Raw genomic sequence first — 144,179 nt, forward strand, 5'->3', positions numbered from 1 at the left:
GCGTTCGCGCTAATGTGACGGCCCCTTTGGAGTCCCCAGCAAAGTTCGGCCTCTTTGCACAGCCCGGACGCGAACTGGCGCCGTGTGACTCATCCAGTGCTCCCAGCGGCAGCGCTTTAACTGGGTGAGCCACTCGGGGACCCACACCTCAGTAATTTATCTGATTTAGAAAGGAAAAACAGATAGTGATTGAACGTAAAACTGTAAGCAGAGGGCAGTCTATTAAAATACAGTGAATTTATTGCAACCACTAGTTACTAGTAAGTGGTCTTCATAGAGATGTCATCTATGATGTCCAAATTGAAGGGACTGAGTGGTCTCAATGGTGGGCTGTGTTTTATTTTTTTTACACTGAGATGGTCAGAAGCTAGTTTACTGTATTAGTAATATGTATTGAGGGAAATAACTAACTTGTGTTGTTTTTCCTATACACTATATCTATATCTGTTCTGTGACAACAATATATTTCATCAGTTAAAACACTAACATAAATAGATTTTGAGACATTAGCAGTGTGAAGATTGGGTTCTAGGGAAAGCCCTGCAGAGCCCATTTGATACTGAGTTATTAAGCTCTCTCACTCTTGTGAAACAACATCTTACACATGCAGCCTCACCTGTGAATCACACGTTTTTTTTAAAGACCTAATGGTGATTATTAAAAAAAGACCCTAAAAAACAATCCAGCAGCATTAACTGTAATGCTGAATTAAATGGATTGGAAGGGGTTACTTCATTATGCAGCAAATTAGAAAGATTCATAATTTATCATTACACCCAGCCGAAATGCCACCCAACTGAGTCTCACCCCTGTGAAAAACATCACGCGGAAAAAAACTGTCAGAGCCATGCAGCAGCCAACGGGCAAAATTAATATGCAAATGTATGCAAGAAATTAAAAAGCAGAATTACACAGGCAAATGAGGTAGCTACACTTGAATTGTTAGGATTATGAATAATTACTGCGAATTTCCTGCTCCTAATATAACTTGTTTTTTGATAAACAAAGACTTAATTATCGAGATGCGCTGGAGAATTTCCGTGGCACTCATTAATCTTGCAGAAAAAACAAGTCCCCTGTGCCCAGCAGTAATGAAGAGAGCGTGCCCTGAATCTGCAGAAAGATCAGAGGCACCAGGGTGCCAGGGTAGCAGAAATAAAATGACAGTGCCACTGTCCCTCACGCGTACCCAAGAGTATCATAACTTCTTCCGCTAGCTATCAAAGGGACTTATTTATGCTGGCAACTGAGCCATAAGTCCAATTTACGAGGCCTGAAGCAGTTGAGAAATGATCTGTTGATGTGCTGTGGAAATGCCATTTTGTAGAGTCTCAGGCTTGGTCCCCACTGATGCCACGTATAATGGACCCTGAGTGCCTGGTAATAGATGGGGCTTGGCACACTGTGGTGCAAAACAGGGTAGGTTGCCTCTTTGGGGGACTGTGCCAGAAGTCCTCTAGTGAGTACGGTCCAGTAGTGTGTCACTCAAAAAAATACCCCAAGGGTTGCAGTGTAAATAAACGGGTTCACAGTGCAGATGGCTTTAATAGGCCCTTCAGGTACAGCATATACTACTGGGGAATCACTAAGCTTTCTACCTTTTGAATATAAAACACACAGGGTGCAGATATGGAAATGTTGAAATAGAAAAAAAAAGTAGAATAGCATAATCCCAGTCCACATAATAAAATAAGTAAAACATTAATAAATACAAATTGTCCTTATCTATATCTATATCTATGTGTGTATACAGTTTAGCTGGCTAAATGGTTGGATGAAAAGCAAGGCCTCCTTATTTTCAAGAGGAGATTCACCCACTCTCAAGGGTTATTGGTCTGATTCCTAATTGACAGAGGGTCTACACTCACAATTTTCCAGTGTTTCAGCAGAAAATGAGGCATTGTGAATGGAATAATCATAACCCAGAACTCACAAATAGCTGGCTTTGCTTTAATTATGTTTTAAGTTGCCGTAGCAGAACATTGTTAGCGTGCCTATACAAGTTATGGCCGAAAAGTAAAATAAAAAGCCCTCTTTTTTGCAAATTCCACCTTTCTGCTGTCAGGGTTTTTTTTTTTGATGCTGTGATAATTTCCTTTCAGGAAACATTTTCTCTGTGCAGTCAGGCTTTTTTTTTCTTCCATTCAATGATGTCTAAAGAGGGCCTGATCAACAATGAAAGAAAAAAATATCTTTAAGAAGTATTCCTTGCTGCATAGTTGATTGAATATATGATAACAAACCCTTTGGATGTCAAAAAGGAAAGCGTGAACATTAAATTAAAATAACCTGTAAGTATCATTTTGTTATGGAGGAAAGACAGAATGCCATTGCATTTTCTACAGCTTTGTTTTAATATAATGCCTGACAGACCTTAAAATGTACAGTGTCTTAGTTTGTTTTATGTTTTTTTTTTTTTTTTTTTGTTTTTTTTTTTTATGCAGGAGACTAAGGTATTTTAAACAATATTGAGTTTTGACTCCAGTGTTTACTAGGAAAATGAATGCCCATTGCATCAACAAGGCTTAATGAAAGACCTGTAGGAGAATTAAAAAGGCCCCTCATGTTTTGAGCAGTCCAACGTCAGGTAGGTATTGTAAAGTAGCCACAAGAGGTCACAGAGCCTCCAACATTAATAGGCTACTAAGGCCCAATTAGAGAGGGGTGACCCAGAGGACCACAGTCCTTTAGCACTTGTCTCAGTGGGCCTTCATTAGCTGTATGATGTGGTGCTGAGGTCCCAGAGGATATCATGGACACAAAAACATAAACACAGACCTTCTGTCGATAGGATTTCTACAACAAAGAAAGGGATCTGTTTTGAAAATGATATCAAAGTCGTTTTTTGAATATCATCAAAGAAAATAAAAATACATTTGGAAAAACAGAATGTACTGCAGGCATTTTATTAATTATAGAATGCCTATTGCCTAAGAGAAAGAAAGAAAGAAAGAAAGAAAGAAAGAAAGAAAGAAAGAAAGAAAGGACACTTATATGCATTAACTGATGTGCTACAGCTTTATTCCTAAGTAAAGATATGCATTGATATACAAGTAACGATAAATTATACATTATATATTGTTCTTTCTTTAATAGTCTTACAGTCGTTAGAATTCTGATGAAGTGGGATTCTAAGTCAATCAGGTGCATTTGGATTAGATAAAGAACCAGGTTCTGGTTTGAGATGTGATTCATGAGTTCACACCCCAGGTTTAAAAAGAGCACCCTTAGACTCATGTAACACCTGTGTGAAGGTAGAGTTGACAGAGAGGTTATAGTTTTAAGCAGCCCTTCTCAGAGATGGGAGACATGGAGATTAGGAAATGGGTTAAAGCCTTACAGAGGTTAATGAGCTTAAATCAATATTACAAATCAGATATTACAAACATGTCTGTTTTAAGGCAAACAGTTTGCTATAGTTGCGTATACAGTAAGTAAATAAAGTGTTCTTGTTATTTAAAAAGTAGGTTTTAATTATTATTTATTGTATAGCCAAATAACTGTATTGTAATTGTGTTTGTGTACAAATAATACATGTACAAAAAACAAACAAAAAAAAAACATAGCAAAGTTTTTTTAAATAGAGATTGGGTACTTTCACTTAGAAAGCTATTTGGGTTATAAAAATTGGCATTCTAGTTTGACTAAAGCACAAGCCCCATTAGCTGAACTAGAACACAGCATCAGAGGTTGATCTCCATAAGCATTGATGTGCTATGTATTAAATGTCTACAAAAAGCCATAACTGTTGGTATAATTCATAAGACAAACTCTATGAGGCCTGTACTCAAAATTGGCAGACCACCAGCAAGGTCTGCCATCTGACAAAGTAGAACCAGCCTACCTACAGAAATGGAAACAGCACAGAATGAGAACAAATGACAAACATTGAAATGGAATATGGAAAATACAGCATAGAAAAACAATTTTAACATTACCCAGAACCAAAAAATCCTGTTGAAAAGGATTGTGATGTAATTGTAAGTATAAAGGGCATAAAAGGTTATCACTTTTACTGAAAGGCATGTATGCATGCCACATGTCCTTCCAAACATATTTACATTTTAAACATGACAATCTCTCAAGTCAAAGGGAAAATAGCTCTGGGACTACAGGGTCTGGGTAATGTTGTTTTAATTGGGGCCTATGCAGCCACAACTAGGGCAAGTTTCATAACACATGTTCATAGTACAGTATGTACCACATTCTCAATGAGTTATACAATGAAATAGGTCCCTTGTATAATAAAATGGGACTATATGACCATGTCCAGATGTGGACACAGTGGTATGCCCCTATTATTATTCTTTTTTAGATTGCATATCTCCCATATAAATGTAAAAAAATGATTCTTAATGTATTGTACAATTTGATGCCTCCTTTAGGCAATTCAACGACCAAACAGAGATTGAAACCAAAACAACTACAGGAAAGACTTGAATTGTTGCTCTTCACCACATTGCTTTGGGTTCCATGTTAGATATTACACCACTGCAAACAGAATGACCGTTTCCTCCATGTTACTGAGGATAAGTAAGACAGTAGTTGACTGGGAGATGGACATACATAAGGGAGAGACAGATAAACACATATAGTTAAAAGAGCAATATATGGGCTGTTAAAGCAGTTAACAGTATGTTATTGATGTGGGACCATACACATTTTAATCCACATCAATGTCCCAAGCTATATTTGTAGGACCATTCCAGTGTGATTAACCTTATTTTTTAGCTTGTAGAAACCCTCACTCTCATCACATTTGTGTTTGTTTGTGTGTCCTTGTCTCCCCAAGGATCCTGCAGCATCAGCCGCCTAATGAAGTCCCATTGAGACAAGTGCTAAAGAGCCCTGTTTTTCATGGTGGCCTTTTGGGTCATCGTCTTAATTGGGGGCTTAGTATCTAATTAATGAATGAGGCACTGAGACCTCACGTGGATAGCACAAGGTGGCAAAACTGATGTGCAGTGCTCTACTGGGCAAGCGACCCTTTAGTAATTGTCTCAAAGGGTCCTTCATTTACAGTATTCCAGTGGCCATGGGATGTTCATTAGCAGCAGACCCAAGCCACCGAAAACCTCCTACCAGATGCTAGGTAGTTTAAGTTGTAAACAAAGTTGTTTGAAAAACAGGCTATTGTAAATCAAAAACAAAAGGCTAATTTATTAAGTGAAAAAAGCTAAACTGGGACAAAGTAAATGTGTCCATTTGTGGAAGTAATTCATCTGGAATTGGGTAAAGCTTCAATCGGTTATTTGAACATTTTCAGAGCAATTTGAAACAGATTGTTCACTGTAAAAAAAGTAGGAATGATTTGACCAATTAGTTACCGGTACTTAGAATGGGAAACTGTCACCTGACCACTTCCAAAGAAAATTTGAAAAAGGTTTTTGAAACCTAATAAAATAAAGATATTGCATTATTATGTCCCTTACATTTAGCTGGTTTGCAACTTAAGAATTTGCCATAAAAAAAATGTTATACTTTTGAGAAATGTTATACTTTTGTTTCTTTGTGAAATGGAGGTTTTTATAGGTGAGTTGACCTGCCTTGGAGAGAAGAAAGGAATGGAGTTCAACATGGGGGAATGATGATCCCTCCTCTTCAAGAAGGTAGGGGCACAGAAATGAGAGGTCACAACCAATAGGGCTACATTCAGGACAAGTCAGGTGCATTTGTATTCAAAGAATGTGGTAATGATATACTGCTGGGGGTGCTTCTATTCACACTTACAAACACTAAGATCCTAAGATGTTGTAGTACATACTCCAGTATTTGCAGTATGTAGTGTACCTGTACTTGCAAAGTGGTCAGATCGATCTCTATATTATCTGACAATCTAACTCTTTAAAAACAGACTATTATACAGTACTGGGGGTAAAAATAAAATGTGATTTGACTTTCCTTTACAGATGACTGCCACAGCGATACAATGTGGTCCCAAGATGGCACTGCGTAATTTAAAAATGTCTTTAGAACTGGATATAGTTAAAAGGCACACATGTTTTGTTATTTGCAAATCCCTTATACAATTTTACCAGAGTTAAGGCATAGCAAAGTGTAATAAAGTATTGTGACAGTATGGTAAGGCATACTGGGATAAAGCACGTTAAAAAAAACAAAATAAAAAACATGGTAAACTATGGTAAATGCACAGTATAACCATAGGAAAAGCTTGTGAAAACTGCAAATTGAATGTGGTAATGGTAAGCGTTTTAAGGGATCCCTAATATCTAATAGGGCATTAAAACTCCACTGTCCTCTGGCATTACGCGGTATGTCACTGTTGGTAGAGAAAGATGACATATGAAACCACTCTCTCTGAAGCTCCTTGTTTTCAAAAGGTATACACGGTAGAAGGAAAATGATGGGGACAAGGTTCAGTAAACAGTCTATTATCCACTGATGTTTTCCACAGACCGACAATAAAATGTATTTAAAACAACCACCAGCATTTAAGAAAAAGTTAAATGACCACCAAAATGTAATTTTCATACACAGCATAGCAGACACAGCTGTCCTTTATTTTCCTTATCTCATTGTCATATCATGCTAATCAGAACACAAACACAAAAATCTGTACCTACACTCACTATACCAGATCAAAATAAAATGGATCATTTCGTAATATGTTGTACCATAGCATTAGAGTATTAGTTATCAGCAGCAGTGAAGTCGCTGTGGAAATTCTACTTTGTTTTCATTCCATTTCAGTCTCGTGACAGCACTCTAGACTTGAACTTCAACTTGACCTAATCTCTGATCAGATATCAAAGCAGAGCACCATCTGTCCATGCCCTGTCCTGCTGGGGGTTCATAGGGCAGGGTTAATATCATTTGGTTAGCTGTGGAATAGAGACCATAATTATCCTCAATTCCAAGGCAGAAATCCTATTATTTGATCCCTCTCTGACAGATGGAAGGCTGGGATTTCCACTCCCATTCCTCAACTGCCCAATCTGGACAGAAAGGCTGGGTCTTTGAGACAATGGTGGGAGACTGTGCCAGGTTTGTGTTAAATATTACAGTGAAACCTGAGCTCTAGGTACAGCTTATTATATCTGGGGCAGGCAATGACAGGAGCCACAAGTCAAGCTTAATTAGGAAAGAAAATAAGTAGTAAATTAACTATATATATATATATATATATATATATATATATATATATGTACATGTATATATATATATTATTATTATTTATTTCTTAGCATTGTTACAAGATATCACATTATACATTATTTCACATTATACAGATATCACATAATTTTTACATACAATTACCCATTTATACAGTTGGGTTTTTACTGGAGCAATCTAGGTAAAGTACCTTGCTCAAGGGTACAACAGCAGTGTCCTCCACTGGGGATTGAACCCACAACCCTCCGGTCAATATATATATATATATATATATATATATATATATATATATATATATATATATATATATATATCAAACATTCTAATTATGATAGCTATAACATCTGCAGAAATGTAACTATATACAGATATGGACCAAAAAAATTAGATAAATACATTTTTTTATGTTTTAATAAAACATTACCGGTAGTTGTACACAGTAAGCTGAAAACCTATTTTGATGATCTGAGTGTGATAGAAACAAATATTTTTCACCCAGCATTAGGGAATTCGCTGCTTGAAAGGTTTACCGAAAGAAGATTCAGTGCAGTTTCTTGAAAAACGTGGCCGTTAGAGCTGAGTGGTCAAAGGAGGGCTGATTGCCAGTGACTTGTGTTATTTATTTATTTTAATTTTTTTGGTGGAAAGTCAGTTAACAATCTTTGAAGCATTTTGTCTAGGTCATCCCCCCTCACTTCAGAAATGATCATTGCTGCAAACTTCACACTTTATTTTTGCTATTCTTTTTTTTTTTTTTTTTACCAAACTCTACCACCAGAGAACCCTGTATTTATCCCCTTCAGCACCTCTAGTTTTTCACAATCACAATATACCTTTCCAAACCTTCGAGTGGAATCGGGGTGGACAGCTTCCTGTACTCTGCTCCTTGAACGCTGTAGTAGTAAGCTGACAGAACAGAGGCAGCGTTGTAAAGAGGATATAGACTTGTCATGGGAAGTCAAAAGTTAATTTTGATTATGAGACGGGACAATGAAGACAATCATTCAGGGAGCAAGGAAGTCAAGGCCAATTAAATAGCAACGACAATCTGAGGCGAATGCTAAATATTCACTTTTTATGACACTTTTTTTTTTTTTTTTTGGACAGATAACATAGACTTCTAAACACTATCAATCCACACCCACTAGTGTTAGAAATGCAATTCTACATTTAAAGCACAAGGCATTCATAATCAATAAGGTAAGATCATTAAAGTTAGGTCTTAGGCAATGTATAATTTGAACCACATTTTAATTATGACAGTGTGATAGTTAAGGTCAACGTACACAAACAGTACTTTTGGTTTCAAGAGGGTTGAACATTTATCAGGAAAACTACCAAGATTGTATTCATTAACTCACTTTTTAACACATTAGTGTGTGATGTCAAAATAATTAGAACCAACATTGCTTTTTTCTTACCACTGTGTTTCAGTCTACTTGTCCAACCAGAGAAACCTTTCATATAAAATGAAAGGCAAAAATACATTAAAAGTAAAGGAGAATGAGCACATCCACAGCTTAAGACTGATAAACATGTATTTTTAATGACCACTAAATCCATTCAATGCTGCCAAGGCTAAATTAAATGTCTCAATGTGACCTCCGAACTTTGGTAGTCTCAGGCTTGTTCCTTGAGGATGTGAAGAATGGAAGACATTTGAGAATATCTTTAAGGGGTATAATATTGTACACTACTGCCTGCACAAAAAAATGAAACGTGTATCTACATTTTATCATGTCTAGTATATCCTTTGAAATTGTAGGTAGTGGAGTGTTTAGCATTCCCTTGTCAAGCATCTCCCTGCTGTGACAATAAATGCCTGTCCAGTTTTGTTCACAGCAGCATATACAGATTAGAAACAGCAGGAGAACTCTGTAGTGTGAATACAATAACGATAAGAACGCTTGTCTTAGCCCCACTGCTTCAGCAATTCTTGGAATGTGAGAACCTGCTGTTTTCTAATATTTACACACAACTAGAATCACAAATGCACCATAACTGTACAGGAAGAGACACAAAATCCCCTTTTTCAAATCTGTTTTGGAAAATGCATCAAAACACATTGTTACCTTTATTCCATCCGGATGCTTTATAGCCTCAAGGAAAGACAGTGCTGAACACTGTATCTCCATAACATTCTAGAATCACAAAACACCCAAAATCCATCATTCTTTATTTTTACAGATTTTATCCCTGAACCATTCTGTCATCCTGGAATGACATACCTCCGACTCCATCTCTAACAATATCAGAAGGAACTAAAATAATGTGCCTGACTTATGACTGTCCTTGTTTGCACTGCCATATGAATGTTTGGTAAAACAAAACCAATCTCCTTTAACTACATTTATCCCAAAAGCAAGGGTGTGCAGGATTTTTGGATTTGGACATGGACATTTTGGACTTGTACCGTACTTTCAAGTTTTATAATTTTCCTGCCTCTTCAAAATCACAATAAAATTGATTCCCAAAATATAAGATAAAGGGTTCTTTTCTTTTTCCATCCTTAAAAGCTCTCCCTTTAAAATAATTAATGCCTATGACTATTCTTCTCTTGCTTAGCTGCTTTAAAGGTGACTCATTACACTGTTCTGCTGGGCGTTTAATCGACATAGCATAAAATGCTAATGTACCACTAAGAATGTAAGCAGAGGCGCTAGCCGATATGCCAGCTTGAGCAGACCAGTAGTTCATTGCAGTTACACTGTACTACTTGTCCCTTTTGATGTGATCTACCTTCCTATCTTGTTTTGAAGTACCAATAATTCTATATCTAGAAATACATTACAACTTGAACAGTTTTTTACATTACATTTTGTTTAAAATTTGACATTTTATTTCAACATAATATATTTCTGTAACGCTATTTTGCTTAAACATTGTTTAGTGATGCAGCATTGGCTGACATACTGCATAATAAAATATATTAATTGACCCTCTTCTTGAAAACTAGTTTTTATACATAAGCCCATACAAAATAAATATCCCCTTTAGATACAGTCAAAAAATACTGCCTGAGAGCGTTGGCTAAGAAATTCTGGAGATGTAATTCAACTCAGTTCAACAAGGTGGCGATGTTGTGTTTGAGATGCAAGTGTTGATTCCGCTCCCCCATTCTAATCATTATCAGCTACTGCCACCTGCTGGGAAGATGCAGCTTAAAATGTACAGCTCAAAGCATGTCAGCAAAACACACATTTTGACAACTGTGTTTATTTCAGGGGGTAGCTTTAAATAAGTGTTTTATTTTGGACGGCTATGTTAAATTACAGCCAATTAATAAATGTAATGTTGAATATGAATTAAAATTCAGCATCATTGTGTTTAATAGTTATGGACAAGATATTAGAATGTACCATTGATTCATTAATTTATGTAGCTGGATTCAAAATTTTACTTCTTCAGCCATCAGTGTACTATACATTCTACATGATTCAAAATGACAAAACAATGCTACCTTTATTTACAACAACAACAAAAAAAACGGGTTTAATAAGACACACATGAGCTTGTTACCTATGGACAGGGGGAGGGGGGCGGGCAGGAATCAAACTTGGAAAAGGGTTGAAACTGCTATGCAATGGCAGTCTTATGTCCATCCCTGCTATACATTAGTAACCTGACATGAAAATGTGTGAAAATAAGACAGATATAATAAAGACCTTATTTCTGAAGAAATTAATCTGCTCAAGATTCGTACATCTATATTCCATTGAATACATTAGTAGTTTGGAAGACCAAAGGCGTATCTTTTATATATTACTAACTTTAACTTGTTGTGACCCTTGATATTCTAATGTCACATGTTTATACGTGGACATTTGTCGCATCGTTATACATTAATACTTTCACAAATTGTGAGTTAATTTCAGTTCTGCAAATCAGTTTTAATAAATGTTTCACTGGAAGGAATTTGCAACACAGTGACAAATCTGGCATGAGCTGTCAGTGCAGTTCATTGTAGTGCCAAATGCACAGACTCGGATCTATGAACATAAGCATGCTATAATTAAGATGCAGTTTCAGCCTAGATAACCAAGAACATTGACACTATTGTTGTAGTAACAGAAGGACGGCTTTGTAAATCACAAATTTCTTGTACAATACCCATTATCAAACTTGAGAATCAGAACGAAGTGTACCAAAAATGATGCTCAATGTGCAAGCCAGTCACAGGTCAAAGTGAAGTGAAAGATATTGTCCAAGGAGTTTCCACAACACTAAAAATATGAAGTTGGTAAGGCTTAAATGATTAATAAGATATTAGTACTTCAAGCAGCAGGTTACAAAAACACATACCAGTAATGTAATTGCTATGAGAACTAGTGAGATATCAATACTGAAAGTACGGTGTAACAAAGAAACTATTCAAGCTGACAAGTAGTCAGGGCTACTTTTAAGCAAAACACCAGAATAGTGAATTATTAAACAACAAAAACATCTTATGTGTTGCAAAAAATAAAACCACAACAGCCACAACAAGTAATTATTTCTAAGAATTTTGTTTATTAAGAAAATAGCCCCTGCAGCACAATTTCATGGAGCCTAGAACAGCTGTAAATAGACTATATAATCATTCCAACATCTTATTATTTCCCAAGGGATACAAAGTGACAGTTCACTGAACAAGCACGTAGCAAGAAAGAACTTAAAAAAATAAAATAAAAAAAAGGAATAAAAGGTATGGAAGAATAAAGAATAAAATCATCAGAAATCACTCATTTCGTCAGTTTAGGCCTGCCTCTTCCCCTTCCAATTGCAGGAGAAGTCTGAGTGCCGGTTTCTACCAGAATATTTTTGGGGGCAGGTGACTTTTCCTTCAAACCATTTGCCTCTGAAATATATACATATACATATATAAAATACACATAGGAAAAGTTGAAAGGGCATAATAACTAAAACAAAAGACATTTTCCAAGGTCCGTTATTTGCAATTTGTCAATTATACAGTGCAATACAAATAGAATAGGTCTCTAAGGTCTCCTACAGGCACCTAAAGCTACAGTTTGAGAAGAGCACGTTCACCTGGCAGGGTTTCCTTCCTCACCTGTTTTTGATGGAACACCTTGTCCTCGTCCCCGTCCTTGTCTTTGCTTTGTGGGAATGACCTCCTGATCTCCACCAGATTCTTCAGACACTTCTGTAAGCTTTTTGGTCTTTTTCTACGGAAAGAAAACACAAAATGTTATGACGTCTTATTAAAGATAAAAGGCTGCATAACCATGAAGACTGCAAACACTGGCAGAATAACTTATTTATTTTACAAGAACCATAATAAAAAGTTCAGTGCCCTCTCCACATGTACACACAGTACACTACATAAATATAAACATCCCCATTGAAATATTATATAATTTGATCAATTTTCAAAAACCTGGAAAATCAATAAAATATAGAAGTAACAATACCATCTATTTCACAAATCTTAACAAAATAGGGCTTTTTATTTTGCAGTGAGGTACTGAGCAACTATAGAAGAGGAGTTCTATTGAGAAAGGAATATTTCTTAACCCATGTGACAAGGAAGATGCACTTAAAAGCTGTAATCTAAATCTGGCTCTTGCTGAAAGAACAGTATAATGAACACTTTTTTTTTCCCCCAGACCTGAACTATCACTAACCCCCCCCAATTTTGCCAATTGCTGCCTCATGATTACCATCCAGACCCTGCTGAGTTGAACAGATTGGCTAGATAATTACATACAATAACTGCAGTGGGCAGGTGACCCTCAGCTGGCACAGGGCAGCTCCCTGGTGAAAACTTCCATATGCAAACTGCACTGAAGAAGTACAGCACAGCGGCCTGATTATCAGCCAACTCAGACTCCAAGGTTACCATGTCAGCAGATTTGTGATACATTAGTAAGGAATAAACAGACACTTCAGACTGGTATGGAAATTAAAGTACAAAACCTATACAAAGCTTCTAGGATTATTTATTTGGAAACTTATTTATTTTACCTGATGCAGCCCTCAAACAAAAATTTGTTTTAGAAGAATTGTATATAGGGTTTTTTTTTTTCTTCATTTTTCAGTGCTTATTTGAGCCATTTTCGAGTTATATGTAAATATTTTTGGGGGGGCTTTCGCTTTTTATATACTGTATGAAATTATTCTTTTCGGTTAGTTTTTTTTTTTTTGTCACAATATGTATAGTAACTCGACAGTACATGCACACTTCAATTGTACCTTCTTTCCTTTGCTGTCTTCCACAATTAATCCTTATGGTCACTATATTCTTGCGTGTGTAGGCATTTCTTTACATTTCGCCACAATTTGCAATTCTGTTTTAAATTCCGCGTGTGTGTAAATACTCTCAATCGACGTACTGTAATATAACTTTAAATCTCGTGAGCAAGAACATCTTGTTTTAAATTTTGCAAGCGTGTTACAATCCTCCAATAAAAATGTAGAATTTCCTGCCACTCTAGTTGGAGCGGGTGTACAGTATTCAGAATGAATCAATGCAAGATACAATTCAGGAAGGAGGGACTGCATTGGGATTTATTTATTTATTTATTTTTTCGCAGTGAAAGTTTTTCTGGCATTTACTGGATATACCAATTTTATTATTTTTTTTGTAGCAGGGGTGTTTTATCGGTTTTAAGCCCCAAGTTTGTATTATAAGAGAGATTTGATATTTAACCAAATGTTTACTCATTTTACACAGTAGGAAAAAAAAAACTATTTAAAAATCAGTGTTTATTATCCATAAGGAATATGGATGCTAATACTGTATTTTATAGGACTGAGCATACACCTCCTGCCACAGTATTATGAAGACAGTGTGTACTTAATTATACACAGTCTGGAAGCCACAAATTTACAGCAAAATTGATTCTTTCAAGATTACATATATACACAAATATTAGATTTTTTTTTTTTTACCTTGGTTGATTTGGATGCCAGTTCATTAACTGATATAAAGAAGTCTAGTTTGTCGTCATCCTTGGAGCCAATAGACTTGAGTCCTAGCTGGAGGATAGTGCGCAGTTTCTGATATGAAGGCTTGTCATTATATTCCAAGGACTTAACTTCCTCCATATACTCGATCATTTCATCTGAGACAAATCAAACCATCAAAGCCAAGGATTATAACATCCATTACACAATCCACAAACCAATTATCACACAAATAATATTCAGCCATTACCAAGCTACAGTAACCACACTAACCAAAAAATATGGGAAAGGCAAATTACCACACCTCTGCTGTTCAAAATGAACACACACTATTCCAGTAAGAATTACGGATATGTTGGAGAGTAAAATGCTTTTATGTATCACCATCTATCACTGTTCTGGGTCCAAGGCTGTTATCTACATTTGGTTTCTTTACAGTTTTGTCAGACTTTCAATGTGTTAGTTGTTCAAACAAATAAAGTATGCCAATCCTGTATTACAGTATATTAAACATGCCTTTCTGAAGTTGAAGTGCATATTAAAATTCCATACAACAAATCGTGTTCCCGAGAAAAAAACTAAAGTTGGATCTAAGGATAAGTGTAATGTACAACATTACAGTATATTTTTACTGTACATTTAAAATCCTGTGACAAACATTTAAACTAGAAGTCTTTTCTCAAGGTCTTTGATCATTTACATTCATTACATATTATACATTACTTTCCCTGGTTTACTTACGTGGTGTGTCATTTGTGGAGAAGCATTTAGATATAAAATCCGATATGTTGTGTCTGGACCTGTTAAATGAATAAATAAATTCAATAAAAAAATTTAAAAAGCGTGTATCTTGAGTAAAAGAGATCATGTTTACACATTACAGGACAGATTATATCAATGACTGATTAACTGTCATTTTTTTTTTTTTCTATCAAACTATCCAGTCATTTATACTTTTGAAATGGGGTACATATAAGACACCTTAAGATTAATTCCATTTTTTTTTTTTAATGTAGTTTACATTAAAACAGGTATCATTTTTTTTTTTACACGTTAGTACGGAGACTAGTGTGTCTTAAAACCCTATAGTGACGGTGTGGGGAAAATTGCCAGCCCGATACACTGGTAGATCGACTGTTATACATATGATAATGAAAGGTACATATCTCTTCACTATTACATAGCTGTTGACTATTTTTATTCATGCGATACATTCTGAAGTTATCGTTTAAGTAAATGTGTATATGAGAAAACCCAGGATACCAAACTTAAAAACATGGTAGTGGCATTTTGACCCTTTTTAGATTACAGCAGAATTATGTAGTGTAATGTGGCTTACTTGATTTTTAAGTCTCTGACATAGTTGGGGTCTTTCAGGTTATCTTCCCAAGGTAAGCTCCCACACAACCACTGTATCATACAGTAGCCCAAGATTTCCAGGTCACTTCTTCTTGATGGAGCTGGGGGGGGGGGAGGGGGGGGGTAAAGTTAGTGTGTCAGTTTTAAATGCTGTGTAAAAAAAAAATAAAAAAAAAAAACACTTAAATAATTGTTGTACTTTTCTGTTTGAAGAACTTACATACTCCTTTGTGTGCATCAATACTAGTAAACTCAATGGTTCCATCATGGCATCTCTTTGGATCTTCCTTATACTCTTTAAGGACCCCCTCCGGGCTATACCTATAGGCCAGTCCATAATCTACCAAGTAAACCTGGGTACAGTAAAGCAAACAGTTAGTACATTTCTGCATTGTGCTTGGCTTAATATTTGAAAGCTATTCAATCACAGTTTGATTGCAAGTCAAAACATACGTTGCATTAATACAAGCTAAGAAATGCAACTAAACCCACCAATCCCATGAGATTTCCTCTCAGGATAGTAATTTAAAACACTGCAGTTTAATAATACACCGCTGTTACATTATTAAAATCAGCAAATTCAATATTTTTTAACATTTATTTCCTTAGGAGAGGTTTGCCAGTTATTTTAGCTGTATATAATGGCTTTATCTAGATGATTACAGGATTTATTGAAACTGAACACTATAAACTATACTGATAGAATACCGCACATATCCCCAGAAGTAAAACTCAACAACTACTAGAACAAAACAATATCTGGATGGAACAGTGAAAAGGTTACTGAATCTAATCTCTGCTTTGTGGATGCAAAAGGTTATCATTCTAGCATAAATATTATCTCCTGCAACATACAAGAACAATGTGTCCAAAAGCATCACTGCAGTGTATGCTGGTGTATATTTGTAAAATAGCAGTAGTGTTGGGTTCCAGGGTTTTCTTTTGAATATATTCTCAAATTTTAAATATTATGCACAAATCATGTTTGGTATCTATATCAATATACACAGGAAACTGTTTTCAGTAGTACACTTACCAGATTGGGGTTCTTGTAACTAAGAAGAAGGTTAGAGGCTTTGATGTCCGCGTGCACATACTCATGTTCATGTATATATTCTAGGATGTCAAGCTAGAACACCAGAAGAGAAAAACAGCTTTTAAAATCACAGCAATGCATTAGATGTGCAACAGATTTGCAACCCCCCCCAAAAAATCACATTATTAAATTAGCTCAAGCACCAATACCAAATTTAAATAAATATATCTGAGATACACTGAACATGTGCTCAATTAAAAAAAACACTAATATTTACAAATGAAAGTAACTGCTGGTGTTAAATGTGTTTTACTCAAATTCAGTTGTGAAGTGTATTAAATTGTATGAAAGTTTTAAATTACACATCTGCAAATGCTCTCATCACCTTTAAATGATCACTTAGTATCGGGCGACATTGTTGTTCTCTTTAGCCATCCTAATGAGGGGATTTGTATAGGATGTATTTTTATAAGCAAATGTAAACTGTGTTGCTGTCTGGTTATTGTAAGGTTCTGCAAATAGATTTCTACGAGTTCTGCCACTGGGAAAAAAGTAGACAGACATGGTGGTGGTTCATACAATGGTGGCCTTCACTCACTGCTTGAGCCATGCAACTTACTAATCTCAGTCCTAGCTGTAGGACAGTTTTTCGACTAAATCGTTTTCCATTTTCTTCAAAGACCTTTTGTAGATCTGTACCGAATCTGTCCATAACCATGAACCTGTACCTAGAAAGAAAAGAAAAAACAAGATTGCCTGAAAGAATACAATACTTGTTGGAACGTACTCTTTAAACCAGCATATTTTATCAGCAGCCCTAAACTTTCAAGAGATTCTTGTGAACAGCACCTTTATCAAGTACCTCCACCGCCAACTTATAGCAAATAAGGAGTAATTGGTTCAATATATTGTACAATGCTGCCCTTTGGATTTTCTTTAAAAGGTAGGGAATCTGTGATCCACATCAGGACAGGGACAAAGAACGTTAGTGGCAAAAAATATTAAGCTGTATAGGGGCAGTTAAAGAATCTGAAACATTACACTTAGATAGGCAGGCTGGGCAATAAAAAGATGAAAACCTGACAAGTCACCTAGGAAGCAGGGCCATCAGTGGCAGCCAGAACTTCACTAATTTCAATGTGAAAACATGTTTAAATTTGTCAATGAACAATGTCTACAATTCCTTCAGAAATGTTAATTACATTTGAAACTATTCCAATCCTAATGTGTGCAGTCTACTACTAGCTCTCAGTCTGTCAAATCAGATGTCTTATTTCTTAGCAGACGCCCTTATCCAGGGCGACTTACAATTGTTACAAGATATCACATTATTTTTACATAGAATTACCCATTTATACAGTTGAGTTTTTACTAGAGAAATCTAGGTAAAGTACCTTGCTCAAGGAGGATGATGGAAAAACTCCTTACATGTATATCGTACAGTACTGTAATACAGTGAAGTAAGATATGGTCACTTACCTATTCTCATTTCTGAATATTCTAATTATTGATGCCACAGTTACACCCTCTGCCCAGCCTCTTGCATTGAAAGGCCATTGAATACATTTCCATTGAACACATTTCCAAATAAGTCAGTCACATTCAGAGTTGACTAAGGGTGTGCAACTTTAATTTCTGTCTCTTCTACATCTGTGAATTAGGGACTAGAACATCTCTATTCAAAATGACAGTTTCAGAGGGAATAGATATAGAACACACAAAAAACAGATACGAATGCATAGGGTTAAAGTTAATACATTCCTTAATGAAGATTCAAGTGCAAGAGTTGAGCAATATTTACCTGCTTCCGCCTTTCTCATGCAGCCCTGATCCCCAATATTTAGGAACCCCTAGGTACTTCACTTTTTGAGATTTCCTCCACTTTTCAACTGAAAATGTAAAAGAGGTCAGTTAAAAAATAAAAAAATGCTTTTCTCTGCATACCATAAAATTTAAGAACACATTCTAGAAGTAACATATAACACAATCTAAACATACACATACAGTGTATGGCTGTAGTCAAACAAGTTAAATGGCACCTATCTATATGTGATTGTGAGGTGCAAGTAGTGATGTGATGTTAAAAACAGATGTGTCACAACAGGGTTGTTGAGATGCTTAATACAACATATCCAAAATAAAAATCAACTCACTTAGATCAGGTTTAGCTGCTCTCATGTAGAATTTCAGTTCAGAGAAAAGTGGTCCATTGTCACTTGGCTCCTATGCATATTTAATTGACACAGAATTGTGAAATAACACAATTAAGTATACAAAGAAGTTAATTTAAGTCAACCAGACTCCCACCCCTAACATGTATGTACATTTTGAGCCACCTTATCTTCTGAATACTGCAGAAGTACTATGTACTGTGAGGTAGCGGGTTGTGTGAGACAGCAGGGAGGGGGTTAAAACCTCCCTGCGAGAGAATGTACCTTTGTTTGTTTGTTTGTTTGCTGTATTGTTTCATTTAATTTGCTAATTGTGTTATTGTTTAATTTAATTGTTTGTTAATTGTTTTATTAAGTATTATCCCCTGGGTGATTAAAAATTAGAACCGGGTGCAGGGTATTTAAGACGTGCAGCCAGGCCGCATGAGGTGGCTGAGTAGAAGGAAGCAGAAGAGAGGTGCTCTGCTTCCGAGTAGCCAGAAAAGTAAGTCCTGTGTCAAACGTGTGTTTATGTAAGGACGGGGAAACAGCTTTGCTGTCCCGTGTTAGACAGGGTGTTCCTGAGAGCTGAGTTAGTGCTCCAAGAGGAGTTAGGTTTTGTTTTGTATTTTGTTTATTTTGTGTTTATTAAAATATAGCACAACCGCGCTTAAAAAACTCCATTTCTGACGTGTTGGGTCTATTTTTAAAGGGGCAACGAACCCGTGTGAGTACGATCGTTTACAGTACATGGAACTTGTTGATGCAGTATATGAGCAAGTGCAGGCACATGCTTCAGTATTGGTTTATCTGACACAGTGACTCAAACCAGTTTAACAAACACTAACATGTTTACTTAAATATGAAAATATATAAATGATGAAAAGCGTAGGCCTACTATAAGTTACTTCCAAACAGACAAGGCATAATTCATTTAAAAGTAGTGAACATGGATTGTATTTTTGAACTTACCACTTTAATGACATATGGGGCATCTTTCCCAACTGTCCCAGAGGAATTTTCATTTGCTGCAGGAAAAATATAATTAATAGATCAACATGTTTCTTGCATAACTTTCTTATGCAATTCATACCATTTTTGTATACATGAGTTTGTTTTTGTTTGTGAAAAGGATAGTCAGTGCAGATCAAAGTCTAAACTAGTTAAACCATACCCAAGTAAAGAAGTCCAAATCCTCCCTGTCCAATTGGTTCTCCCAAAATCCACTGCTTCTTGGCTGTATCTGTCAGAACTTCACCTCGTGGAAACTCTTCTGCTAACTTTCTCTTTGCAGGAGCTCTTGCTTTACCAGGGGGCTTGCTTTTTGGTGGCATCTAAAAACACACATTTTATACGTTTTCGTTTATAAAACAACTCATTTACTGGTATTTATGTTTTGGTTGTCAATGGTAAAGATGCATTAATCGCTAGGGTGGTGCAGCCAAACTAACATATATAACAGTTATAACATACAAATGTTGTATTTATAAACGGCAGAAGTAATTCGTAATTGCCAGGCAAATGAGATCAACTTGCTATATCACTTCCACCACTATACACGTTACTGCAAAGAAACTGTTCAGGTTCAAAACGTTTTCACTTAGTTAGGCCATTGTCATAATTCACTACGTACCCGGTTACTACTAGTGTTTGCGAATTCGTAAATGTAAATAGGACTACGATTAGCTAGGGATGATACTATTCATGGTATATCTAAAAACAAAAACAAGACCAACTTATATACACATTCTAGTCAAGCGGCCTATAACATAGCCAACTTCCGTATCCTTTATTTTATTCATAACCAAATATATGTGTATATAAATGATTACTATAGAGATAATACCATTTAGACAATGTTTACCTTGTTTAGTAGTCAATCTCAATGCAGTATTTAACAGCAAACGGCAGCTGTATAGACTCTTCTTTTCTAAGCAACCCTCCAAACTTCCCGCACTCTGCTACATGCAGGAAAACTAGCGACCAGCCCACCAACACTGCTTGATACTATTGGCCAGCTAGCGCCCAGTATCCGGTTTTGCGATGGTGATGTCTGGGATTTGGAGTTCTATTTTTGTAAAGGTCCGTGAAATGTAAAATGTTATTGCTACACGACTTGTAAAGGTCCGTGAAATGTAAAATGTTATTGCTACACGACTCGGGCTATGATGATGTACGGTCACATGTGGGAAGGTAGGCAGATGTTAAATGTGATATTTTTTCAGGAAAATTTAACTACCGGTATGTTATTACTTTTTCTAAAAAGAAGCCGAACAGGAATGAATCTTGGAAACTGCTTCTTACTGTTTAAAAAATATGACACCTTTTCGTCTCGCGAAATTAAGAAATATAAACAGGTGTAAAGGTTAAGAAATTAAATACTGGACAGTAAATTACATCGACTTTAAAGGAATTGTATGAAAAGTCAAGTCCATATTGTACTATTGTCAATAGTATTGATATTGTGTTTTTCCATTCATTTTCTATTATTAGAGAAAAAGTAGTAAAAGCTAAGATACACTACAAGTTGTAAAAGTTGTTAGCGGTGTGTATGTGTGTGTGAACTTCAAACTTTAGAATTCTGCAGTAATATGTTCAACGCACGAGAAATCCTTAACGGTGATTGGTTGAATTCTTATACATGATTTATAATTTTATTGCACACTATCTGAAAAGCAAAATATGTTAGATGTATGAATATGCATGAACATATCTATAATATGGCCAATGTGTCTTAAACTTTGGTGTTCTTTTTGAAAATGTTTGTTTCTTATATCATTCATATAAACAGTCAATAGTGGTAAATCTAGAAATAGGCTTCTAAAAGTGACAAATAAACCATCCGTCTTTCTCAATGTATTCTTCTTTTAGTGTTTATTGTTTTGTATCTTGCAAGACTTGACAGAAGCCCCTTGGAAATGAGAATGTCTCACACAGATTTGCATTCTTATTAAAGAAATACAATTGAATAGTAATTCACTTCAGCCTCCCGGGGAAGGTCTATCAGCCAATTCTTTCTTTTTTTCTGAATTGTATTACCATATATTTTTTTTACTTCTGCTTTCTGTATGATTAGAACAGAAATTTGATAAAAAAAAAAAAAAAAAAAAAAACTGCTAAATTAAACCCACTAGCCATAGTGATACCCCAATAACAAAACCTCAGATTCTTGGTACTGTATCTTTGAGTTTAAAATAAAAAAGAAGATCCCTAATAGTTTTTTTTTTTTATTTTTAAGTTTTCTCTGGGATACAAAAGTTAACGTCCTATGTATTTCTGAACACATAAAAAAAAAACAAAAAAAAACATAAAACACCATAGGATAGTTTATAGAATACTAACCCTACCCAAACATATATCTGGTCTATAAATTCTGTTAAAAAATGTCCATAAAAAATCTAAGACTGTCTTTATATTTCAAACATTACAGTCTGCCTTTCATCTGATATATATTGGCTTATACAAGATGTACTATGATTGTCTCATCAATCAAATACTATCTCCAACATATGGTGTAATCGTCAATGTTTGGTGTAGTTATGTCTACATTCATATATTGTATCTCAGAAGTTCAAAGTGTATGATAACAGTGGCAGGTGGTCTTAATCTGAAAGAAGACGGTAGAGACACGTAATTAGGCCATGTGTCAAGTCATGCGATTCCTGGACAGTAAATCCACTGAGCAGTACTTTATAACCATATACCCTAACACTGGGAAATAAATAATAGTTTTGAAACCCAATGCTTGGTATAGATGTACAGTTAGGCGTCATGTAGTTTACATAACGAGACAGCAGGGGTTATCATGAAGGCAGTGGGGTGAGAATACAGAGCAGCAGGTAAAGGGAGCGTCCTGCTATTTCTCTTTAAGCAAATCATTGACCTTGCACTGTTGGGAAAATGCATCTCTTAAGCTACAGGGATGGAAACAGTGTTGCTAGAAAAAAAGGATTACAATTAGATGGACATGAAATATTAACATTTAGTAGTATGTTAGTGTAGTGTTGGACTTGGTCATTTAATGCCAATAATATGTTTTAGCAGCTAGAACTGGAGTAGCCGTCATTCTGCAAAATCACATGCAAATATCACAGTGTTATGAAATGTTTTATCCAACTGAAAGCCTAAGAAGATTTGAAGTGAAACTTTCTGGGGTGTTTTCACACCCTGGTGATATGCAATCTGCATATTGCATATAATACATTCAAAACTGACACTACACCTTAGGGGCAATTAACAATACTTTGAAGAGTTTGTTTGTGTCTTCATATTAATAATTAGGATTTGGTGCCTATGAACTAATTCCCCGAAATCTCCACAGTACATACCCAGGGCACACTTAGAGCATTTAGTTAAGAGAGCCTTTAAAATAAGATGTGTTGTGCAAATGTAGTTTATGCCTTCTTCGCTTTAGTTTCTTTTATCTGGCTATTTGATATGGAAATATTGAATTTCACATGCACGTTAGAAGACTGCCTTATAAATAATGAATTGCACAGTATCCTATATCAGCTTTACGAAAGTGTTGAGCAGAGAGACTTCAGTTCCTAACATGGGCCTACGTCCTCGGAGATTTACCATCTGTGGAAGCATTTTGCACTGCTGAACTGGGATGATGCGCATTTAAGATTCTTATATTTTGTGTTAACAGGTTTATAATGTGACTGGTATATTATTATTATTATTATTATTATTATTATTATTATTATTATTATTATTATTATTATTATTATTAGTAGTAGTCATATTAGTATTATTATTATTATTAGCATTAAAATTATTATTATTCATATTAATTATGTTCATCTTAATGATATTTACTATCTAAATTTAAAACACAAGACGTAGTGTAATTAGAGCAGGCCAGATAGCTTATCTTTCCTGAAGGCATACATTAGAAACAAGATCTTCAAGCCTGGTTAAAATCCAGCAAACATCAGTATGGTATTTCTGTGCTGGCTACTGTATAAACAGTTTCTTGTCCCACTGGAATGAAGAAGTCTAACTATGTAAACAGACAGACCTTGAGTGGCGCTAAAGCAACAACAACAAAAAAAGGGCCGTACAAAAATGTAAGTTAACTTTGTGACAGTGAGCCTGGTTTAATCTTGTGTTACCGACAGCTTGAAATGACAGGTAGTGAGGAAGACTACAATGCAGAACTGACTGCTTCTCCCCAGTCTGAGAAGAAATGTAGAGGTGAGAAACGTGTCTCCTTCCCCCCGGATGAAGAGATAGTGTCTGGCTTCGCTGAACGCAAGGACTTGTTAAGGGATGGTGAGTTTTGTACTTATTTTTCCAGATTTTCCTTATTTTCCTTTCCCCATTTTTACTGTCCGGGATTGATATGGCGAGTGATGATAATGCGTCCGGTGTAGTAAGTTATTTAAAACATGACTTGGGTGAACAGAGCTTGGTGAGTCTGATTGACTAAACAAGACTCCAAATAGATGATAGATAAATACTTTTGGACACTGCAATGCTTATAATTTTCTGGGCCTCCATCTTTTAAGTTTGTTTGACACTGAAAATGAAATATTAAATAATGCGATTGTTTCTTTGAGGGTTTCATGAAAAAAGCTATTGAAAAGCTTCTCTGACCACCAAATCTTTTGGCCACTTGTTTAGTGGTTTGCTGAAATACAACTATTGGATCCACCTCTAAAATTGAAATAAATGGAAACTATAAGTCTTTTAACGTCAACCCATTTTCACAGCTTTGCTTTTTCAGTCTATGAGTGCTCACATATGATGCCAGTATCCAAAAGGGAGGGTGTAATTTAGGTGATGACAGGCTACTAGATTTTAATTCAAATCCATCAGTCAGATCAGCAAAATCGAGGTTGCAACACTTAAGGCAGAAAGCTAAAGCTTTTAGAGGGAACTTGTTTTTCTATTAACAAGGCTGCTGGATAGCGTTTTTAAATTTTTTAATATTGCTGTTTACCAAATGTTGATTTGTCTTCTTTGACAAACATGAGATATCATTATCGCCACAGTTTTTTTCAGCCATTTGTTGTAATGCTTGTTTACATTTACTGCCAAACATATCTCTGTTCAGTAAAGTTCTACATGTATATGCAGGTACCAATCAATACCTAACTGAAACACACAAATGTTGAACAATACCTGTTTCTGGCTGCTGAGCCAAGGCTACAGAACAAGGAACAAAAAAAATAAATACTAACACAAAGCCAATTTTTTTCCAACTTTAAATGCCTTTTTATTTAAAAGGAAAGATGTGGGAGGCTCCAGAAAGGTTTAACTAATGTGGACTTAAACCTGACATTTTCTCTGGGCATCGCTTCTGAGTTAAACATTGAAAGGCAGCCCTGACCCTTAGTTCCTGTGCCTTGTGGCTACTAGAGGTGTTCTTCAGCAGGGTAACACTTATACCTTATGAAATGTGCCTAGTGTCTATAAAGCATAGGGACTACCAGTGAACCTTGTCCTAATTATTGTGGGCACCTTTTCTCCCATTAGCTAATACTTTGCATTCACTTTTCTTCATGAGATTATGAGATTTTAGAAATGTTCATCCTTTATTCACAAAACTTTCAAATGATACTTTTGATCTGCATTCCCCTATTTTTTCATATCTTATGTGTGTGAGAGAGGGTGGGGGTGTATGGATGACCACAGAATGACTTAATATCTAGGAAATTCAAGGTATGTTCCTTTTCTTAACGAGATGAACCAGGAAATAAATTTGTAATGATCATATTATTTTATTTTAGTTGACAGTATCACCTTGAAAGAGATAATAGCTTCCTATAAGCAAAGCTGTGAGAAGCACCAAGTGGAACCCAAACCAAAGTTACTGGAACAACTCCAGGTACAGTATAAATGGCATGAATCACAGTAATGAGGATCAGATAAGGCTTTTGACAATTTAAAATTTGATTTAATGGATCTCTTTTAGGACTTATGAGTTGTGGTGCTTTTTTAAATGGTTGTCATTTTGAGCAATGACAAATAAGTAGTGTGGAAGTACACTTCTACAATGCCTGTTTCCATGGACAAAAATGTGAAAGGGGCTAACATATTTGCACACCCCTAATGACCATGTTTCTATTAGCCTCATTACAGAAATTCCACCTTGCTCAGGCTTGCTTATAGACTGCCCCAAAAGGGTTATTGATAGTAGCAAGTATGTCAGTATCATCCCCTGCCACGGCTATAACATATATCAACAGTATGTACAGAATAGTTTAGATTAGCAATTAAATATTAAGTCACAATTTCATAAGTGATTCTTCACATATTTACAAAAATGTAAGTGTGACATACAGATAAACTGACGTACAGACAGACACCAGAATCTGAAATTCTCAATAATGTATGCTAAATAATGTTAATACCAAGTTCCGTAACAATTGGATAAGTGATTCTCCAGTTAATGAAAAAATGTGAAGTGTGACGTACGAACGTACAACCGCCTACACGATATACCCAGCGGGGGATGATAATTCACAATCTAGAACACATAGATACAAATATGAGGGTATAACTCATTCCTGTAACATGCCATAGCTAGATTTGTCACTTGCTTGTTAATATCTGTTTATTTAATAATAATAATAATAATAATAATAATAATAATAATAATAATAATAATAATAATAATAATAATCATAATAATAATCATGATGATGATGAAATGAATAATAGATACAGAACACCAGGGACTTGCAATCACTATAGATAGTCCTGTTAATCTGGTATGGCTTGTTGTACAGTGGAAAGTAAGTTGGTCATTGAACCTGTTCTTACTTAGACTCCAAACTGTAATATAGAACAGAGAGATGTGTAACTTTATTATAGGCAAAGCACAATACACCACAGAGTCATAATAGACAGATTTTATGAAGGGGGTGGGGGGGGGGGGGCATGTAAATCGCATACCCAGCACTCAATACAAAAATGGGAATTAAAAAGATATGTTCTAGCAACCTCTAAGGGTGACAACACACATTGTGCTTTTATCCTGTGAATGCAGTATCTGGAATTTAAAATCAAAATGCATGAACAAAGAAAAATAGTGGAAATATTTTAAAAGTCAATTACAATTTTGTGTAAGTTTTCATTTATTTTAATGATAAATTAAGTTACTAATTCTGTCTATGCTCTTTCTAGACACTGCAGGTTTAATTGCTAATTGTTAACTGGGAATGAATACATTTGCATATTAATTAGCTCCCAATTTACATTTTTAATTTGCTGCCTTCAAAGGGTGTGAGATAAAAGGTTGTGTTATTTTAAATAATTTATGCTTTATTGCTGAAAAGATGCTGAAAGGAAATGTGCAGCTGATTTTAACCCCTGAGAGCTTTTACGATATAAAGCACTCCAACAAGTATTTAAAAAATACTAATTAAATGGAACAAAAAAACCTGAAGTGAAACAGTTCTTAACACAAAGCCACCCAGAATATAAACAGCTCTAGCAGGTCTCCAGGATTTAGAAGGTGAAGAACAGAAATGTACCAGAGATGCTTTTGTTGAAGTCAAGTGCAGAAGAAGCATTTCCATGACTGTGAAATGGAGTTGTTTTTTTTTATCACTTAATTTTGCTATTTCCCTTCTGATGCTGATAAATTTGGCTACAGTCTAAATGTATAACTAGTTAGGTGGCGGTCATGCGATGATTAGAATGGTGGGGGGCTTGGCGTTTGTGTCTGACTGTGAGTGTGTATCACTGCCAGGGAAGTTCAAAAAGCAATTTACAGAAGGACATTTTCTGACATACTATAAAATGTGTTAAAGATGAGGACCATTGTACTTAATGTTTCAATATGTTGCACATTAGCATAGATATTAATGAGCCGTGGAATCCAGACCTCCTCTGTGTGTCATACTTAAATCAGTGTGTCAACCATTAATTCATGTTAAGTGCAGCAAAATGCTTTTTTTTTTTTTTTTAAGGCTAATATACCCTTAAAGAGCGAAGGAAACAGTAACAGCATGATATATAAAAAGGACAAAATAAAGGTCACTAACCCTAGTATTACATTTTAATTCTGTCACTGCTATCATTATACTGCTTTTAAAAAGTATAACAACTTAACAAAAATGCTTATACCAATCAGAATAATGAATGTATCCATTAATGGATAGCAGTTCTAATTGACTGCAGTGAATTGTGATGGGGGTGGTTTGCTACAATAGTCTCCTAAGAAGTGGCATGAAATAACATACGGTATATGAATCCGAGTTTACTATGCATGCAAATATTGTATATTCTTGTTTCTGTAAAAAGCTTTTTTTTTTTTAGTATGACTTTTTTCCATTTTCATTTTGCATTGCAGACCATCACAGATTTGCACAGTAGGGTCAGATGTCTAGATCTGAAAGGTAATTACTAGCTTTGTGTTTTTTTTTTTTACTGAACATCCTTATTTTCTAAACATTTTCTTCATGCCTTCTGGGAATGGTTTCTCTTACACAAAGAGAAGAGAGCAAGGGAAGACAATCAAATTGCTGTTTAAAATTGTTACTGCCATTGATAACTAACTACAGTAGTTTTTTTTTTTTTTGTTTTTTTTTATATATAAATGATTACTTTAAATTGGTGAGCTACCCCATCCAGCAACAATAGTATCAATTTACTAGTGAATGAATACCACTTTGGGGTATAAACATGCACCTTTATTACACACCATAAGAGTGGGGCCACATGACACGGTTATTATTATTATTATTATTATTATTATTTATTTCTTAGCAGACGCCCTTATCCAGGGCAACTTACAATTGTTACAAGATAGCACATTATACATTATATCACATTATACAGATATCACATTATTTTACATACAATTCCCCATTTATACAGTTGGGTTTTTACTGGAGCAATCTAGGTAAAGTACCTTGCTCAAGGGTACAACAGCAGTGTCCCCCACTGGGGATTGAACCCACAACCCTCCGGTCAAGAGTCCAGAGCCCTAACCACTACTCCACACTGCTGCCCCACTGCTGGTTATGCTACTAGTATCCCAGTAGTATAAGAAGAAACATCTTGTCATAAAAAAAAGTTTCGTTTCAGTGAATCTAAATGCTGATTTAGATATTTCTCAAATGAAATCTTGGATGTATTTAATAAACACCCCACAGTATTAATATACATCTAATAATAACAGCAACCACATTGGTGTGAAGAAAGCTCTAGCTCACACAGTAATGCCCCCTCCACTGCTGTCTTCTGTTTCATCATTGTAGATAACTTAAGATTCGTTAAAATAGATCAAATCAAAAAGGAAAATACTTGAAAAATGGCTTAGGGTAAATATAAATAAAAGGAAATAACTTTTTATTTTTCAAATGAAAGATGCTTATTTCCATGGGGATGCTGCCAAAAATAGAAGCTTCGATGGAACTTAGATGAGCAGCATTTTTTCTACACGCTTGCTAACCTTGAGTTGCAAACATTTTTTTTTAATGCATTGTGCTTGCAACATGCTGTTGACACAGATACTGTATGAACTGTAATGCATTTTGGATGGACAGTACAATACAAAAAGTGCATATGTTGTTCATTTTTAATGTTATCCAGGTATTTTACATAGCAGCAACCTGTTTTAATAATCTGGGTGGATTTTTATACCACCTCCCTAAAACATACAAACCTGATCTACTGAGGACCTTTCTTTGCTGTATTTGTACTGTATTTATTGATGTTAATAAGGGGATCAATCTTTTAAAGGGGGAGAAAGATCATTTGGATTGACAAATGTCTTCAATATCTTCAAGGAGAAAGTTTTTGTTTATCTTTTAATACGGCTCGCTTGTTTTACTTCTTGCTTCCTGGTCACACGTTGATGACATCTGACTTTAAGTCTCTGTACATTATCTATAACAGGCAGAAGGGATTAGAAAATGGGATTTTCAGATCCCCTTATGTGGCACAGTTAAGTGATTATTGTAAAAATCATTTTATAAATGATATGCCAACGATGAATAAATTATTATCTTCCAACATGCAGCTCGGAGCAATCTGGTGCACACACCAGCAATGAAGATAAGAGTTTACGAGGAGAAAGGGTCCTTTGAATATTTTCATAGTAAAGATGGACTACTGTGTCCATCAAAGTGTTTCTTTAGGCTTTGTTTAAAAGTCATCTGTTTCAGAATTATCAGCAGCTTTTTAAAATTATCCCTTTTTTGGGGGGGGGGGGGGGGGGGGGGGTCATGACAATCTTGAGCATGACCTGCATATAACTAGATCAAACCGAGACAGACACTCCATCTCTTCTGTAAAGTTTCAGACAAGTATTTAAAAAGTCACACTGTTTACGTTTAAGGACGCATTTAGCTACCATTATCCAAACTGCCCAATCTCAGATAACTCTGGCTGAGATCAGCAATTGTCTGACAGTGCAGCAAACAATTGTAATTGTGCAAAGTTGAATTGCTTTTCAGGTGAACGGTTAGATTACCAAGCATGTGAATCTCTTGAAGGATTACTGAAACTGTTACAGTACGAGTTTCTCAATCTGCAGGAGGCTGAATTGGATGAAAATGTGAGTATGCAAAATGAACTGTTCATTAGCAGAGGCATCTTAAAAAAAAAAGTTGGACTGCTAGTGATTTCTTGTAACAGTCCAATCAGGAAGTTGCCTAAAATGGATTGAATAAACAGACCTGCTTGCCCCATTCTAAAAATGATTACTACAAGTAATTCAATCTTTTGTGCAGGAGGAACAGAAAGTCATCTTTAAATTTCAAATTATTGACCTTGAATCTCACAATAGGACAACATACAGTATCCCTAAAACCCCTGCAATAGCCAAAATCTAAACCAAGACCCCCCAACATGGAAGTTTGATTTAGGAACAACTAATTATGTTTCAATATTTACTCTTTTTTCAGGGGGCCTCTGCTTTGTTTGATATGATTTCTTATTATGACTCAGCGACACACCTCAACATTTCCTGTAATAAAAGAATTGGGGCCTTGGGCTGGCGTTCTTTATCTCGCCTGATACAGCAGGTAACATCACATTTGTTCATGTAAATGCTACATTTAATTGAGGACCAGAGAAGTGCCGATATAATTTATTATCAGGAGTGGTACTATCTGCTTCTATTATTCAATTCAGTAATTCATTTTGGTCTTGTTTTATTTTACTGGTCACTTTTTTGTTTATAATCTCTGCACTTACTAACATGTTAACACATCTGTTTAATTGTTTGTTAAGGGTAATTAAAAAGTACTGTTGTCTTGAAAATGATGCATATCCCTTCCGATTTAAGCAGGAGAGATGCAGTCTTAGAGCAGCTGCTGTACCTTTGTAAAGAATTCCAATGTGTGTTTTTCAGAGCAGTTGCCTGTGGAGACTGGATGCATGTAACATACCTGTACTGGAGTATCCTGCACAGGCCATGTCACGAGCCTTGCAGTCCAGTAGACTGGCTGTACTGCACTTTGAAAAAACATGTGTGAGTGGTAGGCCTCTCTTTACACTAGGTGAGTTTATTTTCTCAGTAGATGGGAATGACTGAGAGACCTCCCCTTTAATTACACCTGATTACACATGCTTTCTATTTTATGTAATGTCAAAGCATGCAGTTCTTTATTCCTTTTATAATGTTCCTTTATAGCTTTCTTTGCCTTTCCAGCATGTTGCAGTTTCTTTCTATGATAAGCATTTCATTATTTGAAGCTATGCTGACTTTTTATTTCCCATTTAAACCTGAGCTTCTGGCAGGTAATTTGCCTACTCTATTCACTGTGTCGTCTCTCAGTGGAAACCAGAGGGCCTGATTGTTGTGATCGACTCGCTGGGCTTGATTGCAGGACTAGGCTTTGCAGTTGACTGAATCAATCGCAACGATCAATCCACTTGGTTCCAACTGTGAATGATGACAATGTTGGCATTCTGCGTGCAACTGTAATCATTTGGTTGCTGCCTAGAGTGGCTGCCCTACAAAACCACTACTGGGCTTTCAGCTAAAACAAAGGAATGCCATCACTAATCAGACTGTGTCCTAAAACTCTTTTTAACTTCTAATACAATGGTCTCTTAACTTTCAGATTAAAAATTATGTTTTCAGAAGCCTTGTTTATTGCACACTTTACACTACATTTTGTATTTATTTAGTTTTTGTTCATAAAAGGTAAGGCTAGGCATGGAGCTGATAGCACATCCTTTATCAAGGATTGTACAATAATTAATAGTGCAGTTTGTGTGAATTTTAGTATAAATCTTTCTGTTGATTGCATGCTTCTAGTTTCTGCTCTGAAGTCGAACACAGCCCTGCAGGAGCTTTACCTGGCAGACAATGATCTCAACAGCTTTCAGGACTCAATGCAGCTTGGCGACCTTCTCAAATACAACCATACTCTTAGAGTGCTGGACTTAAGCAACAACCTAATATCAGACACAGGTAAAATTCAGTGTTATTATACCAGGCAGGATTGTATGGGAAATAGAACATGCCTAAAAGGAAATTCAGTTACTGTACAGTTTCTCTTAAGATCAAATCTTCCTCGTTCCAGTCTTCCTAATATAACCTGGCGAATGTATAATAAAATCAGTCAGTATCAAGGGCAGTGCTTTGATTGACCTTAAGTACAAAACCTTCTGTTGTAGGTCTTGAAGATATATGTGAAGGTTTAAAGGTACAGAAGACTGGTCTTAGAAAACTAGTGCTGTGGAACAACCTACTAACCTTCAAAGGCATGACCCATCTGGCACGTGCTCTGGTGAGTAGGAGATGCAACTAAACAGGTTCCAACTGTGTGTAAAATCCTTAAAGGTAGACAGGCCACAGGCACAAACATATACTGTAACATTTCTGAATAGGCAACTGCTCTGTAGATAATACAAAAAGTGATACACAAGAGAGCCCTAATGTAATCCGGTGGGATGTCATAGTGGAAAGAGAAAAGGTTGGTCTCAGCTCAGTAGATAATACAAATAGTGATAAACAAGTGAGCCCTAATGTAATTTGGTGGGATGTCATAGTGGAAAGAGAAAAGGGTGTTCTGACCCTTTATCTATAAAAATAAAGATCCCTCTGTGCTCTTTGCAGAGGTGGTGTGTCATCCAAAATATTGCAGGGAGCATATGCACATTCTTTGCCTGGTCGTAATGGGGCTGGGGTTATTTTAACTTCTTTTAACATTACTGGCTTGCAATTTGTTGGTAGGAGATTAGGTTCTGTGTTTAGTGTCACTGGAACCTAGTACAGCTTCTCAGTGACATGCACCAAAGGGGTGTTAGTTACGGTCTTGTCTTTCCAAGAAAGAGTTTGTGGTGCATGAGGTCAACATCTAATTCTACATGAAAACGATTTTTTAAATTATGTGCAATGACTATAGCTATTTTTTTTGCAAGTATTCCTTGACATGCTACTATTTGATTGCTGTGATATTCTGCTCAGAAAACAAATATGTGTTGACTTTTCAAATGACCTACAACACTGTTTGTTGCTGTTGCATCACTGGGAGTTTTTCATTTTGCATGTGATATTAAATCTCACACCGAAGGCCATAACAGATGTACTGTACACTGCTAGCTGTCAGGGAAAAAAAAGAAAACAATGGGCATACCAAAAATAGCATGACTTTTCTTTGCAGGATAGCTCTTATATAAAATCCCTAATAATATCCATTCTTCTTCAAATGCACTGATTGTCAGAATAAACTACACCTTCTGTCATTTGAATGGCGATTGAAAATCAAAAAGATACACATTAAGGGCCCGTTTTCTTTCATCCTGAATGTACACATTCAAGGCTGATCCATCCAGGCTGAAAATAAAGCAGACTTGTTCCATTTCAGTGCCACTGAATGCGAATAGTTTGATTAAATAATAGATATGTGTTTGGGAGGTTTTCTCTTGTAGTCTGTGATTAAGAAGGATAACTAGACATCCTTGCAACTGTAATGATCATAATTAGAGCAGTGGCTGGTAGTGTCGAATATGACACTGGAAAGGCTGTTATTAACCTTTCGCTTTTTTTTTTGGTACTTTTTTAAAAAGAGAAACAATGCCCAGGAATAAAACACTGTGCAATGACACAGATTCATTAAATCGCCAATTTACCTGCCAGTTTATGTCCTTCGGAGATTGGGATTGCAATGCGTTGTTTTCATTGGTGCAATATGACTAATTCCTGGGTTATTATTAGTGGCGTTTTAAAGGGATACTGCAAGACTTTTCCAGTTCAAACCACTATTACTGTCTGATATACTGTAAAATATGCAGCAGCGGTAACAAGGCTATGTAGGTCAGGCAAAGTCTTCATAATGGAATTATTTTCGGCATTGAGATGAACATCATGATTTATTTTATCATTACTGTACAGAGAAGAAATTGTTCTGTCACAAACCTTGAATAGGTCTATGCATTACTTCATATATAGATCCCTATTGTATTTTGAAAAGTGATATTCGGTTCATCTGATGAAAAATGGAATAGGTAAAATACAATTCATTGCCCTTTTAACAGAGCACACAACCCGTAAAAAAAACAAACAAAAAAAAACATGGAAAATATCTTTACCAAAAAACAGACAATAGCTTAGGTGTGCAAAGTAAATAAAAAGTGGAGTTATTTTATATGCACATAGCAAGTGTGGCATACTTTTGCTTACTGTAAATAGTTAGTGGCATATATAGCTACTAAGAGATCTAAGAGATTTACGGCACAACTCAATTATAGATGTAGAATATTGTTAGTATTATACTAATTAATGTAGCCCCAGGTGAGAAGTTTGCAAGTGGACTGTCATTAGCACAGGATTAGATGATGTCAATGTGCAGTTCACTTTGATGGGATCATAAGGTATCTTGAATATTAAGAAACAGGTGTCATGATAACTACAACTACCACCACCATGACCTTACATTATAATGTGAATCATTTTAAAAAAAGAAATCAAATATATTCACTAATTCGTCTTTCTCTGTAATTATGAGCATGGATTTAAAGCTTGGCAATGTCCCAGAATGTTATGTGGTTAATTTATGTGGAGAAGCATGCATATTAAGTTGTTCATAATGTTCTCTCTGAATCTCAGAGCAGGCCCCTTAAAAAGAACACAGAGAAAAGAACACTGTGCCCAAATGAGTGTCTTGTGTAACACTACAAATACAATATACTGTATATATAATAGTGATTGTGATTTGTGTCCCACTACTGTGCTGAATTGGGCTTCAAGAGCTACAGAGTGACTTTCATTATGCAGGTTGTAGCTATTGTTGTTACCATTCACAAAAAAGCGAATCTGTTTAACAGGCCCTAAGCAGTTTTTACAACTTTGATTTGGTGACCAATCGTGACTGTATTATACAGTAAAAAGGGAGAACATTTCCATACTTGTGTTTGTTACTCTGGCTCAGTGGTGCCGTCCTAAATCTGAAAGTACCGCAACGCCACTAAATTTTCTTAAACAAGGACTGTTGCACAAATTCACACTTTATTTGTATGCTGAACTTCTAGTAACACGTATAATAGGTCATGCATGTATCTAATTTCTGCAAGCACTTGTCTTTCTCCAGCTTGTCATCGACTACCTCACAGCGTTGCACAATAAAACAAAGAAGATGCTGACGTAATTGAGGCAGCAGAAAAATTATTTGGAAAAATATGCCGTGTACCCTTAACCCTCATGAATACAATTCCAGTAAAAAAAAAAATGATATAGTTTGTTTTGTTACTGAAAAATATGTTTTTGAAACCGTTAGAACGAGAGAAGTAACCTTTACTAGTCAGCTGAGTCCAGGTGTCATTAGCGTCACCATGGCCAATGGAGCAGCCACCCAAGGCATAACAACGAATGGTACAAAAACCTTTGCCTTTGTTCTTGTACTTGAGTACTTTTGAAAGTACTTGATCTATGCCTGGTTCCGACCTATGTCATCTCGGCTTTGGGAGAGCTCAATGTGTTACTATCCTAAATTAAAACGTGACCTATTTTTATCTCATCATGATTCTTTTTATTTTAGCCTTCTGTGGCAAGCCTTGAGACATTGAACCTGGGCCAAAATATACTCCAGAATAAAGGGATTCAGAGACTTAAAGATGCTCTCATAGTCAACAGATCACTTCTACAGCTGGGACTGGCCTCAACCAAAATAACCTGTGAAGGTAATACCTGATGGCAGCTATGAAAGATAAAACATTGAGTTTATACAAAGAGCTCTGAGTAACATTGAGATTTCTGGGATGGACATGATTACTGTCTGTCTAACCATAGTTTGTGGTGAACGATTACACAATTTAAAAGTACCTTATATTTTCCCATTGCTGTACAGAAAGTAATAGTGTATCTGTTGATCCTAGTCTTGTAGATAAACACGGGTCCCCATATCACAACTCTTTTTTCAATTGCCTTTGTTCAGTTACCTTGTTTTTCTATAACAATCGTTTTATCACTAAAATAGAATTTAGCAAAAGAAACAAAAAATAAAAAAAAAAACATTTAAAAGGAAAAAGATTTGTGTGCCCTATTCACAAATTCAACAAAGTCTGTTTTTTTTATTTATTTATTTTTTTTTTTATATAAATGTAGTCGTTGCCAATTAGTTTTTATTATTTTCTCCCCAATTTGAAATGCCCAATTATTTTTTAGGCTCAGCTCACCGCTACCACCCCTGCGCTGACTCGGGAGGGGCGAAGATGAACACACGCTTTCCTCCAAAGCGTGTGCCGTCAGCCGCCCGCTTCTTTACACACTGCGAACTCACCGTGCAGCCGCCTCAGAGCTACAGCGTCGGAGGACAACGCAGCTCTGGGCAGCTTACAGGCAAGCCCGCAGGCGCCCGGCCAGACTACAGGGGTCGTTGGTGCGTGGTGAGCCGAAGACACCCTGGCCGACCTAACCCTCCCTCCCCCCGGGCGACGCTCGGCCAATTGCGCGCCGCCCCCTGGAAGCTCCCGTCCACGGTCGGCTGTGGAATAGCCTGAACAAAGTCTGTTTTGTTGAATAAAATACAATTTGATATCCATAAAACTGTTCTGTGCTGTTTTAAATAATTTTGAATAGCATCCTATAGCTATATCCAGTTACAAACATCACAAAGTGCTTTGAAACAGAACTGTTTGTTAGTATATCTTACATTTTAGACTGGTTATGTGACTGAATTGGTCAAACTGTAATTGAAGAAGTTCACTGGCAAATATATCAAGAGATCATACACAAATGTGTAGAAGGACGCAGCATGTCATTGAACTCCTGTGTAAAGGCAGTAACTCTGATGTGTTATTCCTTTTTTTCCTGTTAAAGTCAAAGGGAGTATATCAGTTTTGTTTTTCTAATCCCCTGTGTCTTTAACTTGCAGGAGCTGTAGCTCTGGCAGAGTTCATTGCAGAAAGTCCTCGGATCCAGAGGCTAGATGTCCGTAAAAATTTGATCAGAGCAGGAGGGCTTATGGCTCTGTCTTTAGCACTACAAATTAACCGTTCCCTGATCAGAGTGGACTTAGACAAAACTGTGAAGAAAGAGAAGGTAAGCAAATAAGATATACTGTTCAAAGGAATATAATCTCAGCCAAAGCACTTCTAGTTTTCCTATCTCTCGCACACATAGACACATTTTAAGACTTAACTGAGGCTCATTAGGGAGTATCGACCATCATAAACCCATGGAAATACAATTGTTAAAGTTATAATAGCAAATTGATCAGTGGTGCCGCCCACCATGTCCATAGGTTAAACACTGCGGCAACAGCTCATCTGTGATTGTGTACTTCGCAGTTAACACTAGGTTAGAAACACAATATTCTGATTCAATCAGCTGTTAAAACAATGCATCAGTTCTTTTAGCGTGTTGTGCTTTTTCATATTTTTAAGGCCTGAGGAAAATAATGCCACAACTTTACATGCCCCTGCTGGATTAAAAAAAAATAATTAAGCTCACTTGCCATCTGTTTGTCAGGATTTTATCCTCACTAACTTATTTGCATATTAGAACATTAATTAACTTCTCTAAGGAAAGGAAGCTTACTTTAAAAGTAACTCCAACACCCACTTATGAGAACATTCAAAAACATTTCTTATGTTACACCACCCTTACCATTTTGTTCTCTCATAAATTGAGCAGTCATGATCGTGGCTGTTTTTAGCATGGGGTAGAGTAAAATAATAGCTTGAAAATCAGATCATTCTGTTGACATAATTTGAAACCCTTGACTTTCTGGACTCTGGAGCAATGTGACATTTTGTGAGTTGGCCCGATGAGCTATCTTGAAAACCTTGCATAGGACAACTGAAATAAGAACCTGACACTAATTTTATCAATATCTCAATTGGACACTAAAATAAATAGTGAGAAATGTGTTTATACCGACTTCAGTTAGCCTATGATTAATCTTGAGTTATATTCTATAGTACTGTACATTAAGTGATACAACAAGTAATGTGATATATTCATCACACAGTGATGTTGCAGTCCAGTACACAAAAAGGTTTCCTTGTATATCTTTAAAACACCCTGCTGCACTGAATACTGTAGATACCCAAGACTATTATTTCTCCCCTTCATTAGCTTCAGCAAAGAATCTCTAATGAGGGATTCAGTTGTATTTATTTGTGTTAGATTGGGAAAGGATAAACAGGATGTTTTCATTAGGTCTCGATTCTGTAAATACTGCCTCTCAATAGCAACATCTTGAAGTTTATCTATCTCTATCTATCTATCTATCTATCTATCTATCTATCTATCTATCTATCTATCTATCTATCATATATATGTAGATCATGATCTTGATTGACAGCTATTTCATTTGATCAAGTACATATTGGTGCATTCATTCTTAGACATTTATTCATTTAAAATATGTAAACCGGGTAGTCCTGTGTCATGCAGTCTTTCTGTAAGCATGGTTCTGGCTGGAGAAATAGAAGGTTAAAGATTTTGTGCTTAAATGCAGCCCTGTGCTGTATAATAAATATTTCCTTTTCATTAAGTAGAAATAGAAGCCAGCTAGAGGTGGAAGCTGATTGGCTGATAGTACTGAATCATTTTCTAATATAAGTATACTTCCTCCTGTGTTACAGGCATCAGTGTCCCATTGTAGCCTTGCATTCAAGTCCTAAGGTACACAGAGGAAACGCTGGGATCAAGTGGGGTCCTGTAACACATTAAGTCAATATGGAAACTGAAACACTATGGGAGAACTGTGCATATTATTATTATGCAAATTAGATGTAATAAAATGTGTGTTAAAACCTTGAAACAACACAGTAAGAGTAGAACCCAGAAAGTGGTATTTTAGTTGCCTTCAATAAAACCGAGCCTGGCTGCACTCTTGATAAATGAAAAAATAAACAAATGTATTTGCCAGCTGTGTAATTTACTGCAGCGCTCATTTACATATTAAAGCATTAATTAGCCCCTCTGAGTGCCTGTGCACGGATAGTATAATCATCGGACATGTAGACACTCGGGACGGCTCCCTGATGCAGTCCTGGGGGAAGCTGAACAGTGCTGCGCTGGGCTCTGGGTGGTGTTACTGACCATGTGGAGCGTGTTTGTGGGCTTTGTTTCCCAGCTCACAGGGGATGTAGTAGTGCGTTGCTCAGTTTTTAGCTTTTTCAGTCTCTTTGATGTGTCACATTTGATCTGTCTCCTTGTCAGTTTAATCGCTACACTTTTCCTACTGTTTCAGTCAGAGGTAATGACCTACAGCTTTACATTAATAAAAGGGGAAGAAGGAGAAAGAAATGTGCCATGTAGCCCTGCTGCTGATTGTAGAGGTAACTCTATTTCAAGAATTGATTAGACATTTAGATAGACAGTTACAGTAATTATAACCCCTTGCTGATGATTGGCAATCATTTTATATGATATCATGTTACTGTTGTGAGTAAGGATAAGGGATTCCCCTTTTATTATTTTGGACATGTTCCCTTCTCATGCTCACATATTCTATAACAAGTACAAGCTGCCTCGCTCTGTTAAAAGTATGCTTCAATCACAGTGGAAATGACAGCAGAATTGACAGACTTTCATAAGGGGCTTTTGTTGGTGCCCTATTGGATGGTGCTTTCATATTTAATCCTGGACAAACGATTAATATTGTGCTGACTATGAACCGTTACGGAGCACAAACTTCCCTATAGATCTGAACCGTTCCTACCCTGAAGGATTTATATGCAGTATTCATGCTATTGTTCAGAACAATTAAAACATTTGCAGATTAATCACATTGAATCAGTGCCATCATGGCTGACTATGGTGGCCCTGAACTCTATTGACAGTGTTATGGCAGGTGTTTATATTTGTCCAAATAACAACCTGTTGCTGAAGGAAACATTTTTCAGCTTTAATTTAACAAGTATTTATATTGGTATTTTTGTACAATGACACATTGTTTTCTTCTTTGGTTGATAACATCTGTTTTTATAAGCTATATGTATAAGCTGTTTTTGTTTTTGCTTTACATTATACCTGATGCTGCGGTGTTAGAGGAGGGTACTACACTTGTTAAAAGAATACAGCACTGGTACTGGTACTGGTGCATTATGTTGTCAGAAAAACATGTGTCGTTTCCCATTTGCCAGCAACAGTACTATGCAAGCTTTCAGCTTTTTAAAAGATGGCATGTGTAATTGTAATAAACAAATTCCTTGTTAATAACTCTTTAATTACAAATGAATAGATGGTATATACGTGTATATAAAGTGTGACCAATATGGCAACTGCAAAAAATATATTGGTAGACCTTTAGTTTTGAGATAGCAAGGGTTTGCTGTGCTAACTGAGCTTATAATTCACAGTAGTAAATGACATGTGCTAATACAGTGCCGTGAATGATCACTATCATCTTTCAGCAGAAGGTTATTATAGTGTTAGGTCCGTGTGTTGTTGGCGATATTTACCTCCGAGCGGGACCGTGCTCTGGCATTCTGAAGCGGAGTTACTTTTCAGAGTAACTCCAGCTGGAGTGAAGGGGCTGCAGAGGATGTGCCCTGCTGTGTGGAGTATTGCAGCCTCTGTCCCTGTCATGCTATCCCTGCCTGCACAGGCACCATGGAGAGGAGCTAATTGGATTTGTTGTCACCTCCAGTAGCTGCCAGGAGCTGGCGTCTGCTTCGGTTAGAGATGAAGACATCACCGCGACAGGACCCCAGGAAAGGATCAGCTGGTATCCTGGGTACCGCTAATAAAGTCATGTTTGTTTTAATGTCCAAGTGGACCGGCTCAGACCAGCTGTTCACCTTTCTTTAGAGCTCAGTTGCAATAAAAGGGGACACAGCATCTAAATGCAAGACCTCGAAGGAGTCCATAGCGACAAAAATAATATTATGTAACATTTGTCTTGTTTTAGTCTTATTACATTTTGCATATGATCAGCATGATCATATAAGACATGTGCTACATGACATTGTGTTTCAGGAACTATAGCGTTTTCTTAAATTAAACATAAAGAGCCAGCTGGCATGACCTACTGTACTTTCCTGTCTCATGTTTGTGTTCTGTTATCCTGATGGTCTCTTGAAGGTAAAAGACTCCTATAGTAGTTAATAGTTACCTAGCACAGGTCAACTCCCTAACTAGCTGCCTACACTTAAACCAATCCTATAACCATCATTACAATGTTTCCTTCGCTACAGTATATATAAGCCAAGTGTTTTCATGGTTCTATACAAATGTGTATATATATATGTATTTTTAAATGAGTTGGATTTGAGTAGAGCAATGTATTAAAAAGCCGAATCGTATAACAAATTTACCAGTAAAACCAGAAGTTGCTAGCCCCATACCCTCCATTTCTAGCATACATTCTCTCTGCTCTTAAAGATCTTTCTTCCCCCCTATTCTCCTTCTAGCTGCACTTAAAAGCATTTTAAAGACAGTCATTAGTATGTATAACTCCAGTTTTTAAACTGAAATATAAGGGTAAAAACATTCAAAGTGTAGTTATGGCATTCACTACATTATAATCGCCTGTAAATAAACAGTAAATGTTACTTTGCGGTTGGATGTGTAATTGCAGAGTATCCACAGTGTTTACAAAATTTTACCCAAGATAAATAAAACATGTTGTTACAAAACTTTGAAACACTTAAAGACTTTGAAGGTCGTATTTTTTCCAGGCCCATATTCATCAATATTGATGAAACATCTTAATAAAACATGTCTGGCCAAGTAGACAGAAAAGGAAATGCTTTTAAAGCAATCTAGCTTTCATTTTGTGGCGCAATATCTGATTAATTGGTAAGGAGGTTGAGACAGAGGCACACCTTGGCATTTAAATGGATGATATCTCACCTGCAGAGTGAACTTTGAGGCTATTTGAGTCACAACTGTAATGTAACTGTAGACCAGAATTAGTACCATCACTCATACGGCTGAGGCCCAGCTAGACAGATGAATTCCATCAATTACATTGTTGAGGAGAGGGGAGGTATGGGTAATCAAAGATTCATGAGAATTTAGCCACCTCACTCGTGCCTGTGTCGACTATTTTAATAACCTAAACAGTTGTAGACACCATTTAATCCTAATAATTGGTGTCCCATGTTTTTTTTTTCTTTTGAAGAAATGTTTTCTTTTTAGGCCTCACTACTACCCCAGATGAAAATTTTATCTGTATTCAAGGTAGTCTACATACTGGCATGCGAAACTAAAGGTGTTGGCACCACCCACACCTGTGCTAGACAATATCCTGACAAGCCACAGTGGTGTCCAGTAAAATGTTTGTGTTTTTTAAGGCAACACTACATATTTAAACAGACTATAGCATGCAATCCTGCTCTGTTTTGCCATGTTTTTCCTTTTTTTCACGTTCTTCTGAAATCCTATATTGGATACTGCATCCCTTCTATCCAATGCCGTGATGTAGCCAGTGAAACTGAACATTAGAGACAAACAAATCTCAGTATAAAGAGACAGAAATGAGAACTCGAAACCAGAATGAATGTAAACAACAACAGAGGAAAGGAAGGAGAAAAGAAAATAACTATTAAAATGCCGTTTGTAGCTATACATGTATGTCCTTTAAACTCACAAAAGCAACACAATGTAGATGAATTCCATTTGTGACTTTTTCGTTTTCTAGCTTTCATTTCTATGTCGTGAATTGTAATTGAATGTGTATGTATTATGTTCTTTTTAGTGACATTCATCCAAACTAAAATCATTTCGCTGACAGACATCGGTGGTATGTAAATAATATTAGTGTGTGTTTGGGGGTGAGGTAATGAGATTGTGAATGTATTCATGGATCTGCAGAGTGCTATGAATGGCTGTCAAGCTGACCTAGAATGGGCTGGTATTGGGTTTGGCAGCACAGACCACTGTTTGTTTTTGTATTGCCCATAACATTCCACTCTTCTTGAGAATAGCATGTTTTCTTATGCCAGCACTTTGGGTGTTAAAAAAGAAAGAAAGTTAGAGTGAAATTATTCAAAACATTAGTCTAATTCTGCAGTGCAGCAATTTGAAGAGAAAAAGGGGAATAACATATCAGTAATTGGGAAAATGTTGGTTCTGCAGGACTAGACATGCTGTACTCAGGGGATCAATTACAGAAACACTCATTCAGCTCTTTCTATTCAAATGAACACCTGAAGAGTGGGGTCTCAGTGGTTTTAAAAGCTTGGGATATTACTAGATAAATGTTAGTCCAATGAAGAGCTCATCAACGGCAATTTGTATGCATTTAAGCTGACAGCAAAAATACCTTTTTTTTTTTAAGTGTTTCGTCCTTTTTTTCCATTTTTATCTCACCCACTTAAGAAAATAGGTAAACTACTGTAAATTTGCGAACTGTGGCCTGCACTTTTATAATGACTGTACCTGTGGGAAGGTTTGACTCAGTTACTCTAAAGAGATTGCAAAGATTGTTATTTAGCTATAAATGCTTTATATTACGCTCTTGGAGAACTGCTTTTTAGCAGGCATGGCAAGTCAAACTGGGTTAAAACATTTATGAATGCAAGATTTCACTTCTGGTCGTGGATCACATCCAGTAATGCCTAGAACTAGCGTTTATTGCAGTAATCAACCAACATCTCAAACCCTTAAATGTCATGAGACATGCAACCAGACAATACAATACAATAGAATACACATATGCAAATTATCTCCAAAAATTCTAAGCTTATACTGCAGTTTAAAGGTGAATTACCTGATATAGTACTTGTTTTTAGATAGAAATAGATACATTTTTAATTCCTGTTGAAATTCCTCTTAGTTTAAGATTTTGTTAAACCTTTTAAATGCTCTTTTATATTTTCTACACTGTGAAAAAGGTTAATTTGGATTAAACTAAAAAAGATTATATAATGCCAGGCCATGGAGCAATCTTATTCCCTAAATTATTTAAGAGCAGTGAAAAGATAAACTGTTGTATATTCAGTATAATGAAATTAATACAAGAAAGCACCTGGAAATATGCAAAAGATAATTTATAAAATTAACTTTGACCACTGAGTCATCTTTTTTCAATCTATTAAGCAGCTGCTAAATTGAAGGAAATTTCAAAGGCTGTAAACGTATGGGTAACAACTGACTGCCTGTCCCCATAAATACATTTATAATACATAGTTACTTTTGCTGAATGTATATAAAATCATTGTCAAGTGATTCACATTCTATGCATACAAGAAGCTCATTTAGTTAATTAGCTCTGTAAAGTTGTTTTTTAGTAGTGATATGGGTCTCAGCAGCAGCAGCAGCCCAGAGTGGGAGCACTGGTTATGCTGGTTTGGCTTCTTGGATTCCCGGATCATTATTAATCCTTCTTCCTGGTGAAAGTGTCTGTGTTTGGACAGAAACTCCCTGGAGCAGGCAGGCTCACATTACACTGGAATGATGACATGGTGTATGTCAACGTTAAGCGTCTACACCACCTCAGAGTACGATAACAACCAGAATGGCTTCTAGAACAAAATTAAGAAATGTTGCACATTGCAAGCTGATCAAAACTAGATAGATTTTCAGTAACATATTATACTTGTTTAACTCAGCAAAAATTACCAATTTGATTTGATAATATTGACTAATACTGGCACAAAACTAGAGATGATAACAGATACGCCTGCTTCACAGAATGTTAATATGAAACTACAGGTTTCCAGGCTGACTTGCAAAGGCAGTATGTCACAGAGGCTGACTAATTGTTGTTTCACCAGTGCATTGGACTCTTGTGTTCATTTCTCTGTTGTACTTGAATTTGATCGAAAGGGGAAATTATTCATAGTCTACAGTATGTGCCCCTTGTAGAGGCTCTTGGATCTACAGTAGAGATTCCTGCAGGGAGAGCTGAGCACCTATAGTGACCAATGCTTGCCATCACTCATTTAACCATAATTCACTAAAGTAATACTTTATAGCACAAGGTCTTTGAAACAAAAAGAAAAAATCAACAGCTTTCTATAATGTGTTGCTTGTACCACTTTAATTCACTTGTATTGCAGTTGTTTTTCATATAGCTGGCAGTTCCCAATCGATGGGTGGGTACTCACAATCTCAAATACATGAGCTGCATTCTGCTTTTAGTGAAGTCCTCCTTGAGATGATATGATATTATGATATTAAGGATAAAAAGCCCTCTATGATCCATGATGATTGTCCATTGTCTAGTGCCTTCACCTGTCAAGTGACATTATTTTGTTTTTCCACAAAAGACACCAAGCAACTTTTTATTGACTGTATGTACCGGTATAGATACAATACTATCCTTACAGTACACTCTAACCAACAAAACACTTTTCCCAAGATACTAACTTTGCATCACTACAAAAAGCTGTGTACTGGGGTTTACTGGCTTTTAATCCAGGTTTTTAAAGTGGGGTAGTCTGGTCTGGTGAAATGCAGTACCCCAAAGAAGTATGTGTTCTTTGGCATGAATATCCATTAAGGCCACATATACCAGGCTCAGATCAAGATGGGGGATCAGTGGGAAGATGGACCTTAGTCTACACTACTCACCCAAGCACCTAATTTAACTAAGCAGGTAAAGTGCAAGATTTAACAGCCTTTGAACTGTTAATACATGTTACAATGGCAGCACAATTAGGAGGAAAGCGCTTCTCTCAATTCCCCAGTCTATCCTCATTTTCAAAATGCATGTATGCATTATTACTTAAGCATGGCATTTTTTGTTTAATATAGCATTGATTGTGAATGACAACTGATTTTTCAATGTGGAATGATCTATGCCTTGTCGTTGTTATGGCTTGCATGTTTATGGAGCAACCCACTGTAGCCCTCAATGGTCAGAATCCCTTCCTTTACTGTTTGTACCCTGGGGTTACCCATTTATCTGCAGAAAATCAGATCGAATGTTTCCTGGTTTTAGCCATGTGATTTCTTTGTGTGATTGATTTCCCTCTGGTAGTTCTACTTAATTAAAAGATGCGGACTATGAAGGATCCTATCCTGGATATCACACATGCTACAACTGCACGTGTATTCAGGATACATGGCAATCTTTTTGTGCAAATTAGAGATATGCATTAGTTTTGTTTACTTGAACAGCAGATGGCTATAATGTAGAAGATTGCTTTGCAAGAAGCATGAGCCTATGTAAAGCAAACTGTCCCATGGTATGCATACCGGGGTATTTCTTAAGTCCTTTGTCATACAGCAGAATAATAATAAGGGAACTTCAATTTTTAATTATTTTAAATTAAAAAAAGTCTATCTAATGTCCAGCTCAAACATTTTTTTTCTTTTTTTTGTTTGTTAAAAAATTGCTTTCAACATCCCCATGAATATTTTGTCAGAATTTTAGCTAGTCAGGATTCAGTATTCATTTTGAATACAACAGCGACATCTAGAGCTTGCCAGGTGCATTTTTTTTAAATATTCAAACAGCCACAGAACAATGGAAAAACGTTCCTACAGCATGTTTGTATCTTGGTGTAAGCTCACCAGAGTGGGAAAGAAACCCATAATGCAACATTAATCATAGCAATTTATGTGAAAAATGCACTATCATAAGGGTAAATGCATTCATTAACATTTGGTTTTTGAGTGAAGGCGTTCCCCATTCCAGCTTATAGGTGTCAAGGCACATCAACAAAAAATACAAAATAATTGTATTACAATTTGAACCTTTATATGAAGACTAACTACTAATAGAAAACAATTTATTTAGGATATGTATTTAATTTAATGGCAGAGCCCTAGGGTTATAATGTAACCCTGTTTCAGAGTTGGTAGTATATTCCATAAATTCACTTTTCTGGACGAGTATTTATTGACTAATGTTGTCATTGCATTAGTCATTAAACAATTTTACTTTTGACTGCCTCAATATATATATATATATATATATATATATATATATATATATATATATACACACACACATTTGAAAACAAAAATAGATTATTTGCAACATAATCCATAACAAGCATTAAAGCATCTTTTGCTATAAAACAAACAGCGAGAAAATGGTGTTTGTAAAATCCAATTTCCTGCAGTCTTTCTTGAACTATGGGGCCCCAATTGTCTTTGAAATGGCTCTAAAGCATCATACATAAAAATTCTGTTTCAGTAGTGTTCTAAACTGCTTGCATGTATTTGGTACAGTTAATTGATGTATAGACTCCTGATAAAACATCCTCCAAAGAAAAGAAAAAAAAAAGTTTAAAATAAATTCTGGTACTAAAACCTGTATTAATATGCTTAAAGAATAAAAATGAAAAAAAAAACTGCTTGTTTATACTTGTAACTGGCATATAAAATGTTCAGTAATTTACATATATTAGCATATAAAGTAATAGGCACAGATGCCAAGAAAATGTTGAAAAACAGATTAATTGTCATCCACCAGGCACAGTGACATAGTTAAAAATGAGCCCCTTTTAAGAAGCCAATTATCAGAGAATATCCAAAGTAGCCCTTTTCATCTTTGTTTTTCTTTTTTATGTATATCATTTTTTAGCCCCCCATTCTGCTGCTATCCCTGAAAACCCACACCACCTGTCTGCCCACTCTCTGAGAGTTTGAAAAAAAAAAAGAAATATACGCTCATTACAATGGCAGTTGAAAACACAAGACAGCTAAGAATGGTGTTCTCTCAAAGTAGAAAGAGCAAACACTGCTTTTAGCGCATAGAGCTGGGCTGGGAATGCTCAGTAAGGGGCGTGTAAGTGTTCTGTTGGTGTTCGTTTTATTGTGCACTGCGGAAGCCACCACAGCCAGCCTTAAAATATCAGAGAAAAACAAAACTGAAGACAGACCACATTTAAATCACAAAATCACAAAATACAATCTAGCTTATATAAAGTGTGAAGTATCTATGTAAGCAGATTCAATTGCTTGGGTACCAAATTCACAGGTATAATGAATAGGTTATGGTTAATTTACTCTTTCTAAGGAGTGCATTACACCAGTATTAATCATAACAACAGTATTAAATCAACCCATAGGAATTGCAGTTATGTGCACTTTAAATATGGGCTACAGTCTTTATAATTCAGGGTATGTATTCCATCATTTTCATAATATATACGTCTACATCATTTTCAAGTCCTGCTAAAGTGTAACACTCTAAAGAATGCTGTTAAGACATATCATTGACACTTTTGTTTATTCAACCGTAACATATTGTATTACTATTAAATATATATTAAATTCAAGGAACAGTAATTAATGACATGCTAGTGGCACATCAACATAAGTGTTTCAAGATTATTAATGTAAGATTTAAGGTTTTAAAACAATATATTACTGCATATGAATTAAGCAAAAATGTAAAAGGAAAACATATGTTAGTTACAGTGTAATTACATTTGAAATACTGACACTTTTTAGAAAGTGTTATCACTGTTGTAGAACTAGGATTCAAATCCTTTGCATGTCACACTGTATTATGGGGTAGTTTGAATGAGGTAACAGTTCTTTCCCCAGTAATAATTGGATACTGCCTCCAATTATAAAACTGTGGGAATGTTCTTCTAACAAATGAGCTGTAGTTTTGTTGCCAAAACTACTGCTAGGGAAAATGCCTTAAATAGCCATTGTGCATTGTGTGTGATCATTTTTAATTAAATACAGTACAGAAACGCAAATTAAAAAAAAACATGTTGGAGTATAAAATATCCACCACGCAAAATATCAATTTTGAAAGATCGTAGACAGGGTGAATTTTACATGTACAATGGCATTGAAATATTTAAAGGTTTACTACCTTCAAGCCAACAGGCAACAGACATCTGAATGCATACTGGTAAGATATGAAAACAAATATTGAGGCATGTCTATACATGAAAAATGTGTCAGTTTCTCTCAAAGAATACTGCACAAGGTGCAAAGTGATCCATTGTTCCCAAACACATTATACACCTATCTGTACAGACCAGATGAAAAATCCAAAAAGTTTTCTTGCCACAGACTCAGCTGGTTTTAGACCAGCACTCTTATGCCAGTATGCAAAGTGTGTTATTTGTATTCATTAATGACTTTATAATATAAAGCCAGCGGGAACCTGGTTTCATCTCTATTAGTTTAGTAGCCTGGCAAACAAAGGGAGTCTGTGCCCATGGCATTCTGCCAGTGCAAGCCACAGCCATAAAGACAGTTGTCCATCTGTGTTGCCTTTACAATAGAAGTGCTTCTTCCTCTATAGAGTGAAACATTTTTCTGATCTGTGTGTATTACATTTCTTTAATACATATTCTCTCTACACAGACTATTGATCTCTGATAGTTAACAAAGAGTATAGAGAAAGGCTAGGAAAGCAAAATCAAATGATAAAGCCCAGTCTAAACATACCGACCTATAAATTCCAGCACCATAACGGTTTCAGATCAGGAATAAGGAGCAAAATCCAGGAAAGAGGGGGAAATTCTTCTTTATTGACACTTTTGGTTTTATCCAAAGCCCTAATTTGTAGTATTGGTCATTAATTTTATATTTTCAAAGAAAGAAAATATTTGTTCTTGTTGAAGAAAGAAATACTTTACTGTCTTTGAGCAGTGCAATGTTTGAACATTGTTTGAAAAGCCCAGATACCAGAAAAAGGACATCTGCAAATATGCAGTTAATTCATCTACCTTTTGTCATCCATTCCCTAGAACTGATGGACAGATGCACATACAAACACAAATTGACAGACAGCTAAACGATGTGAATTACATGAGAATCCAAGGGAAGGGAGATAACACGTTTAATTAGGACAAAAAGGACTATACAAAAAAAAAAAAAACTTCCATCTTAAATTAGCATTTGATTTTCTAATGAAACCAATTTCCATTCAGTGTAATTATGCTGAGCATTTACTCTCTTTTTTTATTTCGGAAATGTACACTTGGGTGCCATTGTGTCACTGCAGAACAGGAAAATGATTCCTGATGAATTCAAGCATTCTTTAGCTGATGAATAATATTGCTTCCTAACAGAATTAGCAAGATCTGCCTGACAAAATCATTGTTTCTTTTGTTCCACATGCTCGTCGGAATCCAAATCTGATGTAAAGTTATCTGAATTTGTGGGTGCATGCTTATCTTTTCAGCGTATGTATATTTTTACTTGTTACTGAACACATCACCTCATCCCTGTGCTAGGTGGCACAGCAAGTGCATGTCATGTGAAGAGACTGCTGAACAAAACATGCATTTTAAATAAATCCAATGGCTGGTTTATGGATAATTTAAAACCTTTTTACTTATTCCTGTTGAAATATTTAAAGACTGTGTTTAAATGAGCTGTTTGGGGAAACAAAACACTATGGTGAATTGCCAGTGTCTGTGATAGTAGGATGCGGTCTTGCTAGGTAACATATCAGATTTGGTTTTGTACCAATTGCATGCACCAAAACATTCGGCTGCCAAAACATATCCAGAGATGTTGAAAATAGAGCAAAAAGCGTTTGAAATGTAAGAACTGTTTAATAGCAATGCAACAGCACTGCAATGGTAATGTACTGAGGGATAACTGTAACACAAGAATACCTTCAATAGTATATGAGCCATTGGTAGAATATTAGGAACGATTGGGATGTAACATCTCACACTCCTTAGTGTCCTGGAGAAAACAAAAAGGGGTTCACATGAACACATTTGGAAAACTCACAAGAAGTAAAACAGTTTGACAAATGTAATAACTTTTAAAATAACATTATAAGATAATTGTGTAGGAATAATTGTGAAGTACAGAATGTCTACAAGCTCCTTTAAACTGGGTAAGGTTTGTACAGCATCCAAAAGAAAGGTTATTATAAACCGATGAACTCTGACACTACATACAAACCACTAGGAGTTCTCTCTGTACAGAAGGCTCTGCCATGTCTCTGCAGACACCCTCCAGCAGTCTTGGCACCATGTCTGGGTGCTGTCGGCACTCCACTGGTGGTGCAGTTCTTGGCTGTGAAAGTAGAGCGTGCCCTCTGTCACTCATGGGGAGCAGCCCTGTCCAACTGTCACTTCCTGACAGTTTCATAATCAATCTCTTTATTAACTGCTCTGCTGCAGACAGTAAGAGGGTAGAGAAGTGGGCAGCACGAGTGCCATGTTTCCATAAGACATGCGGGTTTCACTCTGTTTGGGTCAGAGGTTGACACTGTAGGAAAGAGCAGCTTCCAAGCAGGGCTGAGCTACATCAACACTTCAGATTTCAGATCCGGGCTTGGGTGTCTGATATTTTATAATAATACAAAATACATGGTTAGCTAATACATTTTAAACCTTGGTGGCAGGTTTCAGAATACTTAAAAAAAAAAAAGTTGATATATGGTGCTGTGATTGTTATCCCTTCGTGAACTTGTAATATAGCATGTTTGTTTTTTTTGTAACCAATAAATCCAGGAATTTCTAATAATAGTAAATACTATTAAGACTGTCTTCTTTTTAACAGGAAGAATTTCTGGTTGAAACCCAAAAAACTGTACTGCAAGAGATTTGGAAAAACTGCACGAGAAATGCTGCTGCAGCTAAACACAGGATGACATCAAGTGCTCATTCAGACCAGGGGTGAATGAAAAGACAGTGTGAGCCCTGTTTATTCCAGTGACTTTTTTTATCAGATACAAAGTTTTCTCAATTAGTGAACCTATACCACAATACCTATTTTACATCAGACACCCACAATTGGATATTGAATTCACTTCTCACAGTGGGCTTGCCTTTGAGTGCAACATTTGTTTTATTTACAAGGCACAATCTAGATTTACAAGTAATTATAAGGGTTAAATTAAATTAACACATTTCTAGCCGGCATAGCAGCTCAGCAAATTAACACTCAGGTCCTAGGGGCCTCAGAATGCTACAGATGCATTCCTCATCTCTGGGATTAGCTGTTATTGTTCAGTAAAGTGACCCTCCATTTCTTTCTTAACTTCACCACATGTCTTTAAAAAAACACTGTTGGATGGTCCCTCAAGCAGCTTTTAAGGCAGTTTTAAAGGTAATTAGTAAAGGGAGAAACCCCATTAGTTGTTATAGGGGCACACTAGCTCAATATTTCAGCTTACTCCAATTGTTAAGTGTTTTCTCAAATAACTATTTGTAATTAAAAACAAAGAAAAAAAAGAAATCTCCAGCTCCTAACAAGGACAGCTCCTCTTCACCAGTAATTTATTACATTCTGTTTAAGCAGGAAAAGACCCACAGAGATGCAACATCTATCAGCAGCAGCAGTGGAGTTAAGGCATATTGGCAAATCAGCATGGGGTGCCAGCCACTGTGCAAACTTGTACTGTACCTGATGTTTCTACAAGGGCTTCCGTCCCCACTATTAACAGCCCCTTAGATTATACAAGCACACAGTATCTAACATGAATGTAAATTGTGTTGTGAACAAATAAGTATTATGCATGTTACAAAGCTGAGTAATGAACACAAACATACATATTAAAATCAAATCATTATTTTCTGTGAAGGGCATATATTATTATTTATTTTTACTTTTCCAGAATGCAGTTTTCATAGAAATCTTGAGTTAAAAAAGGTTAATGATTCAAATTGACTCCTTCAATCCCATGTCCAGAGAAAACACTGAAATAAAGAACACTATACCTGACAGGTCTGACCAAACTAGTTTATTTGACTTATTTACTTTAACATTGTGCTTGTGAAGTGAATTGCTATCTAGAATGTACTGTCTTAAAGCACTCTTTCGTGGGCATTTGGAATAAATACAAACAGAAAAAAAAAAAAAAAAGTTTGGCAAAAAAGATTGATCTGTGTTGTGTCTTCACTGAACAAGGGTATAATGATATTCACAAGAAGGCCCCCTGCTGTAACAGAAGGCAAACTGTTCCTAAGCAACAAAACTAATTTTCTATTTAAATACAAGTGGGGTCTTCAAAATATTCACCATATAAACCGTAGCTTATGATGTGATTACGGAATACATATCAAGCATCATGTCAAGGTTACAAAAGGCTTTAACCATCCCAGAACACATTACATACAAAGGTGTGTTGAGTCACTAAACATGCATAGGTGAAAACATGCATTTGAATTAAACCTGGACTTTATATAATAAAACTACAATTATAAATGTGATTACAGCTTGGAACTGGGCAGAAGTTAACCATGTTAAATATATATAACTGGCTTTGCAAATATTTGTAATTTGATACGTTCTTGATGCTATAGATTGAATTAGTCCGCCATCTACTGGCAGTTCTTGCCACCACACACATGTGCATCACACAACAGTATATTTCACCAACTGTAACTGTGCATGTCTCACTTAACTGTGCTTTCATTTATTTTTGTTTACAGGCATGACTTGTCTATTATGTGTTGAATATACTGTTAATCCCCATTTTAAAATGCCACATACAGCCCAAGAAGGAAAATGATTTGATCACTCTTTGTTGTAATACATTTTGGTATAAATATCTTGATAAATCTGGCTCATTGTGTTTTGTGAAAATGTTGTGTTACATGAGCTTTGAAGTCCTGGGAAGTTAAGAATGTGTTTATTACACCTTTTTTTTCTTCGATGTAGCTAGAAAGATGTTTAACACAGGCCATACTTTATTCTTCCAGCAGCAAGGAACCTTTATTTAGTTTGTGAATAAAAACACCAAAAAAAAAAAAACAGTACAATTATTATTTTTACAAAATCAATTTTACAGAAAAAAATCCCAACAAAATGATTTTGTAAGGAAAAAAAAAAAATCTTGAAATGTGCAACTGATGATTCCATACTGATGCAAACATACATTAGCTGTCTAAGCTGTCAAACAACAGTGGTCCTTATTAATTCACCAACACATTCTAACATATGTAACATTACTAACACCGGCATCTGGGTTCATTAAAGCAGATTTTGATTAAAATATGTACACATAGCCAACTTTATAAGCAAAAGCAATGACCAACAATAGATCTTTTTGTTAATATGACTACCCATTTCTTTCTGAATACCTGAGTTTTGAAGAGGGGTACTACTTGTGTTTGCTACTCTTGAGTATTCAGACTGGACAGCTCAACAATTTACAATCAATGATAAACGGGAATTATTTCCACTGGCTAATTACCTAATAGAACCCGGAAAAAATAAACACATCTCCTGTCCTTCACTGAAATTACAAAAAAAAAAAAAAAAAGAAAACCCACATTACTTTTTTCCATATAGTCAACAGGATTAACTTAACCCGTCTTAAAATCTGCAGAAATGTTTACAATACAGAAACACTCGAGGTACAATGTACATGTATGAGAATTATCTGCTAAAGATGTTTACTCAACCCCTTTTTATGTCTATCACAGAATACAAAACATATCAAATAAATCTGTGTTTAAAATAGTCAGAAGGGCTTTACTTCTTGTTGCAACTAGAAAATAAGTTAATTGGGTAGGTAAATCATAGCACATTCCTTTAGTAACATCATTGTTTTCCATACTTAATTGGAGTCTGTCTTCAATTATACAAGGACCAGCATCTCCCGATTTACTGAAAAAAAAAGCCAATTCCTGAAAAGCACTATATTGAATTGGTTGTATCAAGAACCCTGAAAGTTAGGGAAAATAATAACAATATTGGCACCTAGAACAGGTGTATGTTAATCACTCACTCAAACTGTTCACCAAAATGCAGAACTAATAATTGCTTAATCTACTTTTCATTTTAACTGTACCCTTTGAAATATGTATGGGTATCTTTATACCATTATTAAGAAAAATTCCCTGAAATAACAGCTAAATACATTTTGCAGAAAACGTGGTTTATTTATAAAACCTGCCATCATTTTTAAATACATCTAAGCTACTTAATCAAAACAAAAGGGCAGATTTACTTTCGTTTTGAATTTAATCTTTTTGTTTTCTAACCTTTAACAAAGGGAGCGAAAAAGACACTTGTTAAATATTTGTCTACCAGGTTAAGAAGTGTCTGTAGTTGCTGTGATTGTTTTTGAATGTTTGTTATGATGCAGTGGTCTCCAGAAATGTAAATAGATCAACCCCAAAATAAAGAGGCAAGATTTTTCATTTTTCCTAAACCCTTGGTTTATACACATTAAGCCAATGTTCTATACATGTTCAAATTTATTTTCTGCAATACGGTGTTTACAGTTGACATTATTCTGCAAAGTAGAATTTGGTAGAACTTTAATTGCTGCAAATATGGCCTAAAACAAACAAAAAGGCACTGGACATCTATGAACAGAGCAAATGTTACTATTTCTGAAATGCAGTGGTCTTTATGAATGATTTATGTAGGCAGTATTTTAATTTATGTAATATCAGTGCATGTCCATAGCATAACACAAGCCAGCACCTGTTTTTACAGTACTAGTAAATACTAAAATATGCATTTTGTACTGTATATGGATATTATACTTTCAGTATAAACAATGGAAAACAAACATTTAAAAAAAAATTAACAGACACACACACTAAGGGTCTCTCATACAACGGCAGCATCATTAGTTGCTGCTGATTCCTTCATTGAGGAATACTGCCATCATGTGTACACAGAACACAATAGCTACTGCCCTTGATCAAGAAAGCTGAAATCAGCCTCCAGGGTCCTTTTTGCCTATAGCTGATGTTCTGGTCTGTGACACATTGTAGGCTATTGTTTCTGATGTGGGAGTCCTTGTTCCAGGGTCCTTTGTGAATTCTACCTACTCAGTCTTAACTTTATTGAGTTCTTCACAACTGGAATGGGGTTGGGAGGGAGAGTGGGGACGTCCGAGAGGTCTGTACTGGACAGTCTCTGTAAAAAGACAATTGAAAAGAAATATCAAACGTAAGTACAAGCAAATGCACTTTCACAGTAAACATACCTGTTCTATACATGTTCAAATGTATTTTCTGCAATACGGTGCATACAGCTGACATTTAATTGTATGGTTAAATGTCTTTAAAAGTGCAATAGTAAAAGAGGGTACCTGTGCTGCAGGAATTGGTGGATCTAACCTCTCTTCTGAATCCAGCTCCTATGTTAAGTGAATAAAATAAAAAAGCAATTTTCTATTAAGAATTCTTACTGAAGCAGCATAAGACACGTAATTCACATTAACATTACGATGATTGAATTATTTTTTCATAATGGCTTCTGACATCCAAATGGAAAATACTAGAAATGTAGTAGTTTATTTGTAGTCATTAATGAGAATCTGGGTAGATTTCTTCATTATCAATGACCCTATCAATGAGCTACAAATGAAAACCTGGTAACAGACTTTTGATGGAGAAAAGGTGGAATTTATCAGTGCAAAGGCTTTGATTATGTTTCACATAGAACTGGCAAAGAAGAACTACATTCCCTATACATCACTGCACACTGGCAGCAGAAACTGTCCATAAATACCATTGTACATACCTTAACATTGTCTTTAGTTTCCATGTCACCTTCACCAGCATTTTTAGAACTGACAACTTCTCCAACCTATAACCAGAAAATATCCATTAGAAGACTTTAAGCACTGAAACTGTGGGGAAACTGAACTTATAAGCTAGAAATTTAATTAACACAAATATTTAAATATTCTACAGAGGGTACAAAGAGATTACATTACATCTCATATACAAGTCTACTAAAATGTTGGTTTTTTTTTTTACATTATGTGTCAAATTATCAAAATAAAAACCAATGGATAGTTCACTACTAGTGGTGCACTGTAAAGAGTAAAAAATTGTAAAGAATGAATCAGTTTTTTGGGCTGTCAGAATCATGTTGTTATGGTATATATTTAACAAGCAGATATACCTCCATTTCTGTAGACATCTTAGTATCTGGCGGAACTGCACAAATGTCTGCTGATAAACTGTTTTCTGTTTCCTAAAATAAAAATAAACATGATTAGTTAAATGTAAAATTGATTTGCCTGTAGTATTTCAGTTCAGTGAATATAGTGTAAATTGAGAATTCAGACATGTTATGCCTATTTTCAATAATCAGATATTTCTTATAAACAATTCCAATTGATTTTTATTTAGTATTTTGTAGGATTGAAGTGTCTCAAGCAAACTGTGCCCATCACTTTTTAAAATCAGATGAAGACATAATCCTGTAGGAAACCCTGTGTATACATTTCATGAGAAGTGTGTGGCCAGATATTATCCTGTTGAGCTATCATTATGCACTGCAGCACATGGCACATCTACATATCTATTAAAGACATACATATGTATGCAGTGGTTCTGCTGTAGATGTGGTGTGTCCTGATGTTAAAAGATTTACTAATGTGGGGAGACTGCAGTTAAATTATTTCACTCCACGATAAATCATCCCACCGCTCAACAGTGTTTCTCACTGCGACTTACCTCATCCGCTTTCAATCTTTTTGGGGTCTCCTCTGGGTGAGGAGACCCTGCTCTCTTTATTCCAGGTTTTGTACCAGGGGTTCCCGCAGGCTGCGGAGCCTGGTTAATCACTTGTGTAGATGAAACACAGGTCAAGGAGGGCTTTAGGGCTAGGGGAGCTGCTGGAGGCTTGAGAATGTTTTCACCCAATATACCTAAAGTAAAATTAATACAATTAATTTGTCTTTAAATCAAAACACTATTTTTATGCAAAGTCAAAGTGCATTCTCTGCCAAATCAGGCAAACATACCCCCCGGGATAACCGAGTTTCCTCCAGCTTCAGGTTTAGCCTGAGCTTCAGACTGAGTGTTGGTCACTGATGTTGTTGGGCTTAGTCTGCTAAAAGGAAAAATAAAAATAAATTAAAAAAATTAACCAAATACTGCTTCATCATGGTATGCAAATCAACAGATAATGCCCAGGACTAAGCAGTGCACAAAACAAAATTAAGTGGACAGTAGAAGTGACCTCACAAAAGTAACTTGAAATGTGTTTAATATATCCTTAAAAGATTACAGTATATCTTACCCTTGTGGACTGGTGGAATGGTTTTGAGAGCAGCTTTTCAAAGCAGCAGTTGGAGAAGGTACTGACATGCTGTTGTCACTGTCCAATGACAGATCGAAACTGTTCTCATTCATCAGTTTGATGCCTTCAGTTGAATGCTGCAAAACACATAAATACATGTTCATGACCAGGGCAAGATTACTGCAGTGCATCTGGGACTGTTAGTAAGGAAACATTTTATAAAATAGAATTAGATATTCAAAGGAAAATGTGACCTGGTTTATTTACCTCTTTAGATTTCAAACTTCAGTTAAACAATTGAAGGATATTTTGTATTTGGGGGGGGGGGGGGGGTTGGGTCTAGAGTTAGGGTTTTGGGGGGGGTGCTTTCAATTTTGTATGTCGGGTATTTAGGACGGGTGCCAACATTTGTTTTTAAGGTTAATGTCTTAAAACATGAATGTTTAAGGTTCATGTCTTAAAACATGAATGTGATGTTCCTCTCACCTTTCTCCTCTTCTGTATAACAAGGTTTGGTAGAAGCTGGTGTAATTGTTTTCTCTTGACATGCATTGCTGTAATTTTCATATCAGGCTCAAACATTTTACTGTTTATTGCTTGCCTGTAAACTAAAAGATAAAAAGCACTGTGTAAGCCATTAAGGATTGGTTGTGGTTCTGGAAAACCATGTGACCAAAGCTGCAAGCACATAGCAGCCACTCAAGCCCCTGCAATACCATTCTGATATTAGATGATCTGCATAAGCATCACATTCTATCCAAAGCGAACCGTGTAAGTCACATACAGAGACAGTATTCCTGTACAGACCTGGATCATGTCAAACAGATAGTCAGATTAGCAAGCTTGTAAAAATATTTATTATAAAATTCACCTGCAATAGCTGAAACATTGAAAAGTAGAATTGTTAGCATCTAGAATACCAATCGGTGCTACTATACAGTTGGCTTCACAAGTTCTTCAAAGAGATTAATGAAACCATGTATTTTATAGATTTTAGAACATTAAACAATAGATAACAACAGCTGATAACAAAAAAGCTTACCTGTATCAGTGAATGACTGTATGTCATATGTGAGATCAACATTGAGGTTTTCACTGCTCTCCATTTTCTTAAATACAATCCCTATAACCCACATTGTGCTGAATTCTTCCCTGAAGTAGAGAACACACATTACATTCAAGCACTAAATATAAACTTACTAGAAACTCTCACTGACTAGACCTATACTACAGTATGTACAACATTTATTAGTACCAGTGACATCCAGCCTTTTTAGCTAACAAGATAAAAAGGAAGATACCTATAAAATGGTGCTCACCGATAGATAACAAAAACTTAAAATGTTTGTTGAAAGATACCATTACCTTTATTTTGTCAAGCACAAACCTAACTTACTTGTCATTTCTTTCTTTTGGACCTGGGAATGATTGGGGGTTTACATGGGCTAACGTGATAAACTCATTCTTCTCCAAATTTCCAACCAGGATACGGATTTTTGACTCTACCAGACCAACCCTATATAGAAACAATTAACTGTTAGCCTGTGCAATCATTCATTTCTTGGCAACATGGTTCAGATTTGTTTTACAAATCTGAACCATGTTGCCGAGATGTTGCCATCCCAAACATAACATCTATAACCTTTCTCACCCTAATATTACTGCATAATGCCAGTTCTATATACAAAGATCAAAGAAACCCACAATGCGCATCTTTAATAGTGCAGACAAAAGACAAATGTAGCTCCGGGGTCCTTTTACAGAAGCATTCTAATTTTGAGATTTCAAAGCCTTAACATAAGTTAATCATAAAATTACATGTATAATGCCATTTTCTTTTTATTCTACTCACCATTCCAGGTGCTGCTTTTCTGTAGGTGCACTTGCTAGCAACACAATATAATGCCTTGGAATATAAAAAAAACAGCACAATTCCATTACATCCTTTCATTTAGTCATAGTAAATTGTGTTTCCCATCCTTGACTGGAAAGGCAGACATACAGTTTTGTATGTTCAAGGAACAAAAATAATTTGTCTCCATACTACCACTTTGCATAGGTCTTAAATGTAAACTCATGGCAGTCACAGATTTAAAAAGAAAAAAAAAACATGCTAAAGAGGTGTAGCATATACTTGAGTGTGTGTAAGCAATCCACTTAAGTAATCTGCCTTATTGAAACAATATTAGACAGGTTTACAAATGTATACTGGGACTAGATTCTATAATTACCAAAATTATTATTTTGCACACAAGCTAAAAATGACACTGACCTTGTGCTCAGTCCGCCCCTTGGGGATGCAGAGACAGACACAGGGAAAGGTACAAGTACTGTAGACAAGGTTGAAAGTCCAAGTTTTCAAAATGTAATTAGTCTTTTATTATGATGATGATTATTATTACTTCTACTAAAATTGTAAGAGTTACGGTTGGTTCCAGAGACCCAAGTTTGGGTGCATTTGGCTGATTAGAACCTAAGTTATAAGTAGTGAATTATGATAAAAAAATAAATAAAAATGTTGTGTCCCATTCTGCCATACCTCTCTGGCTTCTGTAGCAACAGAGGGAAACACTGCTGAGCAGCTTATTACATTGTGGTAATTGTTCTGTCAGTGTTTATTATCCAAGTTTTATTTTGACCTAATGACTTAATTTTTCTTTATAGGAGAAGTTCCACATTTTTTTGAGAGAAAATGACAAATTACAGAGGTACTGAAGGAACACCTGAATTGTACTGTATTTAATTGAATCCGTTACTCCATCACCCTGAAGTGTGTACTGCACTGCACAAGTGTTACAAGAGACAGATGAGGTTTATGTCTTTATAATTTAGAGTTGCATTCTGATTTGGAAAAGATAGGCTAGAATAATTACAATTTTTACGCCAACAAACAAACAAAAAGTATCTGAGCTCACATAGGTACCGTACCCTTCTGAAGTAATTAGCATTTATCTTGCAACCTGTTTTAATAAAATGGTAGTACAAGCAACTTATTTTAAGTTAGTAAACTGCTGATGAATACATCTCCCAAGTCGGTTGGGAAAAAATGGAGACATGCTAGGAAGTCAAACAGCACACCAATTTAGATCACACATTATCATTTGAAAATCTCTGATTGAAATCGCTAACAAAACTGAAGGAGTTTGGTTTGTGCCTCTCCTGACTACAGTAAACTTTGTGTAATGCATCCCTGTGGGTTTACAGTGGAGAACAGTCCCAACCCCTGCCATAAATAAACTGTACAAAAGGTACAGGAAAAGTGCTCAGTACTCTAGGAAAATTAAAAGTGAAATAAAGTGGTTCTCCTATTTTTCCTGCATGTTATTGTTACCTATAGCACAGTCTGACAGAATGAGCTATGGTTTACAAACAAGGACAAATGTAAACACCTTTGCATCACTGCAATACTTTCTAAATGAGGTGTTAAGAATAAAATAAAAATGCCTGACACAAGAAAAAAATTAATTTATTCAAACATTACAGTGATTTCTGTATAACACTGTACAGAATTACAATACAATAATCGGAAGAGCATAATACGCAACAGTTCTTTAATTTGATTCAGACTGAATGGTAATTATTCCTATATCAGTTTAAATAAAATCTGTACATAGTACAATAGATCCTTTATGAAAGCAACACATAAGACACAGCAATATATCCTTGTAAACTATTAAAGATACCAAAGGCTACAAAGTAAAAGTCTTATCTGCCAAATATTCATTTTCTTAAGTCAATTATTGGTCATAAAGGTTGCCTTTGATTGCTTATTGGTACAGTGCACTGGTAGGCTGCAGTGTGGTGATAGTCACCCCAGCTTTGCTTCTGGCAGAAAACGTATACTACTTTAAAGCTAAAAGGTCTGACAGTATATTGGTAAATAGGACAAAATGGTATGTACTGTACGGTACGATAGGTTTTTATTTTGTTTTAGTCTTTCAACATTACACATCTGTACAGAGGTCTAGAAAAAAGGACAGCTCTAGTAGTAACAAAAAGACAACACCCACTTAAAACACTGTTTCATTAGTTATCTCAGGGTAAAGTTACTTAGTTTTGTTTTTAAGTAGACCCCAGGGAGGGCAGTTTCAAACTTTTTTCAAATGTGAGTAAGGGTTAATTTATAATAATGAAGACAATATCAATAAATGCCTTGAGGAATCAGAAATTCTACCTTATTAAATACTAATCAAAATGCAGTTACATGTTACTTGTAATATTTAAGGGCTTTAAAACTTATAATTCTTCCAAACTTTCCCTTTAAAAGAGGTGCTGCATTTAACTTACTGGGATACCAGATGGGATGTCATTGGCTATACTAAAATCCCATTTGAAGTGAATGTAAAAATATATCAGCCGTAATTTTATTTTCTTTGTATACCCCTTAAAATGATTCTTAAATAAAATGTAAGTAAAAACTATTGAGGAGTCTAAGAAGAAATACATTGTGCAGATTGTGAGCTAAAATATTTTATTTAGAATTATATACAGTGTGCTTAATTCATATAAATTAAGAACATAAAAAACAAGGAGACATCCATAAAAATCAATCAATAAAAACAACATTTACCTACCTTCTATATTAAATAAATACATAAATTACATACTTCTATGCCCAGTCTTAAATAAAAAAAAAAGTAAAGAAAACTGTCTAAACGGTTAAAAGGTAAAAAAATACTGTACCTTTAATTAATGACAAAAATACAAATCTACATACAAATTAAATAACTTGGTGCACATATATCTCACCATTTGTGTCCAACAATATAAGCAATTTAATACATACTTGTACTTCTGAAAGAAGTTTGGTGCTTCAAAAAGTTTGGGCCACTCTGCCTTATTCTGCAATATTTCATCTGTGATGGCAAGACCTAAAAGAAATACAAAACATTTACAACTGATTTAGAGGTCTATGTGCAAGCAGTTTTACACCCAGACAGGGAACATGTTTATGACTCCAGTTATAAATATGCTGTGGGCACTCTTATTGCTTACCCTGTTTAAACTCTTCAATCATGACTGCACGTGTAGACACTGAGACATTATAGGTTGAGTTTTGCTGTGGATATGCTGGTGTAATAATCGGCATCAAGTGGTATCTGTCACTTGGAGTCACCTAGGGAAAAAATAAAATACAACAAATAAACCTTAAATTCCATTTGCATGCTGTCAAACGAATTTGAATTTCCAATACAAAAACTGTCAGAGAATAAACTATGCATTGCAGACAGCATTCTTTTTTTTCTGGACATTAATATTAAAAATTACCCTGGGGTCCCACACTGGAAGATGGAGGTTGCAATCCTCAGGCTGCTTCAGAAGAACTGGATTCGGCCATTCCCTAAAAAAATGAATGAATGAATAAATAAATAAATAAATAAAATATTCAGCGTAACATTTTTCACTGGTAAAATAATTAGAGAGATGCTTAAAATCATCAATTACAGCCCTTATATCCTATAATGTGATAGCACCGTGCAGGTTTAACAACCAAAAGATTGAGCACAAAGGTCATCTTGTCAACAGAAACTTTTTGATGATCAAATGAGAACTGTGACATTCAGCCTACTTGTATAAATGTAATACCATTTGACAGCCACAGCCATACAACTTTAACCCTGCACATTAGTCAAGTCAGTTAAAATTGAAAAACAATAAAACTCACCACTTTGAAAAAACCAGGAAGAATTTGTGAACAAGTGTGGATGCTACAGCATTTGGATAAAGTTGGCATGTTCTGGCAACTAACATAGCCCATGACACACCACCAAGGAAGCCAAGTATATTAGAATAAATATTATGACCTGCAAGAAAACATGTTTTATTTAGATTTTTTTTTCTGATTGAGTCATTGTGCTACTAGGGCTGCAAGAACTAGTTGATTGATGGGGTAGTCTGTTTGCAAAATCAGTAGTCAACTAGTTGCTTTTGTTTTTGTATACATTAATAAAGCCGTGCCACAGTGCTGTGTTGCACTGCAGTGATCTCCTGCTCCACTAACTCCATTCCGTTGCTGTTATGTTACAATTTAGCACACCCCAGTGTGGTTTAAACAAATAACAGTCAGTGTTGCTAAACTAATAAATAGGTTGTACCCTAACCTTCTTTTAATCCTCTGCTCCTGTAATTATAAACCGATCCCGAAAAAAAAAAAATCCTCTTTTAAACTGTGTTTTCTCTCTGAGCTGCGCTGTCCCTTTCCATGTTCGCTGGCACCAGCTAGTCAACATAAAATCTACTAGTTGTTGCAGCCCTGTGTGTTACAACAAACATTTTGATCGAAATAAGTCAAACTTTGTGTTTCTAAAAGAGCCAGGATTGTATTAAGAAGGCCTGGTGGTCCAGTGGTTAAAGAAAGGGGCTTGTTACCAGGAGGCTCTAGGTTCAATCTCAGTTCAGCCACTGACTCACTGTGTGTGACCCTGAACAAGTCACTTAACCTCCTTGTGCTCAGTCCTTCAGATGAGACATAAAACTAAATAATTTGGGAATTGTGGGTTAGTGTTAACCCAATTTGTAAGAATGTAAAATATAAATACATTACTCTTATCACTGATTTATGTGCAGATATATTTATAAATAATTCACTTACGCTTTGCCCATAATTTTATTGCCCTGAGGGTAAGTCTGAAGTTTTCAATGTTTGGTACCAAATGCAAAATCTCATCAGTAACTCGGCAACCTAGAAAATAAATAAATAATACCACTGCATATAGTCCATGGTGTGATATTACATAACAGAAAATATATAAGCGAGCTCATCTCTCGGTCACAATTAACATATATAATTAATGTATTATGTATATAAAAAACACTGTTGCAAACATTTTTTGATACCAGGGATATTTATATATATTTTTAATAATCTTAACACATTTGAAAACAAAACAATTTAAAATAATTTAATAATAAAATCTCAGTCTACTAAACAAACATGTCTGCCCCCCACCCCACCCTACCACTTTAAACCCTTACATAACGATTGCCTTACCATTAAGACTTCTTATGCACCTGATGTCTAAATTTTTAAGTAAACTGTCATCTCGAAGGTCCAGGTCTCCAGGAATAGTTTGTAGAGCTAATCGGGCAAATAGAATATCAATCTAGAAACAGGACAGAAGGCAGAACTGTAAACAGATCAGTCCACAACAGTCTACATATTTTCAAGGGTTTTAAAATGTAAAACTCAACATTAATTTAAATCAGTGCAAGTCTTACCTCTATGCCATCAAATGATAGTTTTATTACTGGTACAAAAGCCTCTTCAACAGCCTAAAAAAATACAATATGTTTAATAGTGGTTAGCAAAAAAGAAAAAATGTGTTGGTTTTTATACAATAAAGAAAAGGTGATGAAGTCCACAAGCTGCACAATACAACAACAATTTCCTACAGCAAGTCCTAGACTGCCATTTCGACTGGTTGAGACCCCTTTAAGAATTTAGCTTGGTATTGTTCAGGCACTGGCCATGTTACTTACTCTTAAATCCTTGACTTCCTCTTGTTCTTTGAGCTTTTCATAAAACGATGTGAAGAAGTCAGATCTGTCCACATGACGTGGGGCCACACAGAGAGCATCAATATCAGCACCTGTAACCAAATACATTCAACCAATAGCAGAGGATTGCTTTTATTACATATCACTAACTATAGTTAATAAAACCAAAGACAAAGCATGACACAGCTGAGATATGGGTTCTACTTTACTTCAGGACGAAAATCTAACCTTTTAATTTCACTCACTTTCCTGCAAACTGAAGCAGAATGGACCAGATAGGAACATTGTATACATGGACTGCATTGACTTATTTTGCAAATGGAAGTCCTATAAATGTTACATCCGTGTTGCTAACTGGCATATCTGAATTACAGTGGACTGTATCTAGATTATACAGTCACTGCCCATGGTGGCCCTAATAACTATTTTGTCCAATGCTGTTCTAATTTTCATTAAAATTGTTATTTGTGTAATTGTCAAGGATCTTCACACTTAAACAAAAATGCAAAAATAAATTCAGTTACCTTTTGTGTGAACTCCTAACCGATAGGAACCAAAGGTGAAAATCTTTCCTCCAATGTTCTCAATAATAGAGGAAGGCAAATGCTATGCAAATTCAAAAAAATAAATAAGTCATATCAGGGTATATATACATAATCAACCAGAACATTTACAAAGTACAGATTAGTAGCTAACTGTTCATAAATTGCTCGGAATTAAACCTTTTTATCAAATATGTAACAGATTACATAAAAACTTTAAGAAATGTATTTACAATAATTTTAGTAGTTTACCTTTGTTTCACTCATGTCTCTGATCCATTCTTTAACCACACTGTTTAGTTTTCCCAAGACTAAAATTCTACAAGGACAAAATAAAGGATCAAAGTAATGCTAATCATGATTTTTTTCACTCAAAGATATCATTTATGCTATCATACATGACTAATGCAAAACAATTTAAAAGGTCTAAACAAAATATTGTTCCTGCGATATCAATGAAGCCTTAGGACTTAAAACAAACATGACTTAAATTAATTTTACTTCTTTATTAAGAAATCTCAACTTACTGTGAATTTGTATCATAAGCTAAAACCATTCAAACAAACTTTTTTTTTTTAATAAAAAATGACAAAATGTAAACAGGAGATATCACTGCATTCAGTGATGTCTGAATGCATATCCAAGTATTAGTTGTCATATTCTAATTTGTGTGAATTCAATCAACTTTTAAGGTTCTAAGGGTGTTCTAAAATTCCTGCGTATAGTAGTTACCTGCGCTGCAGTTCCAACTCTTCTTCAAAAACCCCATAAGGTTTCAGTGCCTCAGTGAGCTTCTGAGTCAGAATCAAATCAGCCTCCTTGGGCTGGGTAAGACTAATTGGAGAAGTGATACCATAATGTTTTGTGGGCTGCTGTGCTGCTTGTAGTACTTGATTTACAACAGGGCTGAAAAAAAATATTTTTGAATAACCAGCTTTGTCATCAACAATACTGTGTAATGCTTCAATCACAAGTTGCCTGGGAACTAAACAAGCATACCATCCACAAAGTTTTCTCTTTCAATTCATCCAGGTAGACAGTAAAAAAATAAATAATAATAATATAATTATAATAATAATAATCTGTGTATCACAATCAACATGTTATTTCCTTCCAAGGTGCTTAATTGGTAATATGAAAAGTATTAGCAAACTTTGAGACAAGCATGGGAAGTTGACTTTACCTTCACTACCATGAACTTCATACCATAAGAAAACTAAGGCTGGGACCAAATCAAAACTTTGACAACTCGCTAATCGCACTTATCAAAACTGTATTTAATAGCATTTTCTTTTTATGAGTAGAATATACTGTAAGATACTTACAGAAAAAAATAAATAAAACGCTATTGAATACAATTTTGTTACGTGCGATTAGCAGGTTGTCAAAGTTTTGATTTGGTCCGGGCCTAGGTCTGTGATGTAATGACCGAAATAGAGATGTACTACATTTCTGTCAAAAGCACACCAATTATTATTATTATTTTTTATAAAACTATATAAATAAGTACTTTTTTTTACATTAAATTATTTTCATTATATAGCCGTTTCCTGGTGTGAAATCGCACATCTAGCAAGCAGTAGGAAGTAGGTTACTACACATCAACCACATTGGTTATTGTATATTTCAATTCCTGAACATACACGATAATTTCAAAAGCTATAATAATAATAATAATAATAATAATAATAATAATAATAATAACAACAACAGTATACATATTGTAGATGCATTTAGATAACCACTGCATAAATGTAATCAAATATTTGTGTTTAGTTACATATAACTCGCATACTTCATTGTAGTTTTTATTACATCTTGGTCTATAGGTATGTTAAGCGTATTTTTGTTTATTGGACTGTAAAACTTTTAGCAAAACAAAAAGGCATCATTTTTCAACTCCCTTCCACATAGTAAAATATTTTGTCTTCATCCATAGTAAGACGCGGGGGTGAGGGGCACGAACAATTTATTTATTTTGGCCATTCTTGGACTCGGTTCTGCTGCAAGCTGTATCTAACATATACAACTTGTAGCTTCAATTTATTAGCTCTAGTAGTGTTTAAACTGTTTTCTGACAAACGTCATTAATCACGTTTCAACCTGATCTTGTAAGTTTTATTTAAAACGAAATGTGAATATAGTAACATTTTCAAAATGTAATTACATAAACTTTAAGTCGTATACATTATGACCGTTCACATATTCTGCACGCATGTTTATCCAGCAACTGCCTTTAATTCACACTAGTAGTACATTTCGTTCCTAAATACCTGCACATATCTTGCACAGAAATAAAGAAAATAAACCAAATCCAATGTTTATTTGAAGCTCTAAAATGTAAACATGGTTTTACACAAAGTTTGTTTACAGCATATAATATCGGTTTAATTTCTGTTTGAATACAAACTACAAAGAAAAACAAAAACCATCAAATTTTAAGGCTGCAGGTATACAATGTAAACATTAATGAATAACAACGAAGAATGTTACATGCGTCCTTCTCTTCGGGTTTCTGTATTTCGTTTAATTTCATTTTCGGCTGAACTCGAGAAGGCCTGATCTGCTCCAATGTGAAATAAACACTTCCCATTATTCAAAGAAGCAATACCTTGCTATGTACTTACAAAGGCATGGTAATTCCAGAGCGTACTATTTATTACCCAAGTATTTCCCAATCATGATCATTTCAACTTTTTATTTCTTTAAAATGTGTTTTTCTTCTCTTATGTTTTCCCACTATTGTTATCGTTTCTTTTTTTTCGTCTCAACATGGCGCCTACCGCTACCACAGCAACCTTGTAAAATGACGTTTGACGTAAGGCACGCACATGCGTATTTGTACGCGGTACGCGTTTTTATTGTTGCTACGGTGACGGGTATTGTAGACATGGGCATACTGTATTTAATTTGTTTAAGGTGCCGTATTTGAAATGGGCAGGTGTATTACTTACAAGTGTTATGTAGTATATAGACATTTTAAGTTACAAGTTTCAGTCATAATGGATAACACATTAGATATCACAGGCTACTTTTAAATCCGAGCTGCACACATTACACATCTTTAAGCAGACTCGTGAAATCATGAATGCTGTCTGGTTTGTGGATGGTGGTGGTAACGTTTTGTAACAACTTTTTTTTTTGTGCTTTAGTATGCATATTTTTACATAAATAAAGTTGATTTGCTGTTAATGTATGTTCAATGTTGTATTTTCCATTGCAGTAGTGGTGGATAGATGTTTCCTTTGCTTCAATGGTCGATCATCTTTTGCATCACTTTTTAAAATTTTATTTTACTATTAAAACTAAACTATGCATGAACTGGGTAATATATTCTTGAATGTAAATATATATTACAACATTTTCCCCCATTTCAGACTTTTTCATTGCAACAAATGCTTTAGTTTAAAAAAAAAAAAACTATATTCAACATTTTCCCATTTCAGGCATTTTTATTGCAACAAATGATTTACAGTTTCTGTAAGCAACAATTTTAATTCTACTGGCACTGGCCATCTTCATCTTACTGCAGTATATGAGCCAGATGAGACGCAGTAGTTAAGGTGCAATAGCACTTTGTAACACAAGAGGGCGGTGGTACATAGAATATTAGAGCAAAACGTACTATTATTTAATACAGATTAAAACTAAACTAACAAAACACAGGCATATCCAGTATAATTATACACACATTAATCAGTCATAGCATTGTATTTATTTATAATTCATCTGACTATTGCAGTAACTGATCAATTAAGTGTTCACTCCACTTGAGGATTGTTCTTGAATAAATATTCTGCCTAAAAAAAAAAGGAAAATTAGAATGCATACAGTTTTTAGAGTAACGTAAATTCTATTCCACAACATAAGACTAAAACATTTTATAATATCCTGGACCCAACTGTATTTTCATTCCTATCAAAACAATTACAAATAAACTTTAAATATCTTAAGTGACAATATTTGACGTACTGCTCTTGTTTGCTTTTTTAATCCATATTATAATACCATCCTTTTGATATGTATTTATTTTTAACAAAATCACAAAACTATAAAGGAAAGCTTGTCAACCTAGTAATTCTTTAATGCAATAATGATCAATTTGCATTTACCACAAAGTCCACTGGATCAGCTGGCCTGGCCTTACAGCATTCAATCAGCCCCTGGGTGAGTGTTGGCATGACATTCTTCATCAGGTAATTCCTTAAGGGAACAGACTGAGCTTCAAGTAACTCATGTTCCTGTCTTTTCACTTCTTCTAGACGTTTGTTCTAAAGCAAAACAACATTTTTGTTTAAAATACTGGATTTAACTAAATACAAATTAGCTTCCGGTCGTAAGTGACAAACAGAGGATTTATAGATGCACAGGTTCATTTCATTATCCCCTGCTGGGGATGTATGTTTCAGGCGACTGGGATATATAGTGGATGCCACCATACACATTGGAAGACATGCATACATTTTATATAGAATTTTACATAAGGTCTAGAGAACTGCTTATCCAATGGGGATGGAACTTGAAAAGGGCATTGTGTCATTATTATGTCACACTTACATTTTTACATAGACATAGAAAACCACATATCTAATTGTGATGAATCTTGTGAATGCCATTTCTTTGCATAAGTAATTAAGAGGATACGAATCTATGGGAACAATATGTTAGCAACTGGCCACAATTTACATTTTTACAGGTGCTTTTGGTGGATGTACGTCATGGCGATCTACTTTCTCATGCTACTTATGGCTTTACCCACTTACCCACTCCTCCCAGCGTGCAACCCTTTCAGCTGCCTCTTCTGCTTCTTTTTGCTCTCTCTCAGCCAGTTTAGCCTCTTCACGCTGAAATCGTTCATCAGCTAATTTGCACTCAAGCTCCTCCAGCTCTTCTGGAGAGAGCCCGTAGTTCCGGGGTTTTCCAACTGCTTTTATTATTTTTTCAGTCACAGTTGTATCTTCAAAATCCCCATTCATGGAAATATCTAAACCCAATAAAAATAATTCATGTAACAGACAAACACAAATATTCTACCCCCCCCCCCAACTCATTAGCTCAATTCTATATTCAATTAATTAGCTGAAATATAGGTACTGTTTTATATCCTTAAAATTGAGTCAGATGTGTGCATTTACATATTATTGTTCAAGGAAAAAAGATAATACAATCATAACAGGTTGACTTAAAATAACGTGTCTCCCCCTTCTTACCAATGTGTTCAGGATGAATCTCCAGCTCATCAAAATAGTTGAGCACAGTCTCGTCTTCCACGTTATATTCTCTGAAGAGTGCCAAGCGACGCAGGAACTGGTCCTGAGCGTAATGAGTCCCATCTACAACACTCTCGGGCAGATTCATCACCCGAGTCTTTAAGAACTCATCAGAGGCATCCAGAGCAAAAACATACTCTAGCAGAATAAGACCATAATATACAAAAAAAATAAAGAGGATTGCCAGGTTTCATTTCTAAAAACATATCTGTATGAGTAAATGCAAGAAAGTCTTGCTTATATATATATATATATATATATATATATATATATATATATATATATATATATATATATATATATATATATAATTGTAAATATACTGCAGTTTTTCTTTTTAGAATATACTATATAATGATCAGGTTAAAATAAAGTATTTAGGACTGTTTATTGTAGTAAACTGTAGTTTTTCAAGTACACTTCACAAAAAAATGTGGAGCAACTTTTTAATTTTTCAAAAACTCTACTAACAACACAAAGTATCAAATTTAAATATTTCAAGGGCGCACTCTTTACACAGTGAAATTAACAGATGCATGAATGGCATTATGTGTGAACATCAGTAACTACATTGTTAATTTAAAATATGTTTTTAAAAACCGCTGATGGTCTCTATTTTAACATTAGTTTTTTCTTTGAACTCACAATTAAATGACGAAGAAAACAACTTTCTTACGTAGACAGACCAACCTGGAATAATTGTTTTATCAAAGTTATGTGCTTTGCCTCTGGTTTCCTTTCCTTCTTCATCATCTTCACCTTAAACACAAACAAAATACTGCCTAAAGAATATACATGATGCTTTTTGTTTTAAATATGATCCTAATATGCTTTTGAACATTAATTGAATTGGGCTAATGGTGCTGTTTCTCAGTTATAACTTTCAAATACTAGAATTCTGTTAAATATTATGTTCATAAATACAAATTTCAATTACATCCAAGTCAGTTTTAGGAATTTAATATTTTTGCATTAAACCTGAAGATATTATAAAAACACTAATCTGGGCTAATGTGGCAGTTTGTTAATGCATTTCAGACCTGACCCATTATAAACTGTTTCAGGGTCAAGAACAAAAATTGTCTTAGCAGGCATAAACTGAACCTCTGTCAATTAATTTAATTGTTTTGGTACTGTCCCATGGCAACCCTTAAACAAACAGTCCTACTAACAATCATTAATTCCAAATGTATGGGTTTTTAGTAATAGCATTTAATGTATATAAAGTCATGGTTTACTGCAAAACAGCTCCTTGGCCTGTTCATAGCTCTTGGGGAATCCATCAAGAACATATCCCTGGTTCTGACACGGTTTTGACTTCAGCTTCTCTCTCATGAACCGGATGACATATTGATCATCTAAACGACCTAAAGATTCAAAAGACCCAAAACAACATGTATTAATCAATATTCAAAGTCATTTCTCTGTATGTGCAAAACAAATATGCAATTAATTTGGAAGCCATCACATCAAAATGAGTTATCCCTGCAACTGTCAAATGAAATTGTAAAAAGTTTGCAATATCAAGAATGGTATGAAGCAAACAAGAGGTGGAAGATTAAATGAGTTTTATTATACTTTCAAATTAACGTCTGTAATTAATTGATATTAATACAGTTGATATGCATGCTTGTGATTCCTTTTTGCTTTCTAATGTCACCTGCTGGTGGAAGATAAACTGACATATGTAACTGACATAGCACAGCTGTGGATTAAACATCAAAAGATTAATTGATAAAGCTTGTTGTACCTGCATTCTGTTCCATGTTTTCCTTGACTACATCAAGTAATTCCTGAGCATCTGCCACACCATCATTATCACCTTCTTCCTCACTTGTTTCTGGTAAGCGAGTCTGTTTCTCCTAAATAAACAGTTGCAAAAAAATATATTTAATAAATATACTTACACTATGTCAGAGGGGAGGTCTGTTATTGTAGGAAACTACTTTTAAATAGATATTAACAAACATATTGACTGATTTGGAAAACATTGTGTATGGGGTAACATTTGATAAAAGATACAAACATCACCCAAATTCCTCCTTTAAAAAGTATCATAAATATAAGAAAAGGTAACAATATTACAAAAGTGTACTTAACTTACAAGATTGGCTAAAACCTCAGTAATGACATCTTTGATTTTAATGTGGTGCAGCTTGTAGTGTTTACAGATCTTTTCTGCAACTGTGCTTTTACCAACTGCAGGAGGTCCCAGAATGCACATTTGTATTGGCTAAAAAAAGAAATATATATGTTTAACCATTCAGAAAAGCCAAGAATATATATCGTTTTTAAAGTGCATATAAAAAAAGTTTAAAGTTCCAAGCACGTTAGGAACGTCCTATTTTATTCATTAGGTTATGCTGACATCTAGTGATTTTACAGTGAAAAACAAACACAAAATAGATTTCTAATATTGTAACCTTGTAATAAACACATATTTTTCTATGGAGAAAAGTTATTTTATTAATGTAACTCAATGCTATTCCATGTACCAAACAAAAATTGTGGATTATAAACACAATATGCAACAGACCGTGGCAAAATATGTGCTACACCAATGAGTACTATGGTTAAAATCTACTTATTTTCATTTCAATTACTGGATGTTCAGCAGCAGCATGTTACATGTTATATACTGTTAGTTGGTGTTTTAAATGTTTGTTGGTAAATATAAAACATGAAAGGCCATGTAGCTGATCACAATAATATGATCCAAGTCCTGTTGTGTTACTTACCAGAAGTCCTCTGCTTTGCTTGTATTCCTTAACGACATGTTCTATATTTCCTATCATCCCACCCTCTGCCACCCAGTTGATATTGAAATGTTCTTTCACAAAAACAGCTTCCATGCATATGTTCACCAAAAGTGAATCAATATCAGCTTGCTGCAAAAAACATTTCAAAGAACAATATTTGTTAATTTCATTAGTTTTTTTTTCTTTTTTTTTCTTCAAATTTTATTTAAATAGAAATACAAAAATGAAACAATAATGCACGACAGGAGGTTTTCAACATCTGTCATTAATCAGGTCCACTAGGATGGAACAATATTCTTTTTTCAATTAAAATGTTATTGTGTGTCAGTTTATCTACAGGTTTATTTCATGTGTCTGCTTGTACTTTTGGGAAAGAAAAAAAACCCAGAAAAACGGTGTAATACGCACTGTTAAGTTTTTGCTGAGGAAGGCATCTTCTTTAGGCACTTGTTGTACTTTGCCAGGCCCAAGTGAAATACTAATAGCCTGTTGAAGAAACATCCACAATCTGAAAGCTTTTATAGCTTAAAAAGCCTTTTTTTTTCTAGATTCAGTTAATAGAATTAATTTAAAGACATATAATTCAATAGATACAGTAAAACAAGTGCATCACAATTTACTGTTTAATTTGTTTTTTTTAACTATTAGACTGCTCCCAATTGGATAATGAACAGAAGTAGTACTGGTATACACATTTATATTTTCAGCTTTTCTATCCTACAAAGCAAGCGTACCCACCTTAATTATGTCTTCAATTGTATGTTTAGAATCATCGACAGCAACCAGGTAGTGAGTTTTTGGCTTGTGGTCTATTATATTTTGTAACACTCTAAAGAAACATATAAAGGCACAGTATTAGTTTACATTTCATTGGCAGATAAGTCTCTAGATCCAAATGTATCTATATTTTGTATTAAGATTTATTACTCAATATAATATAATATAATATAATATAATATAATATAATATAATAATTCACTTTTCCATAGAAAAAAAGGAAAATAAACAAAACAAACCCTGCCAAATCATTAACATGAATAGTAGGAATAAAGTTGTTTCCTGGTCCAAAGACAGGGAGTGCAGGAACCTCTCCATACCATGCTGTCTAAAAAAGAGAGCAACAAACAAAAAAAAAATTAATTATAACTATAACTAGCGAGTATTTACCTAACATGGCATATCACACTAACGTGTTCTCACACATACTCATCATCTGTTCAAAGCAAGCACTGCAAGCAAGCAGGTAGGTATGCTTTAAACAGAACTATTAATAGCCAGAAGGTTGGTTTTTAGGATTTTGTGGGGACAATCTGTTGTAAAAAATGTTAACTTCCAGTTTCATCCCCCCCACAACTACACAATTATTCAGATCAGTCCAACAAAGCGTTCAGAAGTTTCAAACCTCACATCCTTCCACAGAAACAAACAGCCAACTATCCAAACCGGAAAACATATAAACACAGTTACATAATTTGCACTGCACTGCAACTTTCACACATGAACATATATTACATACATCAAACTTGAGCAGCTGTTTACCTTGAAAAAGAAGTGAAAAATCTGTTCACCTGCTCCATATTGAAGGCCTGCCGCAAGAACATAGGTTGAAAGTTTGCTCTTGCTCTGAAAGTTAAAGATAAAATCCATACAGTTCAGTATCAGTATATTTATTATCGGATTTCAGATCCTGGGAACAGTATTAAGGATTTATTTCAAAACACTTTGTTGGTAAGTAGAGTATTAAATACATTATGTTTTAAAAATTGCTTACTGTTTTTCCCATTTTAATCACTAGTTTCTCAGCACTAATGTGATCTTTGAAGTTAGGATGAGGTCGTCTTCTCCTGTAGTCATCTTCAGTAAAGGGGATTTCAGGATCATCCTAAAAAAAAAACAAAAAAATGTCATAACTAAAAATACAAAAAATAAACAACGCTTTACAATGTTTCCATGTTTGTTCGTTTTTTTTTTTTTTCTGTGATGCTTATGTTTCAGCTTGTAAGATAGTAAGGTCAGATAGTAAAATGATATTATTACTTACGGGGTCAATGGGTTTGCTAAGACTCCATGTCATTACAGTTGATATTAAAATGAACATCTTTGGACTGTTGAAATGTTCCAGTTCGGAATGTAGTGCTAAAATTAGGATTATAAAAAACAAACAAACAAACAAACAAAAAAGAGTAATATGAGGTTAGACAATGGAATCTTTGACCAGTTTTTCTGTCTTTCTTATTTAATGATCAAATATGCATTATGAATGATATACAAGCAGACAGCAAAAAAACAAAACAAGTTTCAGTTCACATACCAGATAATCAATATTTTGTTCAGAAATCTTAATTAATTTATTAACTTAAAGCACTCCAATGGATCCATGATATTTCTAAGTCAACTGTTACGTACAGTACACTGTAAATAAATTCAAACCTGAGATTGCCCAACAAGCTTCATCAATCTGCTGAAAATCCTCGGTAATGTTGTAAATGATAACATCACACTCCATAAGACGATCCAGGAGCTCTTCTCGTTTTGATATCTACAAGTAAACACCAAAAGCTGTCATCAACGGATTTGTTTGTCTCTCTTTGTCTTTAAATGGTATCTTAACTTGACGAAGGAATGACTGGGTGCTTAAATTGAGGTTCATGCCTAAAACGTTATTTACACCCTGTTGTATTAGGCGTACCGAGTATTCTTCTAAGGCAAAAGCAGTTTTCTTCTCTTCTGGTTTGGATAGGGTCCCGACAATCTGGAAGGTTATTCCCTTAGGTTGAATGCTTTTTGTGTCTTGAGATGTATTATCTTGTTCTTCATTCTCTTCCTCACCACCGGCTGCTTCTAGTGATGCTCCAACAACACAATTTGACAGATACTGGGGCATACAAAGGAAATGCATTAAAAAACTAGCAAAAATCATGAGTTTATTCCCAAATCATATTCTAGAAAAACTAAAACTAAAACAAAAGTTAACTTCCGTAAATATAAAGCGTGGCTGTATAAAACGGTACAGTTGTAATTTAGTTATTTCCTTCAACAGCTAGATACAAAACAAGTACACCTTGCTGAAACAACGCTGTGTATTTTTATAATCGACTCGCAATTTATTAAGCATAACTTAATTCTTACCTTTCCAATGTTTCTGGATGTGTACAAATCGATATGGTTAATAAAAACCCTTTTACTGCGCAAAACTTCTTTTTCTTCGTCTGCCATAGCAAACCACTCGCGAGGACTGCTGTTGCTAACAAAACATACGCTGCTTTCCCGTTGCTAGGAAGGGGTCTTGACTGGATACAGGCACTACTTCAGACAGCTTGTGAACTGTGCAGTAATCTTCACATTCATTTAGCAGGCAGGAGCTGGTCAGGGCGACTTTAATGCACCACTCATATATGCTATATCGTTTCGTCAAATCAAAACAAAAAACTCACAAATTGAAAAATGTGACATTTCTAAATCTAACATGAAATTCCTTACTACTATTATGTCATCCGGTAGACTTTCACAATATCATGTTTCTATGTATGTGTGTTTGCACGCCCAATTTTTCAGTTTTTTATTTGTTAAAAAAGTTTGAAATATCCAATAAATTTCGTTCCACTTCATGAATGTGTCCCACTTGTTATTGATTCTTCACAAAAAATTACAGTTTCATATCTTTATGTTTGAAGCCTGAAATGTGGCAAAAGGTCGCAAAGTTCAAGGGGGCCGAATACTTTCGCAAGGCACTGTAATTCACATATTTATTTACATGTATCTAGATATACAAATACAACAAAATATAGTCGTAATGAATTCTCAACCGTGGCAAGCCACCCTATATGCACACTTGCTTCAGTAAATATACTGTGCTGATGTGCTGTACAATAATGCATGATCTTTTGATTTATGTCAGTAAGACAATAGATTGGTAATTTACTTCTGATCCATGAGGTACAAAGAAAGAATCTGTCTCTCAGAATGTGTCTCCTTTTTAAAAGTACCATAATACAGCCTTTGTTTACAAATTAAAAATTTGCTAGTACAACATAATGTGATATGATGAAATATTAAGTGTTTAATATAATATAATCTCTGTGCATTGTTATTGACAGCAGCCTGGTTATTCTGTGCATCATATACAGTATTGATATGCTTGTTGTTAATTGCCCTGGATTAACCAACATTATATCCTTACTCTATCTAACCAGGATAAAAAGTGCTAGGTTGTTAAAATAGAGTAATAATTATATAAGAAAAATATCCTGTCAATACAGTAGACCCTATTAATATGGACTTGTCAATTTAATCTTCCAGTAATGTACTACCTGTTTAATCAGGCTTTATTTTTGGAACACATTATAAATCACATTAGTTAAGAGCTGGACATAAAACAAATGACTGAAAGGGAGCGATTGTGTCATACTTTATGATAGTGTTCTCCACGCTAATTAACTTATGATGTATGTTAAGCTTGGAGTGACTTGTTAATTGATTATTAGAAAATTCCAGGCATTGAATCAGGCTTGGAAGAAGCATAATCAATGAAAAGAGCCTCCTCAGCCTGTGCACAGTGTTGAAAGATTTGTGGGTTTCCTTCTTTGTATCCTCCAGCCCAACTTTGATAAAGAGATTTTTTTTATTGTATTATACACTAGTTGATAGAAACTAGTGTATAATACAATAAAAAAATCTCCTAAATGTATTTCTCTTACTATATATGCAAAATAGTTGTGTACAGTATGACATTGCAGCGGTTTATACTTCAGTCACTATCACTGTTTTTCATTAGTGTTGTTGGATATTTTATTAAATGTGTAAAAGTTTGGACCGAGGAAATACAACCAACATAAGTACAGCTTCTAATGCTGTATCAGAATGTATTGATTTCCCGCACACTGTTCATAGTAGAGTTAAATGATATCAATAATGCAGAGTTTAAATTACTTGTCTTTGATGTTTATGAAGAAATTGGAGAACAATTACCAGCCTCTGAGCTCAACATTGTGGTACCAAACTGCTGTGGTGTTACTAAATAAACCGCCATGGTGTCATTGAATACAAAATGTAGCCTAAATGTCACCACCAAGGGAATAATCGATAAAAGCACTTGAACCCCAATTGGCATGAAATAATGTGTTCTGCATTACAATTGCAGTACTTAAAGGGCATTGATTTAATCAAAGTTTTAATGTGCCAGTAGTAACAAGTAAGCTCTGCCTCCTATTTGCAACATTCTTAAAAACTTGTCCCCGGCCTGGAAAGTTCTGTGGGCTGCACTGGTAATAATCTTTAAAGCATAAATATAGTTTGGATGGTTTTAGTCCCATGCTGGTAGTGGTCCAAAGGCAAATCTCTAAACACAACAGTACTTACACTTTGCAGAAATACATATATAGGCATCCACACATGCATTGTGCAGGTGTTCTAAAGGCAAATAGCAAAGCCTTTCCTGGAAAGAACAAGAGAGATTGCATGTTGAAACAGTGGCAGTAATTGGTCTCGGAAGCAATAAGGGCTTTTGAAGCTTGCTTGGCTTTAATATAAAAGAAGTCAGAAGTCAATGAACATTAAAGATGCAATGTTCCTTTTGTTATCTGACTGATCTGAGTACACAGAAGGATTTTAAATAAGGCACTGTTACCTCAGTGATGAACTATGGATATTTTCTGCCTGTATCGGCAGGGGGCTTGTGGTTTGGCCCATGTTGATCTTACATTAAAAGTTACGTTTGATGAATATACAACATTGTCTTGGTATAACAATGAGTAAATACAAGCAAATCAGTGAAATATAGGTTTTCAACACTTCTCTCTCTCTCTCTCTCTCTCTCTCTCTCTCTCTCTCTCTCTCTCTCTCTCTCTCTCTCTATATATATATATATATACATATATATATATATATATATCTCTACCTACCTAGATAGATAGATAGACTAAATATGGACTGGACAGGAGGGCTATATTATTGACCCGAGGGAAGAATAGTCTTCCCGAGGGGCATTTAATTTTCCACTATGGTTGTGTCTGCAGTACATATTTAATATATGAATCAGTCAAGCAAATAAGTGACGCAAGGTTGGATAGTAAATATGACTTTATATATTTTGTTTAAATATAGCTGATACAGCATAAGTAAATAAATACATAACATAAATAACAGAAAATGTTTTTGAAGTTCATACCGTATAGTTAGCAAAGTTTTTCTCTATCCCCGACTGGTTTGCTGACTGCTCCGTAATTCAGTTTATATCCTGCCCGTCATATTTGTTTACATCATCGAGTTGAATTTGTTTGAATTTCTGTTAACTCTTAGAATCGGTGTTCAGCCATTTTCTCTTGTGAAGAGTGCAGGGGAGAAAGGCGTTCCTTTGACAAGGGGCGGGACTGACAGTGATGTGAACCAATCTCATGACAGACCGAGACTATTGACCGGTGGTGTAAGGATGTTAGGGCAATAGTTAAATCTCTATATATGTATGTTACAGGGCCCTGCATCTTTAAGATCTATTTACTGTATGTTAACTTGGCAATTATAACCATGTAAAATGCACGCCACCTCAGTGTACTTGTACATGTTTCTATAAATGTAACACACACAACACACAAGTTTATTAGTGTAGTTTAAGACACTGTTGTTGATTATAATTCATTATTTGCATTACTGTTCATAAAATATGATTGACATGACATTAAAAAGATCAATCTGTTTAACCATAAGGGTTACATTAAACAATTAAACATTCTACTGAATGAACTTTTGTCACAAAATGTATACACAATAATATACTGATCCATGACTAAGTGAAACATGGATTTATGAGATTATCATTAGGGCACCTATTCAGACCCACTAACTGGACTAGTAGGGAACAAAGTACCAGACGATGTCAGTATTGTTCCAGCACAGGTTTCCAGAATATGCCACAAAGAACATGCAAACCTAAAAGATTTTGAAAAAGAAGGAAAAGCATTTGAATAAAATATTTACAGTAGCTATTACTTTTTATGATGCTATAACAATAATGCTGTGGTGATGAGTAGTCAGTTTGCTTTAGAATACTATCCCAGTTTCTGCCTTGTATGCTAGTTGATTATACAGTGAATCTTGGGTTTCTTTAGCGTTGGTTTAGGGGTAATATAAAGGGCATGTGATAGTGTGGTGTGGTGATCTCTTCTCTCACATATGCATTGTGTTTGCATTATCCATTAGGTTTTATGTTTTTTACTCAGTGTAGAGTATACATAGTGTATATACCTTTGCTGCCCTGGTCTAGTTTATTAATTACTAATTAAGATACGAAAATTATATGTCAGATGATCATTTATCAATTGCAGTTGCAACACATTTCATCTGTAGTGCCACACAGATGTTGATAAATTCGTTGCTGTGGATTTACTGGGTTCAATATAAAACAATTATGTTAGTTTCCTTTATTGATTCCTTGGAAGTGCACCATCTTTCTCTCAGCTGAATGTTGATATTTTGATGTTAATATAACTGTTTGTTTAATTTGAAATACTTCTTTTGGTGCTTAATGAAAAAAAAAAAAGAAATAATATTGGAAGCAATTTGGACCCCTGTATTAAGAAAATGGTAGTATCGCTTAATTAGAAACGTAATAAAATACAACTGGGGTTGCTTCTAATTAGGTTTGGTGACACATGGAAACTGATTATTGGTTTGGTAAGATTTCTTGATTACAACAATCTGATTCCCTGGAATATATTAATTGACCAAACTTGTTTTTAGCAATGGCCACTAAAGACACTAGAGGGATCCAGTCTCCAAGTTTTGTAAACCAACACAAATGTCTTCATTTAAAAGAAAATAAATATAGCTGATTAACCCAAGCACAATAAAAAAGAATACAAATAAATATGACAAATGACCATTCTTTTGTAATTCCATAGTGTAATTATATATTTATAGTTAAAGAATTGTCTACACAGCTGCCATGAACAAGTGGAAAAAATAAATTAACAGGGGCGCATAAACTCAAAGCTAATGCTGAAAACTCATTTTATTGACAAAATAAATAAGTAACACTTATTGACTTCCAATATAACATATTAATCTGTTAATATACAGGGTGATTAGAAAGTAAGTTTACCACATCAACGCATCATATCTCATGTGGTGAACTTACTTTCTAATCACCCTGTTTGTGGAGATGGAGGGAACATCTTTTGATAGTAAATGTAATAAACCTTATCCACAACATTACAAAAATCGAATCAAACGTCAAGGATTTAACCAATTAAAGAGGATAAAAAACTATAGCAGTGTAAAGAACTGCATATTGACCAAAATCTGTTATCGCTTAGAAGAGCATCCGGTAATGATTCTTAACAAACTTACAGTTCGCTTCAGCAGGCATCAAATACAGTGCTTTCAGAGTCTTTACCATCTTATTTGATTGCTGTCATGGTCAACAAACACCCAGTCATTCAGCATCCAAAATGTGCATCATCATCCACTCACTCTCAGTAAAAGGTATATCCACTTTCAAAAAAAAAATACATACATGGGTTAATTTTTCTGGCTACGCTATTTGCCGTTACAAAAGTTGTGAAAAAAGTAAACACATAATATGGCTTAAACATCTCAAATAATGTTTTGTTCCAAGCAATACACAACTTTACCGTGAATGTTGCCCGGGTTAGGGCTCCCTATCAGAAAGTGCAATTGATGAAGCATAAAATTCTTGTATACATCTGCAGTTCTGAATTCTTACTTTCTGCAATGAGAGGTGCCCTACAAGACTGCTTCCACTGAACTGGAATCTGAGTTAATTCTGCAGATTTAAGTAGTCTCTGCAGGGTTTAAGGTATAATCCGGCACTTGATAACAGATTTCACAGCAAACACAGAGTGCTTTTTGTCTTTTATTTCCAGAGAAATTCTTCCTTTGTAAAGTTAAAAGAAACTTTAATGACTCTCCATTATAAACTAGTCATGGTATAGTTTATTGTTCACATATCATATCATTCAGGGTGTCCAGGGACTATCAATCTGGAGGTCACTGTAGTTATGATTGATCATGTTGGTGTTTTCTAGTGTTTGCAGAGTGACTGAGCTCAGAGATGATCAGAACCAGAGCAAGGCAGGTCATATTAGAACATCTGAACAGTGCAGGTTTTAAATAAACAGCAGTACTTTATATATCTGTAATTGTATTGTATTCAGGGATTATAAAGAGGCATTGCACTGTGGGTCAGAACACCAGTAGGATTTATATAACATTAAAGGTAGGGCGGTATTTAGACCTGCCGCTGTTTAGATTCTTTAAATGGACTACATTGACCGGAAGTGTCATATCAATATTCATTTTAGTTACACTGTATTCTTGTTCTATGTTTACATTTTAACTGCAGTCTCAAAATGACCCACAGGTATTTATTACATTAATCCCTACAGTTAATCTAGAACATCCACCACTCATTGAATTATTTGTGTCTGATAATGTGTCTATCTGTGCCTGCTGTTCAGATATTAATTACAAGTGAGAGGTGGTGTAGTTCTGCTGTGAGGACAGTGACTGGATGAATGACAGAGCAAGCCAAGTGGGCGCTCAGCCAACCTAAGCCAGGGAAAGGCAGGGCACATATAACTGACAACGACTTTTAAACAACAACAGAAAATCAATACAGTCAGCACTTTATCTGACTGTCATGTCACAGACCTAGTCATGGTTCAAAAAGTCTTTCAATAGGTGGAGCCAAATGACCACAAAAAAACTAAAAACAACATTGACCTAATACTAAAAAGCATTATTAGCTCAGAGAACATCTGGCATTAAATGGTTAACATTCCCTCGCTCCGAACACATGTAAGCACACCTATTTTAAAAGACAAAAATTGGTTGGTTTCTTGGTTGCTTAGTCATAATCTTAAAACCTCATTGTGTTTTGGTTCAGGATCCAGGCTTGTGCACACCCTACAGGAGGTCTGCTTATGGTATTCTTTAGAAACAATAAAACAAACAAGTAAATGCTAAATAATAAATGAATACTAGAACAAAATAAAGCACATTTTACTCTGCATCTGAATTCAAAATATACAGACATTTAAATCAATACCTGTATGAACTTTAATATGTAATATACTACTTGAAAACATATATATATATATATATATATATATATATATATATATATATATATATGTGTGTGTGTGTGTGTATGTATAATTAATTATACTTTATTAAAGGATTGTGTCCCTTCTGAGCTTATCAATGTCTCAATTATTTGAGTTTTTATTTTAAGTCTTTCAGTGTGAGTGACATAACATTTTAAAAATCATTATCTGATATAATAGCTGGCATCTTACAGTGAATGCCTTTTGAGGCAGTATGAGAAAGAAATGCATATCAAAACGGTGCAAAATGAAGCTGCGGAACTGAGAGATATGCCGAATGTTTTTACTGCCAAATGTACTGTTTACAGCTTTTGTAAAATCAAGATCACTGACCTTTTTATAGGTTATATATTATACTGTATTTTTTACCCATTTAAAACAAATCAGGTGGAAACCCAGGTGCCATCCCAGGTGGGTAAATATCACAATGCTAAAGCAATTTTGAAAGTTAAAGTGCATTATTCAGGAGGCTGCAAATGTGCTTGTTCCATGATTTCCTGAGATTTACCTCCTGCAGGTCGGCTTGCAGTCTGAGCCCCAAACACATTCTCAATTGTTCATGCTGTAAATAAATTTGAACGCAACCAAACAGGTATCTTGTTGCATTAGGTATGTTGTGTATGAAGTAAAGTGTGCGAGTGTTGTGGAAATGACGTACATGTACGTTTGGAATGTGGTAACTAGCAGTTTGCTTTTAGTGAAGCCAGGGTCTGCTTTATTATTTACCTATTGGTACCAGAAAGTGTTTGTGGTGGAAGAGGTGAAATTGTATCAAATATTCTTTTAAAAATCATTTGATTCTAAACAACAGCAACAAGAAAAAGACTATTTCTCAATTGAAATGGAAAAGTAATCCATGTGTTTAAGATGTTTAAAGACAAGACTAATGCTGTAAAATGAAAATGTCTCTATGTTGGAAAGCTTCATCAAAAGTTATTTTAAGGGAATTTCAAGTAGGTTTTTCAAAGGCTATGCCGTACATTTAATGTTGCCATAATTTCAATTGCTCTTGCCATGATATTAAAACAGCAATACTTTAGAAATGCCAGGTACTTCACTGAATGTGGCATCTCAGCAGATGGTACACTGTTGACATTTGTCATTTGATTTAAATATCATAGTGTGTCACAATCTGCAAATAAACTTCAATAAATATGTTGGCTTAATCATCATTTAAGATAATTGTATGCCAAATGCTATTTTTAGCAATAAATTGCCTGAGCTAAAACCTTTTATGTAAAGTTGCTTCTCACCTCCGCACAAATCAGATGAGTCATTTCCTATGAATTCTGAGTGCAGACCATCGTTATATACCGTATGTCACAGTTTTGCAAGTATAAAGCGAATGTGATAAAGCTTGCTAAAAATATTCATTAGCTAAAGTTATTGAATCTGGGGGTGCATGGGGGTTGTCTGTCTGTCAGTCCAACTACTTGTAAATCAGACTTTTTCCATGTTTTTATACATATGAAACACCAGAGATGAGTCCAAGTACAAATACAAACGAATATTTATAAAGTATTTTTGCTTTTACTTATTATTCAAAAATGTAAAACAAAAAATGCATTTAATCAGTTCCTGGCTCCAGTAGGGCAGCAATGACTAAAAAATCTTAAAAAAAAACATTCTTGGGCAACATGAATTAAAATTTCACTTTAGGACTTTAAAATGATAAAAAGCATTACTAATTAAACATTACAAAGGTCACTGTCTGAGTGTAAATCACAGGCAGAGATACAATTTATCGTCACTTTTGGTTTTAGCCTCGTCCAATTCTGGTGACGTCATCCGAGTACGAGCACAATTCTGAGTATGAGTAATGGGTTCTGTGCAACCCCTATTAAACACTAATTCAATTCTGATAAAACTTGGTATGGACATACTTTAGCACAAGCTACTATATTGGAAATATTAAAATCTGGTGGCATAAGGCATCAGTCCATATGCCTACAATAGGCCTATTACTTTTTCACGTTACTGATAGCTGCTATTATTTTTTAAAAAAATAATTCTTTATAGTGCACGTCTGTCATTTACCAGAGTTGCTTGTTCTTCACCATTCTTTCACTATGCTTTTAATATGCTAGTTTATAAAGGAAGAACAAAATACAGAATGCTTTATATGCTTGTTTTGTATCTGTTATCTACATGATTACAAGAGTGATTGTTTAATTATTGCATTGTAGTCTGTTCGATTGATCTAAACACTACAATTGCTTAAATCTTTTTAATAATACAGTAACATTTTTATCAGGAAAAAAATGGCAAGTTGTCCCTTGTTTAATATAAATTATTTTTCAAGTGAAGATCAATCTGAGTCAAGCTCAACCAGGTGTTTAAGAGACTAGTTTATCTTCAAAGATTAATTATTTAAATCACATTATGACATTAAGTGGAAAATCCTGTTATGGTAATCCCCACCATTGTGTTTAGTTTGTCTTTCATGTTTTGTTTTCCTCTTCAATAGATCTTTTACGTTTCCATGATATCAAACATAATATAACAATGTATTACTTGAATTGAGGATAAATAAAGCTTGCATTGACATATTTTAACAACAACCAAAAAAACCACAAGACATCATTTAAATATCCACAAACGAATGGTTTAAAATTCCCATCTGTCAAAACCAAAAAGCAGGAACAGACTGCTGATGAAGCGATACATAACTTAGTTGATGTCAAACTTATTAAAATGTACTGTACAATAGAAAACTCATTATATTTCCTCACTGTCACCAGTGTTGCTGTATTAGCACTACATGTTGTGTAAATTACATACTAATAAATTAGTCATTTGTAACATGCAAACAGCGACAGGTTAAGTGCAAGATGTTTTGTCATAATGAGGCTTACATTGTATTTTAATGAACAGTGCCATAAAATGAATGATAATCTAGTAGCATGCATCTTCCTCCACTTGTTCAAATGCTTTACATAAGATAGTCTTTTTAAATTCTGTTTACTATCCACACTTCAGATTACTATAAAGTCAGGAGTCTGTCTCCTGAACCTTAGGGGAATGAACTGCTTCACTCCAGTGGATATGATGAGAAATCCTAGCCAAGATGGGATTGGTAGACACTGGTGTGGGAGTATAGTTTGTGAAAGGTGATCCTTATCGGTTTAATAGAGGCTTAATTAGGTAAGGAGTAGAAATAAGCCAACACATCCTAGATTTTAAACCATGGAGGCATTGCTGAAAGACATTTCATTATTTTACCTCTCCTTGGTCCAAAAAGTCTAATCAAAATATGTTTATACAGTGTGTTATATAATCCAATTACATTTTTTGGAATTATTACATACAAAATGTGGCTCCTGTAGCCATGTTTGCCAAGACAAGTATATATGTGAATGTGCACATCCTCCCCTTATGAACTATAAATTGTATCTATGTGGCACTGCAGGTGTTTGGATAACTTGCCCTATAAAAGCTGATTTAGAATGATTTAGAAGTCACTGCAGTCAAATGGGAGTATCCACACCAGCAGCAAGTGGCATCGCTTTGAGAGCATTTCCCGTCGCTAAAACAGAACCTGTTTCTATTTATTTTTTTGTCGCACAACTGGAATGAAACTGGCCAATCAAGAGCAAGGTTAACACCCTTGGCGCACGTGAAACACCCAGAAGAAAGACAATGCCTGGGTGTCTTGCAGGCGGTGCATTGAGCAGCACCGAGACATTTTCTTACCGTTTTATGCAAGTTGCATAAAAATAGGTTCATTAATAAGCAAAAATAAACCGGACCATACATGCAGTCTACATATCCAGCATTTAAATGGAAAATGTGCACTTTTGCTGGATTTTAAAAATGACACAAAAGAGGTCCCGCATTCACACAACTTGACATGTGACCTAATTTTAAGCTATGGCTTTTTTGGTTTGTTTGTTTTGTTTTTATGATAAATAACGTTTTATTCACTAAATTGTTCTGTGGCACAAATCCGTGACAAGAAGGTTTTTACATACGCATAAAGTGAAGTTTTGTGGAGATTCACCAAACAAACAAAAATATTATCAAGGTTCTACTAGTCTATACGTTGTAAAACAAAGCCAGCAATACGTTTGTATTCTATGTGACACATCTCAACATTACCAAGCTCATACATAGTTTTGAAGATTATGAGCCATATTTATAAAGCATTTTCAGTCAAGTTCACTGGACTGTTTTAAAAGGAAAAACTAAATAAAAGTAAATAATATACAAGGTAAGTGGTGACCTGCGCATAAGAACACAGATTATTATCATGATAATAATGATGAATATGGTGATTATGTAGTGCGTAACAACAATGTAATCAATAATAATAATTATTATAATAATGTTGCACTTTAAAATACTTACAAAAATGAATAAACAAAAAGGATCACAGAAGGAATTTGTAAAGAAACACAATTGAGATTGCAGTAAGTTGTATATATAAATGTAGAACAATAAAATCATTTTGTTGAAAATATCAGTTCAACTATACTACTGTTGTCCAGCTGTCCGATTTACTGGGCTTCAAATTAGACTACTGCTACTACTGGTACCACACACACACACACACAAAAAAATACTACGACTACAACTGTACAATTACCACTAATAATATTGATAATAATAAAACTGTTGGATATATAGGGATGTTCAATAACTCTGATCTATAGATTTTACAAGTCCAACCTTTGTTTTACAACAGAGTTGCTGGAGGTCAGGGTGGTAACTTTTTATCAACACAAGCCCTGTTTTGCAATGGGACAGCCCATCTCTAGTATGTCCAATAGGAATGCATGGGCAGGGTCATGTAGTCATGTCTTTTGGATCATTTCCAAGTTTCTGAATTGACATTCAGTGACTTCGCTTGCGTTGCTATGTCCAGTGTATGTATGCTGTTGCTCTTGAATACAATTATTAACTAAGCACAGATTTAGCACAGCAGTAACTGGCATGCATATGCTTCTTTTGTCCAACTATTTCCTGTAGAAACAGTCATTCATAATTTACACTCCAGAGCACATCAAGCCTTACATTAAAATGTTACAGCCAGAAAGCAGCCTTATCTTTTAGTAAACATAAATCTTTTTTTTTTTTTTTATATACCTATAAGGAACCTTGCCTATTTACAGTGTATGTTATAATCTTCACTGTATTTCTGTCCTTTGCATTGATTTATTCCAGAGTAACAAATCAACCTTGTCGACTGAGGGCTGCTTTCCAATTTAGGCTTTGATAAAAAGGCTTCTATTTTCGATAAATCATTTTGGTGATTCTTCAGGGAAATTTTTGTTTTCAGGAATATGCACAATTGAAAGTATATATTGGTCTCCTGATGGGCTTAGACAAGTCATGTTACATGTCAAATAAAACATTATGTTAGCGGAACCACTTTTTTTACCTGATGGGTAAAAGCAAAACAATTCTTGTGGGTTGATTAATAGTAACCTCTTTCATGTATTGTCAGGGCTAACACATAAATAACCATACTTTTGAAGTTAAAATGAATCTTACTGAACATTTAGCATTGTGAGTTTGTTACATTTTTAATAACAACACCTTAACCCTTTAAGGACAAAGCATTTTTAATGGGATGCTCCCCCAGGACCAGGGTTTTTTGGCTGTAGTTGATTCATTTTCTAAAAAAAATTGCAAAAAATCTATTTTTTACAGTAGCTCCTTGGAGTTGGTGTCCTTTTTTTCAGAGCACTTTGGGGAACATTATAAATTACTTCAGAAACCATACAAACTTTTTGCTTTTTTTCCAAGTTTTTTTTTATTATTATTGTTATGTATTCTGCTTAGAGATACATGCATAAAAACGTGTTGTTCTATAATCCAATGACCTTAAAATACTTCCTGAAAGTTTTGTTGAAATATACTGAGATTTGTACAAATTACAAGACATTGTTTCACCTGAGTGATTGCAGTGACATAATATACATTTATTCTCAGGATCTTTATAATCAATAATGGACACTACTCTTGATTATTTTCTCAAATTAATATTTATAAGTACAATAATAGTTCTTCATTCCATTATTATCAGTAATACGGAAAAGAAAAAGTACCTGATAAATTTAGTTCATGAATATTATCTGCTTATATCCACTCATTTCTGGGTCTAAATGTTGTAAAAACATATTAAAACACATGGGACAGGATAAATATTCAAATATAACTATAAGTCAAATACATCGGATTTACAGTGTTTTCATGTTTTTTCTTATGTGTAAACAAGTTCTTATGTCATGTTTTTTTTTTTCTGCAAGCTGCTGAAAATGTCTCCACCCTTTAAAAATTAAATGACTCATGAAAGTGTGCCCAGCTACAGTGGGGGCAACTACGCTCAGGCTAAGCCACCACCATGCCGTGCAGTAATCCGACTAGGCCAGCTGTATAAAGAAAGCATCTACAATTTAATGTTTCCCAATTTTGCCCTCTAGTTTAACAGCACAGGTTATTTTATTGGGAAAGAGCAATGCATGAACCACATGAAAAGTAGAGAGCAAGCAAAAATGGAGTTTGTTTTAATGTAAGATAAAATATGTTTTTCGCATTTACAAAAATAAAATATATCAAATGGATCATTTTTTCCAGGGCTTCCTAAAAACTGAGGCATATTAATCATCAGCTACACAAATTAGACAAAGTAGTTAACATGTCAGCATCACAGGTTATAAAGCACTGAAGGGCACCGATACAGAATAAAACATCCCAGAGTTAACTGCATTGGTGAATTGGAGATGTGGTTGAGGACTCAGTCAACAAAATATATTCAAATCAAAATAACTCGGTGCTCCAACTAAACAAGACAACACCTAGCGAGTCCTCAGTCTCACCTCCAGTGGAGTTCAGATACCGAGCATCAGACACATATTCCATTGACTAAATAATCCCAGTCTCACAGCTATCAAAGAAAGGAAGTGGATTTTCATGTTACAGGCCAAATAATCACATAGGAGCCATTCTAGATCTCCCCCTACCCCTCTCACTACAGTCAGAGCCACTGCCGGGCTAAGAATGTAGCAGCAGCGGCAACACATGCTGTATGCAGATACACACCACCGCCAGTATACACTACAGTTCATAAACTTTACACACAAAGTAGCAGTTTCTCAAAAAACCCTACCACCGCTCTTACTTCCCAACCCGGCATCCATGCTCACATGAACTGCTCCTTATCCTGAACGTCCTCCCCTCGTTCTTCTTAATGAAGCTTTATAAAGTATTCAGCTACAAACAATTGGACTAATTAACCACTTACAATGTGATTTTCTTACACACATTCACACATGCTTTAAAAAACACATCAATATAAAATAATCAAAGTGCAATAGAAAAATGACACATCTTAAATTATAAATACAAAATCAAGTGCAAAGAAAGCTTAACCCTGTTACTCAGGCAGTGAAATTCAACCCCCCTATCCAATGATATGTGTTAACAAGCTGTACTGCAAAATATGGTGGCCCAGTAAGTCAAAGAAACAAAGTGCATTTTTTTTAAGCTTCTAAAAAGCAAAGGGAAGTTTTTTTTACTGTTGTAACAGTAGTTAGTATCTAATGGTTTTAAACTGAAAATTCAACCATCACTTTGGATTTGACTTTCTATTTTGCACAAACCTGGTTTGATTGCTGTGTACCTGCTTCTCCCACATGTATTGATATTTGGATTGATACAACTGTAGATGCCCTTCTCATCTCATATTGGTAAAAAGTCTTTCAAGTTCACATGGCCTGACATTTATATTTAGAAATAAATAATTCCTTATGAATGTGAAGTCTGTATGTGCAACCTACTGTATGAACATTTCTAAAGCCTCTCCTAAGTACAAAACTCATTATAGTCTAATACCTCAATAAGCTACAGGATGAGAAGGGCATGATTTCCACCGCTGTAGCTAGAGGCTGGATTAACACCCTATCAGCAGTCTTTTATTGGCATCAAGTACTTTACAGATGCCATGGGAGATTGTTTCCTTGCACCCATGTGATCAGTGCAAGGTTTGCAATGATATTACCAGAAATCATTATCTAAATGCTTGTCAAAGCTGCCATTACATACCTATTTGACTATCGCACTCTCCTCAATCATGGTACTGTAGAACTGTAAATGTGTTCCCATGTGCATGCTGGTATTTAAAATACAAAACAATATAGAAATATCTAATCAAAACTGGATAGCGGTGGGATGAAGACAAAGTGTGCAATATAATTTCCCCTGTGTAAGTGTCAACCACTTGACAACACAAGGCGTATGCATAAACACAAAACCTTTTTACAGAATGAAGATGAATATAACAGTAAATTCAGACAGAATTTTTTTTTTTCAACTCCAATTAACCCTTCCCCATTCCTCCCGTAAGGCAAATCTGTGTTTACTGATTGCTAAATCTATAGTACGATGGTATTTGACGTCATTAATATCATACTTTGGGTTCATTTATAGAGAAACTTTCTGGTTTCGCTCACCTTTTCAGTAAAGTTGAATTACACTAAAGTGAAAAAAGTAATATGGTGCCTTATTATGCAGATAACTAAAGCAAATGGAATATTAGAGCAGAGTTGATAAGATTTTTAGCCCACAGCCCCTCTTATTGTATAAATCTCCATCAGCCTGTCAACATGTAAAACAGATATTCAATGATGACAAATGAACAGCTAAACAATCACCTTTGAGCAGCAAAAACGGAGAATGCATTTTTACATTTGCCAGCAATTGATATGCCACAAGTGGTTTCTGATCATTGTAGCTTGGTGTCCAAGGTTAAAGGGTTACTTTAGTTGGCACTAAGGAGGAGCTCAGCATACAAAAAATGTTCGCTGTTACCAGTAAAGACTGGGAATTGGAACATGCATTCGATTGGCACTACCTACAGTAGGCTCATTTGAAAGTACATTTAATTGTACAAAACTGTCAATGCTGCTTAAAGGAGACATATGAATTCATTTAAATTAAGACATCCTATCCATCATTTTCCCTGCTGAAATATACATGAATGACTAACTAAATAAATAAATAAACATGTCTGGAATACATGTAAAGCTCTGCGTGTCTATTACAGACAGACAGAGATTCATCATTTTAATGAACACATCCATTCCTTTTCCATTTTCAGAATATGAAATAAAGTTGTATTATCTTCGAGAAAATTAGGAACATTTTCATATCTTGCTTGCAGTCAATTTTTAATATAAACTAATGTCTTTTATATAACCCTCAGTTAAGAATTCCCACCAAAATAAGTCGCAAAGAAAAAAAATGACTTTACCATAAAATGCCAGCATGCTCCAAAAAATGCTGGAGAGAGGGATTTGTAATAACTGGTGATGTGGCACTGAAAAAATGATTGTTCTGCCTAAAGGGTGTATTATAAATGTAGAGGGCTCTGTGCTAAATCTCTGCATTGGGTAAAATCAGCCACTATCATTAATGAATGTTTCGATACACAGTAAAAGGTTATCTGGGTAAATGCATTATTTTGAATATTTTTTTTTTTCCCCCTGAAATGTAATGTTCAGTGTGATGAATTAGACTAACATTAATCAAAATATATTTGTGGATTAATCAGGTGCTGGAACTGTTCTAAAAATAAATTTCTTGAAAATGTTTAAACAACACATTTGTGGGAGTTTTGCTCCGGACATTACTTAAAGGTTTAATTTCCTATGTTCATTTGAAATATCAACACTATAGGTGTTTTACTCTAAAATATAATACTGTCTAAGGAGTTCATTTGAGGGTTTTTTAAGAGAATTTTACAGCACTGGGGAATCCCCTGGATTACATCAACATTCCTGAGGTTGATGCAATCCAGTGCAATTCCCTAACTCTGTAAAAGGCTCTAAAAAAATCCAGTAGTGGTTTGTCACTGTGGATTATCGCTTGATCAAATCAAACCTTTTTGTTATAGTTTAATCACCTCTGTATATCATTTGTTGCCTCCTAGGTTATAACAGGCCATGCAGATGCCCATTCTAATCTCCTATTGCTTCAATGCAGATCCTATGGCATGTTAACATCGTGGCAATCCAGGTCAAGGTGGAGGAAGCTTTTTTAAACTGCCTTTGGAGACTCTAAAGACCCTTCACTCACCAAGGTCTGTTTTCTCATTTAGAGGAGCCCCAGAAGCCTAAACCATATGGAAGAATGTAGTAAACACCAAGCAGTATAAACATCAAAGAATAATGTTTTAGTGAACAATGCATACTGTCTGTTTTCTGCTATGTCATACAGGTTAATTATACTGCCTCATTCTGAGTGATTTTGCTGTAACTGTTAAATTAACAAAAGCTCCGGTTTTAAAACAGGATTTGTGATGCATGACTGACCCATCTCAAATAAAGATGCATTTCATTATTGTCAGTAAGCAATTGTGTAAAACAGGCTCAATGCACATAACAACTATATAGATGAATGCTACTAAGGGTAATCTTGACTGAAGGAGTGATATCGGAGTTAACCGCTAGCACAATAGCTTCTGGCAGATAAAAATGAGTTCATAAATCTAGGAAGAACACCACTCAGAAAAATGGTGCTTGAGCTGTCTAATTGAATAAAAAAAACACTTTCTTCTGGGGAACTCTTGCATCAGAATAAATGGAAATCGTCAGCCACGGTGCAATCGAATGAGAATAAAAAGACCTTGTGATCTCATACCAAATGTTCTAACCATGCTTAGCATGGGTATGTGTTTATCAAATGATTTTGGGAATGACCATCAGTTATGGTGGACTCTAGGTGGGCTGTACAGTTATCGTGTCTAACTAACCTGCTTGACTTTTTTGAGGATGCAACATCGACAATGGATAACTGCAAAGCATATGACATGGTTTATTTAGATTTCCAGAAAGCTTTTAACAGAGTCCTGCATAAAAGATTAATTCTCAAACTGAATGCAGTAGGGATTCAAGGAAATGCATGCACATGGATTAGGGAGTGGTTAACATGTAGAAAACAGAAAGTACTGGTTAGAGGAGAAACCTCAAAATGGAGCGAGGTAACCAGTGGAGTACCACAGGGATCAGTATTAGGTCCTCTGCTATTCCTAATCTACATTAATGACTTAGATTCTGGTATAGTAAGCAAACTTGTTAAATTTGCAGACAACACAAAAATAGGAGGAGTGGCAAACACTGTGCGTGGGAGCAAAAGTCGTTCAAAATGATCAAGACAGCATTCAGAACTGGGCAGACAAATGGCAAATTACATTTAATAGAGAAAAGTGTAAGGTACTGCACACAGTCAATAAAAATGTACATTTTAATATCATATGGGAGATACTGAAATTGAAGATGGAATCTATGAAAAATACCTAGAAGTTTATGTTGACTCAGAAATGTCTTCATCTTGACAATGTTGGGAAGCTATAAAAAATTCAAGGGAAATCAAGGGAAGTAATGTTAAAACTTTACAATGCATTAGTAAGACCTCATCTAGAATATTGTGTTCAGTTCTGGGCACCTTGTTACAAAAAGGATATTGCTGCTGTAGAAAGAGTGCAAAGAAGAGCGACCAGAATTATCCCGGGTTTAAAAGGCATGTGGTATGCAGACAGGCTAAAAAAAAATGGAATCTATTCTTGAACAAAGAAGACTACGCAGCAATCTGATTCAAGCATTCAAAATTCTAAAAGGTATTGACGGTGTCAACCCAAGGGACTTTTTCGACCCGAAAAAAGAAATTAGGACCAGGGGTCACAAATGGAGATTAGATAAAGGGGCATTCAGAACAGAAAATAGGAGGCACTTTTTTTACACAGAGAATTGTGAGTGTCTGGAACCAACTCCCCTGTAATGTTGTTGAAGCTGACACCCTGGGATCCTTCAAGAAGCTGCTTGATGAAATTCTGGGATCAATAAGCTACTAACAACCAAACGAGCAAGATGGGCCTTATGTTCTTAAAAGTTTGTCGATTTAAAGCAAAGTGTAGTAAGATATAATAAAAGCAGTGTAAAGCTTTACCAAGCATAGTGAATCATACAGCACTGTAAATACCTGGGTAAATACAAAATTAAAGGTATACGAATGTTAAACTGCCAAGTTACAGCACAAATATACAGGATCGTAAACCTTTATAAGCGGCATTTCAGAAGCACAAGTCACTCAGTCCCACACATCTATCACAGAACAAGCCTGCTGATCCCAGCTGACTGTAAATTAGATTTAGTAGTCATAGATTTAATAGCACAGACACACACACACACAAAAAAGGGTCTCCTGCTTTTTGTAAATATTGTTTTGTAATTTCTGCCAGACAACCGATCCCAGGGCGTATAAAAAATGGATACCAGTATGATATTTGATATTTTGTCCCTACATTTCCTGAATAATTAATGGCAATAAAATAATATAACTAAAATATACTGTACATGTAATGTTACCCAGAAACATGTTTTGTATATATACTGTATCATTCTTCACACATATATTTGTGAACACATTCTGGTATACACGTTTCCATAGAAAAATAAAGATATGGTCATAAAAACTGTCTATGAAAACAAATAAATGACAGCTGCAATCCTGCTTTTTGCTTTAAAGGCCAAAGCTAAGGTAGAGTTAAACATTGTCAAGTTGACCTTGTGTCAAGAAAAACCTTAAAGCAACATAACATTCTAAAATGATTAATACATTTTGGTCTTATAAACCACTGACCTTTTTAAATGGCACAAAGTGATATTTACCATTAGCTTTTTCATCTGTTTGTGCCTTTCTTATGTTTTAATGGCCACCACTGTGACTGCTTTCTCCATTTTTCTTTTGATTACCAGCTTTTAGTTTTATCACTTTCTTAAATTTAGCTTTTTATCAAATGTGAGTCAAATGTTTCTTTCTGGAAGAAAAAACACACAAACATTAAGTTATCTTCATTTCAAATAGTTTTATTTCAGTCCACTTACAAGTGATCAGAACACTTGATAATCTTTAGATATAAAACATTGCTATCTCTGTAATTCAAATTTGAGATAAGGTGTCTTTGGTTTTCATTTTTATGTTGTGGTTGTTGTTATTTCATCAGTAATATAATTTTCAAAAAAGCTATCTAATTTGTGAAAAAAGAATCTGTTGCCCCCCCAGAACACAATTCCACTCAGTAACATCAGGCAGTACATAAAGATGTATGAACACATCATCAAGGTTGGTAGTAAAGTTCAAACATATACAGCAGCCTCTAGATGAAACCATCCTTCATTTTGTTCATTGTCCTGTTGCCCACAGTCCTGAATGCAAGTACTTAGTGAGCTTGGACTTGTATGATAGATGATGAGCTGGGTAACACTGCAGACCCTATTCTCTTATGAACCCATCTGAATTCAAGCCCGTAGTTTCATCTCGTCATGGGTAGATAACTAATCACAAATTGAACATCAGGTTCCTGTATTTATGTAGCAGTAGTCCCTCAATTTGGCAGTCTGTAAACTGACATGTCATAGCTGCAAACTGCAGTAAAGGAAAAATGACACAATCTATACAAAAAAAGGAATGCCTTCAGATATTAAAAAAATTCATGAGCAATGTGGAGTGATAGCTTGACTATTGGATATGCTTTAAGAACTCTTCCACTCAGCACAGCATAGCACATTTGGATAATGAGATTTATTGTGCAATGTCCTCCTGCTTTTTACCGTGCTGGTTGCTATCAAGTTCAGATAGGGACCAGGCTACAAAGCATTGAATGTGAATTTTATATAAATCTAAGGCAACTCTGTTTGATGCAGATTTGTTTATACAGAAACAGCGGCCGAATGCTCAATAAATGTTAAGACCTTTTTTTTTTTTAATACATTTTCCTATCCTTAGATCATTTCAATATCCTTTTCACTAACTGTGGAGTCTATTTGAATGATCTAGGACAACAGCTTATCTCAATACCACCACCCTAAAATGTATAAACCTGATTTTTCACAAACCTCACTATCTTTTTTTTTTGTATGTAATAATATAAATAATACAGTAAGTGTGTCTATAACTGTAAATCACCTCTGTGGGAAAACTGCAGCTAGATTAATATACAGTATTTAGATCCACTGTTGTTCAGATTGACAATTGAATCTTATTGAAAAATAAAATATTGGGCACAGTTGGCCATGTTTGTCTTTGAATGCTGTTTTAGTGATGTGTGTGCATGTTATAAAAAATAATATTGGGATGCTAAATATTATTACTGATGTGACCTAGTTCCAATAGAACCTGATGTTTCTGGACAGAACTATAACTTAACCCTAACTAATGTAATATATATATATGTATATATATATATATATATATATATATATATATATATATATATATATATATATATATATATATACAGACGTGCTCAAATTTGTTGGTACCCTTACAGCTCATTGAAATAATGCTTCATTCCTCCTGAAAAGTGATGAAATTAAAAGCAATTTTATCATGTATACTTGCATGCCTTTGGTATGTCATAGAATAAAGCAAAGAAGCTGTGAAAAGAGATGAATTATTGCTTATTCTACAAAGATATTCTAAAATGGCCTGGACACATTTGTTGGTACCCCTTAGAAAAGATAATAAATAATTGGATTATAGTGATATTTCAAACTAATTAGTTTATTTAATTAGTATCACACATGTCTCCAATCTTGTAATCAGTCATTCAGCCTATTTAAATGGAGAAAAGTAGTCACTGTGCTGTTTGGTATCATTGTGTGCACCACACTGAACATGGACCAGAGAAAGCAAAGGAGAGAGTTGTCTGAGGAGATCAGAAAGAAAATAATAGACAAGCATGGTAAAGGTAAAGGCTACAAGACCATCTCCAAGCAGCTTGATGTTCCTGTGACAACAGTTGCAAATATTATTAAGAAGTTTAAGGTCCATGGAACTGTAGCCAACCTCGCTGGGCGCGGCCGCAAGAGGAAAATCAACTCCAGATTGAACAGAAGGATAGTGTGAATGGTAGAAAAAGAACCAAGGATAACTGCCAAAGAGATACAAGCTGAACTCCAAGGTGAAGGTACGTCAGTTTGTGATCGCACCATCTGTCGCTTTTTGAGCGAAAGTGGGCTCCATGGAAGAAGACCCAGGAGGACTCCACTTTTGAAAGAAAAACATAAAAAAGCCAGACTGGAATTTGCTAAAATGCATATTGACAAGCCACAATCCTTCTGGGAGAATGTCCTTTGGACAGATGAGTCAAAACTGGAGCTTTTTGGCAAGTCACATCAGCTCTATGTTCACAGATGAAAAAATGAAGCTTTCAAAGAAAAGAACACCATACCTACAGTGAAACATGGAGGAGGCTCGGTTATGTTTTGGGGCTGCTTTGCTGCGCCTGGCACAGGGTGCCTTGAATCTGTGCAGGGCACAATGAAATCTCAAGACTATCAAAGCATTCTGAAGCGAAACATACTGCCCAGTGTCAGAAAGCTCTGTCTCAGTCGCAGGTCATGGGTCCTCCAACAGGATAATGACCCAAAACACACAGCTAAAAGCATCCAAGAATGGATAAGAACAAAACATTGGACTATTCTGAAGTGGCCTTCTATGAGTCCTGATCTGAATCCTATCGAACATCTATGGAAAGAGCTGAAACTTGCAGTCTGGAGAAGGCACCCATCAAACCTGAGACAACTGGAGCAGTTTGCTCAGGAAGAGTGGGCCAAACTACCTGTTAACAGGTGCAGAAATCTCATTGAGAGCTACAGAAAACGTTTGATTGCAGTGATTGCCTCTAAAGGTTGTGCAACAACATATTAGGTTAGCGGTCCCATCATTTTTGTCCATGCCATTTTCATTTGTGTTATTATTTACAATATTATGTTGAATAAAAAATCAAAAGCAAAGTCTGATTTCTATTAAATATGGAATAAACAATGGTGGATGCCAATTACTTTTGTCAGTTTCAAGTTATTTCAGAAAAAATTGTGCATTCTTCGTTTTTTATGGAGGGGTACCAACAAATTTGATATATATATATATATATATATATATATATATATATATATATATATATGTATTTGTTATGCATTTATATCTATATAATAGAAATAGAATACAGGGTCATGTGAATTTAAACAACTGAACTCTGACTGTAATGCCTTTTATTCTTACCACAAATCAGTCAAAGATAAATGCCAAATTATGCTTTTTTGTACATAGACATAATAGACCCTGCATTTCAAATCATATGATACAATTTTACTGTACCAGTGGAAGACATATTTTAGTGGAACAACCCCTCTTGTCCTCTTCATCAAAGCCAGGTACAGGCCAGATCTTATTGCTTTTATTAATGTAGTAAAAGTCTCAGACTGACTGTTCATATCCATGACAGGAAATGTAGAATTTTATTAAGAAGCATTGCCCAAGGCGTTTTTCTTGGTCTTTCAGCAATTTAGTGGTAATAAATAATCAACCTGGTTATTAGAAAAGGACTGGACTTTTATTGGTCTTGTGAGTTTTATTATTGGATGCAGTGAAAACATGAAGTTTTCTGAGACAATGGTCTATCCAAGAACCAGGTCAATAAGATCTCTGAAACTAATACCAGGGTGGATTTTAAAACATATTTTCAGCAAATGCATAACAAAGTGGTTTAAGCAAATAATCATACTGTGGCATACCTGTTAATCCTGACTACTGAAAGCAACATTTTAAGCCCTTGATCACGCTATCTGTTGACTGCATTCACTTGAGCAATTTCGGAGGTTCTCGGGTGAAACTCAGGTTCCTGTTTGCATACTTCTGTGGATAATCCTTGGCATGGTTTGGTAAAACATAGTTTGGAATATGCTGGCTGCTATAGTAGCCTTCAAGGTGTTGTGCATCTGTTTGCTGCTTTAAGTAGTATGTGTTCTACTTTTTATGTTATTCAAGACTGTATTCAACTACAACATTACCACATAACAAGCATACCATTTATTTAAAATATCTGCTTAGTCTAAAGTAGGTAAATATTTTGAAATTCCCCCACTTAAATCATCAATAATTTCTGTTTGCGTATTGAAGACAAAAAGCATTACACTACAAATACATTATAGTATATATACAGTAATGTATAGTGGTAGATGTTTTGTATTTTAATAATATAGTCGTCATGGCTTTTACATACATAAGGCTATCATGATAGACCCGAAGTACTTGAAGTCAACACAAATGATACATATTGTTTTTCAAAACTGTTGTGGGAAAAGTCATTTTCATATATATTGTATCTTATTATTGAATGCATGAGTGTACTTTTTATACCGACTGAGCCATACTGGTCATAATGGCAAAGTGGCCGTGTGTGACAAATTAAGCAAACACACAGAACTTAATGCAATGATTTGTCTGTCATAAACACGGGATTACTCTTCATTTCTCACTGAAAACCATGACAAGTAAGAACACTCCTGTCATACTCAACACTTCTCTAATAGCTTTATAGATTTAAGTTTGGGGAACATTGATAAATCAATATCGACCTCCTCCTCCAGGTTTGTAATACATGTTTTGTACATCAGTAACTAGATAGCGTATGCTTGAAATCATTTCTGGACACAGCATGCTTGCTAATGAGACTAACAAGATCAGTTCAGGCTTGGATTTTCAATATCTCCATGCTTTATGTGATCAAGTTCTCCTTTTTTAAGCCTGTGGGTCGAAAAGCTTTCAAAACATTTTACCAAATAGGTTTAACAGCTCAGTCTAAAGTCATTTTAAAAGTGTTTTAATTCCCCATTCCTCTCCAGTTTCTCTGAGATACGAATGTACCAGCTTAACATCCTTTTTTTTTAACATATTCTCATTTTGTTGATCATTAATGAACAATTCTGTACTGTGTCAAATGATTGAAAACGAGACATTTTGTGTTTCAATTGAAAATGATGGTCTCGGAGTCGAATGGGTCAAAGTTCAAGTATATTTTACTCTAGAGGAATTATCACTTTTTGATGTCACTGCTGTGGTATAATGCATTTTTTTTTCAAATGGCTCAGGATGCAAATATATTATTATTATTATTTCTTTCTTAGCAGACACCCTTATCCAGGTCGACTTACAATTGTTACAAGATAACACATTATTTTTACATACAATTACCCATTTATACAGTTGGGTTTTTACTGGAGCAATCTAGGTAAAGTACCTTGCTCAAGGGTACAGCAGCAGTGTCCCCCACCTGGGATTGAACCCACGACCCTCCAGTCAAGAGTCCAGAGCCCTAGCCTTCAATTGTTGCCTTTATACTTGCTTCAACATAGGGCACTTTGGTTTAATGATTGTGAAAATAATAATTAGCAACAATTACTTAAGGAACATCAAGTGCAATGTGCACCTGACCTTCCTTTTATAATTGGATCGTGTTGGACAAATCAATGAGTAGTTAAGCCCTAGCGGGTGCTGAACCATGTCTTATCTATGCAGTATGCACAATCATCACATTTTGAAAACGTGATTGTGAATGAAGTGAATGGCATACTGACTGTGCATTATTTAGGTAGTATGGATTGGGTATTTTTGGCACGTGGCGACCTGATAGATGGAAGGATCTTGCAACAGGTCATTGCTCTTATAGCCAGACACATCCAATCAGAAGAAGGCTTGATTGGTCAAGGATATCCTACAACAGCAAATCTAAAAAATCTTCCTGAGTTAATACACATGCATTCTCAGGAATCTAAGAATATACTGAAAAGCTGCTCAAAATCAATATCTATAATCCATGCGTGATAATCACACACCAGTACATTAAACATAAACATAATTAACAATAAAAAAGCATTACACTAACCTTTATGTGACACAGAATACAAATTGAAAAGGGCTTGACCAAATACTGGGTACTTTTTTTTACTCCTTTAAAAAAGCACTGATAGCTTTAATGTATTCTGAGGCTGATTTTCCACTATGCTAGTCACACTACAAAACTGGAGCATGACAAATGTTTTTTTTTTTTTTTTTTTTCACCTTCCTAATCATTTGTTAAAAAAACCCCAAATAGTTTGATTTGATGCTTGAGTGTAATTATAGAAACATAAAAATGGCCGTGCGAATTTTCTCATCTTTCTCGCAACTCTGCTTGCGTTGCGATTGCATAAAATCGCAAGTTAGGGAAATCTAAAAGAGTCATGGAGAAACTGCACAGAGCACACATACAAGACAGACAGGCAGCAAGTCTCAATGTACGTGTACGTGATCATTCCAATAGGGCTCATTTGCATTGAAAAAAATCGGTTCTTGCTGATTTTGAATGTGCGCTTCTTAAGAACGGTATTATTGTCATTGCTTGCGCCCCAGCACCTCTTTCTTTACAAATTAAGCACTGGTAATTAGTATTGTTTTCTTCTTCATCAGTGACTTTTATATTTGTTTCTTTTACTATAAGCTGTTAAAAGTAAAAAAGTACACCATTAAAAGGAGAAACAGCCAACAATAATAGAAATTGTTGAAGAGTGCTGAATTGAAATAATTCCTGGTTCAGAAGAACCTCTAGAAAGAATGGATAACTCTGCTTTTTGATAATTTCCATTGCATTGTATCTGACATCTCTCTCTGCCTTTCACTCAAGTTTTTGAGCACTTTATTTTCATCTTCTTTTATTCAAATATTATGTAATAAGCTTAGCTCTCCTTCTGAAATCACCACTGTGCACTGCACTCTGCTTATCACTGTCAGCAAATTCCCATAAGAATCCAAGGCCACATAAAGTATGATTATCTGCTTTCCATGGAGGTATTTTGAAATTACTTGGAAATTGGTTTAACTGACTTGATAATTGCATATATCTATTATTATAATGGAAGATAAATTTGCTTGAATAAACATAGAAGCACAGTGGTCAGCAGGGTCCAATGACCATTCTCCACATGCCCTGTAAGTAAAAGAAATACAACACGAGATGGCTGTACTTGGGGGTAAATATAAAACATTTGCCATATTGGCAAGGCATGTGTTTTTTAAAATACTGTTTCCTTAAACACATATCCATTGCTGTTAAAAGCGATAAGAACACTCATGCACCCCCATTTACATCGATGCTCGCTATTTCAGCACATGTTCAGCAGAGAAACAACAGTACCAATCCATTAATGTTTGTAATTCATTAAAAACAAGGTAGCAATAGCTATTCTATGAGTAAATCAGATAAACTGTTTCATAAAATGTCTTTCCGACCTCATATCCTGAAAAAGAACAATGCGCTTCTAGTGATTTAATTAAAATACAGTCCATATTAAGGGGATAAGGATTGCTAACCAAGGTTTTGTTTTATATTATTTAGGATCTGCAAATATTTCAAACACATTTATCTATAACTATGGATACTTTGTAAAATCCAAGTTCCTGTAGGTCACATTGGCTGGCTTCAGCTAGACCCTTGGAGACAGTTTGAACTAAACACAGGAAGTGATTAGGAACCAGAAAGCAAGTCTTCCATTTCGATGCATTATCCTTGTAGAGATTTGCAGTTGGTTTGGATGGACACTGCAATGACAGTGAACAGAATAATAATATCTACTCAGGAGTGTGCATTAATGTAAAATAAGCATATAAGCTCTGTAATAATATGCACCACAAGTACAAAGGGCATACATTCAGTTCAGATTTTATGATTGGATGTTTAACATTATTTATAAAACTTATGCACAGCAAACAAATTATATATATATATATATATATATATATATATATATATATATATATATATATATATATATATATATATATATATATATATTTACATTTCCTTAATAAGAAAAATGCAATTTATCCACCAATATATGTGTCTCCATTTCGGGTATTATTTCTCAATGTATGGGAATGTTGATGCAGTAAGGCTATAGAGAAAATGCAATTTACTTTGAAAGATACCAATATCCAGATTTACATTATTACTATAGCATTATATCATGTTGTTGGAGTTCTGATTCAATAAAGAATTCAAATAATTTAATAAGTGGTGATTTATTGAAATCTAAGACATAGATAACCCTGAGGGCTTTCTTCGAAAATTCACTGAGCTGTGTCCTGATGGCAAGTCGTATCAGGTTTAATTCTATGCATTTAATAATCTTGTTTGCATACGCTTATCATGTTTTCTATATAAACATCACATTTTTGGTTGTAAGCGTGTGACCTAAATACTTTCAATTACACCCTATGAAAAATTTTGAAGCTGCAAAATTGAACACATGAAGACAAAATGACTTGTTTTGAAGAAATTTCCCCCAAGGAGTATGCTTGTTTCCAACTGTTAAGATGATCACAAAATCAATGCAATATGTTCTTAAAATGCATGTTTTGTAAAATTGAGGGCAATAGGGGAAAAAATATGAAAACTGCTTTGAAGTCTGAATGAAAAATAAATGCCCACCATGTTGGGAGGTTTAAAAAAGTCCATATTTTATAAAAAAATAAAACTGCTAATGACCGTTTTACACATTGATTTGTATTTATTGGTTACAGTTTAATTCTCTTAGCGTTTTTAAAGTATGTCTTTATGTTTAATGTTTTGTGCGGTCACATTATTCTGTGCTATAAGGACCCTTAATTTAACTAGCATATCAAAGTAATCCATTTTGGAGACTAAATGCATCTTCTATTATGGTAATTCGCTGTGAGTAAAAATGATTAAGCCATTCTTCGACTAAAATCCATGTAAAGTAATTTTGGGAATATCATGAAATGATATACAAGTAATCATTGTTGATTTAGCACATTTAGAATAAAGCCCTTTTGAAAGCAAAGTGGAAGCTTATTATGAACATCTGGTGTCCAATATGTTCTAAACTGACTAATGTTAAATGTTACAATTGGAATCCCTCAGAACCTTTTAGTAATAATGAGTAGTTCTTCACTTCCATCAATTTCCATTCTAAACTTTACTGAAAAATTGACCAGTGCAGTGGATTGATTTGTAAAAAAAAAGGAAAGCTAAGCACTTTCAGAGATGATCTGTTAACGGTTTACACAATCAATACTAAACCTGTTAGAGAGCACAGCTTCCCTTTGCGTTTGCTAATACACATATTTCACGAAAAAAATCTATCCACTTTCATTTGTTGCAATGTGGTGATGTCATTATTTGTTTACTACAATGACACAATGGCTTGCAGTGCTAGATAGATATTCTGATCATGGATTGGGTTCTAAAACCATATCCACACAAACTAAATAATGTGTGATCAACACACTTTGAAACCACCAGATTGCCATTTAAGAGTAGATTGACTGCAGTTAGGAAATTAGCCACATCAAGATAATAAGTACCATGCTAAATTATATATTAAATGTTGTATGCTCCAGGCATAAAAATATTTTAATTTAATAGTATACATGCTGTTTTCATTTAGCTCAAATAAGCCTATTTATATGGAATGCGTGAATTTCTCAATTCGATCACAAGCGGTCATTTAAACATTGACTGACACTATTCAGCCATACATGACCTATTGAGGCAATTAATATATTCTAGGAAATCAGATCAGAAGAGGAAACTGAGGTAAAAAAAAAAAAAAAAAGTCCCTCTAAATGAAAAAATAAATAAATAAAATCTGGCCTGTAAGGGAACCATTTACCTTTACCTGTGTCCACTTCTCACCTGAAGAAGAGACCTATTACAAGCCCCCCCCCCCACCTAAAAAAATAAATAAAATAAAATGTTGTAGTATTTTGAAATAAGAGGGAGGTCAGCTTTAAAACAGTGATTATGGTAAAAACCTCATAATAAAAATAAATTGTACAGCTTTTAAAATTAAATGGAAACTTATTTATCACAGTTTTTGTTTTTTTGTTGGTAAAATCCATATGATAGATGAAAAGATTCTGATTGGTATCAATTAATTTAATTAACTGTCTTGCAAAGGAACTCATGAGGAAAAAAAATACTTTATAAAAGTGCATTATGTAATCTCAAATAGTGATGTGACCAGAATCACAATTGAAAGGCGAAGGATGGTGATTGAAGTCTTAAAATCTTAAAAGGGGTTGACATAGTTATTCCAAACCATTACTTTAGGTGCAGTACAGAAACCAGAACCAGAGGTCGCAGTAGATTTAAGACAGAGAGAAGGAGACGCTTCTTCACACAGAGTGGTGAGGGTATGGAATGGGCTAACACCCCATGCTGTTGGCCTCCTCTCGTTTGTAAATGTATTCGTATTCTTCTTATGTTTTTATGTCACATGGTCACATGGTTTGAATAGAATGAGGGAGGTGCTGCAGTTCCGGCAATTAAGATTCTCCAGACATACTAAAGACAGGTAAAGGCTGATTTACAGAATATGTGAAAAACTCAGAATTGGAGCAACAGAACCCCAAATCACGTAGAATGATTGCAAACAACATACAATGCTAAGGGAATTTGAAAAAGCTATTAAAATTACACATGAAACTACTTACTCTTTAATAACTCTGCATGCTCTGTCAATATAATCCATTATGTAGGATTTCATTTATTGTACAAAAGCATATTGTGCAAACATTGAATTTAAAATTGTGGTATTGCCACCAGAGACCAAAGTGAATTAAATACGAACTGGTGCCTTGATGACATTGATTTTGCCCAGGAATCAGTGTCTGAGCAGCTCAACGAGTTTGTATTATAAAAAGAATATTGGATCATATTTATATATATAACCAGTGTGTATTTATTTCCACTGAGACTAAAACAAAATGCCTTTTTCGGTTACAAGGCCACTTTACTTTCAAAGGCTTTTCTAATATCAAATATGTGGTGCTGGATATGTATTCAACTTTTAGTTACATAGATAGAGATGCAACTGTGATATGTTTCGCTTATTATTTGTGACTGTCTTGTGCGCGCCTTCACTTCTGCACATTGACACATATTTAAGCTATTTATATTTGAGTTTGGCAGCATCAGTTTTTTTTTTCTCGATCCTTTGCAACAATCTGATTTTCTGTAAAAACAGGAAACACAAAACACAGGCAAAGTCAGAGGCCAATAAAAATATAATTATAGGAATACAATGACTTGGGAAGTTCACAGGAATTAAGTTATCCAGTTAATTATCTAGAGGAAGGTCGATGCATCAGCGGGCTCAAAAGTGGGCACAGCTAAAACTGTATGTATTGTAAACACATTTTTGGCACACATAAACTGAAAGAACAGTGCTTTACGTAGTTTGATTGTTTTGAGGTCTACATGTGTATTTTATTTTTTTTATTTTTTTACCACCAAAGGGCAAGTGTCCTAAACTTATATTTAGCACTCAAGTGTTATTTGTCAGTGATTTTTAAGTTTTGAATTCCTAATCTGTATTTTGTATCACTGAAGTAAAAAGGACAACTTTGTGCTTATGTATTACTCAGAAAAATTGCCATAATTGTTATGGATACTTGTTCATATTCATTACTCGGCACTACCCGTAAAAGGTGAGTAGGAACAATATCATGCTAGAAAAGTCAAACAAAAGGTAAATGATGTACTTAATGATGGTGGAGAAAATGAACTTTAACTAGTTTAATTTTGTAAACAGTTTGGAGCTTGCACTGCAGTTGAAAATATTTTAAATAGCAAATCCCATAGGCCTTACTATAAGTATTATTTTTTTTTCAATTGGAACTTGTTGCTATAATATAAAACTATAGTAAGTTCAATCCCAAGATCTTGATACTAGACAAATGACACTGAACTGCTTCAGAACATTTTCCTGCTATTAATATAATGTCACAATCAATAGTCAGCTTGAGTTTTACATGGGTAAAGTGTGGAAGACATTTATTGAGAAATATTGACACTTTGCTTGATAATTAATTGTAAATATATGAACTCAATAAGTCCCATTCACATTTTTGGTATTGTAACACTCTTGTCAGATTTAATCAGCTTTTCAGATGCAGACTTGATAATTGTATTTGTCTGTCGTTGCACAGGGATGTAAACCAACTGGGACAGCTAGGGGGAGAATTGAATGTCTAAGCATTTCAAACATTTTGTCTCAGTGCAGATGGATGACTAGTTACGTATTAAACCAGATATTTTATTTTTTACTGAACTTTAATTCCTGTTTACTAGGAATCAGTTATGATTGCTGTTTAACTGTTTGATTGCCTTTGACCTACTGCATTCTGGATTACTCAACAAGCAGAACTACAGTTCTTAACTGTCAAGCCATCATCTATATCGCCACTAAAAATGACAAGTGTCATGCCTTTCAGACACTATTCTCCAGAAATAAACTCTGCCTCTTGCTATCAGTATGATTGCTTGATTGCTAAGCCATTTCTTATGACAGAAAGCAGTCCTTTGAGCAATCAATGTTGATTTATGTTTTCTCGTGTTATTGATTTCTGTTTTACAGACAGCAATCTGCTGTTTTACACGTTTGACAGATGGTCTTCAGACAATGCTCAGGTTGTTGCACATGTCCCTACTCATAAAGTCAAAGTGTAATGAAAGAGAAAACTCATTGTGAGACTTAAATGGTGTGACTTAACTGGTGTGACCTCTTTTCATTTAAAGCACAGCTCTTAAGGGCAGCATACACAGTGCTACATGTAAAACTGTGCAAGTGGAAAATACTGTCTTTCTTTAAGGAACAAGTCACTCTAGAATGAAACACATTATGTTTGGTTCATTATACAAACAGTATTGCACCAGTTTCTCAAAGTATTCTGTTGTTTACTGTATGTTGTACATTTTAGGCAGAATCCTATGTATGTTTCCTTTAAGTAACATATTGTGCTTTGTGATAGTGGGCCATTATGAAAGGCGCTATATAAAATAAAGAAGATTGATTGAAGTACAGTACACCTGACCAGGAAAACTGAAGTCTAGGTGTATGCCAAAACTCAACACTTAATAAAAAAAGGACATATGCACAAAACCTGCAGTCTCCTTTGGCTGGAGTTATAGCAGTCATTAAAGTGAAGGTGATTTCAATTTATGATTATTATTATTATTTGTTTATTTAGCAGATGCCTTTATCCAAGGCGACTTACAGAGAGTCGTGTGTGTGAGCTATGCATCAGCTGCAGTGTCACTTACAATTACGTCTCACCCGAAAGACGGATGAAACTGGAAAGACCTAAAGCCTGAAAAGACCAGCCTGTGCAACATCAACAGTACAGATTATGTTTTGAACAATGATGTCTAATATTAAATATTAAAAACCGCATAGGATCGACTGAACCCTGTAGGACTCCACAAGACTGACACGCACACGCACACCCACAGTATATTTCACTGTATAAAATAAGACTCCATCCTATGGATGAAATAACAAAATAATTCAATACATCTTACCACTTTTAAAAAGTGTCAGAAATGTCCATACACAATAGATCTTCAAATGCTGGAATAAAATCTGCGCGACAACTATCTCAGATGTAGTTAGCAATATAAAGGTGGACTGCACGCCATTTTGAGCATTCACATGCAAGTGTTGACCCAGAAAAGAATAGTCTGTATTACTGTTATGAGGTGTAATAGTATGGTATAGCTTTGACCTTTCTTGGTAAGCAATTACACACTTTCCCAACAGAAGCAGGTCTTAAACTGTAATCTGGTTCATCCACCTCACAGGTCGAATTGATGTTAGTGATTCTGGCATAAAGGCAATACCTTTTCCATTTATTTATTTGGGGAAGTCATAGCACTTGGGGAATGATTATATTTCTGCCACTCATTAATGGAACATCTCTCCAAAAGATTAATTGTTTTGCTTGACCTTTGATACCAATTTGTTATAAGGAAGGCAATGACAACTGAGATTGCATAATACATTCAGCTGGCTGTCAATCATGCGATGGGTTTGGCCATACTTTCTTTGCTTTTTGCCTTAAAACATGCTTCCTTTTATCTAAAAAAAATACTGACAAATGTAAAATGTCTTAGCTAATTTATCTGATGTGAACAAATACATTATATATTATATGGGCAGTTCAGTGCTTACACAAGGTTGTTACACAGATCTTTAAGCATATTCTTATCATGGAACAATGACTTGCCTTTCCAGGCTAATAAAGAACTGACAGAGCTGGAGTATGTGCCATGAGGATGGGCACCAATGTATACTGTTTTCATTTTCAATTAGAAATGACATATCTGTTCAATGCCCCATGATACTTTTGAACAAAATGCCTTTGCCCAGATTAACAAATGCATACTCAAGATACAGTTTCTGAATAATATTGTATGCTTTGTGGTGAAAGTGATTCTTCTGCCTTTTATTGAGTATTTGACTGAATAACCAGTGCACAGCTTTTTAATGCAAATACATATTCACCCCCCTTTAGATAACCTACATGTATTTAATTATATATTCAGTTTGATTGATAGTTCCATTTAAAACCTAGCATATGCCCTGTGCTAATTAAAAGAATATATAATTAACCTTACTGCACTGAACAAAAACAAAATATTTAAATTGTATTCTGTTACAATTTTAAAGGGCAATACATGCTTTTATGTTCTCTCCAGGGGGATAATTTATATGTCCTTCAGGTACTAGGAAACATGATTGCTTAGAAGGTTCAGTGTCAAATAGTTTCATATTCATGAGTTTCATTACTGATAGCACTTCCATTTTCAAATGCTTCAGTAACTGCACGAAACATATACAGTCATACTGTAATTGTTGTTTAAATAACTTGGTATCGACTTCTTAACCATCATCAAAAAAATCTCCATCCATCCCCGAAACAAAATCCTGACTACGCCACTGCCAACATCATTTCTAAATTCTAAAAAGCCTTTAACAAACGCTACACACTTGTAAATGCAATTTGTATTAAAAAACATTTTTCAAATGTTACTCAAGCATAGATAAAATCCTTAAAGAAAAGCCCAATTTTGTTGAGACATACAACACGTTAATGTGGACAGGGCTCATCGTGACCAGGGTTGTGGTTGATGGAGTGAGTATGGTGGATAGTAGCTTCATTTTTTAATGCAGAGAATTATGGAGCTCGATGCCTGCATTCAGCCTGTTCATGGCATCTCTTTTGATCATTGGATAGCATGCAATCATGGCAGTACCTGGCCGATATGAAAGGAATGTCAGTGTGCTCTGCCATGTGCCACAATGGGGTTGTCATCTGTATAATATGGAGCATCTGGTAGTATATCTGGGCACACTTAATGGTGAGATTTCCCATCTTAATATTAAATACAGTAGCAGAGTGAAAGAGAGGAGCTCATACATTTTTATTTCATTCACTGTGGCAGTTTTTATACCGCACTGCAGGTGTGGGAGCGGTTTGCAACACATGATTTATGTTTTTTAAGGTATTCAAATTCATTTCAATATCATTTGGTTAAACTGCATACTATAGTTAAACAAAAGGGTCTAATGCTGAAAATGAGATTTTGATGAAGTAATCCATACAGTACAGGAAAAAGAACACTGCCTTTCATTCTAATCCAATGATTCTGCCAATCATTTGCAAACTGTATTCCTTTTTTTCCTTCATTTCTGTCTTCCTTTTTGTTGGATTTTATGAAAGAAGTAACGCTCTTCACAGAATTTTTTCTTTTCTCTCCCAGCCAGAAAAAATACAATACACATTACAATGAGAGGGACTTTTAATTCAGCATGCAATTTCATCCTGAAATGAAGTGCAATGACAAAAATGCAACAAGATGTGATAGAAATAAAAAGCTAATTCGACATCAAACATTTTACAAGAATTACATAAAAATGTGGAATAGTATGTTATTTGTAGACAATGGCATTGTATGTTTTTCCCTCTACAGCATTTGTATGTACAATATATGATAATGGACCCTATCAATAAAATGTTTTAAGAAATGTTTTGTAAAAGATTAATGTATGAGTTAAATCATGTTTGCGGTTAGTGAAACCCTTTTTAACTTCTTAGTAAATGTTTATTAGTTATTAATCTCTAGCTAGTCTGTTTCATAGTACTTTTTAAGCTAAGAGAATATATAGAAAATGCAGCCTTTAAAATGCATTCCTTAAACAACAATGTTTTATTAATAAGGCCCAATACCATACAATTATCACAAATAATTTCACATTTCAAAAGACAATTTTCAGAAAAAAAGATAATGGAATATTGTTTTTGGATTTAATGTGTTCTTTTGAGCATACTTGAACAAATATGTGTGAATGTGTTGTGTGCTAAATATGTATGGATTTTTTTGCTTACACATGGGGTTATGTTGGAACTCAGTTAGAGGATTATTGATTATGTGACTGATAACTGACAAGAATATAAAACCTAGCACCTACTTGGAGATAGAGTACTGACTGCAACATGCTTAAACCTCATCATGTGTGTTCGTGTATCTACTGTAGTTCTGCTAACTGCAGATTTGCTTAACGCAATGTAGCCAAAATAAGGTTCCTGAATCTCAGTGGTTGTGTAACACGAATAACACAACAGAAGGAACATCTGTTTCAGTAAGTGTCTGAGGAAGCTTAACTCCCAAGTTTTTCCATCATTCTGTGAAACCTTCTGTTTCATGTAACAGTACTTCCCTACTGTAGTTACTTACAGTTTCTCAACAAATACATTAATACTGCATATGGAACTATGCTATGTTTAAGGATTTTAGCCTTAGTGAATCAGACTTATTTATAAAATTCCTTTTTCTGTTGGGGTTGCATTACATTTCAATGGTCATGCTTTCTTCAAAGGACAGATTAAAAAACATTTCTTATATAGTATAAAAACTGTGTTATTATATCCAGTGTAAAATATGTTTGTTTTAAGCTTTAAGTATAAAAAAATAATTAATACAGCAACAAGGTAACATTTGACATTTTTTTTTACTTTTTTCTGCAGTTCTAGTTCTCTATTAAATAAGTTGATGCCTCTACATGCCATTTTCCGTGTCGATGCAATTATTTATTAATGGAACCTTCCTTGCATTATTGACAAATTTTGTTTTCAAATAGCACTTGAAGTACAAACAGAAATTGAGAAATGGATTCCACCGTGAACCATCAGTATAGATGAAGTGGCAAGCAATAGAAAGATGACCTGTGTAATATATATTTTCTCCAACTTAAAACCTGTGAATGATTGTTATCTTTCAAATATAGCAGCTGCAGGGAATAAACAAAGGACACCTAGGCAGCTTGTGTATGATGCTTGACTGTTAGCCATTTCACCTTATTATAGCTGTCAAAAGTCCCTCAGGGAAGTAACAGGCCCTCTGTTACCATGACAAATTCAGCTGTAGAACCAGAAGATGACTGAATGTAAACATATTGAATGGCTCTGACAAGATATGGACATTGGCACATGAGAAAATGCATCCAATTTAAAGGAGAGGTGACACCTTTTGATAGTGAAGCTTTATATTTTAACTTGTATTGTTCAATTTTTTTAAATATCAGTTGCATGTATGTTCATATTAAATAGACAAAACTAAATAAAACCAAGCAAAGAAATGTAGTAAAGAAAAAGAGAGAGAGAGAGAGAGAGAGAGAGAGAGAGAGAGAGAGAGAGAGAGAGAGACGGTTACCTGAAAGAACAGAAGGTGTTCAAGAGGGAATGAAAGCTTTAGTTTATTAAATGTCAGAAAAGGTCGCTGTGCCTTTTAAAACTTATCAATGGATCGCTGTAGTGTAGATTTAATTGTGTCTAGTTTGAGACGTGTCAAATCTCTGATCCACTTATGTGAAGAAGAGGTAGCTTACTTCCAGTTAAATGAGATCAGAAATATGGTAATTACATTTTCTCTTACTCATTCCTCAGTTGATAAAGTAATATAAATATTTGTGTGTGTTTTTTTTTAAATTATTCTATGTTCAGTGACATATTGGGTGTTGAACAAATATAAAACAATTATATAAGATACCAACATGGACACATGTAGGCTTTTAATTGACTTGGACCTGGTTTCTAATAAAAAATACATATATTTGCATTAATATATTGCATAAAAAGGCTATTACTGCTTTCACTATTGTTTCAGTTCCTTTTGCCAGACTCTTGTGGAACATTAAGGTACTGTACTGTGATTTAATGAATAGATACACAATTGTGGCCTACCCTGAATATGCAACACATTAACAAAACTTGTGGAATTGTTAGCAGTGTTTTGTAATGGTACCGACCTAATGGATGCCATGCCCAAGCAATAGACCAAAAATCCATCTATATCTTGACCAATAAATTGTAACAATGTCATCCTGAAACAAATCACTAAATGTACTACTAAACTACAGATTCATTGAGATTATCTGTGTAACCCATTCCAGAAGGATGCTGAAATGCCACATGGCAATACACCATGCCAACTAAAATATTGTCATACCATAATTCTAAATAAGCTACGGTAATTGGTTCATGCTTTCACATTTATGATAATCAAGTTGCCAGTGACAGAGCAGTGTATCAAATGGATAATTGTTATTGATAACAAAGTTAATAAGTTCTCCATCCACTGCCTGATCCACTGCAAACAGGGTCAAAGGTTGTGATGCAGGCAGCATTGCTCCGCAACTTTAAACTGTATCAGTCAGTGCAGAGAGGAGCTTAGGGGCAACATGGAGCACTCTTATTTTAAATGTGCTTGCTGTAAAGGATGTGGACTAAATATATATTATGGAAACATTACATTTGCACAAATCATACCTTTATTAATGTCATTCATTGTTTATGGCACATGCCTGTAGAATTAACAAGTTGGCCAACATATAGTTAGAAGTATTGGGTATAAATATCTCAAGTTATAATCATTTAAATTCTGCCAAAAGTGATATGAAAATACCTTATGTAACTTCGATCATAGCAGAAGAAAATCAGTTGTTCACAAGGATTTTCTTGATTGAGGATAGCTGGACTTCATAGAGTATAAACTGTTTAACATCCACCTTTAAAAAAAAAAAACACAAGAATAGCAACTTAAACAAAAAACAACCCGAGTTAAAAACCAAAGAGCCATATACTTCAATACAAATATGTTCTCAATTTGCCAGTATTAACAAGGATTTATGAACATGAAACTTAGGAACCTGAGTGATTGCTTTGACAAAGGATAGATGTTCAACACTGATTCACATTTTAACCCCTTAAACTAAGACCTAGATTACCTGATAAGACTCAAGGGACAACATTTATTTTTTCAACATTGACTTTACTCCGGCATAGAATGAAATGTTACCTTTGATGTGGCTGAGGAATCAGAACATTTATCATGGGTAACAGTAACATTCTGCTGGAATAAAGGGTTATAGTTGTAAAGGATTATCTCTGTTGTGTCCCAACACATTTTGTGAAGTCAAGCCAGAGTCAGGTAATCTCTTTTATTATGATGGAAACATGAAGACTGTTCGTGCTTTACAGTTTTGCTGCTGGCTCTTAACTGACAAAATATAAACTGATTACTGTATTGCAACATAATATAATGTTCCCACTGCACTCTAGCTGTTCAAGTCCTTAGATCTGTTTAATAATGATTCATAAGGTTAATTCCTATAAGCTTTTTCGACCGTGGAGCAATGTTTCATTCAATGTAGCTACAATACAAACCATATCTTTTGAGGCACAGCATTCTTTGGGCAACACGGTTCACTGCAAAATGACTTTATGTTTACAAGATCGCCTTTACATTATAGGATGATGTAACTCAATTCCAACAGTTTTGCATATTCAATTTACTATGTGCTTATTGTACTGATTTAGTTCCCAGACAAACAAAGAACAGCAAACTGAGCCCTGAAACATTGAAATGAACCAAATGTATATGCGCAATTAACTTTTTTAGTGAATTCTGCAAAACAGTAACGTTCTGACTATTCTGACAAATATATAAACAGCAAAGCCTTTAACTATCAGGGCCTGAATTTGTGATGTGTCTCTCCCCTGTTCTGTACACACACACATTTTCTCAGGCCTATTGATTTCCTTGTTTACAGTGTGTGTGTGTGTGTGTTTGTGTGTGTTATCATAGTGCACTTATAAAATATGAACATTCTAGAAATTCCACAAGGCACCAGCAACACAATACAACCTATTTTAATAATTTATACAGTGGTGGATTTTAGTACTGCTGCCCTAAAATGTATGCACACGTTTATTTGCAGACCTTATTTCATTGTAGTTTTAGTGCAATGTTAAAAAAAGGGTCATAAATCTCCACTGGGGGAAAGTTGTTTTATCATTCATCATTCCAATGAACCAGATATTTTATCATTTCTGACCTCTTGTAAATATGTGACTGGTGTAATATAGTCTTAAATGTATATTTGAAAAAATGTGAGGTTTGTCAGTTCCATAGGTTTATGGTTATACATTATACAATTGATTTAGAAGGTTTTTGCATGTTGGGTCGAGTCAGCAGCATCCTCTCATGTCAAGAAGGATATTGAATATTGGACTAAATCTAGTCATTGCTGTTTTGTTCAGGGGATAGTTGTTGCCTGGCTTACACACAAACATACTGTTTTGAAAACTGTTGTCTTGTAAATTATAAAGCAAGATGTGTTATATTTACGCTCTGTTAAGCTTAGGAAGCAAAACAATATTACGAAAGTGGGTTTATAAGATAACCTTTTGAAACACAGATTGTTTACATTTCTTACTTAAAAACACATTCAAAGCAGTCGACCATTCCACATGACCTGAACCAAATTCGTTTTCTGTACGCTCAATAAGGTTATGGCATTTCCACAGCTTCTGAGCTGATTTTCCTCTGACTGGAAATATCTTCATTAACAATTGCTCTTTGACAGCTGACATTAAATCACATTCTGTTTTAGGCTGAAATATATGACAAGACTGAATTAATATTGCCTTAAATGCTAACATCTTCTCATCTCCAAATTATTTTAATACAAAACCCATTTTTGTCCCTTGGCTTCAAATTGGTTAGTAATCCCAACCTATTTAGGCAATATTACCGTTTCAACGTTTTGATTTTACTTCCTTTTTGCTTTTTTAAAAATGACATTTCTATCTGAAAGTTCCAGGTTCAACTACTGTGTTGTAGTGCCCTGATTGGATGAAAGTACTGAGGTTTCTAAATAAATAAGTGGCCTTTTACATTTTATGGATAGTTATTTACAATCATTTATTCAAGTCTACGAAAAAGTATGAAAGTGTTAAATATATGGTATGGTATAAAGCATTTGCTTATCTTGGTAAATTGGTAAAACAGACTGTTACAGTAAAACTGTATTAATAAATGATTACATCTGTTCTGTCTTTGCTTCTTTGTAAATATTTTTCTTTGTAAAGACTGTAAAAACTTTAATACAAAGATCCTGCTTCTATGTATGTTTTATATGTGATGAGGTCCATTATATTCATGTCTGAATATTTGTTTAACCAAAGTATTTGTTTCTTTTCTGAACCTTGAGCCAACTCAGCAATTTGCTACCCCAGAAGAAATCTTCCAGGCTAGAACGATTAAATAGAAATGACTTTTCTTTCCTTGTAGATCACAGCCTCCATCCTCCTCCACCTGAGCCAATGACACCTTTGATGATTCAAAAAGCTTAATTTTAATAGGATTGGAGGGATGTTAAGACCATCCAGCTGAATTGTGTTTGATGTACAACCTGCCATTTCAATTTTTGTTTAAAACTGTGAAGTTTAACAACCTCAGGGATTTAATGAGGATGGTATAGTGTGGAAGCTGTCTGCAATTTCTATTTTACAACACTCATTTCCCACTCTTATTAGTGAAGAGAAAAATATGACATGTCCTATACCACAGCAATATGAGATGTTTCATGAATAGGAACCACATTGTTGGCAACTCAAGGAAGTAAAGCAGGGAACAGAATGAAGCTATGTTAACTGCATGAACGGTTCATTAGATCATGTGATTGGATCATTTACTATAGGGCTGTAGATTGAGTTATGTTATTATTTGAATATGTAAAATGCATTAATAAGAGGGTTTGGGTGGGGGGAAGGGTGCTTTACAGGTAAGGCTTGGGGGAAAAGTAACGTTAATTATCTAATTTAGTCTGTCAAGAAATGTAATTAGTTACTGTACCAAGCTAAAACACCAAGGTACTTAATGGAGTTAATCTTAAATACATGTACCTCACAGAATTGCCATCGAAAGATAACAAAAAACAATTAAACTGAAACACTGCATACAGAGTTGTATATGCAGTACCTGGGTGTATTCAACCGATTAACACGCAGTTAAATTAAAAATTGAGAAAATGTGTCAAAGCAATTATATACTGAGGAGTTTATTATAATGAGCTAAACAGAGGGGTATAAATATTGCCTCCAAACATTTCTAAACCCGATTTTACAGCCCTCATTTTACTATATGTTGTATTTTATGTAAAGTGGGTCAATAAATTAGCTCTGGTGAAAGTATGCCACTAGGAAACCATTTTTAATAGTTTTAATATTTGACTATTTGTGAAGATAAACAATCACACTGTGCGTCCTACACCATGAGCCAGGATCAGTCAGGATTATCGCTAGCTAAAATGCAGCTGTGACATGCTATTTTGGAGAAATACATTTCAATATGGCGTTCTGTAAATCGTCCTAACTTTTCTTACACTAAACTAAATATGTGGTTATATGTGGGAAACTGCTGTGTACTATTTATTTTTGTAATAATATTTCAGTTGTTTATGTACTTTTCCTGACTTCTGGCCTACTGTGTGGATCATAAGAACTCTATTGTACTGAAAAATCATGGTACTTGGGAATTAATTGGCCTAAGATGGCCTCTTCAGGTCAATGTCACTCCTTCAGGGAGTGTTAAAGAAACATGATAAAGTATCAGTAGTGCTCTACAACTGTAGGCCCAGAGCAAAGGCCTACTCCTCAGTGAATTATTTATAATGACACGTAATTCAGAAACAAACTATTTTGTCTTAGTTACCCTATTGCTGTACTTTTTTTTTTTATTGTGTGTGCTGTTTTATTTATACCATTTAAATGTATCAAATGCTTTGAATTCTGATAATGCTAGCTATACACAAGGGAGAGAAAAATCCTGGTGGCATGATTCTTTCCTTTGTTAGATCATTTTTATCTTCTGCTGTCACTGCTTGCTCAATCATTTGAAGATAATATCCGTCCCAAGGACAGCAGTCTGAACACAGCTTAAAGGACACAAAATTAATTTTTATTCTCTATTATTCCACCATGGTTACACACTGAGATGACATATCTCTATTATGGTAATTTACAGCTAACAATAAAACAGTTAGGGCCTGCTTTTGTTTTTTAGATCACTTTGTTTTGCAAGGGAACAAAACCTAGTGTATACTATTTTGGTGGCCCTTTGACTGGTCAATATACATTTTGAAACAACTATCTTGTGCTATCTATATTAATATAATGGAATAGCTTAAATCAATGGAATACTTAGCAGTGCAATGTTGGTGATGTGCAGTGAAAATATATGCTTTAGTGCCTTTTATTGAATTCTAAAGACACATACCCTAAAACATGCGCTTCAAGCCTAAATGATTGTTGTTGTTGTTCCAGCTGAATAAAACCATTTGTATTCTCTTATTGGACCTTTCACAGATGGAGTCTTTGAATGAATGCCTACAGTGTTTTTGCTATGTACTCTTGTTCATCAGGAAATAGTCTTAAATCAGCCGAATACATTCTCCCTGTAACCTTTTACAGCTGTCAAAAGTGTTTCTTTTTATCATGTTTGGCTATATTGGCCTCAAATTTCATAGATACATATTTTTATTATTATTTTTTAGCCCTCCAAATGTTGAGCTAAAACTGTATATATATATATATATATATACACAGACATCGCCTTTTTCAATTACATATTCCTAATGTAATGTATCTTGCAGTAAAGAACAAGAAATTGTCTGTGGTGAAAACGTGATTTTAGAACAAATAATAATTTGTCCTCCCTTCCATCCACGCATCTTGTGTTTATACACTGAAGCACTGTATACAGGACATTTTCATGAAATAGGATCAGTTTGGCAAACCAGTTCAAGACAATGCTTATTTTTAAAACCATGTGCTATTCTGCAGATGGTATTTTATTCTTTCCTTTTTATTATTACAGTGGCCTCCAGTTTGATTAAATAAACTAGATGAATGATTAAAGGAACTAGTAGAATATGCATGCAGTAATTTAACAACAAAAATAAAATATAGTATAACCTGCATGGATTAGCGGCTTGGGTTGCATATAAAAAACACCATAGTATACTATGAAGAAATTATACTGATCAACAAACAACCTGTATATAACACTCAAATTGTTTTAAAGTTTTTGAAAGGATATGTTTTATACTTGTATTTTATGAAAGGTACTTCATTATTTGATATTGGGGTGTTAATTTAAGACTGTTAAAGCTTCCATGCAAACATCCCAGCCCCAAAAGTGCAATTAATATTAAATCCGATCTTGGCAGCTCGTTGATGTTTCTCTGCTATTAGAAACATGTGTTGCATGAGCAGTATTATCCCATAGCAATATTATTATTACATTGTTGTGATTCTCCATAAATGGGAACACTGTAGATGAAATGACTTAGGACCTGATGTAATTGGTTTTTTTTTCGGCTAGGATTCTTTTATTTTTTTTAAGGAAAATTCAAATAAATGTGCATATTGCTCTTTTTAGGTATTCATCATCAATGACATGCTTCACATTTGCACTGTTTATTGACTTAATTTATATTTTCTTAAATCCTTTTTCCTAAAATAAATTGGTATATTTTTCAAAATATTGCTTGCATGTATGACCTGCCCAATTTTATAAAGCTCCACCAATCCAGAACAAAGACAGTATCTTGCCACCTCATCCAAAATTACACTGTCTCTCCCCCCTGTGAGGTGGGACATTATAATGAATAATGATTCCAATCAGATCGAAAAAGCCTATACAATTTGTGGATTTCTCAATTGTCTCTGAAATTATCTCTCACTGACAACTTACTATATTCAGCCATGCATGACCTATTGAAGAGAAGATGTTGAATTAAAAGCCTAGACCAAACACTAGACTGAATTGTAATGTAGACCTGGCCACTATATAACAATGATGAATTCTTTAATGAGAAAAGCAGAAATAACATTGACCGCCTTAAAGAAAGACATTTTTTGTAATTGCTCTTATTTGAAATTGTTCTTATCCATTTATCGTACTTACTATGTGCTCTTAATTTAATCTTATATGCAAATACTTTTACTATAAGTGTAACTGCTCTTAGTCGAATTGCACTCTTAAATGTAAATATTTACTGTATTCTTTATTTTGCTCTTATTAGAATTTGATCTTATTTTCTATATAATGAAATATTTTGTAATGTGATACTTTGTATCGTGATATTTTGTAACAAATGTGAATCACCCTAGATAAGGTTGTCTACTAAATACATAAATAAATAAATAAATAAATAAATAAATAAATAATAATAATAATAATAATAATAATAATAATAATAATAATAATAATAATAGTGCAGTTACGTGATCAATTTCAGGTCCTTATTTAGTTTAATGGAGATTAAATCACTTAGTGTGAAAAATGGCTTGGCTATTTCTGTCTGCCCTGGACTCTGTCCAGGCAACTCAGTTTTAATTATCAATAATTATTTGGAATAAGGTCTTCCAAAGCTGGTAAGGATTTTGTTAAAGATAAGCAAAAACATCTTATATTAATTCTGCTATTGTGCAGCAAGCGTTAATTATTTTCACTGATAAACACCTACACATTTTGCTAATCCTTTACTGTGCTAGTTTTACTGGTATATGACCGATATTATAACATTACATTCTTTAATATTTCTTGTTAGTCATTTAATATACAGTATATCGAGAGTGAACAATACATTTCACTTATTTTGGATGTTCAAATTAATTAGTTGTTTGTGCTCCCACATTAATTATATTTACAATATCCATTATTTAAAACATGTTTTTAATAGGTATGATTTATTTTTCATTAGAATTTCACAGAACAGGAGCAAAGTCTGTGAGGAATAAGCCCTGGGACTTAAAAGGAACTTTGCGCTTGAGACTTTAAGTTTCCCTTTGGCTCGTGGAGAGCCTCTCTCACGGAGGTGACAGCGAACTGAACGACCTCCACGGCTGGGAAACAAACGTTACTTCCACCAAGGGGAAAATAAAGAGAAGGATAAAGGTTACATCTGAGAAGACTAGAAGTCGCCCCGACTAACAAGGAATGCCTATGCTCTCAGAGGTCATACCGAACCGATTAGGCTCCAAAGCTGGAGAGCATGTATTCTTGCCCCAAGGGGAACAAGTGATAGAAAACGGAGACTTGGAGACAAAATAATAACAAACAACATACACCTGTGTTATTTCCCAATGTATAAATTGTTTTTATATATTGCCCTAATTCAGGTGAACCTCCAATATGATAATAGGTTGTGACTGAGTGATTCAATGAGCCTAAAGCAGCTACAACATACTGTATATGTATGCAGCACTTCCAGTGACCCTCCTTCACCCGCTGACTATAATCCAATCAAACCTCAGTGGGATCATTTGGAAAGGCACCACCTAGCAATTGCGAGGAGCAGTCAGAATTGCATTTGAAGGCTGCTGGAAACATATTGATTGAGATGTGCAGCTGTATAATCCTGCAGGAAGCTTGTGGACTGCTGAAAAGGTCTTTCCAGTCAGTTCAATTTTTGTGACCTAAATAAAGACAATTGGTTGGTACCAGTCCTTAAAACCCTTCTAATTAGATTAAGACACTGCAGTCAGTTTGCCTGCCATGCTTAAGTGTCTCACTGCTGAAGCTAGTCCAGAAGCTAGTCTGTATTGCCTGAGGGACAACAACAGAACAGCACTCTCAAGTGACTTGGAAGACTAGACCCTTTGCTGCTCAGGGAGCCATATACATACTATTCAATATGCATGCTGTTGTATAGCACGGTAAGGGTAGTATCCTCTATGGTAGTATGTGTATGTGCATTGTGGATATGGCTGGTTCGTAATGGAAGGCTTGGTGTCCAAGCTTGCTTGTGTACGGATATATCAACCAGTCTGTAAGCACACGGGTATATTATCAAAAATGGGATGAGAACCAGAATACAATCTACACACTGTTTATATTTCCAATGTAATTATTCAGAGACGTTCAACTGTCTTTATTTCTAATAGTGTTAAGCAGTAACCCTGGTTTTTGTAGCACATTGCTGTGGTGTATGTATTTTCCTCCCTGTCAAGAAAATAGATTTAATTCCCCAACCTTTATTTTACCGCACCATCATTTCTCACAGTGTTGTTCATTAGCTCAAGATATCTTTGTGCTTTAAATGCCACTGTAGAAAATGGGCCTCAATCCCTTACATTGTCGTGAGTTTTGGATTCAGTGTGTGGTGCACATTTTGTACAGAGGCAACAAGCTACGCATAAACCCTTACCTTAATTATAATTTTACTCCAAACCTTAATTTTTACCTCAAAGTCAATTTCTGTTTGCATAATTGCTATCCCCGGCAGCATGAATAAAAATAACTCTCTATACAACAGATGCTATTCAAAGTGTTGATGTCTGTGGAGCATCTAGCACTAGACAAATCCAAAACATCAGAGACTGGTGCACATTGTATATAGCTAATTATAGCTAAAGTCAGTTATTTGCTGCTCCGCTTGGAGTCTGAATTCAACAGGATACTCAGTAAATGCCCTGTTCCTCAGTTGTTATTGTTTAAGTACCGGTATTTTCTCCAGTGATTATGCTAATTAGATAAATTCGATAGCCCAAAAAGCAACTTTTCCTATCAGTGGTATTGTAGAAGTTTGAATTTGTCATCCCTGCCTTGGTACTATAGAAGAATATGCCATCATGAAAAGTTACTGATGTAACTTTGAATGCATAATCATCTTAGCTTTTTACTACCAGCTTTATAGTCCTTTCTGTATTCCCAGCAGTAAACAAATGGCACCTCATTAGTTTATGATGAATTATAAAATGAAAATGCCAAAGGTTTTCCTGATAGGTGCAGCCTACTTTGGTCATCTTAGATTTGTGAAGTTATAACTCAAGTAAGAAACAGGTTTAATAGTTCACCGTGAGGCTTTACTATTGCCTTCATTATGTTGCTCTATAGCTACAGAAAATCCCAAGTTGAGTTGCACAGTTTCATTTTAACCAAGCATATCGAAATGGTCATTTGCAGTAGGAAATTAATCACTGACCCTACCACAAAAAAAAAAAAAAAAATCCCTTACAAACTTCTTCATCTTTGTACATTACAATTGTGTAACTGAATTAGATTTTATTGGTAAATAGCAATACAACTTAATTTACCCCCCCCCCCCCCCCTTTTTAGTACATTATGGATAAAAACTGTACATTTTCTAAGAAATTACATTAGTTCATTTTTAGAAGTAAACTTGTCATTGAGTTATTATCTTACTGAAGAATGTACTTTTCTTCCAATGCAGCTAAGCTAGATGGGTTTGGAAATATTGCTTACATGTTATAGATGGGTCAGCTGAAGTTATGCATTCTAAAATGTTTTATAGACACTGTAACAGGGCGAGCAGCCCTGTATATTGTTTATTTATTTTTAGATCGGGGTCTCCCCCTCCGCCCCTGTGCAGATTGTTGTGTTTGTTTATTTTTGATTATTATATTTATGTCGGTGAGCGGCGTATGTTTTATTGTTTGTATTTAGGACGGCGTAGCCGAATGTGTGTGGTATTATTTAGTAGCGTGGATGGGAAGCCCCATCCACGCAGTATTTAAAAACTCGTGCAGAAGGTGGCCATCTCCCGAATTAATTAAGTGATTTAATTTGTTGCTAATCGGGAGATGGTCACCTGTTATAAAAAGCCTGCAGCTCTCTAGCTCGAGGTGGGTGTTGTAGGTGCGGAGAGAGCGAGACGGAGATTGAAAACGAAAAACGAAACTAAAAGAAAATAACATAGGAACAGTGAAGGCAATCTGCCCAGCCTGACCTGTGTTTGATTTATTTTGTGTCCGTGATTTGTTTTTGTTTAAACCTTTTATTTTCGCTCTGTGAGAAAGTGTTTGTGTTTAAATATTTTATTTATTTTTTAATTAAAACGGCGCAAGCCTTTTGAACTGCAGTACTCCCCCGGTGTCAGTGTTTTTGTTCCTGCTTCTGCCTGACGTCAGACCACTCGTCATCCCTGTCACAGACACATTCAGAATAAAATAACTAAATGGAAATTAAAATACTGTATTAACCATTGAGCCAAAAGCTGTAACTCAGAGCCAATAATATTAATCTTAAATACAGTATTTATTATGGATCCGAATTACTGTTCACAAACAGTGGATTTAAGTGGTTGTTTGAAATGTGGGTTTGTGATATCACTGCAGGGTTATTTATAATTCATGATTTAATAACACTACACATTTAATGAGGTGGGCAAGACCGTATTGTAGTGAATTCATGGTACCCCTAAATACAGAAAGCAAGGCAACTATAGTTGTATTTGGTACTAACTGCTGGCTCAAAATGGATGGTATATCACAGTGGAACAGCTACATTAACTAATCACACTGCAATCTGTCCCCAATTGGTTCCCACCTGTCAATCAAAGACCCTGTGGTTACATTGTGTTGCCTTTATCAAATCATGCAACATTGGGTTAAACATAATGAATCTATTTTTTTATATTTGCTGTTTTTTTTAGTTGTAATCTGCTGACTTTATGGAAGTGTGCTGTATATTTATTGTTGTGATAAATTCCAATTAAATATAATTAGCCATGCAATTATTGTTTTCAGCAAGAATTTGCTAAAGTTGCATAAGGTGTCTCCCGAGGGCTGCTTTTCTTGATCAAGTCAACTGGTGATGCTTAAAATGCATATTTCCCATTTTCTGCTTCAGTGAACTGGTGTGTGCCAATAATCTGAACACATTATTTAGTTAGGCAGTCAATTCTGTTCTCAGAATGCTGCTAAGGTTCACATTCTATATATCTGTCAGGGCCAAATTAATTTATGGTTTATGTGTCCCCTAGGTTACCTCCATTGCCTCAAGAATCAAATGCTTTCCACATTTTTCTTTGTGGACAATATGCTTCTTCTATTGCCATTCTGTTTTCAGTGATGTTTGCTTAGGGACCATGGCACCAAAATGTATACTTGGCCACAGTCTCACAATGTTTTACTTGTAATTCAGATTTGTCGATCAAGTGAATAGACCTCGATGCTGTACATGTATCTTCAAGAACCTTTTTTTTTTTTTTTTTTTTAATGAATGACTAAATCACCAAAAGGGCATTCTAGTTCACTGACTTTCATCACTAGTGTAATTATTTCTGCTGTGCAATTACCGTTCAGGTATGTCTATAAGCTGTAAACAAGGTTAAATGAGATCCAGCAAGACTATTAACATCTGCTTTGAGGCTTTTCCGATTTAACCTGATGAATTTGCAACAGAACTTGATTTAATCAAATGCAAAGTAGATGCAACAGAATTAGTAGAAAGCGTCAATGACCAGCTAAGACTGAGATAATAGAAAAAACATCTCAGCATTAAGAGTGTATTACTTCAGCTTAAAACACCAGGGGCCCTATTTTAATGCTCAAAACATTATGATGCCCATATTGTATGCTTCTATCTGTAAATGAAATGTATGTTAAATTCCAGAGAAGACCATCTTTTTACAATGTAACCTTTTCCTTGAAGATATAAAGGAAAGTATACTGGGTAGTGCTTTCCCAGTTATTACCTTTAAGAAGTATTTGTCGGCAGGTATTATATTAATCAAAACATACATATTTAAAAAGATAAGCTGCCCTTCCCTCACCTTTCCTTTAAAAGTGAATTTTCCTCTCATCCGTATACATATTTACTGCTGTATTGCTGTGTTGCTGTACAGAGACCAATATGACAATGAAAATGTGTAGCAAAACTAACAAATACAACTGATTCATCATATAAACGTTATCTTTCGTTAAAACCTACCTCGGAAACTTTGGAAACTGGGATATGCATTTCTTTGTTGAGTTTATTCAAAGATAACACCTTGCCCAGGACTACAATCCTAGAATTCACTGCAGAGATTACATATTTCCAATGAAACTAAGCAAAGTGAAAAAACAAAGGATTTCATATCAGAAGGATAAAAGAAATGTAAGACAAATAATCGCTTATAAAATAAAAATAACTTGTATTTAGTTTGATCACGGCAGGTTCTATTTTAAATAACACTGTGAGATTTTTATTGATTGATACCCAGTAATTCTGTAAACAAGCGACACCAAGGGACGGCATTGTTCTGTGCTGAGTAATTAACACATTTCATTCTATTTAATTAATACCACACAAATACGAGTTTTGGCACACCCCTTATGTATACTTTGTATATTGTTCCCTTTCCAATTATTTGGCTTATAACTACCTTATTATACATTTTTGCGTGATTCCTTTTTAACAGTATGTTCTCTTTCTGCTCTCTCTTTATGCTGTACAAAGACACACAGTAGAGCATAGAAATAGAATGCTTATTTCCTGCATTTATACAAGCTTTCGGGAGGGGGGGTCAATCCATTTGCTGTAAACTGTAGAAAATTGTAATTAAAATGCAGAAAAGTAATAGTCTGGAAATTGTAAGACTGATTGCCTTGCAGTGTTGCAGATTTAATAGAATAGACATTTTCTAATAGAATTTAAAGTAAATGGACACTAAATTTAAGACATCATTAAACTCATGCAAAGCTATTTTGTTCAGCTATTCTGGATAGGCTTTGAACATGTTCCATTTGGACGATAAGCAGATTAAAGTTAATATTGAGAGTAAATTGTATTAATAGACACATGAAGAAAAACAAGGCACATACAATTCATATGTAATTCATTACAAGCATGGCAACTTAATTAAAAAGTAATACTAATAATAATAAGTATTATTATTATAATAATACTGATGTCAAATGTGTTCATACTTGAGTAAACAGTTTACACTAATAGCTAAAAGTATTACAATAAGATTCACACAATAGTAGTTTTATTTTGAAACTTGAAAAATGTCAAGCTCATTAACTATTGTGACACACTGTTAAATGCGTAGCACTATGTAATTTAATCTATATTAAGGGCTTATTAACAGTATATTAAAAATAAATGTAAGTAACTTTGATGGAGGTTTTTTCTACAAGGTTTTGGGTTTTTTTTTTTTCTCAGCTCCAGCAATGGATTTGTCTTTTTGCTTTTAGTGCTTTATGAGCTCTTTGAACTAACCTCATCTAGTTTCTCAGAGGATGACTTTCAGGTGTACAAAATTTACTGCAATAATAGAGTTGTAGTCCATGACTTGAAGTACTAAATCAAAAACAGAATTTCACAGCATTGAAAAAACGGTTTCATATTTGTTTGCGTGAACCAAGTCATCACAAAAACAGGATTATAAAAATGAATGCCATGCTACTTATAGTATGAACCAGAGGCAGCTGGTCTTCAATGAACAGAAATAAGAGTCATTAACACATTTAAATAAATAATACAAAAGAACAGACCTTTCATAAGGATTGAAGGAATAGGCACAACAAAGAACTGAAGCAACAGGTGTTAAACTGCTGTATTCCTTTGAATTTAAGACGCCCTCAAATTTAAGACATAGCCCAAATTTCCCACCCTCTAGAGGAAAATATACTTGAACTTTGACCCTTTCGACTCCTCGAGACCACTTTCAATTCAAACACAAAATGTCTCGTTTTCAATCACTCGACAACACCCAAAGTAGAGAAATGTTCATTAATGATCAACAAAATGGGAATACGTTAAAAAAAAAAAAAAAAATCTGATCAATTCAGATTGGTACATTCGTTACTCAGAGAAACTGGAGAGGAACGGGAAATTAAAGACTTTCCTGTCAATGACTTTCAAAATTTCAATCACTCGACAACACCCACAATTCATGTTTTTATAGGCTCTGTCTCTGTGAAGATTTACAAAAATCCTTTAGCAATGAGAACACCAACCTAGCGAGTGACCCAAATCTTTGACTCTGACAGCAACTAATAAAAAATAAAACATACCCCATTGAAACACATTTTCCTTAAAAATACGTTATTTTTTTGCAGTTCATTATCTACCCAGTTCATCGTTTCTGAATTATCAAAAATAAAATGATATTTAAGATTATTTAATATTGACTTAATGTACGTAATTATTATTCATTAAATCCACTTGCAATTTTAACTCATTTATTGTCTTTTTTTATTACAGATACTAATATCCATGTATTTTAAACAATAGATAGGCTTCAGTGAGTTACAGGAAAATAATTCCATCTCAGGTTTCTGTGACAGTTTATGAACTACTCAACATGACGTCACATCTCTCTCTCTCTCTCTCTCTCTCTCTCTCTCTCTCTCTCTCTCTCTCTCTCTCTCTCTCTCTCTCTCTCTCTCTCTCTCTCTCTCTCTCTCTCTCTCTCTCTCTATATATATATATATAATGTTCTTTTTTCTATTTAAAAAAAATAATATATCAAAAATCTACAAGGACAATGTAAATACAATACAGTCTTTTCAACCATATAAAATTATTTCTGATAAAATACTTGAGGATTTTTAGCCCCCCCCCCCCCACCCCAAAGAACTTTAATTAAAAGATATGATCTTTATTTTAAGCCCTCACACACTTTCCCTGCAATAAGTCAGTAGGTTATCTTTTGTGGCTGCTGATGAAAGAATCGGGCATGAAAAAAGAACTCCAAGTACAAATAACCTTTACATTCATATTTCAAAGTTTTCTAATGCAGAAGAATGTTAAGAACTTGTGATTGTTAAACTGTATTTAACTTTATAAAGTTGCACAGGTTTTCAGCAGGTTCTATAAAGAAACAATGAGATCAATTTTAGAAGTGCATAGTGATAAAAGCAACTTGATAAAACTTCATAGATCGTTATTATAGTAAACAAGCCAACACTGTTGTGTTATTGTGGCATTACACTGATAAGTGTAAACCACTGGCAAAACTTTACAGTTAGAGAGACTCCACAATTACCTAAGTTCACCTGTTAAAAAGACTGCACATTTACAGTGTAGTTCAAGTTCAAAGTTCAGGGATGCTGTAACCTTGTATGTAAGTCACGTCAACTACAACATATTAAGTTCACTTTACTGACATTAAATCAATATAAATATAACTGAATACATTTTAATGTGCTTGGTATTTTATTGAGTTATCACCTCAACAGCATCAGTACAAAGCTTCCTCTGAAGGGAACCACTTTGAGCTTGGACTGATCATTCTTAGCTGAGAAAGTTTATCATGTGGACTTGTGTTTCAGCTTCAAGCACACCCATACAGGAGGCGCACAAAGACATACTAAAAGCTTCTGATAATTTACAATTCACCACTATATATATATATATATATATATATATATATATATATATATATATATATATATATATATATAACAACAAACAAAATAAAATATAATACATCATCATCCTTCAAATATCAAAATGGGCATTCCCAAATACTGCACAAAATGTTTTATTAAAATGTTTAATTACAGACTGACAAGCTAATTTGTAACATTGTTACTTTGAAGGCATGTTGAAAATATTTTTCCCTTCCACATAATTCACTGGTAGCAAGGCTCCATTTTGAGGAACATGTGGGTAAAATGTTTGTATTGATAGTTTTAGTTTGGGGTGGACATTTGTTTGTGATAGTTTGCTTTACAAAATGTGTGTGTGTGTGTGTGTGTGTGCTGTTGGCGTCTCTGCTGTTGTGACTCATAGGGAGAGGCATCCTTTCCTGCATGGAACATCTGTCACACTGTTCCCAGTTTGCCAAAATGTCACATGCCAAAAAGGCATGTTCCTTCTTCTATTTGGGAACGCCGTAGTGGTTTTGTATTACTGATAACAATTTTCAATATAAATATGTAAGGTTACCAGATATTCTGGCATTATGTTTCAAACAACACAGCACTTTATGTGGGATGTTGCTGTGCTGTTTGAAACATAATGCCAGAATATTTAGCAACATTTTCAAAGAGCTGTGCTATAAAATTCTACTAGAGCAATGAGGCCGGAATATGTCAAAATGCAAAAATGTGTTCAGTGATTGAAAGGACCATATCTGTGGGAGTCACTGAGCTTTGAGCTGAACTGAAGGAATATAAAATCTGAATCATTTTTCTTGACTTCAGAGGATATGCACGTAGGGGCCTATTTTGACTTGGTTTACGCGCTGGGACAAGGGTTTATATGCCCATAAATGGTAAATACAACACCCTATATGAGCATGTACTTCCTTCTTCCACCACGTAAATTGTGCGTAAGCCAAGTCAGAATAGACCCCTTAATAAACCAAAAATAAACCAAGAAAAATATTTTCTTTGTTATAAAAAGTTAATACCTACATACTGTTTCCTTATTGTGCATCACTAAAAATTCACTGCTGCCTTAAGCAAACTGCTCAAACAGATTTTTTTTTAATAATATATATATATATATATATATATATATATATATAATCACAGCAGATTTTAATTGTGCCTGTCTACCAGCAGGCCTCCCAGTAGAGAAAAGACCCTGATACATAAAATAGACTGCTAATATTTTCCTAATGGTAAGTATCTATTTTCTTCTAATATAGGTTTTTCAAATCACCTTTTTAATGTTTGTTTACAACGATCAATGGCAGCTGCTTTATCAAACCTACATCAAGTTTCCTTTAGAAATGATGATTCATGTTTATTTCAAAAGGCTTTTTCCTGTTCTACTAACCAAAATCAGCTTGGAAATGAAAACATTCTTGCAGCTGTCAGTTATACACACAGGCCAAGTGGACATGGTTGAATGCCTAATGAGATGGCAAGATGACAGGATGTGGGTAATCACTTCAGCAGGACTGGTCACCCTGGATGAATATACATATACAGACGTGCTCAGATTTGTTGGTACCCTTACAGCTCATTGAAATAATGCTTCATTCCTCCTGAAAAGTGATGAAATTAAAAGCTATTTTATCATGTATACTTGCATGCCTTTGGTATGTCATAGAATAAAGCAAAGAAGCTGTGAAAAGAGATGAATTATTGCTTATTCTACAAAGATATTCTAAAATGGCCTGGACACATTTGTTGGTACCCCTTAGAAAAGATAATAAATAATTGGATTATAGTGATATTTCAAACTAATTAGTTTCTTTAATTAGTATCACACATGTCTCCAATCTTGTAATCAGTCATTCAGCCTATTTAAATGGAGAAAAGCAGTCACTGTGCTGTTTGGTATCATTGTGTGCACCACACTGAACATGGACCAGAGAAAGCAAAGGAGAGAGTTGTCTGAGGAGATCAGAAAGAAAATAATAGACAAGCATGGTAAAGGTAAAGGCTACAAGACCATCTCCAAGCAGCTTGATGTTCCTGTGACAACAGTTGCAAATATTATTAAGAAGTTTAAGGTCCATGGAACTGTAGCCAACCTCCCTGGGCGCAGCCGCAAGAGGAAAATCGACCCCAGATTGAACAGAAGGATAGTGCGAATGGTAGAAAAAGAACCTAGGATAACTGCCAAAGAGATACAAGCTGAACTCCAAGGTGAAGGTACGTCAGTTTGTGATCGCACCATCCGTCGCTTTTTGAGCGAAAGTGGGCTCCATGGAAGAAGACCCAGGAGGACTCCACTTTTGAAAGAAAAACATAAAAAAGCCAGACTGGAATTTGCTAAAATGCATACTGACAAGCTACAATCCTTCTGGGAGAATGTCCTTTGGACAGATGAGTCAAAACTGGAGCTTTTTGGCAAGTCACATCAGCTCTATGTTCACAGACGAAAAAATGAAGCTTTCAAAGAAAAGAACACCATACCTACAGTGAAACATGGAGGAGGCTCGGTTATGTTTTGGGGCTGCTTTGCTGCGCCTGGCACAGGGTGCCTTGAATCTGTGCAGGGCACAATGAAATCTCAAGACTATCAATGCATTCTGGAGCGAAACGTACTGCCCAGTGTCAGAAAGCTCTGTCTCAGTCGCAGGTCATGGGTCCTCCAACAGGATAATGACCCAAAACACACAGCTAAAAGCACCCAAGAATGGATAAGAACAAAACATTGGACTATTCTGAAGTGGCCTTCTATGAGTCCTGATCTGAATCCTATCGAACATCTATGGAAAGAGCTGAAACTTGCAGTCTGGAGAAGGCACCCATCAAACCTGAGACAGCTGGAGCAGTTTGCTCAGGAAGAGTGGGCCAAACTACCTGTTAACAGGTGCAGAAGTCTCATTGAGAGCTACAGAAAACGTTTGATTGCAGTGATTGCCTCTAAAGGTTGTGCAACAAAATATTAGGTTAGCGGTCCCATCATTTTTGTCCATGTCATTTTCATTTGTTTTATTATTTACAATATTATGTTGAATAAAAAATCAAAAGCAAAGTCTGATTTCTATTAAATATGGAATAAACAATGGTGGATGCCAATTACTTTTGTCAGTTTCAAGTTATTTCAGAGAAAATTGTGCATTCTTTGTTTTTTGTGGAGGGGTACCAACAAATTTGAGCACGTCTGTATATGACATATAATATACCAGATTCTGCCGAGTCAACGCGTAGAGTTGACGTTAGTTTCTTTTGATATGTTTATTTTATTATAGTTTCTCATTTTTTTAAGTAGTGCTTTATATGTGGTAAGTTAGAAAATGTTTAATTGTTCATTTAAATTCCGCTGTGCAGGTGTTTGATATGGTGTGCTGGAATAAAACTTTTGAGTTGTATCTGATAGTTTGTCTTTCATTTTAACACTGATGTTGTTTAAAATGTAACCATCAATATGACTGCCCGCGGCAGTTCTAGTGTTAAATGGTGAAATACAAAGTAAAGGGTTTGTCTGAAAAAAAAAAAAAAATTTGGATTGTAACTTAACAGGAAAGCCTAATCAATCGCTCTCAGTCTGTATTGTCGGATCCAAAACGAAAAGTGCTTACAGTGTATTCAATCAATGCACAGAGCAACTACTGTACTGCACTGTGTGTTCTACTCACTTGAAGCACGAGATTTGAAATCTCAGGCATTAGAAAAGGTGAAAAATTGGCATTCAGCTAAAAGTGGGGGTGGGGTGATAGTTTAAACATGGGCGTTGACTCAGCAGAATCCGATATATACTGTATATACATATAGAAACAATGGTACTGCAAAAATGTGCAGCATATATATGAAAATTATTAGAAAAATGAGAATTTCATGAATGAGATTTGGTTAAAATGTGTATGCGTTTTCAGAAAAAAGAAAAGAGCACAATATGGTGATATTTCTATATATGACTGTTATTTCATTTTAAAACCAGGTACTCCATGTCTCTCTTTTTTTCTAAAAGTCTACTGGAAATAAAAATGAGTCTCAAGAAGTTTGATTCCATTCAAATTTAAAATGCTAACAGTATCCCTAGAGTGCACCCATGAATACACCAACAATGTTGCACAATGATGAACACCACATATTCATTTGGAAAATGAAGAATAATGCATTTGCAAAGGTCACAGTGGACTTGCAGTTTTTTCTAAAAATAATCACGGTAATGTGCTTGCAAATAAACAGGATGCATGCCCAGTATTTCCCTGCCGTGCACCTTAATTTTCCCCAGTGTTATGAAAGAATTAACCCAGTTTTTTTTTTTCTTCTTCAAATGTGTTCTGCTTCATAGGCAATATCAATTTCATCGATTTTGTTTGTTGGATATTTCAATGTCATCTGTTTTCAACTATAACAAATGCATTTCTTTAAAACAGACTGGCTGTGTGACAATTAAGTACTGGGATGGGTGTATACAAATTACAACACAAACCATGCATAATCTTCACTCCAATGAAATCTGAGGATTACAGATGTCTGCAAACACAATTATCTACATTAATGACTGCATTTAATGTTAAAATTGATGCAACATTAGCAGTTAAGTAGAAAGCCCTGCAGCAAGATAGTAATTTTCTTTGACTAATTGCTGTGTTGCTGTTCTTTTCTGGGCCTTATTTTTTATATTCACAGTAAAGGGTAAATGTATTATAGTCGAAGACTTCTACTTATCGCAGGATTGGATTGTCTTCATGTTTTATTGCACCTTTTTTGCGGGTCAAGAAATTTTGTGATATGCAATTCCCATCCACACCTTTGTACTTTATCAGCTTTGTGCAGAGGTTTCAGCGTTCAGCTAGAGCTTGAATTTGGTCTTGCACCAGTGGAATTCAGTCAGGATTACTCGTTAGTGCTTACTTATGAGTTTTTAGTTAAGCTATAGGCTCACACAAAGAGATATACAATTTAAGGTCGCATTCTCCATTGGTTAGTTCTTATTACTTGCTGCTATTTTTTTCAGATCATATTAAACCTAAAGCAGAATTTATCAGCGCATGAAGAAATGTAAAAGCTTTTCATTACTGTATACTCTTTTGTATTTTTAATAGCACCTAAATTAGATAGATTGATTATGAACCTACAGTACTTTCACACAAAATTAGAAGCCAGGCAATTATTTGATTTTATCATACACTTTCCTAGCAATTCCAGCAGGAGAGTCTGATTTCAATTTTGCACCACTAGAACGCAGTTAATTAAATGCACTAGTGTTTTAGTGACAAGCCCCAAGCTAGATACTTGAATGGCTGCAAAACATAAATACACATTCATATTAAAATTTAAAGTAGCATTTTATATGGTGAAGTGGTACAGCAGTTTAATTCACAATCCTTACCATGCCCTTTCTCTAGAGGCCTGGGTTCTCATACCTTTCTCATACCTGGGACTGAAGGAGGGTGTTCCAGTGAGGATTGAGGCGTGCTTTCAGAGCTGTGAAAGGAAGCTCTTCATCTTCAAATTGTAATACTATAATTCTATATTAGTTTTTGTTTAGTATTAGACTAGTTGTCAATAGGTTGTATTCGTATTAAAGGCTTGTGAACATTCAATATTGAGCGACCAGTAAACCAGACGTAACCTGGGGCTGACCTCAATTCACTTAGACCATTAATGATCGTCAGCAACGTTTGGCATCTCTGACCTGGATGAACTTTTGTTTTAAATGTGGAAGGCAAATACTTTAATCAGGATACAAACAACAATATGCCTCTGGCTCCAGTCTTGTATCTGATCCTTGATAAAGCCATAGGTGAGGAAAAAGAGTGAATATCTATTAAATACTAAAGATGTAAAAGATATTACATTTCCAAATTCCAGAAAGGGTGATGAGAATAATCAACCACATACTTTTTTTGTCTTAAAAAGGGCATGCCCTCCAGGGTAATAAAGATGGCTAAACTACCATGGCTTCTATTTTATAAGAAAATACACCATATTCCTGGTAAGGAGATAAGGAGACCAAGTACATGGTACAAAGTCCCACAACTCTTGATGAATCAGCCAGTTGCATGATTAGTGGCATACAGCTTGCTCAATACTAATTCATCCTCCACAGTTGCACCCTAATGTTTTTATCATCAATGGAAGATCGTTAATGAGGGCCTTCCATGTGATATATTGCTACTGTTGTGTATTTCAGTACCCTGGGGCCATTGGTCTTATGTTAGAATCTGATTAGGCTGAAATAGCTAACTTTAGCAGTGTTCAGAATAAGAAAATCTGACTAAATATAGCTTTACAAAATAATATTCATTGTGATTTTATCCAAAACCCCCATTATCATCAGAAACTCATCACAAAAATAGTTTTGCAGTCACTTCAATTTATATGACAAAGATTCACTTTTTTCTTAACTTTTGATCTTTAATTTGATCACTTTCAGGACAAAGCTTTTCTCAAATGCTGATCAAATCAATTTCACGCTAAACTAGTTCAGTTAATATCCAGCCATGACAATGCATGAAATTAAAGACCAGCAATTTTTAACTGGAGGCAATTCACCACAATTCTACAAGGAAGTGCTATTATTATAAGGTGACACAATACCAAGTAGTGGACAGTATTTGTCAAACAATCCCAAATCGCTTTATATTCAAAGCACAGACAAAACAGGAGTTCCATTAATAAAAGCATGAACAGACATCTCATACAAAAAAGAAAATTAATTGGATCAGAGTACAGCAGTGTATCTATCAAAAACAGAAAATGTACATACCGTGTACAAAATACAAACCAAACTAGTCTTGTATGCCTTTAAAGCAAATATAACTTGTATGTCCTATTCTTCACAAAAATATAATACTTAGTTTACATGTTTTACAAAATATTTTTGTATTGTTTTGTTGTTTACAGTATTTCCTATATATTCGCTTGTCTCGTGTTTATTCTAATTTAAGCTATACGGTTGTTATTCAATTGCTTGCTAAAACAAGTTGAACTTTTTACAAATTACTTATTTTCAAATAAAGAAAATGTATACAATTTGTATTCCTGTTTAAATTTTACATTGTTTCCAATTATTCCAATTAAATGTGTCAATTGAAAAATGAAATTGTGTTTATGATCACCAGGGATCCTAGTTTTCCAACAGCATAGAAAATCTGTGTTTTTCCACATTATTCTGCAGCAAACATATTTGATCTGTGCAGTGGCAAAAGTTAATTTGGGAGGAAAAACAAAAAAAGTTATTCAACGCCCTTTTCCGCTTGATTTTCATTGGTGAAGTGTTTGTAATAATGACAGTAACCTAAAGGAAGAAAGCATAGAAATGCAATTTAGGTGATTGTGACAGGGTAGATGAAACACCTGCACTGAAAAATAACCTGTCCATGCCTTTGACGAACACAGGTTTGCATTTCCTCTTCTGCAGTATTTCCTTATGACAATTATGACCTAATTGCACTTTACTCTGGAATGGTAAGATGCCTCCACTAACATTTAGAATGTAGGTTGAACTTGAAAGCAGTGTCATGAGTATGAGTGTGCTTTGAGGTTAAATGAAGGAAGTTACAACTGTACAACTGTATATGCAATATGCTAGTCATTCTTGAATACATTGCTGTTAACCTTTTTTATGAGATTCAACCATTTTATTGCAAGCCCTCAAACAGTACCATATCACTTGCGCTCCTTGTAGTCATCTTTGTTAAATGCAATATGAATAGGATGCATGAAAATGGGTTAAAAAAATAAAGGATTATCATATTACATTTTTCTTAATGTTTCGATACATACAATGACAATTAATTCCAAAGCAGTAACCCTTTATTCTGGTTGGGTGACTTAAAGTATCTGTTGACTTATTAAAGAGAGTAAACTGATTTTAATTATGAAAAAAGGAAGTTAAATGCTTCATGTGATCTCATAGAAAAAAAAATATTTTCTGTGGGAGATAATTAGAAATAATGAATGCAGGAATAATAATGGAACTGAAAGGTCCACTGAACATCACTTCCATCCATATTTGCATATTTGCCCATGAGATTGCTACCTTGACTGCACACCATTTTCTTAGTAAAATATGAGATTCATGTTTTCTTATGAAGACTTGATAACCTATTAAATTAATGGCTAACATGTCTATTTCAACGTTTACTTTAGGGTACAAATCTTTAGACTATTAAAGTAACTGCATACTACTTTGATTTGTTTATACTGTACATCCATTTTAATACACTAAACAATAGCCTTTAAGACATCAAGCATTACATATAGTTGACTATATGTAAAATGGATTTCATACATGTATGACCTTTAAATACCTTTATTGATCAAACAGTGTTAGAAACAAATTTGAACTGTTTGACAGAATGTTACAAGATTCATAACAGTTGTAATTAAGGCTGGGACCAAATCAAAACTTTGACAACCCGCTAATGGCATTTAACAAAACTGTATTTAATAGCGTTTTCTTTTTTGAGTAGAAGAAATAAGATACTTACAAATAAAAAAAAAACACTATTAAATACAGTTTTGTTAAGTGCGATTAGCGGGTTGTCAAAGTTTTGATTTGGTCCCAGCCTAAATATAGTTACTAAAATTGTAACTAAACATAGTTACAATGTGCATTTTTCTGTAGGTTCTTCCTGGCTTTAAATTTGTGAGGTTACATTGTAACAGTGAATCTTGATGAATCTTGGAACATTGTGTCAAACAGTTGAATTCAGTTCAAATTCTGGTACCTATTTATACAGTTGGGTTTTTACTGGAGCAAAACATACCCCCCCCCCCCCCCCCCCAAAAAAAAAAAGTTTCATTGTTAATAGAATAAATACTGTATGCAACTTCAGACCTGTTGCCACCCCCTCAATGGGTATGCTAATTCGAATTTGTCTGACGGGTATTTTTGCTTCAAATTAGTTAGTAAATAGGGCGTGACACTTTGGGAAATACAATGCACAGTCATCTCAATTTTCCTCCTGCAATTCTGGACAAATTACCGCCACTTAGTAAATCAGGCCCTATGTGTTTTCACAATTAACTCCTGTTCAATATATGTGAATCCTTAGCCGGTCATTATTGGATCAATGGTTTTGGTTCTTGGTTCAATGGTACATTGAAAAAGGCAAAAACAGACACTATTTTGACCTACTTTAAACGTCATAGGAACCAAGTTTGTACTTAACTGTTTGATTCTGAGAATGTCAAAAACAGAACATTGGCTTGGTATTCCGTGACCTTGACCTGGAGGATGCTTCCCACAATCTTTGTATATGCCAGTACCTGTGTGACAATGACCTCCATGGCCTACTTTATTTTGTGAATTATTGAGCTCACTTCCACACAACCAATGTAGAATTGCTTAAGAATAGATGCCTCAACATCAACAGCTATATGAGTAAGTTGTTTGCAACCAGCTGTGCACCTGGTTTAGGGGAAAGAAATATCTAGAACATAAAATACACCTCTAAATATTTGCACATTACAAAGCCTCCCTCTATTTATTTATATAGTTTTTTTTTAAAAAATGTCCCCTTCTTTGAAATATACTTCGTTGTTCTAAATTAAAAGTATTCTTTCAGAACCAGAACATAACTACACCAGACACTTTTATTAGCTGTCCGCTTTACCCTGAGGCTGATGTAGAGAAAAACATTTAACTAGGAAATATAGAAGAGGAAGTACGGTAAAGGTTGAAATATTTAGGAAAGGAGGAGAAAATCGATTTTTATATTGGTGCTTGCAAAAAAAGGATGGGATGTTTTTGGTAGCTCAATACTTAGTTAGCCAATGACCTAATTAATTATTGATCGAATATTGACATAATTGTTGATATCACATGATATAATTGATGAGCAGCAATGTCTTTTGTGTTATGTCTGACACCTTATGTGGAGTTTGTCTGCTTGTATGAAAAAATACTTACCAAGAAGCATTTCAACACCACGGTTATCTAGATTTTGCTGTTGGTGTCTAGGAACAGGGCTGAAATTTTATAACAGTGTGAGTAATATTACAGAAAGTGAGCCCTCTTCTTAACCCTAGTGTCATGCTGTCCTATGGAAATAATACACCAATTTACATACATTAATGACTACACTATATTCCAATGATGCAGTCTGGTTTAATGCAGACCATTCTTTACTGTGCAGAAAAAGCTAGTAATATAAGCTAGTCATTTTTAAATGAAACTGCCGATCAGGGAGCGTCATTATGTAGGAACTTGTATATTATAGGACTATTTTTTTTTTGCACGTACCTATGTATATACATGATGTTTAGAAGGATCTATTTTTTCAATACAGTGTTATTTCCATGGCAACATAGCATATAATTCTCATATCAGTCAGTTACAGCACTTTCTTTTAGCCAAATATATCAAGCCCAAGGATTGCATGCACAGTTTCAAGTCAAATGAAGACAACAGCAGCACATTATTTACTGTGCATTTTCTGTATCCCCTGTTGACTGTATTGTGACAATATATTTTGAATCATAATCCCAATTGTTTTGATATTTATAAATCAGATGGCAAAAAAAAAAAATTCTCAACTTCCACTGGGGAGTTCAACTGAGTTCAACATCAGAAACGATTTGTCTTACAAATGTCTTATTATACCGCTACCAGATCATGCTCCCTCCAGCTCCCCTTTCAAATGTCAAAACTAAAACTCTATAATAAAGGATGTCTGTTCTTAGTTCCAAATGGGAAACTCACATATGTAAACAATATCCAATACCCTAACAGTTAAACAGAAAAAAAATTGAGAAAAATAAAATGCCAACATTTGTAGAAGTGATTTAAGAAGAGGGACAACACAAGAGTAATTAATGAATACAAACTGAAAGCAGCTGTAGTCCCAGTGTAGCCTTGGGGTTTTACCTCACAAAGGTAATGCATGTGATATTACACAGTCACTAAGGGCTGTAAATGTGCATGCTGAGGCTTCTGACAGATCAATAGACTTCACCTGTTAAGAGGTAAAGAGCCCTTGATCCATGCAGAATAAATTATTCTTGGTAACTTTCAATAATACTGTTGTTAGGTGCTTGTGACAAATACTTAACTGTTTCATACATATAATTATGTATACATATTATTATAGATCAATATTCACCCCCAATGGTTTTGACAGTACAGGTTTAAGAAATGGGTCTGCCATTATATAGTAGTTGATTATCTATGCCTTTGAAAAGGGAAAGCACATGTGCGATGGAAATACTTCTGGAAAGCAGAAACAGGTCAAATGGGTCAGCCATAGGTCTGCATATGGCATTACTGCAAGCGTTCACATTTGACAGAATCACGTTATTTATTGATCTGAGAAAGACTGATCCCCAAGTGGTTCAACTGGTCACGGCATGACCACATTTCACTGGCCATAACGCCAAGGGCTGTGTCCTCGCACAAAGCAGCAGTGGTCTCTACTGACCTGGATTTCGTGGACACCTGCAGGACTGGCTTTTGTTCTGCAGGGGGCAGTACTGTGCTGCCAAATATGTTGAACTCCTAGGTGTATAAAAGGTGTTTTGCATGGCAGTGGGACTGGAGTTGGGAGTTCTTATGAGGAGGGAACATAATTAGACATTTTAAATTTGGGAGAAAACAAAAGTACAATAATTTACTGCAATTATATGTTTTCTTATAACTGTGTTTGCAAACAAAACCTCCTTGTCCTTTATAAATGTGGGCCATACAGAAAATGGTATGTATAGCAAGTGTTACAGTTTAAAGTGTTTTAACTAAAATAATTATACATTTATTTTGAGAAACCGTGAAGGTACCGTGTTCTTTTGAAAAGAGACTGCTGTCCAATTCTTTGATCATTTAATAAAAACTATTAATATTTACAAAGGCAGCTTTCATTTTGCATATTTATAGACATTGAACTATTTCTTCTTGGTTTAATGAATTAAAAATGAAAGCTTTCTTTCAAATTCCTTTGATGCCCAATTTAGATGGAAATGTTAAGCCAAAAAGACTATATGGTTTTCAAAGATCAAATAAAATGTAGAACAGAAAATGTGTAGTCCAATGTGACTGTGTTGGTAAATATTTTTTACAACAATTTAAATGTATTTTGGATAATGTATTAGATATCAAGAGTATAATATGCGTTCAACTCCATGGCTGACACTGCTGAGGTGTAAATACATGTCTGCTACAGTATAACATGCTGCTTTCATTCAAAACTGGACATTTGAGAACTATCTACTCCAGCTAAGTCAGGTGCTTTATGAAATCATTTTGTTAGGTACACTTTAGTAAGATATCTGGTTGATTTAATCAATGTCTTACTGTAATCAAAAAAACAACCATGACTAATTGTGCATCAAAACAGTACAAAAGCTGTAACTAAAATTGTACGGATTAAATATGTAGATCGTCAGCATTTCATTTCATAGAAAAAAATCCAAAAGTGCAAAGCACTTCTTAAATTGAACATTTTACAAACAAAACATGTCTCAGATAATTACAGCCTGCATTCTGGATGACTGTCCCCAGGATACAAGGGTAATATATGTCCAAGGTGTAGTCACGCATGTTTGACTACCATGAGGGCTTTGATAGAAAATAAAATTACTTTATTAATAATTCATTTAGATTAAGTTTAATCTTGGGAGAATAAATAGTGTACTGATGTTTGAAAAATGGTAATTAAGGAATGAACATACATTCAGTTGCAACCCAGCATTCTGCCCAGGCAGTTTCAAATTACTGCACTGCTTCAGCTAATGATTTCAGAGGTGCTACTGATGCCTTTGGGGCAACCAGGCAAAAATGCTGGCATAACACTAATGAGTCTTGCAGCCTTCTCTGCCATGGAAAGAACAAAAACTAATAAAGACATGGGATATTTTCTGACCTTCTAATTCCATCTACAAATGACCCTTAATCAGTAGTAAAACAGTAGTCACACTTATGTTGCTTATAAATATGTAATAAGGTCAAGAATGCGTTGAGTCAATGGATCAATGGATGAATCATCCATATAGCTACCAACACCGGAACTTTTTAAAATTATTGTACCTAAAAAAAAAAAAAGCTAATAAATAAAATATGAGGATACAATGGGAACTGCCTG

The 144,179-nt window shown here is 34.9% G+C and overlaps 4 protein-coding genes across 9 annotated transcripts; 1 reads left to right on the forward strand and 3 right to left on the reverse strand.

The window, feature by feature from the left end:
- Positions 1–11,623: 11,623 nt before the first annotated feature.
- LOC117417084 (serine/threonine-protein kinase VRK1-like) lies at positions 11,624–20,587 on the reverse strand. The gene is made up of 13 exons (XM_034028822.3): positions 20,450–20,587; positions 19,760–19,919; positions 19,558–19,613; positions 18,589–18,658; positions 18,237–18,324; positions 17,055–17,163; positions 16,436–16,528; positions 15,620–15,752; positions 15,380–15,500; positions 14,782–14,840; positions 14,026–14,198; positions 12,185–12,299; positions 11,624–11,971 (listed from the first exon to the last, which is right to left on the reverse strand). The coding sequence occupies exons 2-13, from the start codon at positions 19,917–19,919 to the stop codon at positions 11,856–11,858; spliced, it is 1,293 nt and encodes a 430-aa protein (XP_033884713.3). The 5' UTR covers positions 20,450–20,587; the 3' UTR covers positions 11,624–11,855.
- A 19-nt stretch (positions 20,588–20,606) lies between these two features.
- On the forward strand, positions 20,607–53,482 carry LOC117420674 (protein phosphatase 1 regulatory subunit 37-like). 4 transcript variants are annotated; one of them, XM_058991777.1, is made up of 13 exons: positions 20,607–20,667; positions 23,709–23,862; positions 25,323–25,420; positions 27,893–27,938; positions 30,003–30,103; positions 30,453–30,572; positions 30,902–31,049; positions 31,814–31,969; positions 32,176–32,288; positions 35,538–35,679; positions 36,873–37,039; positions 51,347–51,479; positions 52,088–53,482. In XM_058991777.1, the coding sequence occupies exons 1-12, from the start codon at positions 20,629–20,631 to the stop codon at positions 51,464–51,466; spliced, it is 1,404 nt and encodes a 467-aa protein (XP_058847760.1). In that variant the 5' UTR covers positions 20,607–20,628; the 3' UTR covers positions 51,467–51,479; positions 52,088–53,482. The 4 variants fall into 4 exon arrangements, with proteins under 4 accessions (XP_058847760.1, XP_058847759.1, XP_058847762.1 ...); XM_058991776.1 differs by lacking the exon at positions 52,088–53,482 and having other exon boundaries at positions 51,347–51,480; XM_058991779.1 differs by lacking the exons at positions 51,347–51,479; positions 52,088–53,482 and adding an exon at positions 40,602–41,631.
- LOC117420666 (poly(A) polymerase type 3-like) lies at positions 53,478–68,640 on the reverse strand. 3 transcript variants are annotated; one of them, XM_058991774.1, is made up of 23 exons: positions 68,454–68,639; positions 66,559–66,732; positions 66,079–66,145; positions 65,809–65,890; positions 65,267–65,376; positions 65,006–65,059; positions 64,779–64,890; positions 64,380–64,469; positions 63,453–63,591; positions 63,056–63,128; positions 62,783–62,903; positions 62,574–62,658; positions 59,640–59,693; positions 59,184–59,303; positions 58,830–58,939; positions 58,274–58,395; positions 57,788–57,924; positions 57,510–57,595; positions 57,220–57,413; positions 56,663–56,734; positions 56,276–56,341; positions 55,842–55,889; positions 53,478–55,666 (listed from the first exon to the last, which is right to left on the reverse strand). In XM_058991774.1, the coding sequence occupies exons 1-23, from the start codon at positions 68,459–68,461 to the stop codon at positions 55,571–55,573; spliced, it is 2,220 nt and encodes a 739-aa protein (XP_058847757.1). In that variant the 5' UTR covers positions 68,462–68,639; the 3' UTR covers positions 53,478–55,570. The 3 variants fall into 3 exon arrangements, with proteins under 3 accessions (XP_058847757.1, XP_058847756.1, XP_058847758.1); XM_058991773.1 differs by having other exon boundaries at positions 57,510–57,598; XM_058991775.1 differs by lacking the exon at positions 55,842–55,889 and having other exon boundaries at positions 57,510–57,598; positions 68,454–68,640.
- Positions 68,641–69,251: 611 nt separating this feature from the next.
- LOC117973957 (adenylate kinase 7-like) lies at positions 69,252–77,142 on the reverse strand. The gene is made up of 18 exons (XM_034927833.2): positions 76,985–77,142; positions 76,545–76,730; positions 76,286–76,394; positions 75,897–75,991; positions 75,627–75,737; positions 75,395–75,478; positions 74,872–74,960; positions 74,594–74,684; positions 74,264–74,341; positions 73,835–73,984; positions 73,201–73,329; positions 72,847–72,958; positions 72,335–72,463; positions 71,787–71,855; positions 71,037–71,234; positions 70,590–70,810; positions 69,939–70,097; positions 69,252–69,626 (listed from the first exon to the last, which is right to left on the reverse strand). Exons 1-18 carry the CDS (start codon positions 77,069–77,071, stop codon positions 69,588–69,590), a joined length of 2,136 nt encoding a protein of 711 aa, XP_034783724.1. The 5' UTR covers positions 77,072–77,142; the 3' UTR covers positions 69,252–69,587.
- Positions 77,143–144,179: the final 67,037 nt, after the last annotated feature.

Source organism: Acipenser ruthenus, chromosome 18, assembly GCF_902713425.1.
Source record: "Acipenser ruthenus chromosome 18, fAciRut3.2 maternal haplotype, whole genome shotgun sequence".
In the NCBI taxonomy this organism is placed as follows: domain Eukaryota; kingdom Metazoa; phylum Chordata; class Actinopteri; order Acipenseriformes; family Acipenseridae; genus Acipenser; species Acipenser ruthenus.

Coding starts and splice junctions, on each gene's coding strand:
- LOC117973957 (XM_034927833.2), bottom strand. CDS start 77,071: ATGGCAGACGAAGAAAAAGAAGTTTTGCGCAGTAAAAGGGTTTTTATT. Junction 75,479..75,626: donor TGATTAAAATGGGAAAAACA/GTAAGCAATTTT, acceptor TTTAACTTTCAG/AGCAAGAGCAAACTTTCAAC. Junction 74,961..75,394: donor TTTTTCACTTCTTTTTCAAG/GTAAACAGCTGC, acceptor TCTCTTTTTTAG/ACAGCATGGTATGGAGAGGT.
- LOC117420674 (XM_058991777.1), top strand. CDS start 20,629: ATGGTGATGTCTGGGATTTGGAGTTCTATTTTTGTAAAG. Junction 27,939..30,002: donor CAGATGTCTAGATCTGAAAG/GTAATTACTAGC, acceptor ATTGCTTTTCAG/GTGAACGGTTAGATTACCAA. Junction 31,970..32,175: donor CAACCTAATATCAGACACAG/GTAAAATTCAGT, acceptor CTTCTGTTGTAG/GTCTTGAAGATATATGTGAA.
- LOC117417084 (XM_034028822.3), bottom strand. CDS start 19,919: ATGCCACCAAAAAGCAAGCCCCCTGGTAAAGCAAGAGCTCCTGCAAAG. Junction 16,529..17,054: donor TACAGCTAGGACTGAGATTA/GTAAGTTGCATG, acceptor CTGGTGTTCTAG/CTTGACATCCTAGAATATAT. Junction 15,501..15,619: donor TGATGCACACAAAGGAGTAT/GTAAGTTCTTCA, acceptor CCCCCCCCCCAG/CTCCATCAAGAAGAAGTGAC.
- LOC117420666 (XM_058991773.1), bottom strand. Junction 66,146..66,558: donor GAGTTGGAACTGCAGCGCAG/GTAACTACTATA, acceptor TTGTCCTTGTAG/AATTTTAGTCTTGGGAAAAC. Junction 57,599..57,787: donor CATTCCACCAGTCCACAAGG/GTAAGATATACT, acceptor TTTTCCTTTTAG/CAGACTAAGCCCAACAACAT.